At 33.5% G+C, this 144,179-nt stretch overlaps 1 protein-coding gene across 1 annotated transcript; it reads right to left on the reverse strand.

The window, feature by feature from the left end:
• Positions 1-1,100: 1,100 nt before the first annotated feature.
• Positions 1,101-108,759, reverse strand: Sema3e (semaphorin 3E). The gene is made up of 16 exons (XM_026384977.2): positions 108,649-108,759; positions 91,088-91,147; positions 88,460-88,579; positions 49,754-49,847; positions 39,352-39,471; positions 38,436-38,578; positions 36,939-37,053; positions 36,449-36,518; positions 33,488-33,632; positions 30,884-31,106; positions 27,889-27,980; positions 25,717-25,758; positions 24,586-24,752; positions 19,772-19,839; positions 17,813-17,952; positions 1,101-1,553 (listed from the first exon to the last, which is right to left on the reverse strand). The coding sequence occupies exons 1-16, from the start codon at positions 108,742-108,744 to the stop codon at positions 1,101-1,103; spliced, it is 2,148 nt and encodes a 715-aa protein (XP_026240762.2). The 5' UTR covers positions 108,745-108,759.
• Positions 108,760-144,179: the final 35,420 nt, after the last annotated feature.

Below are 144,179 nucleotides of genomic sequence, written 5' to 3' on the forward strand. Positions count from 1 at the left end.
AACTCATGAAATAATTTTCTTGTTTTTTATAAAATAGAAAGTTTTGATATCTAAGAGCAAAATGCTTTAATTTTTTTTCACAAATAAAACATCATATTTCCAGAATATCTTTTAGATCAGGGAAGATTCTTTTGAAAGCTTCAAAGTTTAAGTTTAAAAAGAACTTTAGTAATGTTGTATTTAAATTTCTTATATTACCTCTATCCTCAAGCATGACATAAATATTATTATTGTTTTATTTCAGTTAGTCATTATAATCTGCTTTCATGTCTCTTTCCTAGACTGACAGGAGAAAAAGAAATGTTACGAGAATATACCACAAGAGGGCAGCAAAAATCTTTTATTTTTTCTAATCCCTTTGGTCTTTGTTACATTTCTGAGAAGTAGTCTTACCTTCCTTCTTTTCACATTGAAGTAAAATTTAAAGGGTTGATTTTCTTTATAAAAAAGAAATACTTTTAATATGGTCTTGTAAATTTTTTATGAAGGACACAGCCTCAAAGTGACATTTTTCTTTTATGATTTACAGCAATGACAACATACCTGCTACATAAAACTTATGGCTTAGACGACATTAATACAATAATTCTTAAAAACTACAGAAATTCACACGAGTGTTAAAATATATGATAGCTGGATATTCTACATCATTGTAGAAAGGAAACATTTTGAAAGATTAAAATGTTTACTTTTATATTTCCCATGCTTATGACATTCTCTAGATTTTCTTCAAAATTCTAATAATTTTAAGTCTTCCAAGGGTAAAATAAAATCATAACTTCCATGGAAAAGTGGCTCAAACTCAAAACTACAGTTGTGATCATTTTCTGATAAATATAATGTGAAGCCATTAAGCAATGCACTTCTTTTTAAAAATTAGTTACATTTATGAGAGGTTTATCCAGTCAAATGAGTATGTAGAATAATTTATCACAACACCTTTATAGTCATTTCTGTACTACAGAAAACTTAAGTAATGGAAAGAAGGTGAATTCTCTCTCTCTCTCTCTGTCTCTCTCTCTGTCTCTCTCTCTGTCTCTCTCTCTCTCTCTCTCTTCTAAATATAAATTCTTCAAAAACCAGCAGGTGGTCCCACCCCATCAGGAGTCCAGCGTGTGCCTGGGCAGGCGATAGTGCTCAGATTTGGAACGGAGCTTCTTTTCCTGTGGGTTGGCATACTTCCATTTGGAGGGTGACATTTTATGTTTTTTCCTCTTCTTATCAGTACACCAGACCTTTTCACAGTATTCTTCTACTCTCTGGAAGTTGCTGTAACCAATCAGCTGCAAGAATTCCTTGTACCATGGTTTCGTTCCCTGTGGGATACTGCTTTGGGCAGGACAGGGCATCCTGTGAGGCCCATCCTCCTCATAGTCTTTATTAAACATTTCCTCCACTCTCTCCTCTTCCACCACCTCCAGGGTTATTTTACGGACAGTATGAACAAAACTGTGCTCTACTGTCTGGCAAAAATAGATCCCGGCATCTGATTTGCGTACCCTGAGGAAGAGTAAACCCATCTCCATCTTAACCACTCTGTCATCTGTCTTCACCTGCAAGAAAAAGAATGTAAATGGCACTTGAGTATTATGCTGTAGGAAGAACAACAACCTATCACCCTTTCCACTACCTATCTGGAGTTTTTCCTCTTCATTACCATACCATGAAATTTAAAAAGCCATATATGGCTTTTTAAATTTCATGGTATGGCAATATATATATATATATATATATATATATATATATATATATATATATATAAATGATATGTGTGTGTGTATTCACATACACACACACTCTAAATAATTAAATCACGTGGGGATGTGGAAGGATGTATCCTGAACTTATTGCACTGGACGCCACTTTATATCGGTGATCTTGAGGTCATCTCATATCAATAGATTAAAGAGCAAAGAGAGAGAGCTTTCTTCCTAATTAATTCAATCGATAGAAAAGCAATCCATTTCAGTATAGCACTGTAATGAGAGTGAAATACAGACACCTCACATTTATTTTTTAACATCTGTTTTTCAACAAATACTGCAAATAACACTTGAATAGACAAAGCAAATAACAGGGATTCTTATGCCATCCAGACCATAATAATAACAAATGGTTCCAAAGGATCTCTGTTTAAAGTCCTGGGTTTCTTTCATTGAGTATCCTTGGAGAAGAGGGAGGGAGGGAGGGAGGGAGGGAAGGAAGGAAGGAAGGAAGGAAGGAAGGAAGGAAGGAAGGAAGGAAGGAAGGAAGGAAGGAAGGCCAGCCCAGCCCCATCAATGAATTCAATGAGCATTCATAACATTTCTACAAGGACGCCCATTAACAGGAATTAAAGAACAAACAAATGAAATCCAGATTCTACTGTAAAGGACCCTACAGTTTAATAAACATTGTTTTAAGACACATTTAGGGCTCAAATATTTCTTTTTTATATTTTTGATATAATAAATTATGAATGTCATTTCTATAAATAAATAGTTATAATTCAGAATAAGAACAGCATAATAAGACCTTCAAGGAACAGCTCATATTTTGTCACCAATAATTGTACTACTGAATATATAATTTTATACTAGGCAGAGCTAGATTCAAATATTGGTACCACCACTTATTAAGTTTTTGATCCAAGCTATTTATGTATATTTTCTTCTAAGCTATTCTAGTAACTTGAAAGATTCTGTGAAGGTTAAGTAAACTAACACATGTGAGGATGATTTGCGCACTATTATCCATGGTTACCTCTACGTTTTCTATATACATTTTTTCTAGCTAAAGCAAAACTTAAATGTGCTTTGTTGCCTCAATCTTATATAATGATGGAAAATTCACAGTATACTTGGCAGTCTTCCTCTTTAAGAATACAAAAATAAAAGCAGTATTCACCTTTGTCAATATAAAAGGAGTTGTAGAGGCAACAACTACAATCACTTGGCAGTAAAGACCACTAATGATGGTTTGATCTAGTGGTAGATCCTGGCAGAACTGCCAGCCTTGATCAGAACTACATAGCTGAAGGTTGCAGTGTGATTACCCAGATGTGAAAAGTGCTCGTTTATAATTGTGTAAAATAGCTTTCATAGTATGGTAATAAATTGTACTGCTAGAGACATTAACTCAAGAACTTCTCCAAGGAGGAACAGGCTAACCCACACAAAACCATTTTCAGTCTGTCCTACTGAACAGGTTGGCTGATATTACTCTCAGCACCTGCTCAGGTCAACAAACTCTTAAGTGAACCTTGTCACAATGCTCATTGTCACCACACCTCCAGACCAGGCCTTTCTGCAGCTCTCTTCCACTACGGACCATCTCTATAAATTCACCATAGGTTCTGTTGCAACCAGTGACCACAACCTGACACTGATCATGCTCACTCTAAAACACAGTTTTCAAATTTGTGAATGCATTTGATATGGATGGACCTGACCCCTTGAACGCCTTTTTTGTGTGCCTGTGTTAGATGTGCTATTACACTGTTCTGGCTCTCTATTGTATTCCTTCTTGGTTTATGCTGAAGATTTCCCATTCCTTGATGGTACAATTCTCCAGTCTTCACCGATCTCAAGTTTTATTTCCGTCCTCTAGACAATACCTCTATTTCATTGCTTTCACTATCTTCCCTAAGATGGTGAATCTTACATATAGATCAGCTCTTGTTTTTTGTTTCTATTAATTAGAAAAAACAAACAAACAAAGAAGACTTAAATGATCCTTTACTACCTATAATTGGATGTTTTTCCATTTAGTCTGCCCCTCTCTACTTTCTAATTCCCAGAGGTCTGAAATGGGACCCCTATCCCCAACTGCTGATCATTTGTACTTCTCTCTCCCTATGTCCTCAAATCCAACTCATTACAGTTCTTATTAACATTTCTTCTCTGGTGACCCTGGAAAACACCCTTTCTTCTTCATTACTTTTGCAAAAGTGTTAGACTCTCATGACTACTTCTTGGACCTTGCTTTATAACAGACTCCCCCAAATATTCCTCCTCCCTGCTCCTACTGCACTGCTCAGCTTGCCTCTGTTTCACATCTCTGCTCTTGCCTCTGCCTAGAGGGACTTTCCTAAGACTGGTTTCTTCTCATCCTGAATGAATGAACCCTGTCTCATTTTATCAACCAGACTCTCTCACACCCCTGTAAAAGTGTCCTCTCTCCTTTACCACCATCATTTCTCCTGTTAACATTTACACACCTGAACATGCAACATTACATGCAGATATTTAACAATAGTACTTCAGTTAATTTTGTGGCATCTGTCCCTTTCTATCAATAAATGAGGCTCAACTTGAGAGCTCACTTTCTTTCCTTTGCTCCTGAACTTACTCAATTTCTATTGCTTGTCCAAGTAGATGAGAATTACTCAGTTAACCAGACCTTGCCTTTCTATATCTAGACCCCAAACCACCTTTATGTAGTGCTTCTCAAACCAGAGTTAGTGGGATGGGCACTTTTCTGGAGATCAGTATTTACTATCACAATAATCAATATAAATTAATAAAGTATATTTGAAATCAATGGATGATGTATTTATCATCAATTTTGCACCATTTTAAAAGCCTTCATGTTAACCAGATGCTAAGAAGAACAAAGACAGATTTAATATGTTAAAGATACATTCCAGCCAAATGGAAATAAAACACAACTTCTGTGTTCTAACATATATAAAGTTATGAAGTCACCTGAATAAAGTGTTGAATATTGAGCCATAAGTACTATAGTGCTACAGCCATGAAGTTTTACACACACATACTCACACATGATAGTCTGTGTCCAAATTATGTTCATGGAGATAATAATTTAATATGATGAAAAAAATCATCATATTAAGTAATCATTTTAATGATGTGTAGTTTGGTTTATTTTTTAAATTTGTTTTTATTCTACCTTTGAATAAAAGCCACAAACATAAGAGCGTATGTATTGTTTAATTCTTGTGAATATTTAATGGTAACAACCCCAGAAGACATTCTACTTTTAAGGATGGTTGAGAGGGCAGCCAGTGCATTACTAGAATAAAATCTTTCCTTTCATAATATCTTGTGCAATCACCCCTGGTATCAGTTCCCTACTTCCCTCTTCTAGATCTTATTCTTTCTTTCCTTTACTTAGTGAACATTTCTCTACTGTCTATCTTTTAAAAATTCTCCTTCTAGTCTTAGTTAAACTTTTATTTCCTTTATAATTACTTTCCTTAGAGCTCAAAAAGATATTTCACTTCATGTTTTTAACTCAATTCCACTCACATTTATAGTGTACAAACTGTTATTCATAGTCCCTAAATTGTTTTTCTGTGAAACTTTCATCTCTTTAACCATATTAGAAATTTTTTAGGACAAAGTCTTATCTTCTTAATCCTCTGAGTTATTCCATAATGAGTAAAGTGCTCAGACATGTGAGAACACATTAATTGTTCACAGTCCATAAACACACAGGGCAATACTAAGAGCATATCTGAAAATCATTCACATCTTTTGGGTAAATCTAATAATAATTTGAAGAGGGAGAAAGCATTATTTCAGGAGCAGTCATTAACTAAAGAAAGAGGGCTGTTTCACACATCTGTAGGAAAGTATGGAAGCTTGCTGTTATCTAAAAAAAAAAAAAAAAATCTGCAAACAAGCTCAGTGAATAAAATCCCTAGTTGCCTCTCCACTGTATCTCCTGGAGTAAGAGTGAATGATATGTGAGGAACATGAAAGTCATATAGTCCAGTTACTAGCATACAGCAAGCAGTTTATAGGAAAAAAAAAAAAACTACACTAGAAGTAAACATAAATCTTTGACCATTGGAACTAAGGATGTGTTTTTTTATTTTTTATTTTTTGAAGTCTGTTATAAAAACTGTCTTTCATAATCAGAAAGTCAAGCTTGAGAAACAATGCATTATATGCATGTAAACTCTAGACTGGCCCACATTCAAAGACTTGGGAGCATTACAATCACCATGGGAATCGTCCTACATTAATTATTTTCACATTAGAAATGGTGTATTTTTCAGAATTTCAGTCTCCCTTCCTGGCTACAGTGCATTTGTGTTATAAAGTGAGAAATAAGACCTATTTTAACTTTCAGTCTGGAGGACCAAATATTGTGTAGGTTAAATCACCTTGAAAGTTAAATAGCTGAAAATAAAAAAAAAAATTAGAAATTTGCATTTGAAGTCCTCCCACGATTTGATCTCTCCACTTTAAGTTAACTTGGGTACCTTCAACATCAACTCTTGATTACAGAATTGTTTTCATACAGCTTGCTTCTTCTATGTCTGCAGACCAGATTTCCTTGGTCAAGAAGATGGTACATAATATATCATTTCTATCAAATTTTCTTATAGGCAATCTATATAAATACAGAATTTCTTAAAGTGGTTTTAATATTCTTAACTATAAAGATTGATTCAGTATGTTCTGTAATGTCAAATAAAAAAAAGTAATTGAACAAAGAACTCTGCACATCTGGTAGCTGGTCAGGATGAAGCAGTGATTTTCATGTGGATCCACCATATGGTTCCATGCTTTCCATAGGAAAGGGACAGACAGAGGCCAGGAATTGGTTTAATTCAGACTTTTTTTTTAAAAGTAATGAAATCAGTTTGGTCAAGAAATAAAATCCAGCAATTTATAAGTTTATTTCTTGTTTGCTTATCTGACCTCTCTTTAATATATACAATGGTTGACTTGCAAAAAATGTATTTAATATGATGGCATGAAAACAATATTTTATTTTACTGAAAGCATTTTCTACTATGAATTTGATGTATGTTTGATATGGTTTACCTAGTAGATTCAGGGTGAACTGCTTACTAATTTATTTGGGGAAATCTATTATACTCATAGAAAATAAAAATGTAGAACTGGAAACTTATTTTTGATTCAAGAAGATGCTGAAAAGTCATCATGAATAATAACTTAAAACCATAATGTGACAAAAACTTTGTATTCAAAACATTAAATAGCATCCATGTGTGATTATGTCAAAATGAACCCAACTATTTTGTATAACTATAGTGCACTAATAAAAACATTAAAAAGCATATCAAAGAGGAGATATAGAACCTTTATATTAAAATTGAATTAATGTCTAGAAAAAATGTAAATAACCTGAGGTCAACATACATAGAAATGAATGAGAAAAGTAAATAAGTAGGCAATTCAGAGAAGAGAAACCCAATTGTTTACTTCATTCTCAAGTTCACATCAATTTTAGTAATGATATGCAAATTTTTAAAAAGACACCACTTTGTACTAGAAGACAAACATTATAGTAGAATGAATCAGACATTATTGCCCTATGTACACATATGACTATATGACCAGTAGAATTTTACATCATGTACAACTAGAAGGATGAGAAATTTTATTTCATCTAAGTGTGATGTGTAAGGGTGCATTCTACTGTCATGTATAGCTAAATAGAACAAACAAAATAAAATAAAATAAAATGAAAAAAAAAATATTGGAAAAGATTTGGGGAAATAAGAGCCCACAGCAACAACTTTGGAAATGCAGATGGTGAAGAAACTCTGAAAGCTACTTTACAATACCTAAAGAAATGAAGGATGTTGACAGATAATCATGCAGAAAAGTGCAGTAAGATCTATGGAGGTTATTTGTATAAATGATCACTAATCATGAGATAGGAGAAGTAAGTGACACTGGGTGCTCCCTCTTAGGGGAATGAATCAATTAAGAGCAATGTGTGTGTGTTTGCTATGGGATGTTAACTAGCAGAAGTAAGAAAACAAAGACCAACAACAATAACAGCGATGAAATGTAAACCATAGTGTTGAGTTTTAAAAGAAAGAAATAGATTCAAGTGGGTTATAAACTCCCATTTTTACCCCAATTACAGATTGCAGAATCACATCGGTTACACATCCACATTTTTACATGATGCCATATTAGTGACTGCTGTATTCTGCTACCTTTCCCACTTGAATCTAATGTATGAAATATGATATGTCAAGAGCTTTGTAATGTTTTGAACAACCAATAAAAAAATAAGAGAAAGAAATAGAATAGGATACATAAAATAATAGATTTAGTTTTACAGTTCATGCACACTCACATGTTGTATACCTGTTCATTATGCAAATAGAATTGGACTCACTCTAAGCATTACAGTGGACACATCAGGAAGCAAGTAGGCAAGCAGAGAAAGGGCTCAGAAAAAATAGAGCCAAGTAAGACAGGAGGAGAATGTTGAGAACACTAAGCAGTATGATTAATTAAATCACACATCTGAGGTTAAAAGAAAAAAAAAGAACCAAAGATAGAAATAAAAATTCAAAAAATTTCTAGGTTTTTTTTAAAGATTAACCTGGTTTGGTAAGAAATTTTTCTTAGATCTGTTCAAGCTCTAATATGCTATCATCATAGGATTAAGGATTTTAGAAATACTGATCAAAATAAACAGGTTTAAAGGGGAAATTTTATTTAACATTTCTATAGAAAGAATAACAGAATAAAGGGAAATTAAGATGACAGAAGATGGAAGTACTGTACTACTCTACATTCAACATGAAATTTCCTAATGACTAAAGAAATTAGGAAAGTATGACAAGTTTAAGATTCAAAATGTCTCTAAAATATACTTTTTAAATTACTCCTATGACCAGTCTATTTTTTTGGTACTAAGACCTCAGAAAAATCTGTGTGTTCACATAAAATGAGAGAGAGGTGACCAATGGGAACAGCACAATAAGTACATTTCCTTAAGGAAATATCTCAGGGTAGGATGGAGACCAGATACCTAAGTGCAGTGGCCTATAAGCTACTCTATGTGGTTCAAACAATCAAGTCTATATATACAGTAATGTGCTAGAATAGCTGCACACATTTTTCATTTTCTAGACCACACAAGCCAAAATTTACCCAGCAACAAGAGGAATTAACAAGTGGAGAGAATCAGTACCTTTGGTTGTTTACAGTATCTCTGTGTATTGCACTTGCTGAACTGTTCTGTTATTTCATTAAATCAAATGCTCAAAGTCAGAGCATTCTCAGTGGGAGAAAATATAACTCTGTTTCTGTATCCATAACTCCCGGAAGATACATTTCATTTAAAAAATACTCTGTGTTCTCCTGGAAAATTAACAATTAAAATTCTATATCCACTTCTTAGAGCAACCATTTTCCATTATACTACAGAAGCTGTGTCTTTGCCACCACAAAGGGAAAAAATGAAATGAATGGGCTGACATACTAATCACTCCAGAATGGAAAAAAATATGTGGTATGTATCATACTATAAAAATATTTGTCTCAAAGCTAAAACATGTAAATTTGGAATATTTAGTTTTTGTAAAGAGCTGCTAGTTTAGAAAAGATGAGCATTTCTTAATAGACTGAAAGCAGAAACATCAAAACTACTAAACAGATGTTTCAAATGAGGCAAGAGTTCACGCACTTTCTGTTATGAAAACAAGAAAAACAAGAAAGTAATATTTACATTCAACAAGCCCCCATGCTTTCAATGCATGTGTATACAGACAAAAATGTCAATTTATAGCTGTTACTGGTCACTCACATTCCTGGTCAAGGGTAGACTAGGTGAAGACAAAGAAAACAGAACTCATCTAGAAAACAAAATGGAAGAATATGAATGAGATTTGCTTCATAACTTTCCCAGCTTGGATGACATAACTTTAATATTAAAAGGTGTAACTTGTGTACCGCATTAGTTTTGTTTTGTTTTTTTAAATGAGAACTGTCTCCATGATGTATTGAATTATCAAAAGAAAAAAAACCACCAGGTTTTAATTTAGTCTGTACAGACTTAGCACAGAAACAATGAATTCTAAGTTAAGTGGAAGGAGTTGTTGATTGATAATTTAACTAGGCCTATTAGATTTCTCAAAAGTATTTAATTGACTTTGATGAATTTAGTGGGTGGTCTGTAAGCAGAGGTGAGAAGTGACAACATTTGGCATAGAGTAAAAAAATGAATTTAGTAAATTGTTATTGAAAGTTTAGAGTTTTGATGTCAATTTACACTTTATCTTGGATTTTCCATAATAAACACACACATTTGTATATTCTTTGAAATCTATATCATGCATTCAAAAGGTTATTTTAAAGTGATATACTTGAGACACAAAAACTCATGTTCTCCATTAAATTAAAAAATCATGAAGAAACTACAAGTAGTAACAAGGAGAAAACAAGTCCTCCATGCTTACCAAAGGATCAATATGATAAATCAGGACTCTGGTCTTATGGACCAGCAGCTTGCTTAGTTATCTTATTCCACCCTGGCATAGGCATAAAAATATTACAAATATTTGGTTTCCCCCATATTTTCCTAGAGGAGATTCATGTAAGTTTGTTCAACTTGTTCCTTGGACTCAAACTTGTTACAGTGTCATTAGGTATATTGTAGTTTTGTCTCTAAAAGGCTAAATGCAAAAGTTCAGAAGAATGTACTTCACAAAATTCACATTGTCTGATTTATTTGAAAATTCACTGCAAGGAAATTTTAGCTCTTAGCAAAAAAATTTATTTTAGCACTTAATTGTTTATTAATAGATTTTTTTCCTCCAAAATGGAGGTAGTTTTCAATAATACTATTTATTCATTTCACAATAGTACTCATTTAATAAGGCTACAACTTACACAAATTTTCATTGGGCCTTTAAATTAGGGGCCCAAAACTTTTCCTATAAAAAGATACATAGTAAACACTTAGAGAATCTCTATTGTAACTATTTGACTTTATAATTATAACAGGAAAATTGCAATAGATACTTGGTAAGTAAATGGGCATGGCAGTTTTCAAAATAAATTTTATTTATAAAAGAGGTAGAGGGCTAGATTTGAACCCTTTAATCTACTGTCAGAGTCACAGAAAACTTACAGGTTAGAAATAACATATTGCAAACTGAGAACATTCAAACTGTATATCATAATAAAGTGAGAAAATATTTACTGTTCTCCTGAATAGCTTGAAGAAAGCGGGTTCTTCCTTATAATTAAAAATTGTACACAATAAATTAATAAATATGTAAATATCAGAAAAACATGGACCTTAAATTTCCCCTCATTGAGTCAGTTTGAAAATGTAGTATTTTAAAGAAAGAGAATTTTGGCATTTTAAAGAAAGAAAATTGTTTCAATTATTCAACTAAATGCCTTAACAAGAATGGATTTCTTTTATTAAGGATGCTTGGGCTAAATTTTTGCATTTGTTTTGGAGGCTTATAAATTTAAGCTTATAGAGTTGTAGGAATTGAGAATTAATAATGTATGGTATAGTGCTGATTTAGTTGTACTTATAACAGTTTTTCTTCTGTGAACATGCAAAAATAGTAACTTATGTACTCTTCATGTAAAGAAGATTTGGGATTGGTATTTTAAAAAAAATTGTAAAAATATATGTGGCCACCAAATTGAATTAATGATTTAGAAGACCTTTGGAACAGCTAAACTTGGTTTTAAGGATGAAATTACCTTATTCACTTTAATAAACTATTTTCTTTTCTTCAAATTCAGAGAATGAGGGGTCTTGGCTGCTTTTAGAACTTTGGGCTGTGATTGTATTTTTTCTCACATATTTTTTATCTTGCTTCATCAATTAGCTGAACATTTTCTTCTCTAGGGCTAATTTGCTTCAACAAAATCAAGTCACTCTTCTCCTAAAAGTAACTGAATAAACTATCTTATTACTCTCATCTTCCTTTGCTGACCTCTCCTTCTCATCCTAACCTTTTGGTACAGTACACAACACCAGATGGTCTCATTCAGCACAGCCCCATTATTGCTACATAGCTTCTTGCCTAACCATTCCACTGAACTATTCTCACTAGAGACTAGGGATTTGTTTTCTGCATTTTTTTTCAAAAAATTTTTATTACTTTATCCTATCTAATTCCTTGTCCCTAGATTCTATTATCTCATAATCTCCTGCCTTCATTGTTTCTAAATACTTAAGTTATACTACAGTAAAGATACTGCCAGTTATTTCACTTCATCTTACTAATATACTTTATAATACTAACTTTCTTAGAGAAATGTTATAATTTTTTAAAAAGTTACTAATCATGAAGTACTTATAATACCATAGACTACATAGCAAGTACTAAATGAATTATTACTTGTTTTCTATTTTTACACCATCTTTTAGAGTATGTCATCTAACTTTTCCTTCAACACAAGGATATCCCTCACTTACAGCATTAATTCAGTTTGGTTCTTAATTACCTGTTCTGCAAGGTTATGCTATGCCAAAGGAGGCATCAGTGTATGTGACTATGGACCCCAAACTGAAACCAGTCTGTCTGAGTTCAACTGCAGGCTCACTTCATGATCCATGTGATTTTATGCAAATAACTCAATTTCTTTATGCTTCAGTTTCTTTATCTATAAAGGGGACAATGAAGGTATCTACATTATTATAGGACTACTGCCAGAATTAAAAATATTAATATACATATAATTCTTAGGATAGTGAATGGCAAACAGTAACATAATGATTTTTGCTACATTGTTCTTTCTTTTAGTATCTTCTTAAACATAATTAGTACTGCTTTGCTGATATCTATCAAATATCTCTTGTCATCTCAAATCTTTCTACTAATAATGATTATATCAGCAGGGAGCTCTATGTAAATGCTGTACAGGAGTTTCCAATTCAATGGGGTCAAAAATGAATTCATCATCTTTCTCTAAAACCTGCTGTCTAACCCCAGATTATCTGAATCATGTTACCGTACCATCAGGCACACATTCACCCAAACAAGGAACATGGGATTAGTTTTTTATTGCTTCTCCTTTACTTCAAATATCAAGTTCATTCAATGTTGTCTCATAAAAATTCAAATGTGTCTTTTCCCTTCCATCCCGTTATCGTTCCTCTTCTGCCTCCTCTTCCTTCTTCTTTTTTTGGTACAGGAAAATGAACTCAGTGCTTTAATACTGAGTTACATCCCAACCCTTTTATAATTATTTTTTGAGGTAGGATTTTTTTTTAACTATTAAAGCTGGCCTCAAATTTGTAATCCCCCTACCTCAGCCTCCCAAATCACTGTGATCACAGGCATGTGCCACCACACACAGCTGGTATCACCCTTTAGTTCATGTAGTTCATGTTATCAAACATCTTTCTTTGATATATCTTCGCAAATGGCCTTCTTGACATCTTGCTTGTCTCCCAAATCTATAGGCCAGTTTCTAGAGTAATTTAAAGGTTCATCTAAGGGATGAACAATGGCTTATCATCTCCAGGATATGTACTGTTTACTCTGCTAAGTACCTTTTGCTTATCATTTAAGACTTGGTGTAAATGTCACCTTCAAACACACCTACTGGTTAAGATGGTTTTCTTTTCCTTTGGAATCAACAGAATTGTAATGAACACAATGTAATTACTTGTTCACATTTCTGTCTTGGGGTTTCACAAAAGTTACATTATGAATTATTAATCATCTATCATCTACTAAAGTTAGTTTTGAGTGAATATTTTTGAGTTCAAGACACCAATTACAGACATCTAAAGAGAAGGAAGAGAGCAAAATGTTGAAAAAGTATTCCATCTGAGATGTGATATGCCTTCACAATCCTCAGTAACATTGGAAAGCATGTGTGACAAAGCATTCAACTAATTAATGTGAGAGGTAATCATTTGTACATCACTGAGTATTGAAGGTCTGTGACACAAAAGAGCCAATGTTGTGTCTTTGAACATGTAGATTCATATTTTAATATTATGTCCTTTAATGACTGCTTGCTTCTACCTTCATCCCTACTCTCACATAGAATGTACTTAAAGCAAAAATAATAATAATAAAAAAAAATAACCAAACCGATTTTCTTTTTGGTACTGAGGATTGAACCTAGAGGTGTTCTCCCCCACTGAGCTACATACCCAATTATTTTCCTTTTTTATTTTGAAACAGGGTCTCTCACTAAGTTGTTGAAACTGGTCTTGCAAAGCTGTTGAGGCTGCCCCCCCTAAATTTGTGATTATCCTTCTTCAGCTTTCTAAGTTGCTGGGGATATAGGCAAGTGCCACCATGCCAAAGTTCAAAGTGATCTTTGTAAAGCCAAATCATGCCACAGCTATGCTCAAATCAAGTACCAACATCCCCTTACAGTGGCCTACAAGACCTGCGTGAGCTCTACATCACCTCTGTGACTCAGGGTCTATTCACCTCCCTATTGCTCACTCTCCTTCAGTTACTCCATCCCTCCACTGTTGTTCTAGAAGTATACAGCGCACTCCTACCTCAGAAGCTTTTGGCATCTACTGCTTCCAATGTCCAGAAAGTTGCCTCATCTTGTCATGTGGCCTATTCTTTCTTTTCAACTTTCGCTTTCTTGGTGACCTTCTTAGTGAGATCTTCTATAACTAGCTCTTTAAAATTGTGATGTCTCTCTGCAAGTAATCCCTCTTGTATTTTTCCCTTTACACTACCTGGTGCATGAAATATTGTTATTTATTAATAGTAGTATTGTCCTCCAGAATATAACTTCTATGAAAGCAGGATAGAGAAGCATTTGATTAATGCATTTTAATTGATGAACTAAACGTTCTTGTAGTTAAAAATCAAAGAAAGTAAGCTAAAATACTCTTGAGTTTTATATCTACACAAGCTCAAATAATACAGCACATTTATTGTGACACAGATGCCTCCTTCTACCAATAGGCACAGAGTAGAAGCTTGAAAGACACTTTAAGAATAGAGATCCACTGGCATATAACACTCTTTCAAGGCATCATAGCTTAAAGTGGAGCTGTTCAATTATGCACAAGTTCTCAGACATTTAGACATGAGGAATAGTGCCCTTGTCACCAATGTCACAGCAGCAGGTTTCACTAAACTCCAGTGAAGAAACACAGATATGATGACCAAGCTAGTACCAGAAGCATTTTTCAAAGTCAGATTCCAGACCTTTATTATGAACAGTTTTCCATTTGTTCCCTGCCCCAAAGCATCTGAAACTGCATTTGGAAAGCTGATCTTGGAAGGTTTTGTGGTTTAATAGAATAAAAATAGAGGCCTGGATCTGAATGTTTTTTACAAGCTGTGAGTAACCAGAAAAATTATTAAATATTGTGCATCTCAGTTGTAAACCAAAAATAATTAGAATGAAATGGTATATTCTGTAAAAAGCACATGGCACAGTTCTTGATACTTAGAAAATGAATGAATGTAAATTAGCATAGCCTTGGAGTCAGGAGTATTTGAGTTCAAACCTCAGGGGTATTACTGACTTTGTGTATAAGTTATGACATTGAATTTTAGTTCTGCATGGGTAAGATGGGGATAATTATATCTACTATTCAGTTGTGACAGAGAGGGACAGGGCAAGGCACCTACAACAGTTTCTGTTGCAACAGGGACATATTAAAGAATAGCCTCTTCTATCAAAACTATTAAGTATCTTTTCCCTCAGGATATTTATAGCCCCTAATATATTTATATTTATTTAATATATCATAGCAACTATAACATCATAATTAACCAGGTCATCCAGTCAAGGGAAGATACATAGAAATATAGCTAAACATCGTACATAGAAAATCAAAGTACATACAAAATCAAACTTTCAAAAGTATTTACGCAAATAATAAATACATAGAGACTGTGTTCAATATTTTGTATTTAGAGAAGCAGGAAGCTATAAGTGCATATTTGAGAGAACTGCTTCATTTTAGAGTTTATAAACTAGATAACTAAGTTTTTAGATGCTTTCCAACAATTTGGTTATATAGAGTTTCCAGAGATTAAGCAAAAATTTTGTCCACAAGAATATGTTGTTTCTGGATAATTTCAGAGGGCCAAGTCCAATAGGCACAGAGTAGAAGCTTGAAACGGGCAGGAACCCTACAATCAAACATTCTAACCCAATAAGGGGAAGATGCGTATACTCTATGGTCTGAAAATTAATGATTTATGGTTTGTAGCATCATTCTTTTCTGCCTTGATGAACATTTTCAGGGGTACTCTTGAACAAACTTCCCATAGGAGGTAAGAATCGGGTTAGGTGAGCTTAGCCTTTATAAAGATCTAGATTTTATAATGTGACTACCTTATATATGTCTCATAGTAAACGAGGCATAGAAATGAAAATAAATGCAAAATGGTTTTTAAATAAAACTCAGGACTCCCTTGAAAAATCATTCTGCTTTGAAGATACATCATATTCAGCCTTTGATGAAGTCAGAAATTTGTGATTTGTATTGTTTTAGTTTGTGAATAATTCAATACATATAATACTATGTCTATAGAAACCCTGAATTGTGTAATTATTATATAACTTTTATGCAGAGAGTTGATATGAATTTATCAGTCAGGGAAACTTGAATGCAGTTTAAACAGTGACTAGGAATTATGGAAAAGGAGAACAGATTATATCAACAATATGAAAAAAGAAGCTGATAATTCAACATTGATGGATGCAGCATGTCAAAATGATTTGGTAAAGATTTCCAAATGAGGCAGATTATGGTGAGCCCAAAATTAGAAACAGAACATACTGAATGAAGAAACCCACTGATGAAAGAATTACTTCTCTGTCTTCTGAATCCATTCAACAGGAGAAACTATGGAATATTCCCAGATCCTATCCTGCCAAGTGAGTTATACTGGAATTTTAAAAACCATTTCACCTCAGATTTGTGAAATGGAAAATACTTTAACACTAAATGAACAATTTAATTTAGCACAATATGGTATAACATTTTTGGATATATATTTATTCTTATGATGTCATGAAAATGTAGGAGAATTTTCCTTTCCTGGTTGAATTTCTATAATGTCTCCAATAGGCTTTGTTATGGTGAGCTATCTTTTTCTCTAATGACTATCCCAGGGATGTAGGATTTACAAATTTAGTCATCTCCAAAAATGTACTACTATGAGTGTAGACCAAAATCATTTTGTATTTTTAGTTTAGCCAAAGGCTATAAAAAATGATTTTTTTGAAATTAGTAATTTGGGCTTCTAATGATAAGTGTTTAATCACCCATGCTAAAATGAAGTAGTAATTTCCACTGCTTCACTATCAGATGCACACTTTTTGATCTTCCCTGGGTCCTATGACATGTCACTAGAAGCCCTTTCCCTTACTCAGCTTGCAAACTTTCTACTTAGAAGGAGCCTTTTCTCCAATATTCATCACGATATATTTCCCTCATATAGATAAATGTTCTTCTACTTGCTATTTTGTAATTCTACTTTTTTGAAAACTGAGCTCAGATAGGTGCAGAGGCACACACCTGTAATCCCAGCAGCTCTGGGGGTTGAGACAGGAGGATTGTGAGTTCAAAGCCAGCCTCAGCAATAACGAAGCACTGAGCAACTCAGTGAGGCCCTGTCTCTAAATAAAATACAAAGTAGGGCTGGGGATATGGCTCAGTGATCAGGTGCCCCTGACTTGAATCCCTAGTACTCCACCCCCCCCCCAAAAAAAAATGAGTTTATAGCCCAAATCACCTTCCCTGACTGCCTTGTGCCCTGGGTCTCTCCTTCCACATAGCCAGCTCCTTCCACACATTATTTTATCCAGTAACTGCCAGCACATTGATCCATACATCTGCCTTAATGCCTCCTGTCCCTCCATCTCTAAAGCACCTGAGTATTTCTTTTCCCATCATATAGATTATGTTGGAAAACTTCCTCCATCACTAAAACTACTTAAATTCATGAAAGAGCTGATGCTTTGCCTTTCTTGCTAGTAGACAAGAATGCTTCTATTAATGTCTCATACATGTGATTTACAGCTTTATTATTCAACCTGTTTAATGTTGATGCTGTTATTGTTTTAAACTTTTTAATCATATTTTGACACCAAGTGTAGCTATGAATTACCTCCTCTTTTCTTGTTTCACGTCCTTTCTGTACAAACCAGATGACTTTTGCTTGTAAAGATCGTGGGGTACACTCCAACAAAGTACTGTTGTTCTCTATGCCATAAGCCAGTCGCTCTTCAGTTTTATCCAAAGCATCTCCTACAACAGGAATGTTAATACCAAACTTAAGACTTGATGTTACTGGTAAATAATTTAAAAAAATATTATTTAATCAAATCCTTGAAACAACATGAGTAACTAATTACCTACTGGATTTATGTAGGAAAATAAATTTTTTTAGACAGTGACATGCCAAAATCTAGGCATTAAAAAGGCAAGCAAGCAAAAGGAGACAACTGGGAATTTGGTTTCAAAATGATGGGAGAATAAAGACAATAAGAAGGTCCATCAATGTTAAACTCATAGGAAATCAACCGCAGCATTTATTGATATGGCAGAAAAAGAATGTGAACACCATGTGTTCTAGCAAGGCATAAAACCAAATTCATGGCTACAAACAAAAGCAGAATTCAGAAATCTTGAGTGATCTGGCACTACATAATCACAAGTGTAAGGGATATCCTGGCAAGGGTTCGTACCCAGGTGTTGGGCGTCTTTGCAAGAAAAGGTACAAAACTGAACTAAGGCCTTTACAAACCAGAGCTTCTTGATTATATTCTATGTCTTGGATCAGAACAATTCTCTCAAGATTTGAACTCACACCTGCATGCAGTAAAGTGTACTTACCTGCAGTAGAGAATAAAAGGAAATAAATTTTTTTGTTTGTTTGTTTTAACCAAGATGAATTCAATTCAATAGCTAGATCCCAGCATTTTCCCCTATACCTGAATCCTCTCACCTTCAAAACTGATCCCTAAATTTTCCTAAGGTAAAGCCATGTCTTCTTCTCTTGCCAGTGTTCCTAGGACTTGAGTCTCCCCCCACACACACATGGATCTTTTTCTTTATTTATAAAATCATAAAGAGACTATCATAAAAATCCAGCTAGATGGTCTCATCTCTGTGAGTCCCACTATTTGAAGCAGGATCCAAAGGGAAGGTATCATTTTATGTCCTGGCAGAGAGGTCTCCTCTTTTTTATGCTGCCAACACTGTATCCTCAAACCTGTATTCCAGGAACTGTGCCTATGATGTGTCATGGCCAAGAAATCATTGTTGGAAAAAAGCGCACTTGGACATAGCTCCCTGATGACTCCTTATTCAGGGACCACCACATGGTTCCTTTAGCAGCATGTCCATTATTCTAATTCCCTTCTGTGCTCCCTGTCTTAAGAATGCTGCACTGACTTTTAAGTCAACCTGGTTCTAGGTTGTGCTGGACCACATCTCTGAGGGTAGATAGAGCCACTACTGAGCTCCCAATCACAGTGCCTCTTCTTCCTGGTGAATACAGCAATAGGAAAATACAGCCTGTTCATCATCCATCATGATGTGAAGAGCAGGAAAGTGTTTTTTCTGTCTTGTTTAACTTCCTTGCAAGCTGAAATTTCCTCTCATCCTTAACCCACTAGACCTCCAACCTTCATAGACCACCAATACCAGTTCTCGGATTATTCTACTCTAGGAAAAGTTTTCCTCTTTGTTCCAAATCTTCGTAGGTAAATTGATTCAAGTTGTATCACATTTGATAAAATAAGTTATGAAATTAAGAGATGAATCCTGCAAATCATTGTGCCAGCAGCCACATAAATTAGACTACATTCTTTTTCTAGGATTCCCCTAGCTTTGAGGTCTACTGTCAAGTATTCATTCAGATGAAATTTATTTTTTAATTATGAAAAAAATCATATATCAAGTCCACAAAATTATTACTTCATGGAAGAAAACAAAAGCTTTCAACAACATTTTTCTAGTACATACAAAATCACAAAGAAAGAGACTCATTTTAAGAAATGTGCAGTTATCATCAATAAACACTCCAAGTTACTCATAACAATTGATTTTTTTTATGGATTACCAACAAACTGCTGTCCAAAACATTGCTGAGCTGCATTTCCATGCCGCACATCTTGTCTGCGGAACCGTCTGAAAGAAAGAAAATGCATTTTAGATGATGTTCAGATTTCAATTTTCCAGATTTTAAAATATACTCAGCTACATTAAAGATTCAAGGAGTATTCTGCTATTGAAAACCTGATCAGTCATATGAAACAAGCATAACATCCAAGTTTCATCTTTCTAATTTCTCCACTAAATATTTTTCAATAGTTGACATTCATCTAATACTATTTTTTAAACATCTACATAGCTTGAATTCTGGTTCCCTAAATAATAATTTAACAAATTTCTCTTTAAATTTTGTTAAAATTTTAATTCAACAAGAAGCCTTTGGTTGAAAGGGGTGTCTTGGGTGGCAAGGGATATGTGTAGATAGGTCAATAGGATTTGAGTCAGAATATTTGAGTAAAAACTATCATAAAACACTTACATTTAATAAAGTTTATGTGAAAACTGACATTTGAATTGAGATATTTTATTCTAGTGCCATAATGATGAATTGGCACAAATAGTTTCTAGCAAAATGAGATAAATTCATAATATACTTAATTTACTCATTTATTCATATACAATAGAAAGTACATGCCTCTATTCAATAGGCTTGTGTGTTATACATGTCTAACTGTATACTGTGCATCTAACATGATTAAAAACAATTAGGGCTTTTTTTCCTTCAATATACCTATTAGAACTAGGATCACTTCTAATATATCTTCTTATTGTACAAATTGTTCAGATATATAACTAAAATGAGCACAACACTGTAAATTCATGGAAAATATTTCCAGGCTTGCCTGACTTGTTTACAGACCCTAACACAGGCTTTATATCAGGTTTAAATTTTTAAGCATCTTTCTAAGTCATTAAACAATGGAAATTATCATTGTGAGTAGTAGAATTCTAAAATCAAGAGCTATGGTATATTTGAAAGATTCAAATTAGAGATTAAAATAGAAATATTAAAGGAACGTGGAAAATACCACTTGCTTCACATCATGGAGCTTTTTCAGGATTGAGGGAAAAACAGAAGGCAAAGCAGGAGCTTTCCCAGAGGGTAATGGTAAAGCTTGTAAAGTCACAATGAGATGTCTCAACAACATGCAGTGGTAAGATGCAGGCGAGTGAACCAGAGTCACATCCCAGTGCCACCACCAACACATGTACCACGTGTATGTGTCTCTTCCCTTTCCCCACCCTTTGTGTTCTGGCTTTTAAAATGGAGTTGGCTAAAGGACACCTAAAATCCATTGCCATCTCAATTTTATTTTGCTCTGGAGCATTATAAGAGCAAGGGAGAGAAAAAGTCATAGGTTTATAGATTGCAGTGCATTTTGTAACACTGCTCAAATAGGTGTTTTGGTTGGTGAATTAATTATAATGGATGCTATTTCAAGAGATGAAGTGCTTTCTCACATAAGAGTTCTGATCTTTTTAACAACTTAACACATATCAAAAGCTAGGGTGGATAAACATTTCCAATCAAATTTCAGGATTAGGAACTACAACAAGACCATACGATGTTTTGTTTTAAATAAAGAGACTGGTGATTAGAAAACCTTACCTAAAGGCCTGAAATTTTACAAAGACCAAAAAGTGCCATGTTGAACATTCTATTGAGCTAGACTGAACAAAATAACTTAGAAAAACAATAAAAACTGAAGTAGAAAGTTTTATGCTATTATTCCTACTAGTATAATTACTATACAACTGACAGCAGATCTAGATAAAAATTAAACTACTGTTGCTAATTCCTTATTCATTGAGTATTACTTCAGTATTTGGAATCTAAATCTCACTGAACAATAATAAATAATAGAGCAGGGTAAAAAAATGAAATGGGAAATAGTTTTCATTTTTTATAGATGTGTTAAATCAATATTATTATTCTAGTGATTGAGAATAAAGAGACCAGCAATCATAATTCTCAAGCAATTTGAGTATTAAGTATGCAATAATTGTTTAAAATCATAGCAAACATTTATGTTTTTTAAGAAAAGACATATCCTCCAACAAGGTTTAATTTCATTTTATATAATCCCAATATAATTGTTCCTTATTTCAACATTTTAAAAAATGCGTGGATTTGTATCAGGAGTTCAAGAATGAGCAAAGTTGCTTTTCATTCCCAACGTTGCATATTTTTCTTATATCTCTAGCCTTACAGAAACTTTTAAAGAGAACACTGGAAACAGACAAGATGTAAAAGCAAAGGCGGTAAAGAGACAGAGCTTTATAAATTATGGTGGATTTTGGAAGACCATTTTAAACAAGTGGTTTGGATTGTGAATTAATGTTTTTCCCCTGTTGACTCATTTTCACTTTGTGAGCAAAAAGTATTTATTTTAATGACTGGTTTTCAATTTCGGCTCTATTCAGGTCTGAAGCAAAAATGATCTGTTATAAAAGCAAACTATTTTCCCATCATGTGCTGGAATTTATCCAAAAAAATTCTCCTTCAGGGGTGGGTGATGGTTCAAAAGAACCCTAACCACTGAAAGATCTCTATTACGTGTCTGAACTGAACTAACTCATTTATGAGCATGGCTGCTGACTGCAATCCATTACTTTTCTACTATTTGTCTATTCCTTTCACTTTTTCTAAGTTTCTTTATCCTTTTTAAAATATTACCATCCTTGTGGCTGTACAATCTTAAGATGCACCATATACCAAAAATTGTTCATCTATGGAACAGCTCAGTTAAAATTCACCATCACTCATACAAAACCTTGTTATTAAAAGCATTTGGTGCAAGGCTTATAAACATTTTTTATTGTTGCTAAACAATAAAGTAATTAGTTTTAGTAACTTTGTAAAATTGCTTTTCCTAGGGGGACTGCAGGAACAATAATGGACCATGTGTTTTGAAAAAAAAGAAAACAATTTTTAATCTTTCCACCATGAAGAATGGCAACTGAGGCGATAGATGTGTTCTCTCTGATTTAATCATATATAATATATATGTGTTCAAACATCATATGATAACCCATAAATATGTACAACTTATGTTTTTATGTATCAGTTAAAATAAATTTAAATAAAGATAAAAATATTCACTAGTATTAAATACTTTTTACAAATTACTTTTTCACCCTGGAGTTCTACTTTTTCATTCCTGAATCGTGGAATTGCATGGCTTTCCCTGAGCATCTATGCAAAGGCACAGACAATTGTTCCTTATATTTCTACCTTCAAGACTGACCTTAAAGACTGGATTATTTTGAGAACTGAATAAAATATTTTATTGCTGCACTAGGCCTGGAAGCTGACATGTTCAGTTGTGAGCTACTACATGGTTATTTTCAGTTCAATCCTTGAACTTAGATTCTGATTTATAGTAGACAAGGGCCAGTGAATGTTTCTTTGTAGCCCTTGTTACATGGTACCATAATAAATCACTAAAAAACATTTTCAAATATGGGTATATTTCTTAAAGAATTGTTTTCAAATATCAACATGCATTTTATAAAATCAATTAATTTGCTCAATCTTTTTTTTTTTTTTGTACCAGGTGTTAAACCCAGTGGTGTTTTACCACTGAGCCATATCCCCAGTTTTTTCTTTCTTTCTTTTTCAATTATTTTAAATTTTGAGACATGGACTTGCTAAATTGCTAAGGCTGGCCTTAAACTTGTGATCCTCCTACCTCAGTCTCCTGAGTCAGGGGGATTTAATTTGCTCAAGTTTTTAATATTATTGGCAAATTATTTAGTTCATAAATGTCCTTTGAAAACCTCATTTCACTATTGGCTTATCATGTCTTTTAATACTTATTGGACTCTTCATTTGGCTCAGGTCAAATTAACAAATTTTTTAGTTAATGGAGTTTTTAAATGAAATTCTACTCTATGTATAAACCTATAAGAAATAATTACACTAAACTGGGTTAAATTAAATCTGAAAAAGTGTTTTTTTTTAAAGCAACCCAAAGTTAAGTAGTAAGAACAAATGAAATTAATACAAACTATTTTTCAGTGGGGAAATTTTATATAGTCCTATGTTTTGTTTTACTTTGTGTTTGGTCACTTTGTCGTGAGAAAAAAACACTGTTTATTCTATAAGAAATAAAAATATTTTTCTTTATTTACCAAAAGTGAACACGATTTCATATGGCTTGAGTGAAGAAAAAAAAAAAAACACTTTATTTTCAAAGTACTTTCTGAACCTAGAGTTCTCTTGTTAAAAGAATCCTGGATTTACCTTCTCTAATAAATGCCAATGACCTCATGAATTGCAAACCTTGGAGTTTGGAGGTCTTTAAGTACCTTTCATTTGTGTTGAATTAAATCACACATTTCATTAATTATACAGGTCATGCATTTGCCTAGGAGTTAAAATATTCACTTTCAAAATGAAATAAATGAAGACCAGCTGGTAGAGAAGACTTGCAGGTTGTATTTCAGAACTTATTTATTTATTTTCTTTTTAAGTCTTTGAATCCTTCAAGAGTCCTGGCCTGCCATTTCCACATTTTAAATTTGTCTAAATTTCTTTCATGTCTTCCAGCAAAAATTTTAGGAAAGGGAAGAGTTGATTCAAACCCAGGTGGAAAAATAAAAGTCCAAAAGCCTATTCAGCTCCAATACGTATACACAATAATACATGAAAGTCATTTTCAGGAAAATTTCAAGTATTATATTATGATCAAAATATATCTATGATTTATTTAAATAAAAATATCATGGTTATTTTCATGGAATAGGTACAAAAAAGACCAAATAAGCGTTAGCATTTTTCTGAACAAAAGAATCACCCCATTGAGAAACATGTCTCACCTTTTTGCATGTGTGCCTGTTGGGTAATACCGGGAACAGGATATGCCATCCCAGGCACAGTAAGGGTCTCGAGCTAGACAGCAGTCAGCACAAGCACTTCCGTACATGTCACAATGATGGAACCTGACTTGAGCCACAGCAGAAGAAGATCCAATATACAGCTGTTGCTATGGAAAGCAGAGAGAAACCACTAGCGGAAATGAACAACACTTAAACTGAACTATTATAACCAAATTTCCAAATTAAACACAGACACTCCAGTAAAAGCCCAGCAATTGCTCAGGATAGATAATGGAAAATCACCACTTTCATTTTTCCATAATTTGAAATACTTTTACAGAATTAAATGCAGGAGTAATAAAATTGCTAGACTCAGCTTGACAAGAGCTCAAAAAACTGTCTGTTCTTTTATTGGTTATCTAAGCAGAAAGACTCTTGCATTATCTAACACTCTAGGTCTCCTTTTAAAGATCTATAAGAGCATCCAATAAGAGATTATATAAATAGTCTTTCAAATATTGACATAAACATTTAGAAGAGTGATTTGTCTGTGTGTGTGTGCATCTGTGTGTTTGTAATGATAAAAATAGTTGTAAAATACACTAAAAAAAAGGACTACCAGTAGCACACTTAATGTAATATGTTCCTGTTTGCTAAACATGAAGAATTATTGATAAATAAATTTGAGACAATATATGCAACAACAGTTTCTAAAGAAGTTCACATCAAAAATTGATTCCAATGAAGAGAAGGAAAGAAGAATTTCACTACACAGTTGTGTGTTATTATTACCATTATTTCTGAAAAAAAATTAGTGAAAAATAACTAGGGAATAATGTTTTATCATAAATGGGCATGAAGTTTCAGTCAAGCAAGATGTGTAAGCTCAACAGATTTGTTGTATATCACTGTGCTTATGGTCAACAACAGTGTATTTTTAAAAGTCACTAAGAGAATCAATCTCTTGTTACATGTTCTTACCACAACAAAATAAAATAATTAAGGGAGAAAACTGCAGCTCATTCATATAGATGAAAAGTACTAATGTTCTTACATCCTTTGGCCTCAACTAATTTACAGAACCAATTTACAGAACTCACACACACACACATATGCACACATACAACTTACTCTCTTGGAAGAAATCTCCATAGAAATAATTGGAACTGGATCCTGAAAAAAAAAAATCTTTTTTAAGAAAGGAAATCACAGAATATCTACCTTAACATGGTTGTAAATCACCTGAAATCAAATAAGGCATATGAGTGGTTCTATTCCTAGCAAACTACAGCTTTCATTTTATAAATTAGATGTAAATTCAAATAAACTAAAATTCAAGTTTTTAATTTTTTCTTGGATAGGAATAGATATACAGATGAGGGGAAAAAAAGCAGTGAATAATCTAATCAGTTCACTGTCTCTGGAATGTACTTTTTGCATGTGCAGTTGAATACTATTCGTGCTTTCTAATTCTTGTATTCTTAATTAAAATAACGAAGTCAGAGTGTTCTTGAACCATTAAAAGTGAAATAGTTATATTCTAGAGTACTTGTTATTACTAGTAAACCATACGATCTTTAATTATTTTAACCCAAGCCTAAACAAAACACTTTCTGTTGGAGTGATCATGGTGAATCAGTATGAATCCTGGATTCTTAGAACAAGATGAATAACCTCATTTTCTTAGAATTGCACCAAAGGAAGGGATGACATGTAGCATAGCTTTAAGAGTCAGCATGTGGTATTAGCTATCTTGATTCAGAGCATCTTTAAGGAACATGACAAATTTCAATCAGTTCTCTAAGTGGAGATATAATAGGCAGACAGAATTACCTCAGGATAGTTACACTTTTTAGAATTATTTTTTGAAATATTTGATACTTTATATCAGTGGATTTAAAAAAATATTTTAAGCCACAAAACGCTTTATACATGAGTGTATCGTTCATTTATTCATTCAGAAAATGATGTTTCTGAAGAGTTTATATGAAAAGACGTGGCAGTGTATGCTCTTGATATGAGAGCTATAGACCTATCATGAAATCAATCCTACACAGAGGCTTAAAATACAAAATAAACAAAAGCAAAGTTCCTCTGGGTAACTTAGTGTGGGGCACTGGGGGAATCTGGTCTCCAGACAGCCAAGGTAAAATGTACTACTATTAATAAAGTGTTTTCACATATATCTATCATCTACATATATGGATGAGTCTTATCATCTGTATATTCTCTGTGTGCAAATCCACTTACTATTAAATTAATTGTAATCCCAATATCAACAACTTGCTGTGGCTCTCATTTGAGGACATGCAGATGCACATTTTGCAGATGATGCACTTATCAGCTGAAATCAAGTTTCAGCACCCAGGATGTAAACAAGTGTCCTTCACACTAACTATTTAGTGACAATTCTTTACATCCTGTTTTTTGTTAGTACTTTGCTGTATAAAATGACCTCCAAGCCTAGAGCTGAAGTGCCTTTTATAGTTTCTAAACTCAAAAAGGCTACATTGCATCTTAATGTAGAAAATGTTTTCATATGATAACCTTCATTCAGTGAATTATAGTGCTGTTGACTGTAAACTCAGTTATTAATTAATCAACTAAGTATATAAATGGAAAGATGTGTTTTAACAGGAACACACATAAACAAGTTTATCTATTGATCACTTGAAAATATTATAATCAGAAATTTGCAGGAACCTAACTCTGTATTTCCCTCAGAAGCAATGGTGACCTTAAAGACCATAACTGCTGAGAAAAATGAGACCTTCCAAAGTGTATTTATATAATATATATAATTTTATATTTATATAATATATATATAATATAATTTATATAATATATATATAATTTTTAGTCCTGTATAATTTTCAGATTATTATTTTCTATTTTTAGTAAATTATATGTGTAGTTAATACACAATAATTAAAAGCAGTGTGCTTTTCTAGCCACAATGTCCACAATATAAAAACATATTATTTTTTGTCAGTATTGATAGTTCATTTGTACAAGATGTGACTTTGCAATTGTCAATCTAAAGTTCCTGTGTAGTATGTTATTTTTTATAGTAGCATTTTTTATATTAAAATTATTTTTATTCTACATGAAGACAGGTCTCTTCTTTTGAAATGTCTATGACAATGAAATACCAGAGGCATTAGAAATTCAAATCATTCCTCACTGTTATGAATTCATAGCACACTTATTAGGTAAAAAATGGACATAACAGTTTTTCAACTTAATTCTAAATTGTAATTTTCTGCAGTACATAATCTTGGGTATATTATTTATTAAAAATACCTTGAATATCTGAAGTTCTTCTAGAATTACTTCTTCCATGGATTCTGTTTCTTGGTTGTAAATTGTGATGATTTTCAGGACAATTCCAGTATCTGTAAGAAAGCAAAAAAAGAAAAAAGAAATGAAAACAGATAAACTAGAAGAGTATGCCACAATTGATTTTCATACAGTTAAAACCACATGAAACTATAAATTCAAATAAGATGTGAAATCATAGATGCATTAAACATTTAATCACTGCAAGTTAAACACCATTTGACTACCTATATGCCCATATTGTAAATTAGTAAAATTAAGAATTTTATATGCCTGGCCAAAAGAATTCAAACAAACACTCTCTCTCTCTCTCTCTCTCTCTCTCTCTCTCTCTCTCTCTCCCTCCCTCCCTCCCTCCCTCCCTCCCTCCCTCCTTCCCTCCATATATATGTGTGTTTACATATCTATCTGTCTATATGTATATATATATATATATGTGTGTGTGTGTGTGTGTGTGTGTGTATAACTATTAATCCAAATTTTCCACTAACTAAAAAGAATAAAAATGTTATTTTGAAAACACACACTCACACACATTCAAGTAGTTTGATCCAAAAAATTCAATTATAAGTTCAGAAACCAAAATGTCTTTTGGAATTAATAAATATGCAATATGCCATATTATTCTAGCTTCTTCTGTGATATGTGATGCAAGAAAATATTTTACCTTGGCTACTTTCATGTTAAGAAACTATTGTTTTAAATTTAGGGAACATTCTAAGCAACATGATACAGAAATAACATATACACATTTTGTTTGTTTGGTTTTGTGGGGCTGAGAATGAAACCCAGGGCCATTTGCATGCTAGGCAAGTACTCTACCACTCAGCTATACCCCCAGCCCTAAATACACTTTTAAATTAAAAAAAAATTACATTTACACTATTTTAGAAAGGATTATGAGTCCTCCCATACCAACCATTTAGCTTTCACAATTTTATAACACTTTATAATTCTATATTTATATTTAAAAATTCCATTTTATTTTTATTACTCATGATATTATAATCTTATTTTCTCCAATGAAACTTTAAACTACAACTAATTTAGCTGCACAAATAATTTCATATGGTGTTAGAAATAATAATTCAGGAGGAAGACACTTTGGAAATGTTGATTGAAGGGTTTTTATCATATTTGAGCTATTTGTTGAAAAATTATCAAATCCTGTAACTGGATTAATAAAACTGAATGGTAATTAAACAATGGAAATTACCTGATTTTCAACTAACTAAAAAAATATCATCTTGAAAAGTGAGCACATATTAAATTGTTCTCAATTACTATATCAGGCAAAAAGAAAAGATGTAAGTCAGATTATTAATTTGCAACTACTGATTTTGTGATTATGACTATACATGTGTTGCATTAAAGCCTACATCTGATAAGTATTGGGAGAAATAAATACAAGTTGTGATATTTTCCAGTCTATTCATCACATATTCATCAACCATGTTCTTTTCTTCTGAAAACTTGTGTTTTAGTATGATGCTATTTTTTCAGTTAAACATGGTATGTTTGGTAGCACAAATATATATCTGATACTTCTGTAATTCTCTCAAATATCTTTGGTCAATCTGCAAGAAAATATGTCTTGGACTGTTACTTTATTTTATGATATCCAGAGCATTTTAAAATAATATGCTTGCTTAATTTTTATGAAATACACATCTTGTTTATGGAACCCCCACCTTTTCTTTTCTTTTTTTTTAAATCTCTGTTGGAAGTCATTATGAGTAGACTCATTGCCAAATAATTTTAGGTTTCCTGAAGAAGTATGATACATTGATAATCTTGAACACAAGAAAAGCATAATATTAATATTAACTTCTTAAAATGAGTAGATAAATTATAGCTTGTACCAGAGATCAATTTATGGAAATAAGATTTATATTTCCTTGCTTAAATCTTTTATTATTTTCCAAGCATGCATATTAGTAATACATCCTGATTACTGTACTGAGCATATTCCAATATCTCTTCAGAGTTATAAGTCTGTGATGGATGTTACATAGTGTAGAATGCTTACTCCTCTAAAGAGCAACTGCTATAGCAATCATTATGCTGCATAAGAAGAAAGAAAGAAATGATGATTTTATCAAGTTTTAAAATTGCTATAGCTCTTTAAAGTATTTCTCAGTATTTGTTCCATTGCTCTAAATGTGAAATGTAGGTTCTCGTCCAAAAATTAAAGCAAATGTATGGCATTAATTGAAATTTTGAATTTATTTGAAATTTTCATTTTTAGCATATTCATTATACTTCATCTTCTTAACCCAGTATATTATGGTTTTGGGGTAACTGTTTATCTGCATCACAGGTAACATTTGACCTCCTGAGTACAAAAGTATTTTTTTATGGAGGTTGGGAAGCATTTTTGTGATTACAGACTTGGGTGATGTTATTGTCATAAATTGTTTGTAGAATCATAAGCTCAGTAAGTTCAGTAAACTGAGCAGCTAAAGGCAAGAAAGGGGCTTTGGGGCTCACAGGAGAACCATGCTTCCCAAGGTACCCTTCTTCCATTATAAGAAGATCCATTGGAATCAACTTGTTCATGAACATCAATTATTCACTTCTTCAATTATTTCACGTATGTGAATGTATTAAGTATTGAAATTGTATCAGGAATTATGTGTTATAACAGCCCTAAATTCTCTCTTTGACTATGTTACCATTCCTCAGATCTGGAACAAGAGTGACCACACAATTTGTTACCTAAATCACGATAGTTTGGACAATGAAAGTATCACTCATGGTTCCACGACAGGCATAAACTCTTGCTGTTGCAGTCACATGATTGAGACTCTCTCAAGTGTTCTTATTTCAGATGAGTAGTGAGCAGATGGGCTAATGGGATCATCTGGACACTTATCCATAGATGCTTTCTTAAACACTATTAAAGTTATTATCTTCGGGGCTAAGTGAAATGCCTTGATATTTTCTCTTGTCTCTTTACCTGTACCAATAAATAAGACATCATATTGGCCATCCTCAGCTTCCACTCTGTCCACAGCTATTTGTTTCAGATTATATTTTCCATCTGTTTTTACCAATATTGGTTTCTTATGAGCAGGTTTTATAGACTGGTACATTAGTGGATGACTTCTCGCAAATCGAATGGCATCATCAGGGTAATCTTTGGTGGTCCCATACCTCCCTCCATTCACTTTGCTGGCACACTGAAATGCAAGCAGATTAGACAATTATTTTTGCCTTAAATCTAAACAGTAAATTTATGATCCATTATAAGAAGAATTAGAAAAGTGGAAGCTGTCCAATTAATCAACTATGCATTTAAAAGTATTTAGTAGCCATATATTCTTCATTCCAGAAATAGACTCAATTAAAAATTGCAATGGAATGCCAAGTTATTTTAAACATGCAGCCCTAAAAATATATAGAAAGTAGCAAAGTCTTGGAAAAGTAAAATCCATTTAATACCAGGACACTTTGGGGCTAGCAAAATTCTTTAACAGTATAAATGCTAAAATTAATTATCCTGATTTAATTTTTAACACTGAATTCAAATTTGAAGGTAAAGAATCTCTCAGAAAAACAAAGTCTCTTTGTGGTGCTAAATCTTCTCTCAAACTAAGAATCACAACCGCACAAAATAGCTTTTCCATTATTGAGACTATGATAAGTATGACTGGTGAAGGTTCTGATTGACTAAGAGACTATAGGATTTTAATGCTGTAACATAGAAACCTATTCAAATTTCATCACCATTAATTATTGAAAAAAAACCCTCTCCATGTTGTGCTACTATAATGTCTATGAATTTTCATTATTCTTGTATGGATTAGACACAATAAGCAAAAAACTGCAAACATTTGTTATAACATGTCTCAATTCTTGAATCACTGAATCTAAAATTGCTCACCATCACTTTAAGTTACTTCTTGGGACACCTTCAACTCTGTTGATTCATGCTTGTTAATAAGGAATCCCTCATTTCATGCATTTTTTTTTTCGAAAACCAGCAGCAAATTTAAGATTATCTTGATAAAAATTTTCCACTTTAGAGTATAAAAACATTACTTTAGTAATGTTGCAGTCACATGATTGAGACTCTACAAAGAGTGCATTTAGAATGGTTTGTTTTTTAAAAATCAGGCCATATTTCTTAATTTGGCACAAAATTTTCACTTGCTTGTACTTTGATGATACATAATTAGAAACATTTTGGATTATCTTGGAAGCAGTTTAGTCACTTCCTACAATCTCTATAAGGCCAAGTGGTTTAAAGAAGTCTTTCCAGCAAAGCCACAGAACTGGGTTTTCCTCATGTAAATTGTACTTTTCAATCAATGGAGTGAAATAAAATATACTTTATGTTTTACAGGAAGTAATAATTTTAAGCCAGTGAGAGAGAGTGATTATAATGGGAAAGACTTACACTTGTTAATGGAGGAAAGGTTAGTTTCCACTTTGGGTTTGACTCTGCAAAAATGGTTTCTATTTGGCTTGCAAGTAATTATAGAATCAGGGTGGTGACGAGATTTCACCAGCTGCTCATGAAAGTCTAGATGTTGACTTGCATGACAAGTTAAATGTTTGTTCCCCAAGCCTCACACAGCACCTAGAGTGATTTAACATTTATCCACCATAGTTGCATACAGGATCCATGATGTGAAATCATCACCATCATTATCATCATCCTAATTTTAGACATGTATGCAATTAAAAGCACAAAAGTCTGAATGGCTAATGAGGTGAATCTTATTAGCCATGATTCAGAGGCAAGTGGTACAATGTCCCATACTCTACCTACACTTTGTATTGTCACTTATTTTTTTTCTAATAGGCAATAAAGGTATGAAGCAAGGTGTTAAATATCCTAAGAGGGTGGAGAAAAAACTTCTTTTTGATCTGCTAAATAACAACTAACAAGAAATTTTGGCCTAGAGAACTTACAGGGTAACCCATATTAGAACTGGGGGCCTAGCATATGCAAGGTACTGGGTTTGATTCTCAGCACCACATATAAATAAATAATATAAAGGTCCATTGACAATGAAAAAAAATATTTAAAGAAAGAATATAAAACCTGGGAGAGCTCATGTACAATGGCATAATTTGGTGTGAACATACTCTATATACTGAGTTACAAAAAATTGTGCTGTGAATGGGTAATTATGAATGTAATGCACTCCACTTTTGTCATGTATGTAAGAAATAAATTTTTAAAAGAAAGAAAAAAAAAGAATATAAAACCTGGGCAACATTTTCTTGATTAGAAATTACATGTGATACTAATTCTCCTCAACAGGCGGGGAGGAAAATATATGATTCTCATTTTATTAGATGTTTCTGTATTCACCAGTACCCTTAAAAGTAAAACTTTAGGTGGAACTATTTAGCCAAAATAATTATACAGACTTTATCGTACTGCTACAATGTATCCATTATGTTCTTTTCATCAAATAACAAGCATATAAGAATATGAAACAGTTGTTTCTTTATCCTCCAAGTATACTTTAAATATACAATTCCTTAATTGTTTAATTGCAAACTCTGGCAAAGCATGTGAAAAACTGATCAAAATAGCTGAACTTACAGAACCAGGCCTTGGGTAAGGAACTTTTCCTTCATAGAGTGACCAATGGTATTCAGGTCCTTCTTTATGTGCATATGGTCCATTAAAAGCTGCCCGGATGCTAGACATGTGATAGACGCAAATAGCATGCCCTCTAAATATATTACTGAAAAATAAAAAAAAAATTAAAAAGTAATTACTCTTTGTGAACCAACAGTTCACCTGGTCAAATATTCCAACATACATAGATTAAAAAGACCTTTTGGGTAAAAACCTTGCAATTCCTTTAAACATAGATTATTCTGAAAATATTAACTACTGCAATATTTTAAATATTGAAATTTCAAAATGTAACATTTCTTTAATTTACTATTTATGATAGCTTAAAATTACCCTTTTAGAAGAGGGTAATTTTTAAAGAAAATGTGTAACTTCAATTTATTATTGTTAAATCGTATATTGTGTTTTTTTCATTTTTGTTAAGATCTGACCTACAATTACAAAGATTCATCCTCATATTTAATTACCCATTTTAAGTTACTATCTCTTTTTACATTGTTTTATCTTCAAAGCAGACAGTTCTTTTAATCACCATACTATTAATATTGCTAAAAGTTCTATCCAAGGGCTGGGTTGTAGCTCAGGTGTAGAGCACTTGACTCACACATGTGAGGCCCTGGGTTCAATCCTCAGTAACACATAAAAATAAAGAAATGAATAAATTAAAGATATTGTATACATCTACAACTAAAAAATATTTTTTAAAAAGTTTTATCCAAATTTTATTAGATTTCTCAGTGTATGTGATACGAAGAGAAACTTAATGTCTCATGAAAACTTAAGACTCTGTTCCATTCTTTTATCCAGAAATCTCATAAACATTAGCACACTTATTTAATTCTTTCCTCCAGTTCACTGAAAACTGTGCTACTGTGGGAAGATGACTGACCCAAATAAATTAAACTTCAGAAAATTTACTTAAATTCTATAAAGCTCAGCTCCCGCACCTCCAGAAGTGGCAGCAATTAAAATGATTTTCTTGATAAAAATTTCTATTTTCAGAGGATAAAGAAAGCAGTTGACTAACTACAGCAAATTTATTGTGGATATTTGTAATCAGATTCTGCAAAAGGATATTTCTAAAAGATTTTTTTAAAAAAAACAACTGGCTGTATTACTTAATTTGTCATGATCTGAATGAATTCTAACATCTTCTGAACCTCTGTAGTATGAGAATGGAAATAAATGATGTTGTGAAAGTGCTCTCTAAAATGAAAAATTCTGTGTAAATACAGTATTTCCTACACCCGAGACACCTGTAGAACAGCAGTAATGTTATTGTCTAAGGATATCAAATCACACATTTTATAACACACCTTGAAGCAATTGCAAATGCCTGGGATACTGATGAAAACTAGAGATAGTCTTTCAACTAAAGTGACAATAAGCCTTTGATCACTATTCCATGAATATCAACCTCTATGTCAGGTAACAGCTGGGAGCTTTTTTTCCTTAGATTTGTATATCAATTGAACAGTCAAAATGGAAATTATAGAAGAAAAGCTTGTCTTTCTTTTTTCAGAAAAATCCAATATGCTATCCTTTAGGAAAGTAGCTTATAAATTGATCATACTAATCCATTAAAAAGCCTATGCATTATTTCATAACTTAAGTTCACTGTATAAAGCCATCGAGTGTTCAAGCAACATATAAATTATTTACTGGCATATGGAAGAAAATGAAGTAAAAGAAAATTAAGGGACTTTCTATGAACTGTGATAGCTGCCAATCTATATTAAATATTTCTTTGCTCAGGAAATAATTGATAGAATGTTATTCCATGTTACCCTGTTGCAGAAAAAGATCTCTTTACAACAGCACCATACTTGTTCAAGGAGCTTATATTTTTTTCAAAGTGAGCATTTGAAATCACCTGCTGAAAAACTCAAAAAGGCTGTGTGGAAAGTCTCTAAGTACAGTATACAGGGTCATGGACAGTTTATGGCCAATACAATGCAAATGAGAAACTGAGTAAGATCATTGCATCTCTGCTGAGAGAAGTGAGATATATTTTTTATTTCTCACTCAAATTATTTTATCCATTCTCTGCCTTATTTGGAAAGATACTGATGAAATTGTGTACATAAACTTTCAACCAAAACATATTCTAGTCATACTTTTTCATCCATGAATGAACTATTATTTCACTCATTCATGGATACAAAATATAAGAATGTAAAGGAAAAATAACACATTATCAGCACTAAATTGAATAGCATATTTGAAAGAAGGAGAACAGATCATAAAGGCGTTGACTGTGAATACACATTGGAGGAAGATGGCCAGAACAAATGGGCAGGAAGATTGCTTAGTGACTAAGGAACCAAGGGCTATTTTCTGGACATGACAATTGATATGTGTTGAGAACTGACACAAACCAATGTTGGAAGACAAAGTCATTTCAAGCAAGAGAAGTGAACAAATAAAAATACTGTGATGGTATTTGGCAATATAAACACTAGAATCTGTCCACATATTATCTTGTCAGTGGAGGGCTCAAGGCAGGGGTGGGGAATCTTTCAAAGATGGGTGGGTAATCGAACAGTAAAACTCTGGCTTAGAAAGTTCAATTTGATAAGATAAAAGAATTATCCTAATCTCTGAAACATTAAATCAATATCTGAAAAATTACATGAGAAAAAAGTTGTCCTTTTTTGTAGATTAGAGAGAGAAGAGGTCAGGATACTAAGCACATGAGGATGCTAGATCACTGTATACAAAAACAAGAATCTGGACAGAGATTGTGGCTTTGAAAATGAGCTGCAATCGTGGGTGAACAAGGAGAAGTTGGTGATTTATAAAGTACAGAAAACAAGAATGATGACTGGGTCAATAGTATTTCCAAGTATATAAACCATGAAAGGAGAGTCTAGAGAGACAATTCTTGCTTACATTTTTATATTGACTGTATAAATCTCTCACCTGGTAGTGTTAAACAGTCCAAATATCACTGGGTTCTTATGATCTCTGGTAGGCAGCAAAAAAACATCCTCTGAAAAATTAAAGACCCATCTATCAATTGGAGTTTTTAGCCCTCTTTACATGCAGAGAAAACATATTCACATGAAACAGTTTAGAACTTATTATAGATTTAAAGACATAAATTTCCAAATAACACCCAGACAACCGTGACCAAAACATAACAGGGTGAATCCTTTCAGTGTTCTGGGTTTTCAGCTAACCCACACAGATGGAACCAGAGGCACTGACTCTAAACTAATGAGATGGATCTCCTTTTTTTCCTGCAACTCCTCTGCTATCACCAGGCACCTGGTTAAAATGAAAAGAACAGAAACATGCTCTCGGTTGGTGCTCTGGTCAAATATTGCAGGAAACAAGTTATCCACATGTACCAGACACAATGAGAGCTATACATCAAAGAGTAAAATTTAATTCTCAAAATAATACTTACCTAATTCATCAAAATATGTATCAATTCCATTCATTCCAGGTACTGAACAAACCAGTCTTGCTTTGAGGAACGTGCTCCATTTATTCACTAGTATTCTCTGCCCTCCCACATCATTCTGTGAAAAAAAAAAAAAACAGGTAAATGGGCACATAAAGAGCTTTTACCAACAATAGATTTAGTATTAGTCAATGTGCAGATGGCCTCAAATGAATACTAACATATATTCCTGTAGTTTTTTTTTTTTTTTGCTTTGTTTTTCACATTCTGACTTGTCAGTGAATTATCACTCTGAAGTATTCAGTCTGCTTTCTAGGTATTAAACAATGTTAACATAGTAGTCTCTCCTAAATGAAGGAGTGGGCTTTATGACACTGTAACCTTTATTTTGTTGATAAATAATCTATACACACACACACAGAGAATGTACACATACAATACTTACATATGTATGTATGCATACAAGTCCTTTAAATTTTTTCTTTGCCCTCTTTTGCAGTGCTAAGGATTGAACCCAGGTCCTCACAAGTGGCAGGCAAGTACTCTACCACTGAGCCACATCCCAAACCCTCTTAAATCTACACTTAAATTGATTCTTAACTGACAGATTTACTTTACATTTGTAATATTATTAGCAGTCTCTAAGTACATGTTGCTACTTAAATTTGTTTGACTGTTCCAAACCTGACTGAATACTCAAACTACAGATTTTTTTTCTATAAAGTCAACCAACTTGAATTGTTCAAACACAGTTGTGTATATTGTTTAGATTGTGGACTAAAGAAACAAAAAGATTTTGGTTTAATACATTTAAAAAACCCTCAAACTTCTTTTTAGGAAAAAATACAAACTAACTATAGACTACTTATTATAACTATAACTTAACTGTAACTCTAAACTAACTATAGACTGTTTATAGTAATAGCTTTGAAAATGAGAAAAATCATACAAAATGCAGATTAAAAAAATGCAGATAAAACCTGCACTAGATATGAAGTTTTTATAGATGTGAAGTGTTATGGTTAGATGTGAGGTATCTCCCAAAGTTTATGTGTGAGACAACGCAAGGTTTAGAGGAGAAATGATTGGGTTACAAGAGCCTTAGTCCAATCAGTGAATGAGTCCCCTGATGGGATTAATTGGCAATGGAAGGGTGTGGGTGGAGGAGCTGGGTCCTTGGGGGTGTGCCTTTAAGGTATATATTTGGTGTTTGGCAAGTGGGTTTCTTTCTCTGCTTTCTGAACATAATGTGAGCCACTTCCTTCTGCCATACTCTTTGGCCATGTATTTCTGCTTCACCTCGAGCCCCAAGGAATAGTCAAAGCAGTGAAAACTCTGACTAAAACATGAATTATAAATCTTGTTTTATTAAATGACAATTTTGGATGCCTATAGAATACTAAATATTTAAAGCAGAAACCTACTATAAAATTTGTAACAAATGCATGGCCATAGATTGTGAGATAAGCAATTTTAATGAGTGAGAAACACAATCCTCACCACGCAAAGTCGCCCCACTCTGGTGTATATCGCATGGGCATTGCTTTCTTCCTCCAGGGCCTTCTCAGTAAAAAAGAAATACACTTTGTTGTCATCTCGGTCTTCATTGTCAGGAATCATATATGAACCTACAAATTTTGGTTCTATAGGAGTAAAATGTGAAAGAAAAGTGAAAGAGATATAATAACAAAATGAGGTTATCCTAATAAATTACATGTCAACTGAAAGCTTAACTTTAACTGTCATCATTTTATTAAAAAATACATATTCCTTGAAAATTTTAACCAAACAAATTTTAAAAGGGATAGCTATCTCTATTTTATTTGCAAGTCAACAAACATTTTTAAATTGATAATGATAATAATATGCTACTTAGAGTGACCATATATTTTTAAGCTTAACAAAAATGCTGAAAATGAAAATGTTCACCATAAAATGAGCTCCTAGACATACCAGCATAAAAAATATAAATAATATTCCTAACAAAGAATTTTGTCAGTGAATAGGTAGTGACCTTTCTAAAGTTTTATATCTAAGGTGCCATGTGATCCTATTAAGACAAGAAAAGCAAAGCAATCAAGTCATTAGAAATTATACCAATTGATAAGAACATAAAAACCCTATTGTATGATGAATTTTTCGCTTCTCATATATTTGCTTTGTTTTATTCATTTAAATTTTGATTTCTGAGCATTGCTAGGAAGGTATATTGATTTTATAATTAAACCAATCCATATGAAATGATGAACACAAACCATATAGATTTTACTTCAAGGATATTGCCAACAAAAACATTCTCAAATCTGTAAAAACTCTAAGCTATATTTATATTGTAATTATCAAAGTGGCAAAATTATCCATGAATTCTAGGCTTGTATTCAATTCTAATTTCCTCTGTATTCCGTCTCAATCCTACCTTTCAACAGACGCTCATCATCATGCTCAGTACGAATATGGGCCAGTCGCCCCATACTCCGGAAGATGGCAGCATCTCTGCCCCAATAGTCACTGTAGAGTCCAGCAAACAGTTCACTACCTATGTGGACATGTCAATTACAAATAAGTAAGTATTTATTTGTCTCTCTCTCTGAAGACAAATTATCAACCACAATTACATTAAACACATCTGGTTCCCAAAACATTCTGAACCTTATGATATTAATGCTATTGTTGTACAGGACATGGAAGGTACACTCAGACTGCCAGGGTTTGAATCCTGATGCTGCCACTTACTACCTGTGTGAATTAAAACAGGTTGCTTAAACTCTCTGTGCCTAGTTTTCTTCTTCTGTGAATAAGAAAATGAGCAGTACTCGACAGAATTGTTAAGAGCTAAACACTTGGGACAGTTACTGGAAAATACTTGGTAAATAATATGGCAAAGTTTGGTAAGTAATATGGTTTTACCTTCTTTTACTGAATTTATTTTAACCTTCATATCATCAGATTATTATTATTTTTTTTAGTTTAGTCAAATTCTTCTTATATCAGGAAATTGATAGCCAGATGTGGTAGCTCACATGTGTAATTCTAGCAGCTTGGGAGGCTGAGTCAGGAGGATGGTTAAAGCCAGACTCAGCAACTTAACAAGGCCCTAAGCAAATTAGTGAGAAAAAAATTTTTTAAAAGCTGAAGATGTGGCCCAGTGGTGCTTTTAAGCATGCAATTTCAATCCCTAGTACAAAAAAAAAGAAAAAAGAAAAGAAACAAAAGAAAGAAAGAAATTGCTATAATTATCATGATTTTATTGTGGTAACTATAAAATCTGTCAAAGCTATATCTAATCCAATAGCTATTTAATTCATAAGTATATGTTTGAGTCCAATAGGAAGGATATAAGAAAAATCTCAGGATTTAATCAGGCCAATAAGAGAATGACTGAATGATGTTAGCTGCAACATATGGCCTAAGTCATAGCCTTAAAATAAGATTGAGGAATTACACAGATGTATTCAGCAGCTCCAGAAATGTCTTTGGAAGCAGAAATACAGGAATTAAAATTAGATTAAGAGAACAGAAAAACATTTTAAACAAATAAATAATATAAGAATGTAACCTAAATCCCAAAAAGATAACCACCTCTCAAGTATAGGAACTTGGAATCCCTTTTCTTCTGCATGACTTAAAAAGAAAATCAGTGTGCCCAGAAGTGGTACCTTCTGTCCTGGTACCCAGCTAAGTTGTCTTGTCCTAGGCAAAAAGCTCTGGCCAGTAAGCAAATGATAACATTATATGATTGGAAACAACAACCTTAATTTAGGGTGGTAATATTATTTTCTTAATGAGCATCATAGAACTCTGGTCAAAGAGTTAAAAACAAATACAATATGACTATGTAATCCAATATGGATGCTTTTATGAATTCTGAAAATTTGGAATGGTACATATGCATACACATGCTATTTAAAGTGTTTGAAGTTTCAAAGAATTCAAATTAACTGTATTTTCAATTTAATATATCAAACTATGTAATCAATTTTAGAATTAAGATTATTAACATTATAGGCATGGAATTTTGACCAAATCAATAAACCAAATTTTAGAGAACTTGAGTTTCTTACTTATAAATTTTATTTATTGAATTTTTAAAAAATTGTCTTAAATTTTATGAAGATTCTATCCCCTGAAGTAAAGCCCTTAAGACTTTTTAAAAATTCAATATATTCAATATATTTGTATTTTTATGGTTTAGACACAAGGTATTGCCCAAAAGTTCATGTGTGAGATAAGGCAAGAAAGTTTAGAGGTGAAATGATTGGCTTATGAGAAGCTTAAGCTAATGATCAGATTAATTCATTGATAGGGATTAATTGGGTAGTAACTGTAGGTAGGTAGGGTATGGCTTATGGCTGGAGAAGGTGGATCACAGGTGGTGTGCCTTTGGGTTTTGTATTTTATCATGGTGAAGAGAAATATTATCTGTTTCTCTGATTCCTGGTTCTATGTCTTCAGCTGCTTTCCCCCACCACACTTTTCCACCATGATGTTCTGCCTTACCTTGGTCCCGCAGCAATGAAATCAGTCATCTGATTTCATTAAATGAATAACAGTAAATTTCTGTTATTTACTCGGAAAATAATAGACCTCAGAAACCCTGAGCCCCAAAATAAACTTTTCTATTTGTTCCTGTCAGGTCTTTTTGTTGTAGCAGCAAAAAATCTTGACTAAAACATGTATATTTAAAGTTTGAGAAAGTAACCAAATGTGTTATATATGAGGCCAATTGTAAGGAAATTTATTTTCAACTTGAGTTAATTATTAAATTTTTAAAAAGCTATGAGGTATTACTATAATCAGCTATTTTTCACTTAGAAAAGATGAGCAGTTCTAAATAAGTCATTTTTCTGTTTATAAAATTCAGTTTGGATGTTCACAAACTACATAAGGTAAACAAAAATGAACCTTGGTTTCCCACAAAGGAAGTGAATTCCACTATGGATGTATAAAAACTATATAGTAATCCATAAATAAAATCTAGGTTTCACACAAGAGAATTCACTTCTAAACTGTAATTCTGTATCAGCTAAAGAGGGAAAAGCAAATGTGGCAGAACATCAGCAAGGTAAATGTCAGCAAGTGTTCATGTGATTCCTCAACTTTTCTTCGTATTTGAAAATTTTCAAGAAAACAAATTGAAAAAGAAAGATCTATTTGTTGAATTCATCCCTTATATTCAAGACATGCTAGTGAAAATGTATGAAATAAAATTATGAAAACTTAAAAATGTGGACATAAAATATAATTTTTGTTAGAGAAAATTTATATCAGAACACTTATTTCAGTATATCATGTTCTTGGCAATAGAATAGTACATAATTTCTATCAAAGACAATTAAGGCTACCAGAAATCGTAAAGCTATAAATGGAGAAAGAGTATTTTAAAACAAAATGCATTCAGTGATTAGGAACATGAATCATGAACTGTGATTCAGTCTGTACTGCTTGAACATGGATAAGAGAGAGAATTAAAATGAATTAAAAGAACTTGAAAATCAACTTTTTTAATAAACAAAACAAGTTGCTTAAGAGACTTAACTCACTATTAAAATGCCAGAGTATTTTTATTTATTATAGCTGAGTTATAACTTCCCATATAAAATACAAAGGACATAATATAAATTTATTTTAAACATTATTTATTTTTCTAGTGTGGGCAGGCTGAACCTTTAATCCACAATTTATATTAAGAGCAGATTCCTTAAAAATCACAAGAGTTTACTATTTCTTAAGTTTTTAATATTTGTATAATATAATTTCTTAAAATAATTTCTATTGTACTATAATCTTTATATTACTACACATCAATTTTACTGATTTATTCGTCCCAATTTATAACTTTGTTCTAACGTTCTGATTGTTTTAATCAATACTGTAAAATTAACAAACAAGTACCCATTGGAGCCACTAGATGGCAACCCTATGACACCAAAATAACACCATGTCCAGGAAGTTCATCTGAACAAAAGATGATAGGTTTCCATTTTTGGCCAATTTCCCTTTTTGTACTCAGATAAAAGAAATCGTTTGTGAACAATTCAAATAACACAATATGAACTGTATGACTTAAAAGCTTCAAAGCAACTAGACAGGTGCTAAATCTATATATAAACTGAACCAAATGTGTTTCTGTTGGAAAGGTTAGCTTTTCCTCAGAAGGGAAAGATTCACCTTTTGCATCTTATTATCAATGTGAAGAAAAAAAATAGATTCACATTACAATAGATAATGACTATGGTTGGCAAAATACTCTCCTAAGAAAACTAGAAAAAAAATACACATTAGCAAAAATAATAAATTAGCATTGAGCTTTAGGTACAAATAATGACTAATTAATTGAGTAAAAATATTCAATATCATTATATAACTAATAAAATTTACAACAAATACAGAGTCTGTAATTAAAAACTTTACCTTAAAATTACAACTATTTGGTGTCAATAGGGAAAATTTGGTATTCTAAAAAATGCAAAAACAAAACATCTAGATAGATAAGTAATATTTTTCAAGAATTAAAAATGCAAAAAGTTTCATATGTTTTAGGATTTCAAGAACTAGAGCACACCTATCTGTGGATTTAGTTATCAACGACTATGGAAATAAGGTATATAATAAATGTATTATCTTAGCCAGTCGACTTGTTTTCTGATCTATATTGATATTGTGAATTGAAAAAAAAATTGATTTTTATGCCATATATTGTTTCATTCTTAGCGCATTCAAATTGGCTTCTGACAGTAATGGTTTCAGATTAATGTTAGGTGGCCAATTATGATTATTATTTTTAAAAACAGCACATACATTTATAGGGTATTTAACTTATTTTCATGCTCAATAATCATGTGTATATCCTGATAAAAGAATAGTGGGGAGAAATTTCCACTGGAAATCTAGCAAACTAAGTCTCCAGCTTGAAATCTGCCATTTGACCATGTTAAAACCATTCAGTATTTCAAGATACTCTTTATCTATAAAACTGGAGAACCTACATGCATTTTCTTAAGCCTGTCAAGCAAGCAACATATACACTACCTTTTTGTTTTGTTTTGTTTTGTTTTTGCCTAGAATTCTACACTTCCCTTCTCACCTTATTTCCATTTAAATGGCCTGTTGCTCACTGACTCCATAAAGGCTTCCTTGACCAAATTTCTGTTGGTTTATGAGTTCCTTGTTCTACCTTAGCCCCCATGCCTATTCTTAGCATACTGGTCATAGTACTGTATTTCAATTGAATCCTCATATGCTCAACATCATGCTTCACTAATATCTAGAATATAAAAGATGTTCAATGAATATTCACTGAATAAAAGAATGGCTTAGTAAATTAAAATCAAATATATAAAGTTCCTTTAAGCTGTTAAAAGACTATAAAATGTAATAAACCAACAATCAGTATAAGATTATGATTTTTTAAAATGGCTTCAGGAACTTCAGAAACATCAAAAGAAAGAATGACTGAGTTTTTGAATTTTCATTCCTAAAGGCTTGTGTCATTTAATATTTTATATCACGAACCCAGAGAATGTTTTGTTCTATCATTTGTTCCCAACAGTTTCAGTCTAAATGGACATTATGTTATGATTAAAAGATTGCATCCACTAAATTGCTTTCATAAGAAACTAGACATTGTAAATCATTCTAAGGTAAAGTATAAAGCAGATCATTTTCCACATGACTCCTATTTACAATATGAACTTTAACTGAAGTTTTATTTAAACATATTATACTGTCTTAATATTTCATGAAACTTAGAGAGTTTCACTCATGGACCATATATTATCTGAGTTTTTATTCACCATGTTGGGATGCAGCAGGATTTAAATGTGTAGCATGAAATGTTCACAGTAGCTGTTTACCACCTTCTTATCTCATTTCACTCAAGCAATTCTGCTTATGTTGTAAATGCACATTCTACAATTCAAAATTGTAGAATTTGCACATGGCTAAAGACTAATTTAGCTGACTAATTTTAAAACTGAACTGTGTAACTTTGTAGAAAATTGTTTTATTCTACATGAAGTATTTTGCAGAAAGGACTTTGACATGCTAATTGCAAAGAAAAATAAAATGGACTTAAGAAGTAAATATAGAGGAGACTGATCCTCATACTACAATATCCCAGTTCAGATTGTCTGCTTGAGATACTGAAAGAAACCAAGAAGAACATGTGATTTCTTTAGGTATTTAGTTGTTGGAATTTTTGTGTCTTTGTTTTTGTTGTAGCAGATGACAAACATTAACTGTCAGTGTTAAAAAGGTGATTCTGAGATATAAAGGGACAAATATGTGTTTTGAATGTGTTTATTTGCATTTGCTAGATACTGATGTCTGCACTGAGTTTTCTTGGTGGCAAACCAGTGGCATTGATACTATCATGGTCAAACCAGATTCTTAAGGGAGATCAATGGAGACATGAAGAGTAGGGCTTCCCCCCAACTCCATTCTTTTTTTATTTTCCATTTTTGAAGAAACCATAAGTATTCAAATAGTTCCTCAGAGAGCAGCAGTCATGGCCAGAAGTTACAGTAAACATGTGGATAGTGGGCATTTTGCCAAAGGTAAGAGAGTAGTAGCCTCGGATTTAAAAAAAAAAAAAAACATAAGGAAATAACTTGAAGTCTAAGTTTCTGTACGTTTGAGGTGAATTTAAAAAACAAACCAGGACATTCATTTATTGTTTGTACAAGTTATAATTATAAAGATATGTATTTTCTCCTCATTGCATTTTTTTACTTAATTTCCTAATATTCTAATGTTTATTAAGTCCCACTTTGTTCAAGAACTATTCATTCATAACTCTGTCCTGAATGTAAATGTAGTTAATTAAAAGAAAATGATTATTTTAAAATATTTTAATGTTATAAAAAGGTGATAATAATCACATTTTGCCCTCTATGTATTCTAACTTCTTATTCGATTAATATAAATTTTTAATTCATAGAATCAGTAATGAGATGTATATTCACAGTGCTGTTATTATTAAAAAAAAGTTCAAAAAGAAATTTTCAGTAGTTGTAGTTTGTAGTTTTATTTGTTGAAAAAGTATCATAAGAAAAAAGATATGTAGGGGGGAAAACAGACTCTAAAGTATCTTTATGTTAGTTATTTATTGAAATAAAATTCAGAAACTGTTTAAATTAAAAAGAATCCTTAAAAGTGTCCCACTAACAGTTAAAATTTTCAAAGCAAATAATTAAATGAAGGAATTAAATTTAAACTGAAACTGGTAATACAACTGACAGATAAAATGAAAATTTTTAAAAAATTGTGATAGGATTGAGAGGAGAAAGTTTAATAAGGGAACCTAAAGTTATTGAAAGTATTATCAACTTAATGAGAATATTGTAATATCGCATCAAAGATACCTGATGAAAGGAGTCAGCTAAAATATTTGCTGACTGACCAAAATGTTATATGACATAAAGAAAATATTTCTGGAATTTTAATGTGGCCCAAATCCAGGAAATAATTTACTTATTATTTTACTACTAATAATTTACTTATCATTTTGCTTATCAAAATAAATACATACCTTTGAATGATTTTAGGTTCATAGATGAATAATGTAGCAGTTTATTTTAGTGAAAAATCCATTGCTCCAACAAACATTGTTAAAACTAGGCTGTAATATTTTGTATAACTTAGATAATTGCTTAAAGCTGCTTTAAATACAAAGTTAGTAAGCAGAGTGGGGGAGAATTTGGCTAAAAACATAGAAATATTGCACCTAGGGTTGAGTTTGCATGCATGCCACCAAGATAAACTATGTTACTACAAAGTGGCATTTGACAAGCAGGCTTAATTAATATATGATTTCATAATGATTGGTTATATAGAACATATAGACATATAGAACATAGCTCAGTAAGGAGCTTGATTTGTCCTTAAATCTTCTTTCATATAGAATCATATGTTCTTAACATTGCATTTCTAAATTAGAATATAAATTTAATAAAAATATGCTTATTAACTTGTTTTTCACCCACCAAATCATCTGCAATATTTTTTCAGTTTTTTAGTAATCTTTTACTCCAGGCAATCTTAGGTCAACATAATTTAAATTAACTGAAATGAAAACTATATCTAAAGTTAAGAAATTATATAGGCTATTCTCTGCTTTACAAGCAACTTTTTTTTTTCCTTTGAGGTCCTATAGTTTGACAAATATTGTTGCTAATTTGAGTGTGCTCTCATAAAATTTGTCTTCATTAGAATATGCATTAAACATTGTGGGTTATACATTTAACAAAGAAACACCAATCAATGGTCTAAAGATGGCCATCATTTTGCTAGAGTCTTGTTTTAACCCATCAGCACAGAACATGTGTGGTCATAAAATACCACATTAATACATTCTTTCCCTGTCAGAGTAAGCTGCAGTGAGCTTGCCAAATTCCAACTCAGGTAGCTCCTTTTTTCCAACCCACATTCCTACTGCTTTTTCAATTGGGTGAATTATTTTTACTTCCCCTCTTTTAAAGAGCTTCTGGCTCACATAGGTTATCAGGTTTCTATTCCAGTGGCTGCTGCATTTCCACAGTGAATGAATGATCTCTCCAAGGTACTTTGGGATGAAAGCGAGTGGATAAATGTGAAGAATTATATTTTTATTTCTCCTCTTTGGAGGGATTATTCTATAACTTTCGTGTTTAGCTTGGAGGGCTCTTTTGATTTGATTTCTTTTCTGAATAAATGAAACAGCCACCCAGATGGCAAGCACTTCACATTTCAGCAATGTGTAATTTGATTTGGAAGTTCAATGAAACTCACTTGGAAATGTCCCTCCAGTAATATTTCCCTCTTAAAAATTTCAGTTTTAAATTTCTGGCTTCATGTATAAACAAGCTCCAGAGAGACAAAATGTTGAGTGGCAAGGTGGCTATAGTCATTATTTTTCTCCATTTAAATAAAATGTTCAAAATGATTGGTTTTCTCTTTGATATTCTTAGGATTTCACTGTAGAAGCTGTATATGCTGTGTAATTTTTTACTTCCAATATTCTTTTATTATTATGAAAAATATTTCAAATTTATTTTTTGTATTTTTTTAGGTTCCTCGGTGAACATGAAAGCCTATTCTGTACAAGAGACAATATGGTAAAGGATGGGAAAGACTTTTTATAGACAGCCAAATCTTGTGTGTATGAAGATATAAAAATCACTAAAAACTTTAGAAAAAAGATTGTATGAGTCTACCAAATGGATACATTTTAATTCATATCCTGCCAATTTCTTTGGAACTTCTAGTATTTATGGATCTGGCATTCAGCAAAAGTGTCATTCTTGAGATTTTGATTCCTACTAAGCCTACACTGACTTAGAAAACTCTGTTTCCATAGTTAAAGTCTCTTATCTTCATACTCTATTCTCTCTCTCTCTCTCTCTCTCTCTCTCTCTCTCTCTCTCCACACACACACACACACACACACACACACACGCACATTCACATGCATATGAATACGCATAAACTGGTTCATAGGAGAACTCAAAATATTTTAAGATATAATAATTCTTCAAAAATACAGCATCACTTTCTTCAAGTCCCTGAAAAAAAATTAATCACTATGTGAAATTCTCTCACAACCCTTTCAAATTATGAAGACTAAGTCAAGCTTTTCCCATCAACAGAGCTAAAATGAGAGGTTTTTTTTTTTTTTAAATCAATCAATGTGTTTTGAAAACTTTGATTTTTTTTTTTTTTTTTTTTTTTGTACCTGAGTACTCAGATTGGGATGAAGGGGTGGAAGCCCTTCACAATCGACTCTCTGGAATATGTTCAGCATGCAAAAAAGCACATTAGCATCTGTATCAATTCTAAATCAAGTTTAGCATTTTTTTAAATTAATCTTCAGTGGCCAGTTTTAAGTGTTATCAGTTTATTTAGAACTGAAGTCTCTATATTATTTTACACTTTCTCATTTTCTGCAAAGATGAGCTAGTATTAGTAAAAACAAAAAAAATCCTGTAAATATTGCAAATGTAACAACAGAACCTTTCACATCTGTACTATATTATATCAGAATCTCTCAATACTGAGAAAACTGAATCATTTCTATTAGCACCTATGCCAGGTGTCAGGATTTGCTTTCTCCAGTTTTATACGTGGAAACTCCCATCTGTCTCTACTATCACAGTGCTAGAGGATTTCATAAATAGTGCTGTTTTTAAATCTCAAATAATATGAGAGAAAGGAAAAGTACAGTGCTTTATTGTGTTTAAGAAGTTTGGGGTACCTCATCTAATTAAATTGAATCAAATTTAAATATAAAACACACATTGTCATCTACTTCATCATCCCAGCATGTATATTTAATGATAGTTTGAATTGGTCAGTCTCTGTAATTTATATTCTAAATTAACAAGAAGTTAGATAAATAACTTTGTAGTTCTTAATCAAGATGACTTCCAGAGGAATTCCAAGGATACAGAAAAAGGAATCCAAAGAGGAGAATATTAAAATTCCCTAATGTCCCAAGAGTATTGGAACAGTTTGGTTTCTCTGGCTAAATGTTTATAAAATAGTCACATAATTGCATTTTGTTAATAGTAAAATGACACCATACAAATGCCTTATATCAGGTACGCAATGACAATTTTTTCTTCAAGATGGGACACACACTTCACAGCATCTGCACTTATTTTAGAATCAAATTATTCAAGTTAGCATGGCTTGAAATTGAATATCATTGCTTCCAGCACCAGTAAATAGATATGACAAGGCAAAGTATATAAATAAATACCAAATAAATGTACTGAAGTTGAAAAATAAGTTTTGAAATCATTTTGAGTACACCACCCGATGTCTACAACAAATATAATTACCAATTAAAGTGGAGATAAAGGAAGAGCTGGGATCAAAAGGACATCTGCCCCTTCCTCGTTCAGATCTGTGTGGTTCCAGGTGAAACAGAGGATCCTGAAGAGAAAACCAGAAAGCCATTGTGAATGTGACAGCTTCAACAAGAATTTAATTGCTCAGCTAAAACATTGAACTTTGAATATTTACAAAACAAATAGGAGATCAGTAATGTCAAGTTATTTGGTAAAAATTACATTTTATACATAACCACATGGATATTGCAGACCCATACAAATTCTCTCATGCCTCTCAAAAACTAGAAGAAAGCAAGAATGGCAGTAAACAATTTGAGAGATGTTTGTGTTCACTTTCCACAGATGACAGTCTGCAAAGACAAAAAAAAAAGTTTGTCCAAATGAGAATTGCAGGTTTCCCACCTAACACTTAAGCTAAAGGACACTTATGCAAATTTAAAGATCCAAGATCCATAGCAATATGAAGGAGGACGTGACCAAGAGTTTCTTTACTGTTTAGTTAGTGCCAATTTATAAAATATTTGGGAAAAAAAGAGTAGATAGGATAAACATTTTATATGTGTTAAAATACAATAAAATGGCTGGGTCATAGAGAACTCATGAAGAGAGGAGCTGAGCTGCTTTCAACTTTTAATCTCTAATCACTGATGAGGTTGGTTTTACCTAAAGGATATAATCAGACAAATTAAACACTAAAATTGAGGTAGAATATTAAAGAAAAGGAAAGGGATCATGGGAAGCAGAATGGGGGGTGCGGTAGAGGGATGTATAACTATGGAGTGGATATAATCAAGATATGTTATTTGGATGTCCAAATAAGACATGGTGAAACACATTGTTCTGCATATTCAAAATGCACTAATTAAAAAGTTTTCAAGAAAAAAAAACAAGTGCATTGTTTCATTGCTTACTATTTGACAATGAAGATATATAAACGCTGAATACTGAATACAGATGTACTCTTCAAGAACTCTACCTCAGGCCAAAACTCAGATGGACTTCACTGCACCTTCCACCTCTTCACAGATTTCAAATGCCTGGTGCACATTTTTTTTGATTAATGGCTTAGCCTAGGTCAACAATGTTCATTTTAAAATAATAAACAACTTAAACATTCTGTCTGCTTTTTGTCTTATTAAAACTCCATATTTTTAATACCTTAAAGACATATCTATCATTTTAATACTAAAATAATGTGTTTTACAGCTTCTTATTTTTCAGCCCTCAAATGCTTTTTTAAAAAAGAACTGTTAGAACATTCTTGCTTTAAATGTGTACCATTCTTAACCAGTCTAGGTGTCTGACAAGAGATGAATAGAAAAAGAAAATATGATATATATATACACAATGAAGTTCTACTCAGCCATGAAGAAAGAATTTATGTCATTCACTGGTAAATGGATAGAACTGGAGGACATCATGCTGGGTAAAATAAACCAGACCCAGAAAGTCAAGGGTCAAATGTTTTCTTTCATATGTGGAAGCTGGTGAGAAATAAGAAATATAAAAAGGGAATCTATAAAATCTATAAAAATAGAAGGGAGAACAGTAGAATAGAAGAAGGAAATTGAGAGTAAATAAAGAGGAGTGGGAAAGGGGAGGAACTGCAGGAGGAAATCGTCTAAAATATGTGCATGTATAAATATATTACAATGAATTCCACTTACATGTAAAATTATAATGCACCAATTAAAATAGCAATAAGAAAATAGAAGGAAGACCAGTAGAACAGAGGAAGGTGGTCAGGGGCTGTGATGAAGAAAGAGGAAATACAACACATTGTGTTATATACATTTATGAGTATGTCCAAATGAGTCCCAGTATCATGTATAATTGTAACAAACTAAGACATAAACTTTAAAAAATAAAAGTTACTGAAACTGAGAAAAAATATGCATCATCATTCTCATATAGAATAAATTTCTAAATACTTAGAGGGTGTATTCATTTCATTCATACATGATAGTAATACTTCAGGGAGTTATATAATGCAAAAATGGGAAACAATGTCAAATTTTCAGTTGGGATGCTTCTTAAATTTGAGGACTATTCAAATGTGTTTTAAGTACTATAAAACAGGAAAAAATAATATACCATTTTTTTAATAATAGAACATGTTGTTTAATAGAACATGTTGTTTCTTTCTACAAGAGTGTAATATAAGTGATGTCAATATTCTTTTTTTGGATCATGTTAGGCCTTTAAAAATAGTAACATTAAAAATATGTTTTTATTTCTATACTATATCTCTGCCTTTTTATTTTGGGGTTACTAAATTAAATAGTTTTAACACTAATATGTTAACTAGTTTTTTGTCTTTGTTCTTTCTAGATATAAATGACAGTAGAATGTATTTTGACATATTATACATACATAGAATGTATAACTTGTTACATTTAGGATCTCATATTGTGCTTGTATATGATATGGACTTACATTGGTCATGTATTCAAATATAAGGATAGGAAAGATATGTCTGATTCATTCTACGGTTTTTTTCTACTCCCATCCCAATTCCCTTCCCTTCATTGCCCTTTGTCTAATCCAATGAACTTCTAATCTTCCCTTTCCTTGTTGTGGGTTAGCATCCATGTATCAGAGAGAGCATTCTGTCTTTGGTTTTTTGGGGGGGACTGGCTTATTTCACTTAGCATGATATTCTCCAGTTCTATCCATTTAACAGTAAATGACATACATAATTTCATTCTTTATGGTTCAGTGGTATTCTTCTGCATACACACACACACACACACACACACACACACACACACATTTTCTTTATCCATTAGTCTGTTGAAGGACACCTGGGTTGTTGGTTCTATCGATTTGCTGTTGTGAATTAAGCTGCTATGGACATTGAAGTGGCTGTGTCACAGTAGTATGCTGATTTTAAGTCCTTTGGGTATAAATGGAGGAGAGAATGGGATAACTGTTTCAAATGGTGGGTTCATTCCAGGTTTTCTAAGGAATCTCCATTCTGCTTTCCAGAGTGGTTTCACCAATTTGCAGGCCCACCAGCAATGTATGATTGTACTGTTTTTCCCCACATTCTCAACAATGTTTATTGTTATTGGTATTCTTGATAATTTCCATTCTGACTGAAGTGATATAGGATCTCAGTGTAGTTTTGATTTGAATTTCTCTAATTGCTAGAGATGTTAAACCTTTTTTTCCATATATTTTTGACCATTCACATTTCTTCTGCTGCTAAGTGCCTACCTAGCCCATTTATTGATTGGGCTTGGAGTTTTTGTTGTTGTTATTGTTAAGTTTTTTGAGTCCTTTGAGGAAACAATCAAAAAAAATGAATGGAGAGCCTACAGAATGAGAGAAAATATTTACTACCAGCACCTGCTGACTAGTTTTTATAGCGAGATATTACGATATTTTACTAAAGTAACACTTGATAGTAAAAGATAGTAAAGGGTTGATGTTTTACAATTGAATGATATGAGATCTGATGTATAGCTATGATCATAGGTAACTTTTTCAAAGTTATTTTGAGCTCAGCTTTATTTGTTGATACAATTAACAGCTTCATCACAGCTATCTGGTTGCCTATAAAAAATGTGGGAGTGGCCTCAAAATAAATTTTATTTAAGCACATTATGTTCAATCACAAGCTTAAAGCATATTTAATTGACAGTCTGGAGTAGTTACAAGAAGTCAATATAGGGGTAAGTAGGAACTAAAATTATCTTTCACTTATTAAATTAATGCTTTATGACATTTTAAGAAAATATCTGTCTGTGGTTAAGGCTGAAGAAACATAGAAAGTGTGTTTATGAATATATTGAAAAAAACTATTTTGAACCCATAAGTCTTTGTTGATAATAAATATAATATTTTCATTGACTAAATCATGACATGAACAAGTTCATAAAAGGCTCTCTATTGAAGATAATAGGAATACCAAAGCCACATTTTTGGCTCAATTGCATTGCTTCTCTCAAACTTTCCTACCATTTCCTTTATTATCCTTATCACATGACAAACAAATCCCTAAGACCAGAGTCAATTTGCAACATGCTTCCAAAATATTTTCCATAATTGAATTATAACTACCATCATAAGCAGAATAATGAATGAAATCTTGAAGAATCGTGTCATAATTCCCAAAAACTGTGCACAGACATGATGCAACTTGATTTTGACTTTCACAAGAGGCTCAGAAATAAGAGTATGCCTTGAGTCTCAGAGCAGACTTTGGACTTGGACTTTTGAACATTGCTAGAATTGTTAAGACTATGGAGGAACTTTGGATGGACCGAAGGAGAGGGGGTAAGGGGAGGGGGCATGGGGATAGGAAAGAGGGTGGAATAAAACAGACATCATCACCCTAGGTACATGTATGATTGTAGGAATGGTGTAACCCTACTTTGGGTACAACCAGAGAAGTGAAAAATTGTGCTCCATTTGTGTACAATGAATCGAAAAGCATTCTGCTATCACGTATAACCGATTAGAACAAATAAATTAAAAAAGACTATGGGGACTCTTGGAGATGGACTGAGTGAACTTTGCATAGTGAGATGGACATGAGCATGGTCCCCAATACAGCATGGTTCAGAGGTGGGGCATTTAGGCATGCTAAATCATGGTGTTGTAACCTCATCAGTGGATTAATCCATTTGATGGATTAATAATCTGAATGGACTACTTAGTGGTAACTGTAGGAAAATGGGGTATTGCTGGAAGAAGTAGGTCATGGGGATGTACCCCTGAATTATATCTTGTCCCTGGCTCCTCTCTCATTCTCTCTTTGTTTCTCAGCTGCCGTGAACTAAGCAGCTTTTCGCTGCCCCATCCTTCTGCCATGATGTTCTGCCTCATCTCAGGTCCAGGGCCATGGAGTCAGCCAACCATGAACTGAGACTTATGAAGCTGTGAACACAAAATAAACTTGTCCTCCTCTAAGCTGCTCTTGTCAGTTATTTTGGTCACACAGTGACAAAAAGCTGACTAACATAATCTTCACAATTGCTGCTGCACTGAGCTCTTGCAAATCCCAAATCCACGTTTATGCCAGAAGATTTCCATGTTTATGTTCCCTTTCCAAGATCTAACCTGAGGGTTCCTGTCTCCTCAGTGGCATGATCTTTAGGGCCACTATGATTCAGCCTCACTGCCAGCACCACATCAGGGGCCTTGTCATCCAGGGCAACTGCTGGAATGTTCTGTGTACTTACCACAGCCTTTCACCCTCCCAGCTTCTCTACATGATTATTCAGAACACAAAAATACTCTTTGACCTCATACAGGCTCCAGAGTTAGGGCCCTCTCATTTAAAAAAATGAACAAATGAAACATTTGCTCTCCTTCTTTGCCTCAGTCATCCCTTATCTCCTTTGTCTAGTATTCTCTCATCTATACGTCCAAATACCTAATTCTTATACCTAGCTTGATGATTAGTGCTAGAGGAATCCATTCAAGAACAGCAGTTACTAGAGGCTCAGGAGAGTAGGTGATTGATCAATGAGTACTAAGTACACTTAGATAGGAGTATTAAATTCTGGTGTGCTATTGCCTAGTAAGGTGACTATAGATAACAACAATGTATAATATATTTCCAAAAAAGCTAGAAATAATTTTTAACGTTCATCACATGACAAATTGAATATTATATAATATATAGATGGACAAAACATCATGATATCCCATAAATATGTATCACTTTTATATTTTTATGTATGTAAGATTTAAGAATATCTTTAAAAAGGAAAGGAGCCAGGCGTTGCCTCAACATTCAACTAAATCAGTCAGGGTCACTGGAGGTGAATTGGGTTGCACAAAATAATCACTCTGACACAGAGAAAATACCTTTTTCTTGGGGTTCTTCAGCAATGGATCCTCTGCTCCAGCTCCCACATGGGAGACAAGGGAGGCAGACAAAAGAGGGAGGAGCATGTTCTGAATCCTTTTTTAATGAGGGGAAGACACTCAAGAAAGTTCCATCCAAATGAAGCAAGGGGTCAAGTTTCAGGGAGTTCAGTCTAGCTTCATGATGTCTTGCATTCAGCAGACTGACTGACATCTTGGAAGGCCACACCCATCTCATGTGCTGTGTGGGGATCACAGGCAGAATGACTGAACACTTAGTCACCAGCCCAAACAGAGTGGCAATCTCAGTCCAGTCCCCTCACATACTCGTGCTCATAGTTCATACACACATTCCATGGCTGGCCCACAACAGGGTGTGGTGGTGCATGCCTGTAATCACAGAGACTCAAGAGGCTGAGTCAGGATAATCCCAAGTTCAAGGCCAGTCTCAGCAACTTAGTGAGACCCTCAGTAACTTAGCAAGACTCTGCCTCAAGTTAAAAAAATAAATAAATAAAAGGGACTGGGGATGTAACTTAGTAGTAGAGCACTTGCTTTGCATGCCTGAGTCCTGGAGTTTGATCCTCAGCACCACAAAAAAAATAAAAAATAAATAAAAGTGACACTAGTGATGTAACTCAAAGGTAAAGCACCCATAGGTTCAAACTTCAATACAAAAGAAAAAAAAACCTGAGTGAATGAAAAAATATACATATGTACATATACATATATGCATATATGTATATATGGATGCACACACACACACATACACACACATATATGATGATCTATGACAATCAGTGTTACTACGAGGTAAAGTTCATGTATGAGATAATACAGGCATAATCAGAGGTGAAATAATTGGGTTATGAAAGTTTTAGTCTCATCTGTGCATTAATCCACTTGAATGGGTTAACTGAGTAATAACTGTAGGCAGGTAGGGTGTAGCTGGAGGAGGTAGGTCACTGGTTACATGCCTTTGGGGCTTATATTTGTCCTTGTTGAGTGGAGCCCTCTTTGCTTCCTGGTGCCATGTCCCTAGTCACTTTCCTCCACCACACCATTCCTTCCTGATGTTCTACTTCTTCTTGGATGAAGAACAGTGAAGTTGGCCATCTGTGAACTGAGACCTCTGAAACCATGAACCACAAATAAAATTTTCCTACTCTAAAATAGTTCTTGCCAGGTCGTTTGGTCACTGCATTGAAAAAGCTGACTAAAACAGTCAGTGAGTGATTTTAGCTAACTCTCAAAATGGCCAGGCAATTTATGTTTTCCTAATTATGTCTTTTTATAACTCCTTTGAGTAGCTACTTACTTAAAGCATCCTAACCTGAAACCTCTTTGATCATACTCAGCAGATAACCTTACACTTTATGTTTAATTCAGAAAATATGTCCCTACCATTTATTTACTTACTAAAATAAATAAATAAATAAATAAATAAATAAATAAATAAATAAGAAATCAATGTTTTCTGTATGCTAGCACCTGAGCTGCTGGGAACAACAACAAAACCAATTCCTAAGTGCTATTACTCTGCTATTCTAATAAAATTACCCAAGTATACCCTTATCTCCTATATTCACTCATCCTTTCTGCAATATTTGACACTGTTGTCGACTCACTGACACTTATTTACTTCATTCTTTGACCATTCAACACCTTGATTTTAACACCAGCCTCCTGAGCAGTCTCCCAAGTCCCAGCGATTGATTCCCTACTCTCCTGCCAAGTTCTTTCTGCTATGTGAATTTTCTTTTATCATTTTTCCACCTGAACTCTTTCACTGGCTTCCCAAAGCCTACAGAATAGAGTCTGAAGGTTGCTGTGTTTTATATAAGGTATTTATACTAGGATACTTGTTTTTCTGCAAAATTTTGTTCTTAAAGTCTGTACCAGTCATACTAGAGTACCTGCAGGTTTCTGAATCTTTCTTTTTAGGGATCATCAATGTGTTTAGGATAGTAATGCCCATGTAATCTAAAAACATTCAAACCTACCTTATTACAGCCATAAATCCTGATTTAACCCCTTTTTGTATCATAGTATCCACTACCTTTCCTTTTTGTGTCTATGTATAGCATACTATGAATTCTTCTCATATCACTTACCTCCCTATATTATATTTGTCTGTCTTCTTTCCCTAATCTTTCCTGACAGTTTTCAAATAAAATACCTGGTATAGAGTTATGTTGCTTGTATACATGCCACCTTTCCAGAAACAGATTGTCTTCTTATCTCCTTTCTCACATGACCCTTGTTTATTATGGATCTGTGACAACCCAGAAAACAGCTCTGGATAGCTATGGTGATGTAAAACTAGACCATCTGTACCAATTATTATCTCTATTGTGAATGCTTTCTTGAGGCTGTTGATATAGAAAAAAAATATGTCTATTTTTTCTCTATTTTGATAGCCATTGGCTTTCATAAAATTGATTAGATTGCTAAAATAATGAAAGGAATAATAGATATGTTTATAATTTCCCCAGCTTATGAATGAAGACAACATATTTTTACAATTTATGATGGATTCTTCCAAATTAATATTATATTTCTGATAAATATAAAATAATTAATAACTCACAGAGGCTATTAAAAAATAAAAGATTGCAAAATTGTAAAGATTTTTTGACCTCAAAGACCTTGTTAGTGATAGCATGTAATTTGAAGGTAATGCAGATGTATATAACATGGTGAACAATTATTTGTTAATGAAAAGTTCTGCTTTCCACATAACTTTTTTTTATGATGAGTTAAAGATATTCTCTTGAAAATGTGGTATTTTTCATGAAATGTCAAGACTAGTTTCTTCAATTATATCAAATAACTTACTGAACATTGGAGTTTAACAATTTCATTGATATTTACAGTTACAATTTTGGAGCAGAAGCTTTCTTCTTACTATACAAGAGTCAATTTAATACTTTTTTGCAACTTTCTGTAACTGAGTTGCATAAATTCATTTAAAGAAGAAAAAAAGGAAAAAATTGCCATAGACTAGGAAGTCCTAATATCATGAAAGAAAGAAATCAGTTTCCAATTTTTTTGTTACTTTGCATAGATAAAGCAACTTCAAAATTAACTATACATTCAAGAATATAGTTTCTCACTTTATGGTCTTAAATGTGTATTTAACACAGTATAAAATCCAATAAAACACTAAAAGGCAAGTAATGTAATTTTCTTTCATGAAGTGAAATTCAGCCACCAAACCAACCAGAAAACTTGAGGCACTATGACATTGTCAATGACCCCAAAGAAATCGTGTTTATGGTTCAAGCAATGTGTAATGTTGGAGTTCAACCCTATTGAGAATGTTGGTCACTACTTACATTGGATTTCCATTATCTATGTTTTAACAGCTGGAATTTCTGCCTGAGTAGGGTGGTTTAAATTTACAAGGCATTGCTAATATTTACATGTGGGCTGCACTTTTTGTTTTACTGTGATAAAGAGAAATTTTTCAATGGGTCCTCCTGTGTTTGAAAATAAGCAGAACATATAGTTTATTAATGTAGATGGATGGATACACGGGTGCAACAGAAAAACTGTCTCTAATGTATAAATGATAATATCTTTTCTTGGATGTTATACTTTTTCAGCCTTGAGGGGGCTCTTAGAACCCAGCAAGCCTATTGTAAGCTATTTTCAATAGGTCAGAGTCATTGTACATCAGGTGGTAAATGTGATGCTGATAAAATAAAATTACACTATTAATAAATTAGCTTCATGAATTAATACTATTACACTTTCTTCAGTGCAACTGGGATATTCTGAAAGTTGTCAGAAGAATACTAAAATATCATAATTCAGAAAAAAATCAATAACTATTTTATTAGCTATTTCTAGTGATTAAATTAAAAGTAGCAAAATATAAAAGATTCATTATACACATATCTGTCACCATGAAAAGCAAGCAAAGATACAGTTTTCTGTCATGAATATCTAGAATAAATAACCTTCCATGCACTCTAATCCTTTACATAATGGCTAATTAGTAATGTGTATCACAAATTAATTTTGAGTGTGAGTCACTCTCCTATTTGTTTTTATTTTCTTCTGCCAAGCAGTAAAAATATTTACTAAAGAATATTTGAAGTCTTTCCCCCAAAATACATAAACAATCAGTAAAAAAAAAAAATACAAAAAAGGGAGTGAAATTGCATGTAAATATTGTGACTTTAACAGTTTTACATTTTAATTGCTTTCTTTTTATATTTTTCTCTAAAAAACTTTCATATAATGCCTAAAATTTAGAAAGTACATCTACATGCACTATCTTGTTCCATCCTCAAGATAAATGTGTAAAGTAAGATAGTGCATAACATTGTTCATATATACTTTTTTTTTTTTAATAGGTGAGGAGTCAGAGACAGGGTGAGGCTTTGCAAATCTCAGACACTGTCTGATAACTTCAGTATTCCTTTGCCCAGTTCTACATACTCCACTTATCATTTAAAGCGACAGGGCTATATCTGTGCCATTTGGACACGTATGTCAGTGTCTCCTTCAAACTTTAGTGTGTTTCCCTAAAACCTACATAACATCATCCTTGCTGTCTTCCTCATTGTGTTCTCAAACACAATACTGCCAATTTTTCAAAAGTATGTGGTGTTTCTTTTATCAAATGCAGGCCAACTTCTAGAATGACGTATGTCAGTGTCTCCTTCAAACTTTAGTGTGTTTCCCTAAAACCTACATAACATCATCCTTGCTGTCTTCCTCATTGTGTTCTCAAACACAATACTGCCAATTTTTCAAAAGTATGTGGTGTTTCTTTTATCAAATGCAGGCCAACTTCTAGAATGGCAGTTCAGGCCCCTGGTGGTTTGAATTCAGGCTTTATCCCCTGTGACTACTAACACCCAATCGACACTGCAGCACGACCTCACTGACTTTCTTTAAAAATTCTCTGCATGTTAGGACCCATAGCTCTTGCATTACACTTTCCTTTTGGGGTTGGGACAGGATTCACTATTCCTTTTTCCTGTTTATCCCTAAGAACATGTTCTCTAAAAGTGACTTCCCTGACATTTTTCAGGATTTTTTCAATCCAAACTTCTACCATAAATTATACTACCCATCACTTGTAGCATTGTTCCACTATGTTGCGATTATTTTCATGAGCAATATAACAAAACTTGAAGAAGTCTCTTCTTCTGTTCAAAACACTCAATGTTAAATTTAAGAAGCATAATGTGCACTATTCCTTTTAAGACTTATAAAAATTCAGCAAAATAGCCTCTCTAATTGACAAATTAACTAATAGAAAAGCCAAAATGAAGAGGTGACTATTACTAGTAGGTAATATAGAAAGGTATGATTTTTTTTACATAAAATCAATGTATTAATTATATTTCAATAGTTAATCATTATATTTTAAGAATTGGTTTGTATTGGGCAAATAGTTCAATGTCAGAAGTAAAATAAGGTCTTAAAAAAGAACGTCTCTCTTCAAATTAAAAGAACTTATGTAGGAATTATAGTTTCTGGAAAAGTTAACTATTTTGATTTTGGAAGAAATGGATGTAGCATAATTTGAGTTGAAAATATTCTTTAAAGGTAAAGATTAAAAGAAAAAAAATCATAGGTAATATGACTAAGGGTTATCATCTTTGTTACAGGAAAAGTTGTAACAAATCAGGCAGTATTGATGGGCAATTTACAAATGATGGTTTTGGCATTTGGTATTGAGAAATTTACAATAATGAATGTGTAACTGGAAAAGGTGGGAGAGTGTGTTCAGGGTCAACAATGTATGGAAAACAGTGTGCCTGATTGTATTTTCCATCAGTGCTCATGTGTAGGAGAGTGCCTATTCATTCTCCAAGTAGGAGGCATTTCAGGGGAGAATTCTTATAACCTGGCCAATATGTGGTGAGAAGCTCAAACCACCAGGAGAGGACATTTACAGGTTCTCTGAGCTTCCTAGGTATACAGCCCGGATTCATGACAAGACACTTGCCAGACATGTGAATCAAGTCTCCAAGTGAGTTCAATCTATAGCCAATTGGATACTCAAGCCGAGACCCTAGACATTACTGATCAGAAATAAGCCACTCCTATGGATCTTGTCTGAAACCCTGACCCACAGAACTCATGAACAGTTTTACACAATTGCATATGAGTGATTTGTTACATAGCAACAGATACATAGAGCATGAAGGTCATAGATGTAATATGGTTTAGAACTAGTCATTATTATTAACATAATTATTAATAATAAACCAAATAAGATATTGATTATTGACCAATAAAATAGAAAAAAATAGAAATGTGTTTATAATAATGTCTGTGAGTGAAAGATTGATGAAAAAAAGTTTTCATAAATTGTTAAAGGAAATGTGAAACAGTATCAACTTATGGAAAGCAACTAATCAATAAATGTAAAAGGTCTTAAAAGCATTGTCACCTAAATAAAAGGATATATAACAGTTTCTCTGGTAACAAAAATGGAAATGGAAAACATATATAAAAATATACATAGTTGCAGGAAGCTAGTTAATCATATACACTTATTCTGAGCATTAGTTAACATAATGATTTTGAACATTAATTTGTGGTATCAATTTAAAGGAGAACCTATTTGACCAATAAATTCTTCTGCCTAAAACGTTTTCTACACCAAGAAAAATGTGCAACCCTTTTGCTGTTACATTGTTTATGATAGATAAAAAGACATCCAACAAAAATGACCACCAATCAGAACAGTTAAATAAATTATGGTAAGTAATAAAATGGAATGCATGTCTTTTATTTTATTTCTTCAAAGGTCACCCAAGATAGCAATAATAATTACAGAATTTGGGGCTAGAATTCAGAAGAGTGGTTTGTAAAAATTTTGCTATTAATTTTGTATCTTTCAAATCACTTGGATTTTTGCATTGTACATGTATTGAATTTTTAAACAATTAATTTTAAATGTCAATTCTTTTTACCACTTATGAAAAAGTCTGCATTAGAAAAGTAGCTTATTTATACTATTTATGATAGAACACATATAAAAAAATAAAAATAACTTGTAAACTTAAAAAAAGTGGATATTTAAGCACAACGTGGTACAAATTCTTAATTGCACAATGACATGCCTCTGTGGAAAGGCACCACACTAATCAATACAGACCTCATGAGTTTGTTGTGAGAACTGAATGAGGCGATATGTGTATAAAGTGCTTTGTTTCAAGTCAACAATTAAAAATCCAATGATTATCATTATTGGAGAATAAAGGTCCAGAGAATTAAAAGTCATCTGTATTTTGCAATGTTGCTTAAAACTCATACAGTCACAAAGGGAATTGAGTGTCTCATCTAGGTTTATATTCTCCGCATGTAGCCAGTGAACCAACCATAGGAACCACACCTGGGCCACAGCTGGTTACAGCATTGACTCTTGCCCCCATCTCAGATTTACTGACCCCAAATTTTCATCTCCACTTCTGACAAGCTCCTAAGATTTCTACAATAAAGCCAAAGTAGTAAAGCCTTAATATTGCTTCCCAATTGGTAACAAATTCTCTTTTAAATTAATAATTAGAGAAGCCTTGGTATTCTGAATGCTCATAAAAGTATCTATTCTATAAAAAAAATCTCTAAATTCTTTTTTAATTGTAAGTGCTTTTGTTTTCTAAATTTTTAAGGTGAAGGTTTAAACAAGACTTTTAGAGATTTTGGATGTTAAATAGTTAATTATGAGAAAACAAAACAAAGACAATAATTTCAAAATCTAGAAACAATGAAAAATGTAAAAGAATTCAACAGAAAACAAATATGGATTTTGAGAATATAGCTCCAAATACTTGACTTTATAAATCTGTAGTGTTTAGCAAAGCTAGCTATAAAAAATGGTTAAATGTTTCACTAATAAAATATAGTAACATAATGATTGCAGTAAATATAGTATCCTATAGATGATTTAAATATAAAAGTATATATAGTCCTAGTCTAGCTTCACATTTTGGATGAAATTTAAAGTTTAGTTGAATATTCCATGAGTTTTCTATTTCTCTACTTACTATTTTTCTTTATAATAATTATCTATTAAGAAATTTATTGTAAAATGTGTTATATGTTTTTATGTACCTATACAGAGAATTTAAATTTCTAACAATACATTTGAGAAACTTTCATTCAAATGATCTTTAAAATAATCCAGAAGCAACAATTCCCTAGTTATGATACATAGCTAATACTTTACAAAAACTACAATTAGCTCCCCGGAAAATAATTATTTGGATCAAAAAATATATCTCTTACAAGAAGAACATTTAGATACTATTGGCATATTATGTAGAATCAAGTTATTTTGTTCTGTGGGGCTATTCTAGCTATGCTGTGTAAATGATTTTCAAATGTGACATTAAAATATAAAGTTTAAATGCATTAATATTTGGTATGAAATCTGAAAACAATGTTTAACTTACTAATAACATAAAAACAGCAAAACTGAATAGCATTGTACTTAGTTTTATTTTGAATAATATCACAGACTTCTTATCATTAAAAATAAAAATTGGTTTTCTCTGCACAATAAATCAAAATTACTTTTATCCTTCCTGATGCCAATTACCATTTTTGTTACATATTTTGATGGAATTGCATGCACTAAGAATAGACCACATCTACTTATTACAAAGATAATCCTAATAGTACACTCTTTCAAGAAGTTTTCTTTTTCCCCAAAAAACAAGGGCCTTTTATCACATATTGTGTCCATTTAACAAAACAAATGTCAGACCTTGAAAAACTTCTATGATCTCTCATAGCCCTCCCTGGCAACTTCAGTGCAGGCCTCTGGGATTGGACACCATTGTTCATCTCTGTGACCCTTAGCCAAAACAATAATGATGATTTTGTATAAGAATATCTCAACTTATCTCTGGGTACATATCATCTAAAAGATCTTTGAAATCCCTGGCCACAAATTGTGCCAAACATTATAAGCTATCAGATACTCTAAATGAAAGTAACATATTCATTCATAGTTGGTTAGCAATAGTACTTATGTAATTAGACTTTTGTGGTATTAGAACCCATGGTTAATATACCACTTAATTATCTGTTCATACATATTGCTTTTAATCCTTACCTAAATTCTACCTACAATATTATGCCATACTAGTAAATGACCTATACTCATGTACATTTTAACTTGTTTGTTAACCATTCAAAATTGTTAAGTAGATGTTTTTCTTCCTCTTCCATAAGTGTATATATTACATTTTGTGTCTATTATATTTCTGTCTTCTTCCTTTGTATATGTATATATTGTATTATGTCCTTTATAAAGTAAATACATAACCTTTAAGTATAAGATATAACTTTAAAAGTAGGTTTTTGCTGATGAATTTCTTCATATGCACTAGAATGATGTTAAATTATGTGCTGATATATTGATACTGTATGATTTATTATTACATATAGGAGTCATAACATCAAGACAAAATTATCAGTATGGAACTTCTAGATGGATTCCCTGTGATACATCTTATTATTCAAAAGTTAGCCATTATGTCTTATGGTAGTTCTTGTGTGTGTTGGGGGGTGGGTATGTACATATGCATGATACACACAATACAAATGAATTATGATGGCTGGCCATGATAAGAAAATAAAAATGGTGTGTGATTCCATTTTCTCATAAACTAGTAAGAAGAGAAGGAGAATGAGGAAAAGGAAGAGGAATGAGATTGGAAATAGAAATAAGAATCAATACTTTTACAGAAAGTTAACTTAAGATGTCCAAAATGATAAGAAATGTCTGGTTTGATCTTACTTACATTCCGAATATAACATCTTTCAACCTCTGTTTCATCCTTCTTATTAAAAAAAGAAAGGGTATTTTTGTGCTGTTACCTCCTCTGACTGTTGTGAGAATCAGCAAAAGCAACCCAAGAAAAAGTCTATTGAGAAATTTCAAAAATTAGAATATTTTGATACATAATATAACCATATATACAAAAAATATTGATTTATCACAAAATACAAGGGTTTGTAACCAGACATTTTCTGTAAAACTCAATGGTACATAATGATATTCTCTCCTCAACATTGTTTTTGTTGTTGTTTTATTAATAATTTAAAAAGCTTGTTCTATAAGAGGCCAATATGGTATAAGAATGCATGATAATACAGGTAGTGTTTCAAAGCACTATAAATAAATGATGGATTATTCAATAAATGGTGTTTGGACAACTGGATTGCCATCTGGAAAAAAATAAAGTCTGATTACTCCCTCATGTTGTACAGCCCTGTGGTCAAATTCCAGGTTAATCAACAATTTAAACATAAGAAATAGAATTATAAAATAGAAAAATACTTTCATAATTTGTATAGAACATTGGGTGTGAAATATTCCTTTGAAAAAAGACACAAAATCATGAAGACATGAAAGAAATATTGATAAATCCAACAACTTAAAAATCTGAAGAAAAAAAATCCTATATCCAAAAAAACATACACATTTTTTTTCACTCATTAAAAAATCACAAAGAAAGAAATAAAGTTTTTCTCTTTGCCTTATTTTATAATTGATTTAAATAAATCAGTAAGAATTCAACTTTTTAAATGAATAAAGTAAAAGCTCAGAGAGAAAAAAAACTCAAATGATTTCTAACATGAAAAATGTTCTTTCTCAAGTGAAATACATGAATTGTAAATTGAAATTAATTGAAGATACAATAGGCATCCTTATCTCCCAATTGTAGTCTCCAAATAACATTTCCTATTTAAGCAAATCAATGTTCTTAAAGAAAGGCTGATCTCAGGTCTGGAGCCATAAATGCACAAGACACGTTTAGAATATTCTTTCATTCTGGAAAGCAACAAAGCTTTCAAACTATTGGGATAATGTCCCAAAGACTTGGATGTCAACTTGAAGAGTTGAGAGACAAAATGGGGTAACTTGTTCATCAATAAGGATACATGCAAGAGATAGAAATAAGCCTGAACAAGCCTAAAAATATAAATAATTGAATACTGGCAATGTTTGCTGAAAACAGCCTATAAGGTCACATTCAAAATGTTATAATTAAATATCTGGTTCTTAGATTAAGAAATGTGATATTTCAATTATTTCAAAGATCAGCATATAATCAGCACTATATTATGATTAGACCATCAGTTCTGACTTTGAATCATTCACCTTATGATCATCTGTGTTTAATTTTGGAAAAACTCTAATTTAATGGATTAGAAAATCTACCACATATGGTTAGTAAATTCCTACCCAGTCTAAATTTATAATTCATCTTGAAACAAAAATAGTATTCCATAATAAGCTACTTAGCTTACCTGGAATTCTTTTACATAAACAAATTATGCAATAGTCAAAGCAGGTCTATGTGGAAAAAAGGTAGAATAAAATAAAATTTTATTATGACTAGCATCACGGTCTAGATAGCATCATTTCATCTACTTAATAACATGCCAAGAACTTTAGTGATGATAACTGGCCAATTTTTGAACAATTATAGATGTGCTATTACTGTATAGATAACTTAGAGCAAATTTTGTAGAAAACTATACTAGTTTTCAATATGTCCAACATAAACAGATATTTAACTTCTGATATTCTCTATGCATTGTATAAATAATTGGTATAGCATATTCAATAAACAATGGGTTCAACAACATCTGTTTCTTAGATAAAATATATGATTATTTGCACAATAATTTTATATGATATTTTAACATAATACATATGATAAAAGTATTTGTATATTTTCATATATATAATCATACAGGAGAGTGCTAGAAATAATGATGAATAAATATTCATGTATACTTTCAGAAATTTAAAATAGAGGTAATTATTTAGGCCTTTACACATGACAAGAAAAGAACCGTCTTGACTCCAAGTTAGTTTTATGATCTGGGTTTTCTCTTTTGCACTGCTTTTCCTTTCTACCTTCTCTGGGTTTGACTGCTCTACTGTTATTCTGACCACACAGAATGGAACAAGAATCAAAATTCTTTTTAGAGGACAAAGATGCTTTTTATAAAACCATGAATATCTACTTTTCATGGGAAGGAAGTCATAGTCCCTGTTTAGTATGCAGACAGTCTTCAGAACAATTCCTCAGTTCTAAATCCCTTGTTCCCTCTTACTTGTGCACATTTGAAAACTACTCAATCCTGTGAGTGTCCCTATTGCTGACTGAGTCATACACAATCACAAAGGATCACAGTCCTGTATGAAGAAAAAAGGAATTGCTGGTAAAAAGAAAAAGAAATCCACCATCTGCACAGTAAGAACCGGACAGCTGCGTGGGAAAGGACGCTGTTTGCAACAGCCGAGTTGTCATTCAGCCCTGGCTGAAACCATACAGCTTTTTGAGTTAATAGTGTCAACAAAAGTAAATTTGGGGAAATAAGGTTAATGGGAAAAGTCTTATGATTATTGGAGGAGTTTAGGCAAAAGGCTTCATTGATTTTACTCAGGGAAATACAATAGGTAGGTGAGAAAATTATCTATATTGTATTATGTTATTCTTGCATACCAGAGAATATTATCCTAAAATATCTTCAAACCCAATAACAATTAAATGGTGCTTTCTGGCTTTATGATTCCAGATCACAGTTAAGTTATATACTTAAAATGGGATGCTCTACTCCATGACCTGGTCTTAAATGTGAGAGTTTATTTTCCATTTTCCTTGTTGCTTCCAATTCTTCATTTTATCAAACCACAAAATTACCTTAGAGTACAGAGGTAAAGAAGGCAAAGTAATATTTTTATGTGTTTTTTTTTTTTTACTGTATGATTGTTCTGAAGGCTCATACCTCTAGATAAAATAAACAGAAGAGAAATATAGTAAACTCAGAATCAGGTAACCAGTATGTTTCAGTAGAATCACCTTATCCATGGTAAAAGTATGTAGAATAAGTAAGTACAGTACAAAGTACACACTTCATGTGAGATTTTTTTTTTTAATTCTAAGTGTACTTCATTGCTCTGTACATGGCTTGACCTGAGTTCTGCAGAGCACATTTAAAACATACTAAATGATTTTTCCTAATCACTCTCCTTTATTGCTTATTACAAATCTTTAGCATAAATATTTAAATGCCTCTTCACACCCTCAAGAATATCACAGACAGAAACTATTTTCTGGGATCCAGATATAATAGTACAATTAGTATAATGAGAGTCTCAATCTGCAAAAGAAATCCCCATATTGAGGTATAAATTGTCAAGAGAACATCAGAAGATGGGAACCTAGTTCTAGCCCTGGGATAGAGTTGTCTGGATGGAAGGAGTGGTGGATTTGAGGATGCTTTTCTGAAGAAAGAAAAACACCAGCTGGCCAAGATTTAAGATGAAGAACACCTCTGTCTGAGGCCTTAGGTTAAGAGCATTACTTGTTTACTGCACTGACACTCTAATGACACAGGGAATTTATCCTTGGCTAACAAAAGTTTCCGAAATTCAGAGATATTAAGAAACATATCCAAACTCACACAGCTACTAAAAGGCAGATTGTATTTCCATGTGTCTTAACCATTCACCTAGAAGGTATTCTAGAAGGAGAAAAAATAATTTTATTCATGTTTAGGTGAGAGTGTGGGTAAGAAAAAGTAGCAAGGAGACCAGATAGACTGCAGCCAAATATATACAGGAAAAGATTAAGAAATAGGAAGGGAGGAGGAATGAGAAAGTATACAAGTGCCAGACTTGAGGGACACTGGCTATCTGAGATAAGGCATTTGGATTTACTTTGCTTGAAGCAACAGGGAAAATCATGAAGAGTTTGAAGAGATTTATCAGTTGGCAAGTTTAATTTAACAGCAGAGATAAAGCTCAATTGTGGAGCAAGTGAAAAGGGTTAGGAAGCTAATGAAGGCAGTCAAGGATGATAATGATTCTGGCAGAAAGAAGAAAAATAAAAATGGATTGGAAAATGGTTTATGGTTACAGCCAAATTTATTTTGCTACTGAGTCACTCTGAAGGAAACTGGACTACAACTGAAGTTTTAAGCATGGGTGAAAAGGAAAAGAGCAAGATGCACAGCAGAAATGAATTGAAAGAGTGAGTTTTTAAGGAGACCATAAGTGTCATATGTGATTTTTCCCTATTTGAGTGCTTTTTACATGATGGCAGAAAATAATAAAAATTTGATTTAAAAAGATATGTTAGGACTAGTTAGTCAGATTTATGAACCAACATGTGATGGCAGTAGTTGATGTCACTATAGAAGTTAAGATATTAAAGCAGGAAAATGAAACAACAAATGCTGCTGCTGCTGCTGCTGCTGCTACTACTACTACTACTGCTATTGTTGCTGCTGGCAATGGCAGCTGACAACCATACAACATGTGTTATTTTCTAAGTACTGTTCTAGATGCTTTACTTACTGATTCAATCCTCACGACGACCCTACACATGAGGTAATATTATGAGCTCCATTTTACAGAGGAATCCCCTGAGGCCCAAAGCAGAGTGACTTACCCCAAGCTATACATACAGCCAGTAGGAGACCAATATAAGACATTCCTATGAGGAAAATATATATACTATACACATTTTATTTATATATCATAGATATATATGATTTACATGTGTATTATTTATTTTAATAAAAATTACCACTAAGCCACTATCATCATCAGTTTGGATTTTGTCCAAACTCTTTCTGGAAACAAAGAGAGGAAAAAGTTCTGAAAGATATCCCAACTGATGGTAATGGATTAGTGTGGAGAAGGGACTAAGACTGGGAAAATGTTCAACAGTATTTTCAATTTATCTTTTTTCTGAATTCTTAAGAAAGAAGAAGGCAATGACTTGCATGAAATAATAAAATGAGAGTAGCATTATTTACAAAATCAATATATAATTATAAAGAAAAAGGTAGAATAAAAGTAGATAAAAGCTGAAAATAATGATCTTCTTCAATTGTAATATTCAACAATAGCCACTGTTGAAGCTGTGTAAAATTTCCCTCCTCTTTTTATAGTATCTCAGTTTATTTCATATAGCTTATATTACATTGTGTTTTACTTGGAAGTCAAACAAGCAATGTTACACTTTATTTCCATTTCTTTAATAAATACTTTTCGGTGTCTTTTTAGTCTTCAGTGTCATGATATTTTAGGTGTGAAACCTTTTGCTAGACCCAAGGTTCAATGATTTTATTTAAACATCACCAGAATGAAGAGATGTCTACAAGGTCTGGTTTTACACTGCAAATTAGGTGAGCAAATTTCCATTTAAAATGTCATGTCCACTTGGATTTTATTTTTGCCCTTTCGTGTATTAACCCTATGTAAATTAATATTATCTCGAGAGTGATTTAATCATCTAAAGGAAAGGAACAGGAGTCCTAGGGAAAGCACTGTTGCTACAAGGTAGGTTTACTGTATACTTTTTTTTCTCTTACCTTCTTGTTGGCTAACATTGCTACCTCACAAGTTTGTGGGTTTGTGTTTTGTTTTGTAGCACTTCTGAAAACTCTTATGTTTGGGTTAACATCCACATTGTACCGAGATGTGTTTTCATTTGGCCCTATTCCTGATGTTCCTACAAAGTATTGAGATTTTCCAGAATCTTCTGTGATTCTCAGGAGACAATGCTTGGTCAAGTACTAACTAAAGGTCTGGGTTTACATCATAGCAAATAAAATGTCCTTGGACTTTCTACACATGATAGCACTTTTGTCCTTTGGAGCTTATACAGATTTTTACCCTTTTGGTAAAATCTCTTCAGTCATTTCAGTAAAAAATCAGCATGAAGGTGATTATGAAAAGGTGGAGGGAACAGGTTATTATCTTTATCAGTTTGGAATCAAACAAGGGAAAGAACAATATAGTAAGTTAAGTAAGGTTCATTTAATATAAACAATTATTAAGTGATGCTAGGAGAGTAAATGTAAGAATGAACCAAGGGATGAGGAAGGACATACTTGGAAAGAGTATTGAGGAGGTGGTGAGGATCTCATTGAAGAATGTGTGACTGCATCCACTGGAAGGTGGAGAAGAGGGTGGTGCTGCCCAGTCAGGGTTAGTTCACAGTGGCAAGGTAAACAGAACAATGTTGAAGTCACAGAGACTATCACGTTTGCACAAGAGGGCATTGCAGTGGGAACTGCAGGAACTTGGCATTGGTGAGGCTTCTCTCTACAGAATCTTACATGCTTGTAAGACTTGGGCTCACTAGATGGCCTGATTCAAAAGCCCACAGTCAGTACATGCAATGGGTGGGTGGAGAAAGGGTGTGGGGACCAGCATTGTGGACTGGTTAGGACAGAAACCTATGGTCTGTGACTACCCTCTGTCCAAGTGGACTGCTGTGACAAAATGCTAGAGAAAGCTGTGTCCAACAGGCACTTAACACTGAAGAAAACCACAGGGACAGCAGTGGAAAAGTGTACTCTAAAAAGTCTGGTGAAGAAGCCACACCAGAAATGAGGAAAGCTTTTCCTTCAGAACATCTCAGCGCCATCTACTGACAAAGCTTGTCATAATTATCAGTACTGAAATCAAATCAGTTTACTAATGACATTTCATGAAAGTTACAAATCTATATGATGATTTATGACTTATTTGTGTGGAAGAGAAAACAGTTGATGAGCAATTTGTCCGGAAAACTGGAAAGATCACATAAATACATATATATTTATATATGAATATATATATATATATATATATATATATATATATATACATGTGATCTTAAATTTCCAATAAATATTGATTTAACAATTTAAACAACATTGAAGAATCAAATATCTAATACCTAGTATCATATTTAAAAAGTAAACTCAACAATGAGTTCTACTCAGAATCATATTTTATGGATTCATATCAATTCAACAACAAGTTGATGATCTATCAAATAACAGGTTATACATAAAATTTTAATGAATAATTTCTATGGCTACTGCCAGCATTATATTTGGACATAAAGATACAGAGATATAAATGGCAGTCTCTTCCCGAGAAACACTCTGGCATTCATAAAGAAATAATTCATAAGGTTTGTCTTAAGTACAACTACAATCCAAAGGAAAAGTAATTAACTTCACCCAACGAAGGTTAAGATAAGCATTATAGAGGGTTTGTGTATGATATGAATATTGAAGGAGAAGATAGGGTGCTTCATACAGAGAATAAGTGTGTATTCCAAGTAAAAGAATTATCATGAGCAAAGACATGTGCAAGTAGAACACACACGTTTTTGAAACCTGAGACAAAATCTTGTGATTATACCACTGGTCTCTCTTTTAGGATAAGGAGAGTCATTAAAGTGGTATCTCCTCTAGTTTTGGAGATCCTCTTATCTTCTGTTAACCTGAATATTCTGGTTTTCTTATTAAAGAAACTGTTATCTTACAGTGTCTCTAGAAAAATTCTTTATGAACAGATATCCATTAGGCATAGGGCATGTATATGGACAATTCTGAATAGAAAATCAAGAATGGGATAAGATGTAGGAGTCAGAAAATTAGTAAAAGATAAAGCCTTGTGAAGAAAGAACACTGAGGAAAACATGCAATATAGGAACACACAAATAAAGGACAGAATTCCTGCAATCAACAATGCTAAATGTCTAGCAAGGCAGAATATTCAGAATTTTTAAAGTAGGGGGGAAATGGTCCTAAAAATAAAAAGAGGAAAATCTCTATATAAAAATTCCAAGTGCTGCTAAATACAGCAGAGAAGGAGCACGGGATGAGTAAAGTGGATACTAATTTGGCAACCAGAAGGCTGTGGGTAACAATGATGGCAGCCAATTTGGCAGAGTGATAGATGCATCCTGGATTGAAGAGTAAATGGACATTGAGAAAGTACAGATGGCAAGTACAGACTATTCATTCAGGCATTTACAGAGAAGGCTGGAGACAGTGACATTAGAAAACAGCTTGTCGGCCAAGTTGAATTTAAGGAAAATTTTTTCTTTGATAATTTTTATTTTACAATGGAGAACATGAAATCTTTTTATATTTTGGAAGAAAGGGAAAGAGGTGGAAATTTTATCTGGTGGATCAAAACAATGAAGAAATTAAAAGATATGATCAAGGGCATTGGTAGAATAAATAATCTCAAAGAGAAGAGTGAAGTCTTTAGAAACACTGGGACATACATAGCATCAAATATTTGAATTTAGATATACAAAAGAGGGAGAGGGGCTGGGGTTGTGGCTCAGTGGCAGAGCGCTTGCCTAGCATGTGAAAGGCACTGGGTTCAATTCTTAGTACCATGTATCAATACATAAAATAAAGGTCCATTGACAACTAAAAAAATATTATAAAAAAAGAGGGGGAGACCAGGGACTTTTTACTTTATGGCCTTCAATTGCTTTTTACAATACTAATGTATTTCAAATGCTGAGGATTAAGAATTTTGTAAGCTGCATTGGAGGTCTAACTTTAAAAAAAAAAAAAAAAGTTGACATCTATGTGCACTGAATACATTCCAGTTCTTAGATCTGCTGTTTCCCATAGGAGATCTCAGAAAATTCACACAACTCTGGAAAGCTAGATATTAAAATAGAAACTTCAGCATACTGATGAGGAAACTAAAGCTCAAGAGTTTTCATATTGACCCAAGGTGACACAACTATTGGGTAGCAGAATCCAGACTGGAAATTTCATTTTTCCAGTCCTAAATCTTGTGTTCCTTCCAGTACATTAATCTACCTCTTCCAGTCTCTAGAATAGCAGTGATTTGGGCAATGCCTCCTGAGGAGACTGCACTAGAAGAGACTATACCTTGTTCACTTTTCCTCAGAATGCTGTTCCAGAAATAAAACTGAATTTATGTATTAATAAGTCAATTATTATAGACTACTCAGTCTGTTGAATAGTTCAAATATGAGAATTGGGATAGACACATAAAACCATATTTAGCATTTTAATCAGTAAAAAAAAAAAAAAGATGTTTCTAGTGGGTCTGGGGCTGTAGCTCAGTAGTAGAGCAGCGGTTGCCTAGCACATGTGAGTCACTGGGTTCTATCCCTAGCACCACATTTAAAAAAATACGTAAATAAAATAAAGGTATTATGTCCATCTACAACTAAAAAAAAATATATAAAAAAAGATGTTTCTAGTAAAAAAAGATACATATCAAAGTTTCTATATTTACTCTAGGTACAAAATAAAAAAGGTAGGGAGGACAATAGAGAGAGAGGAAAACTGGGGACCTCCTGTGCTCTCCAATGGCACCTATGACGCAGTGTGTGCAGGAAAAGCAGAAGTCAGTAAGATCAGTGGCACCAAAGCCACAGTGGTAAGTGCCCTTACAAAAGCTGGTTTTCCAACAGAAGGATGGTGACGGGCCTCATTCTATTTCAGGCTCTTTCATTACTTTGTTTTTCATTCTTCTGTGAGCAAATGATGTGATGAGTAGCACATCAAGGGTCCTGTCTTCCCTTTGGAACTCCTCCCCTTCTCTTTTTCTATGCCCAAAATAAAGTTTCTGGGAAACTTACAACTGTAGAATTTTAAAAGTTAATACAATAACTGAATAAAATTAAAGTTTATGTACATTTAAAATATGCTTTGATTTCCGTTTGGAAAGTGAAACCTGACAAAATTCAGCTTGCCTTCCTGGGATGAGCATTTTAATTAAGCCAATATTTTAATTAGGCCACCAAATTTAACTCTCTTTACATCTGTTCTATATCATGTCTGAGTTATCAGCACAGGGTGTGACTAAAATTATAACTGATTTCACTTGACTATACTAATAAAATTTAGGTTGGTGGTGAGGAAGCAAATGTATAACTTAATCACCTAATAGTAACTCAAATGTACTGAAAATAAGAAAGTTCCACTTGACCAAAATGTTTCCTCCTTGTATCACTAAATTTCAATGAGTGGCATATCCATCTTTAGAACTGGAGAATTTTAACATCTTATGCCTTTTTTCCAATTACTTTCAGAAGATTCTAAAAAGCAGAATCCATTCAGTTTACCTGAATCCATTTCCAAGGTAAAGAAGGCTAACATAGCTACAACAGAACACCCTCCATTGCAATACCATTGTAAAAAGAAAATCATCTAGTTATATTATAAATGTAAAAAGTGATAAAGTATGAGTATAGGAAATTTTGGGCATGAGGTAAAAAGTCCATATGTAGAAAGTCTGATTTCTTTTTGTAAAGGACATACTATATATACTCTCCTTTATATTCTTAATGTCCTTTATATAGAAAATTACATCACAATTATATCTCAAAGCTCAAAAAGTTAACTTTAAAAAGTTAACAAAATTGCTATTTTTATTAAGCATTTAATTTACTGTTGGACTAATTATAAATGATTTTAACTTTTGACTATTTTAACATGTAGTATTCATATTTTAGATAGTTAATTTTATATCCATATGAAATTTAAATTTTCCTACTGACTCTAGGAAGACAATTTGCTGAATCCTAATAAAATTTCTGATTAAATTATACAGGCACAAAATAAAAAATCACATATTCCTGAATCTAATCCTTAGGTTGAGAACTATATGACACGCTTTCTTTCTTTTTTTTTTTTTTTTTCTGGACTTACCTTGTATGTCAAGAAGTTAAATGTCATAATCAGGATCTACTGATTTTCATTATCCCTCCAAATTCCTCTTTTCTCTCCACTTCCTTACATATAATTCTATTGTTCCTTACAATATATCCCCCACAAATTTTAGTATAATCCCCCAATTTCAGTATAACCCTTGTTTAAATTTCCTGTTTTAAAAAGCAAAAGAAAGGGATCATGATAGCAATTAAATTTCATTGAACATTTTCTCTATACTGAACACTGAACTGAATATTTTCCATTTTCTCCTTCATAAAATCCCTCAACAAACCCATTTGTCATATGTCAAGAAGCCTCAAATGGCCAACCGAACATTTTAAATCAAAAGTGACTCAAAACTCCTAAGCTTCAATAAACACATAAAAAGGTGCTCATCTTTCTGAACCAGCAAAGGAAAAAAAAAATTAAAGCCACAATGTGATACCACTAACACCCATCAAATTCACCAGAGAAACGACAGATGTTACCAAGCACTGCAGTGGAAAATAGAGTAACTGGAAATATACATGAAATCAGTACAATAACCAGAAAATGGTTTGATAGTATTTACTAAAGCTGAACATATGCATCTTATATGACCCACCAATTTCATTCCAAGCATACACTATGCAAAAATACATAAAATATGATCACCAAATGACATAGACAAGAACACTCATAGATAGCAGCATAATAACAGAACAACAGTTCTAAGCAATCCAAATAACTGGGAAAAGAGTGGGTAAATAAATTGAGGTGTATATAAATACAAAGAAACACCATACAGCAATGATGACATATGAACTAGAATTACACACAGCATACATGAACCTCAACATATTATGGAGCAAAAGAAGCTGAGCACACAAAAATTCATGCTGTATGAGCCCATTTACATTAATTTCTAAATGCAGTGTACATAATCTATGGTGATAGAAATCAGAAGAGTGGTTATTTGAGGGGATAGCAATCGGAAATGGCAAATAGGAATGGCAGGGATTCTGGAATGCTGGTGCTCTATTTCTTGAGCAGGATGCTGGTTACATAGATGTGTACTATGATTTCAAACTAATCACGTGTACATTTCTTATCTGGGCACCTCTACCCATACATTTTGGAAATTAGCAAAAAACTGTAATTAAAGAATATTTCTGTGATATGTTTAATTATGTTCTAAAGATCAGTAAAGTTAAAAAAAAAAGGAGTGTCTATTATGCTACTGTCAAACTTTTCCAAGAGTAGGAACAATCTACATAATTGAAAGAAAACAACTGGAGAGGGGGACTTGTAATTTCTATTTTATACATATTTCTAATCTGATGATTCTTTTAAAAGAAAAAATGAGCAAAATTTCACACACAAGAAACCTTTTATATATTTTATGATGAAAACCAAGAATTTCTTAATTTGGACTTGTTAGTCATCTTTACATCATAAGAATGTAACAAAGCCATTCATTCATTTTACTCATTCGTTCCTTAGTTATACTGATAACTAACTACCAGATAGTAAGCACTTCAGGGCTTTGAGGCAGTTCATACTCCTTCCAGTGCTTGAGTGACAAATGCCTGTCAGGGCCAGGTGGAGAGGGCAAACTGGCAGACAGGCTGGATGTAAGCATGTATTGTGCAAGCAGTGGGGTCTGATTTCTATCACCATAGATTAGGGAATGAGGCAACAACTACTTAGCTCCAACTGATCTTTTCATGTGGGTCCAATGGAAATCACAATTCACTATGTGAAACCAACCAATTTTTAAATGTACGCTGTTTAAAAGAAAACAAACAAGAAACACTGGCTGGGACAAACAAAGCACATCTGTGTGCTGAATTGGGCATATGGCTTCCAGTTTATAACATCTGATCAAACGAAAGAGATGTGAATGCATGCTGGGCCACAGCCATGAGCAGCTCATTTGCCCTTTAGGTGCCAACCACACAAAGCACCCCACTCATTCTCCTTCTTCTGTTCCTCTATAGCCTCAGGATTGCTGGTTTAAAAATAAATCACTTCATTAAGTACGTTATGGTTTATTCTTACTATGCAGTACTAGGCAGTCATTTAAGTGAATGAAGTAGAGTTCTTAAATCCATATATAGATATAAATGAATACCCTTGAAATATTTTGAGTGAAAAATCAACAAAATTAAAATTAGAAGTGGAAGAGGTGGGCACAGAAGTCAGCACTGGAGCACTTTGGTTTATTATTTTATTGTCTCTTTCCATGTATTCATATTTTTTTAAGTGGAAAAGTTCTTATAGCAGAATTCACTGTTCCCTGGGGATTATGCTTACTAGTTCTTTAATTAGTTACAGTTCTGGTTCAGTGTAAGTCTCCCCTGGACCCTCATTCCCCAGTGGCCAACAGGAAAGCTGTTCAGCAACACAAGCAGTGTCACCCCACTTCTCTGTGGGCTTTATCTTTGCCCACAGGCATGTGGTGCTGGAGAGTGAGTTTTCCTGCTAACCCTTCACACATAGAGACTGCAAAAGCTTGAGCTGTATATGACGTCTGTCAAGCAGCCTGTCTGCCTTCCCAGTAGCTCGAATATAATCATTCTCAGATGAAAACTAGGATCTTGTTTTCCTTCACGTTATGAAACCATTTAACCAGTTTTTACTAATAAGATTGACTGCAGAGAAAGGCCTGAAGGAACAATCCCTGTATTCTGAGACACTTTTAAAGAACCCTGGGGATTTTAAAAATCACAAAAATAATAGACTGTGAGTTTCTGAAAAAAAGTGTTAGGCTCACCTTTTGATGCCCCAGAGATTCTATCACTGCCTTTGCTATCAGCTGCACTGAAACATCTTTTGATTTCAAGTGAAAAAAGCAGAGAAACAATATAAAAAATGACTGAAGTCCAGTGGATAAGGTGTATAATCTCTTTTAAAATACTGGTTATTATTTAATCTTTTAATCCTAATTAATAAACAGTAAATTTTGATAGGATGTGACATGAGATTTCAAATAGCCTTCTTTATTTAAAAAATGTTCTTCCTTTTTAAAAAGAGCTCTTGATGTATTTTATTTATTTGATATTTTATTATGTAAATAATTTCTTTTTTCACATTTTTTCACATTTAATTTTTAATATGTACTATAATATGTAATACATTCCCATTCTCTCTACTTAAAAAAATATTATTACTAGGCAATATCCGTTTTTATTGCTTTTAATTTCCATTACACTTCTAGTCAAAGACGTACACATACACATACATATATATACTTGACATACCACTTAGTCTATAGGATGTAAAAAAACCTCATAAACTGAGATTAAAAAAAAACATAAACCTAACTTCACACTCATTACCTATTAATCACTTATTTGAAATGAGAATATTTAAAAATTACCACAACTTTTAAATCAATAGGGCATTTCTATATATTATCTTCATATAAATGGATCAGGGAATTACAGACCAGAGTGACCATTTACAACATGTAACCAGTATGGCTTATAAAAATGTCTTTCCATAAATTATAATCTGGATTATGGTTATGCAGAGGCTAGTTTAATGTATAAAAATATTCTTAAAGTAAAAATGCTGCCAAATACAAATGCACATTTTCACATATTCATTCTATTCAAATTGTCAATATGACTAAACTTCTACAAATTAAATTTCAATTGTTACCTTTAAATTTTTAGTGATAAATTTGCTAAACAGAAATAAATAGAGGTCTAGCAGAAACTCATTAAAACAACACATTTAAAAATCTTTAGGATTGGTTAGTTTAGAAGCAAGAATTGACTTTAAACAAACTGTTAAGATACACATAATTCTATGTAAAACACAAAGAATGTTAAGTACATGGTATATTTTGTAAAACAAAATGCTAATATCAGAAACATAACTCAAATGAGTAACTTCTTAAAACTTTAGAAATTGATACAAGTTTTGACATATTTTTTACTCTGTACCACATAAACAGAAACAATCTATTAAGATACAAACATTAAATACCTGTGAGAAAAAATATCTAATTTAAATACTCATGAATTTGTAACATACTTGTTTCAGTATACTTTGTATACTTGTATTTTCAATATTCATTAAAAACAAGAATTCCAGATTTAAGGGAGCCATAGAAAAATATGCAAATTATACAATCTAAAAGATAACAATTCTGTTACGTTTATGTAGTAACCTCTTACAAATGTTTACAGAGATTATGAAAATCTAGAAAGTATATATTCAGGCTGGGGTTATGGCTCAGTGGTAGAGTGCCTGCCTGGTGTGAGTGAGGCATTGGATTTGATCCTCAGCACCACAATAGATAGATAGATAGATAGATAGATAGATAGATAGATAGATAGATAGATAAAGCTATTGTGTCCATCTACAACTATAAATAAAATTAAATTAAAAAGTATAAAATTTCTAGTCTATAAAGTGCAATTGTGTACTCCCTTAGTAAGAATACAGCTTTAGTGTGGTTGTTTAACATATTTTGTAAGAGATGTTTACTTTCCTAGAGGTATTTGTATAACCCTTATGATTTGAAGCTGATGATATCCAAATTTAAATAGCTGAGCTACTAATTTCTACACGAGAGGAAACTTATATCACAATCATGTGCTGAAAATTATGAAGTTCATTTTTAATTTTCTTTGGTGCAAAGTACATTTGCATGGCTAATTTAGTCTGCATACTTAAAAAGTGATAAACATATGCTTTAAAAATTACACTACGATAATATACTCCATACTTATAAAATATGGTAGCAGCCTATATTCAAAAGTGTCCCTTAAAGACAATCTAATATTTCCATGTTTGGGCATTCAAATTCTTGAGATGATCCATATATTCATCCCTTAATCTGTACTGAATTTGCAAGGAGAAATGCAGGTTTCTTTTAAGAAGGAAAGCTTTCGGCAGAGTTCAGAAAAGAATTATTATATTTTATTTTTGAGACAGGATCTTGATAAATTGCCCACTCTGGCTTCTAATTTGTAATCTTCCTGCCTCAGCCTCCCAATTCACTGAGATTACAGGTGAGTACTAGCTGCCATACCAGGCAAAAATGACTTCATTATTTTATCTTTCACTCTGTGGTTCTGCCCTTGTCCCTTTCAGAAATGTCTTCTAAATACACTTGTAATACACTTGTATTAACAATCTTCCTTTCATATGTAAAAGATATAAAGAGTGTGTATAGAATAGGCAGAGTGCTAATAGCTGACAAGATTCCACTTCCAGGTACAGATTCCCAGTAAAACCCCTTTCCCTTTTGTGTCGGTGGGTGGGACCTGTGAAATGGTTGGAAATCTCTCCCTAGTTTATAGTACTGTATGTCATGGAAATGATGATAGTCATTGTCAGCACTAAGTCATGTGGACAGAAACATTCTCCTGCTGGCCTTGAAGAAGTATGCCTCCATGTCATGAGAGGAACTTCACACAAAGAAAATGAGGTGGCTTCTAGAAGCTGAGAGCAGCCTCTGGCTGAGAGCCATCAAGAAAATGGGGGCTTCAGTCCTGCAACTGAAAGGAACAGATTTCGCCAACAACAACATAAACTTGGAATGTGACCATGAGCTCTGGAAAGATCACAGCCTCGGCAACACCTCTATTCAGCCTTGGGAGACCCTGAGCAGTGGAGTCCACTAAGCAGTGCCTGAATTCCTGCCCCCAGAAACTGTGATAATTAGTGTGTGTTGTTCTAAGTGGCCACATTTTCAGTAATTTGTTATACAACCTAGAAAGCTAATACAAATAGCAAAATGCTAAGAGCACTGCACTAAGTCAATGTGTGCTCAGAGAAACAGGTTGTTAAGTAATGAAAGCCATTTTAATTTTGCAGGAATTCCAAGGTCTTTGCCAATTCTCTAGAAATTTATGTTGTATACCTAAACCTATGCTTTTTATTGTCTGAACCTTTATATTCACCATGGAATTTCCATTTTCTTTGAGACATGAGTAAAATTAGAAGTAGACATGGCACTTGTATTTTATGGAATACTTTACATGTATATATCATTTTACTATTTTAAAAGTATTTTAAGATTTGTGAGACAATAGCAGCAAAGGCATATATTTTATTCTCCATAACCCCCCCTTAAAAACAGTGATTAACTGGGTTTGCAAAATCGAGTCTCACCAACAACACCTATAGCAAAACTGGTTCTCAAGATATCTCCATGAGCCCCTAAATATGAGCATGTACAAATGAATTTCTGATAGCTATAAACCACATAGTATCTCACAGAAAGATACACAGGGAAGCAACCAGGTTTTGTCGACCTGAGAAGACTCAAATTTCCAAATGCAGACCGATAGTGAAGTGTTGGTTTGGGGTAGAAGCTGAACGTCGTAGGTTCAATATTGAGGTAACTACAAGGAGTTTGTGGGAAGGATGACGTTCAGTGAACCTTCAAAATCAACAGGCCCACGTCCCTTCCAAAAATAAAATTCTGGAAGTAGAAAACAAACTAAGAAAGGTATAAAGAGAGTCAAGAAAAAAGCAACATCCAAATTAAAAAGGAGGAAGTCATAGCCAATACTTGCCAAAACTAAACAGAACTATGAGCTTTAGAACCTGAAGCTAGATATCTATTCTGACTCACACTTCCTTCCCAAAGTTAGTAAAGTCAATTGTATGTAAAAGTGTCTGATAAGAAAAAGAACCTAGTTGAATCCAATATGATGTTACAAGAGAAAACAAATAAGGATCATATTAACAATACCAGAGGCACTGAAAGCTCATCAAAAGTCATGGCAGAAAACTGAGAACTGAAGTATTTCAACAGAAGCTAAAATACATTAAGAAAATGATAGTAGAATAAAAGATCAACACAGCTTAAAGTTGGGACCATTCAGAGATGACATATTAGATCTTGTAAAAACTTTGAAATAGAAAAAAAAAAGTATGTTGAAAAGGAAGTCTAAACTAGAAAGGGTATAAAAGCAAAAAAAAAAAAAAAAAAAAAAACAAGATATAAGACCTTATGAGGAGAAAAAAACAAAAACAAAACTAAAACATAAAAGAAATTATTTTATCCAGATGTTAGCTACCATGGAATATTCTATTTTTAAAAATGATATAATGATCATGTTTACAGTCTGTGTACTTCTTGTATTTTTATTATTTATTAATTAAAAAGTTAAAATAATGATACAAAGAGATAAAAGTGATCCAAGAGAAAGTTGGCTGTAATCCTTTATTTTAGAACATTATGGTCTGCATTCACTCCTCTCCTAAATGCCTCCAATTCTGTCTTGGTCCAGCAGATTTAAATTTGAAGTAAGACTTCAATCTCAGGCAATGGCTTCCTCATTCTGCACTACATTGCTCTTCTGTTTTCCTACAAACCCTCCTAGACACGCCTTACTAACCTTTGTGGGTTTTTTCTCCTTTACCAGCCTCTCAAATATTGGTATTCCCAGACTCTACATTCTATTTTCTCTTTTTTACTCATATTCTCCTTTTAAGCATGATGTTATGCCTGAAGATTTTAGCTTTCACACACATATGTACATGCACATACACACAGGCTCATACAGTAAATTATCAAATATACACTTACAGTTCAGGCCTCTGTCCTGAAAAATAGCGTTTTATATCCAACTGTCAACAAAATTTCTCCATTGAATATCCTATGATTCTCCTCCCTGGCAAATATGCTCTCCACCCAGCCCTCCTTATCTCCAGTAAGGTAAGCAATCTGACCTTCTCATTTTATAAATAAGTTTTCTTTGTCATAGTAATACAATTTTTCACCACTCTTGAAACTTCCCCATATTTCTTTTTCTTAACTATTTTATTTCTTAATACAATAGACGATATTACTGTGGTTATTCAGTTACTTCTTCATCTCCTGTCTTATCTATCACCTTGCCTAAAACTGCTCTCTTTGTACCACTGATGATAATGCCTTAAAACTATTTTCCCTTCACAAGTGTGATTCTGAATTCATGCTAACCTGATTTTAACACATCTCCGTCTGCTCATTCTCTGTTTACATTGATATCAGATATTCTACCGGCACCTAAATAATGGAATTTTACAAGTTATTTTGAGGAAGTGAGCAGGAGAAAAAGAAAGTAAGAGGAGGAATAAGACAGAGGAGACAGATTTCCTCAGAAGAGACCATCACCCCTACCCACAGATTTCAAAAGCTCAATGCATTCTAATAACAACCTCTCCTAGCTCCCAACTCAGTCTTTCAAATAACTGGAAATTAAAAAGTTAAAACAGAGTAATATGGAGCATTGTTATGTTCTCATAAAAACCTACTCTGCTTACACAGCTCCCTCTTGCTGTTAAAGGTTACATCTCTTGCCAATTAACATGAAATAAGATTTGTATTTAACTCCCTTTCATCTGCAATATGTGATAAAATGCTGTTGTATAATCTCGCCTGATAAGCCGCTTTTCCTTCAGTTCCATGCTTCCTTTTCTTTGCTATTGCAAAGACACTGTTCAGTACCCTCATATTCTCTAATAGAGACTCTTATAATAGCCTTCTTGAATTTCTGCCTTTCATCTCTCTCTGCTTGAATCAATCCAAATATTATTAATGTCATGTCAATCAAGTACTCTGTTCAAAACTTGTTCAAGTTCTCCACACTGTCTTTAGAAATAACTTCCAAATACCACTGGCTAGTATTACAATCCTCCACCAATTTGTCCCAGATTTATCTCCCACTGTTCTCTAAGCAATTAGACAAATATCTGCAGGCCCATCCATAGATGACTGCCTCTAAGCTTTTTAATCAAAATATTTTCCTTGCTATAATGATTTGTAATGTTTCATTCCCTCATGTAAAATGACATCAAGCCTCCAAATGGTGTTTTGGGAATAAATCTTTTAACTGGTTTTATTGTATGGTCACAAATTCCTCTTATGACATAAAGGTAACATCTCTCAAAATGTATTATATATGATATTTACATAATTATATGATAAGTTATCTTGATCATATTTAAATATTTGAATATTGTCGAAATAATATTCAATCATATTAAAAGATTCTAATGACTCAACTATTTCACTTACATTAAATACTTAGGTCTAAGTATATGAGACAAAATATTCATTATCATGCATGTGTCAGTTCTGCTAATGGTAATGCACCTTGTATGGACTAACTTTTCCATAGACAGTGACAAACTATGTTTTTTAAAGAAGTTTAAAAACAACTATTTGAAGGTGCTTGAGTTTAGTTAAGAACAGACTGGAGAGTAGTTCAGTTGAGGATATTCTGTCATTTATGTGGCAAGAACTCACATAGAAAGTACAGATTTATCAGCTTTTTAGATTCACAGATCCAAGACATAAAGTATATGATCAGTGAAAAATAAGGGGATATATTTAGAAACTAAAGTAGGCACCTTGAAACCTGTGTATATAGTATCTCCCAAATCATTGATAGATGCCTGAACTACATATGGAAACAGACCATGAAAGTTGTGACTGGAAAATTGAGAAAACTGGCATCTTCCCATTGCAAGGGAAGTCCAGTAGAGTCCAGTCAAACATGGAGCTTCTAGAACAAAAATTAACCCTCTTAAAAATATAACAGAATCCTGAAAACATATAATCTATAATGTCAAGTATACAATGAAAATTACTATATCTGCAAAGAAACACAAAAAATCATAGTTGAGAGAAAAAGAAAAACTAAACTGACCTTAAATGATCAGAAAGTAGAATTAGCATACAAGGACTTTAAAAGTCCTATACAAAACATATTCAAGAACTTTAAGGAAAATATAATCATAATGAACACAAATATGATGAAGTATAAAAATGAAAACTACAAAAAATGAAAATTCTGGAACTGAAAAGTATAATGTGTGTTTTGTGTATGGAACACTAATGAGTTTAACTTTACAGCATATTGGAGATATAAGCACAGAAAAAAATAAATAGAAATGAAATCATTTGTGGGACAATGCCTAGAAAACTAACAAATATGTATGTACATATTCAATATACGTACATATTCAATATGCATATTGAATATATATATATAAACGAATGTGTATGGAGAGCATATATATATATGCTCTCCATACACACATACACACACACATATGTATGTGTGTGTGTGTATGTGTGTGTATGGAGAGCAAACAGTGAGTGAATAAACCAGAAAGTTATTTAAAGAAATAATGGATGAAAACTTATAAAACATGAACTTATGCATTCAAGAACATTGGTAGCCTAAAAACTATACAGTTTCCCCTACCACCTCTACATACAAAATCACACTATAGAAAAACTGATGAAAAACAAACAAAATTTGCAAGACAAAATAATTATAAATAGGATATCATCAATATGAATGATACATTAATTTACATTTGAAACAAGGTTAAAAGACAATAAAACATTTTTAAAAGGTTAAAAGAAAAAAATATAACTACTAAGCCAGAGTTCTATATCCAGAGAAAATATTCTTTAAAAATAAAGATCTTTTCACAAAAATGAAAACTGAAAGAATTGTTGTTAGCAGTTCTAAGCCACACCATGTATACATTCTAATTTTGTACATTTGTATATATACTTGGATATAATCTGATCTTGCACTAACCTCATTTGCCTTCTGCATCTCCTTCAAAATTTCTCCTATTATATTATTTGCATTTCTTTAAAATATACTGTGATGCATTTATATGTGCTACTGAACTTTAATCATGTAGGGCAGCAAGTTAATATTTAAAATACCTTAATTAAAAATCCTCCCTATAAGGATAGATAACAGCTGAAATACCTCAATTAGTGGCACTCTCCAAAGGCAGCTATTAAGTACTTTGATATGACTAATTATATTTGTACCTGAGCACTAACTAGCATAAGGAATTTCAGAAATAATTTTTCAGTTGTATAATGAATAGTGTTTTCTCTATATGTTTATTAAACATATTCTATAGTCACTGCTGCCTCTTCATAAATGGAGTATGTGTATCAAGAGCTATTTGTCTATAGAATATCCAGAGCACTATTTTAATCTGTGCCCATCTTAATGTAGGGTTACGATTCTAACTAAAAAGAAAAATAACAATTCCTGAGAGTGAAATACTGTTTCGTATACTTCAGGGTAAAATGGTGATTGCAATGCTTCAAAGGGTAAAAATGAGTAAGAGCAAAGACTCCACCCAGCTTATAGAAACAGACTCCATGACTGGTCTTTGAGCCTGCTTGTGAGTAAATGTTACATGAGTGGTCAAAGTCGGTTGAAATTTACTTTCATTCCCATTTCATACCATATCACCTAGTGTTAGGGACTCAGGAAAAAAAAAATGTACATCTTTCTCCCACTAACATATATCTTAAGTCAGCTTGAAATCCTGCCCTCTTCTCTGCTCCTCAACTCACCTGTCTAGGAAAAAGTAGTTATAGAATCAATAAGTCTTTGCATGTCTTTTGTAAAATACTAATTGTAAAATTTATTTATATAAATTATATGTGAATGTTTGTGTGTATCTGTTATGGTTTAGATATGCGGTGTTCTCCAAAAGCTTGTGTATGATACAATGCAAGGACATTCAGAGGCAAATTATTAAATTATGAGGTATGTCACCTAGTCAGTAGATCAATCCACTGATATGGATTAACAATGGGGTAACTATAGCAGATAGGGTGTGGCTGGAGGAAGAATAGATCACTGAGGGTATTTTGGGCATTTATATTTTGGCCTTTGTGAGCAGATCTCTCTCTCTCTCTCTCTCTCTCTCTCTCTCTCTCTCTCTCTCTCTCCCCCCCCCCCTTCCTGGTTGCCATGATCTAAGCTGCTTTCTTCCACCACACACACGTGCATGATGGTGTACCTCACCTTGGAGTCAGTGACTGTGGACTGAATCTCTGAAACCATGAGCCAAAAAAAAAAAAAAAAATTTCCTCCTTTACATTCTTCTTTTCAAGACTTGATCATGGCAATGCAGAAGCTAATTAAAAAGTACATATATCTGTATTTATCTCTATTTATATATACACACATATATTCCAGTTTCATGGATAAGTTAATAAAATTATACATAAGAACACAATAGAGGGCTGGGGTAGTGGCTTAGTGGTAGAGCACTCGCCTAACATGTGGAAGGCACTGGGTTCAATCCTCAGCACCACATAAAAATAAATAAAATAAAGGTGTTGTGTCCAACTACAACTAAAAAATAAATACTAAAAAATGTTAAAAATTGTTCACTAAATGAATATGACAAGAATTAATCATGTCACAGGTTTATAGCTGATATAGGTTTTAAAGGTCCAGAGATCATTTCTCTGTCAGTTCAAGTCAGTTCATTTTTACTGTTTCTATCTTTCTTGGGAAGAACTACTACAATTTTTGTTTTAAAATAAAGTATTTTAAGTATCACTTTTATTGGTGGCAGTGAATGAAACTATCTTACCTCCAAATGGTATCCAACTCTGATGAAGGCACAAAGTGGGTCAAAAGCTCCAGTACCACAGGTCAGAAGGTGCGTCCTATTATAATGATGTAAAACCCGAACATAATTTGCACATTCATTCTAAAGCGGAATCAAAATGAAATAAATTGATTAGTGTAATAGAAATGTTTAGCCATTTTTTAAATTTTTATTTTCCCTAGCCCTTTATTCCACCTCCTATTTCACCATAATTTGCCTTCAATGGAGGGTCAAAGGATGCAGATAAGAAAAAGATAAAGGAAGAAACCAGGGTGACACACATTTTAGCAGAGAAGTGTGAATTCCATTTTACAATGAGAACAAAGCATTTTTCATGTATTCTAGATCATGAATGAGTATTTTTTAAAATGCACTGCTTAAATGTGTATTCAGGCATAAAAATTTGCATGGCAATATGTTCCTCTATGTAATTAAGTTATTCTCAATGCTATTATTTTTAAGTATACCATAAACAATGAATCAACACAAGATTAAAAAACAAATAATTAGAGACGGCTTCATTATACAGAGAGAAATATATACCAGACTGTAGGGCATTTCAGAATTTTGATATCTGGGAAAATATAACTTATGCCCTCAAATCCACATATTAATATAAAGCATTTCTAAGAGAATTTACAAGTAAATAGAAGACTAACCAACAGAAATAATATTTCACTTTTAAGGTTATCTCCTAAGATTACTATTGCTGTGAGATTATAATCCAAGTTTCAACAAGTTTTTTCTATTAAGGATCAGGCTGTAAACATTTCGTTTGGGGTCCTTCTGACCTCTGTTACGAATAAATGCAGCTATAGCATGAAAGCAGCCACAGGCAAAACAAAAATGTACATGTGTGTCAATGCTCTTATAAAACTCAGAAACATCAACTATAGGCTGTATTTGGTCCAGAAGCTTCAGTTTTGTAACACTGGTTTTAAATGTAAGCTTCTTGAGAACAGAATCCTTATTTTACAAATCACTGCATTTCCCAGTAAATCAAACACAGTATCTAGTATATAATATGTGCTTGAATACACTTTAATACATTAGTTACTAGTGGAGTTTTATGACTAAGATGTTGAGTGAAAAAAATGTTTAGAATTGTTTCAAAACCAACTGGCTAATTAATTCAAATACCCTGTTGGAAAATTAGGTTTTACTATTTCATTAAAAATAAAATATGAGAGGCTGAGGCAGGAGGATTAAGAGTTCAAAGCCAGTCTCAGCAAAAGCGAGGCTCTAAGCAACTCAGTGAGACCCTGTCTCTAAATAAAATACAAAATAGGGCTGGGGATGTGACTCAGTGGTCAAGTGACCCTGAGTTTAACCCTCAGTACCAAAAGAAATAATTAAATAAATACATAAATTATGAAAGAAGTAGTAAACTCTTTGAATGGCAAATACTACTTTGATAATCATTATATGGAATAATCAGTTGTGTGTGTGTGTGTGTGTGTGTGTGTGTGTGTGTGTGTGTGTTTCTAGGGATTGAACCCAGGGCCTTGTGCATGCAAGACAAGCACTCTACCAACTGAGCTATATCCCAAGCCCACTGTGGTTATCATTAAATGTAATATTTTTTAAGGACAGATTGTGATTTCAACACTTTAATGTTTCATATAACAATATTAGGATGGAAAGACAAGAAGATCTATTTTACCATAAGAGATCCATATGACATAATATCCTTTAAAAGAATAAGGAACTGAATTAATTATCCAGGGCACAGATATATTTATTTAATTTCCCACTCTTTAACAAAATTTTATTCTGTGGGTAAGCCATATTGGTGATAGAATCTAGTCTTTCAGACAAGAGGAAAATATTCTATCCTGAAATTTCTGTAAGTACTTGCTTCTTTTTTGTTGACACTGTCACCTCTTAAAGAGTGAACCAATTAGGACTCATTTTGGCTCAGCTGAGCTTAGATTGACACCGCCTAGGAGTAAGTTCAATTAGTCAGCATCATGATGTGGGCTAAGGCTGCAAGAATGTGTTGACTCAGTCCTTGGCTATGACCCAGTTGCTACAGAGAATTAGAAATTGAAGTAATATGTGTTAGTCATTTACATGGCATTTTCTTTTCCTAATAAAGATAAATTTACTTTCAGAGAGAAATATGCAGGCCTTCCTCCCAGATGAGTATTACATTAGATCAATCACCCTCTCCTAACCTCTGAGGTCCTCTTGTTGCCTTGTGTCAGGAAAGGCGTTGTAAACAGCATTTCCCTTTCCACAGAGCTGGGGTAGTGCCTCAGAGGTAGAGTGCTTGCCTAGCACATGTGAGGCACTGGGTTTGATCCTCATCACCGAATAAAAATAAATAAATAAAATAAAGTCACTGTGTCCGTCTTAAAATAAATAAATCAATAAATAAAATAAAAGTTAAGACCTGGATGGCAGCTCAGTTTCTTTTAACTCTACATTGAAATTATCTTTTATATAATTGTAAGTTTACTGTATGTATATATTTATATTTTCCTTCATGAATTACACTGCATCTGTACTTTTCAAGACCAAATAAAAGTTAAATGATTCAGTCCTTCCTTTGTGCTTGATCAGGAATATAATAGATAATTTGTGTAATTTACAATGAATAATACTTACTGCATCTTTTCCTTTCATTATGCATTCTTCTATTTTTACTGCTGTAGTAGGCCAGTGTATCTGAAAGAGAAGATAATGTACTATTATGGTATCTAAATATAAAAATAAACGACACTGAAAAACCATTTCATTTTCTTCTACAATTCAATATGTTTCTATTTTCCTCTGTTTTCTCAGAAGATAAAATAAGATTTTATCATCTTCACATAATTATTTGCACAATAAGAAACTTATCTATGAGCTTTTACTTCATCCTCCCCTCCTTCCCCTCCCCACCAACACACACATACCATAATCTTTTCAAAGCCTCAGACCTTTAAGTCTGGTCACCCTTCAATCAGCCTTTCCCTGTGTTTAACCTGTCAAAACTTCTGCTTTCCAGTCTTTCTGCTGTACCCTACTGCATTTTTACTATGTAGCACAGAAACTAATGTATAATGAACTTTCAGTAATCCTTGCTGCACAAAAGGATTGAAAGTGACTCTTTAAATACTAATTTATAATGCACCACCCGCTGATATACCACACTACATCTTTGATTCTTATTTAAAACACCATTTATCAGTTTCCAATTGGACTTTAGAAAGTTTTCATTTCAAGTTTGTTGGCTTCCTTCTTAAAGAGAGAATGTATCAAATCTGTCTTTTTCTTCTCCACCAATAGCTAGCAATCTGCTGAGATCACAGGCAGAAATCCATTAGAACTTATTCGACAGATTTCTGTGATATTTATCTTTAAAGAAATTATTTTCTTTGTTAATTTCTTTTCTCAGACTCTTTTTCCCCTCTTTTTGCTTAAACTATACAATCAATCATACTATATGCCAGACATTGTGTTAATAACTTTCTTTTTGTATTTTGCTTTATAAATTTGTGTGCAGAGGTTTGTTACAGTACTCAATTCATGGCTCAATATCATCATTGGTCTTGAAAGGCCTCTTTTTTATTTTAACTGTTTATTTCTGTCTCTTTCCACTGTCTCCATTCTACTTACATCCCTCCTCCAGGAGACAAATGTTATATCTTCCTACTGGGTATATTTTCGTTTGTTTGCATACATTTTTATAAGTATATACTATTGCTTTTGTGCATGTTTCTAATTTATGTAAATGGCATTGAATTTTATATCTTATCTTTACTCATCTTCTTCACTAAGAACTAGGTTTCAAAGACCACTTGATAGGTTTCTGTACCCATCTGGTCTGTTGTTTCTGATTGTTTTGTAATGACAAGGGTATGCATATCACACATTTTCTTATCTACTCTCCCAGGGATGAATGCCCAGATGGCCTCCAAATCTCTACCACATCAACATTGTTACCTATTTGCACATGCTTCCTTGGGATCTATTTAAGAATATCATTAGTATGTATAACCAGGAGAGAAATTACTGAGTTCTCGGGTAAACATGCATTGATCTTAGAATGTAGTGTCAGACTGCTCTCCAGAATGGCAGTATGTCTATACCAGCAATCCAATATCTCCCCATCCTCACTTGGCATTATCTGTCTAATATTTTGTGCTAAGCATTTTAAATACAATATCTAATATAATAATTATCAAATGTGTCAATGAGATGGTATTATCCAGGAAGCTTCATTTTAAAAAAAAAAAGCCTATTATTCCATGCAAGTCAATGAAACCATAGATGTATAGGTGGAAACCAAGGATTCTGATCCATGTGAGTAACTGTAGCAACTGGTACGTTCACAGACATCTCTCTTACCTTGAGAACTTAAGCCTCCTAGCTAATAGTTTATCTCCAGATGTGCTAGGTCAATCTCCCTGTCCCACCAAAATGAAAATACTCAGTCTGCATCCTTTCTTGTGTTCACCTGAGAATTCCATGGGAGCAAACCTCATGCTAATGTGTCATTCTTGTGGACTCCGCTGGTCAGATCATGATGGACTTTATCTTTGAAGGATTCTGGTTCTCAACAGAGAACACTGCTGATGTGGGTTTTTTTCTTGTTTGGGGTTTTTTGTTTGATTTTCATTACTTCCAATAAAGCAGGGCTAGATCAAAATTTCTTTGGTTCCCTCACCTTTTTGTAGGCAGTCACCCTTATGCTGTCAAGTTATCATTATGGTGAAAGGAGTAGAAATGCCTTAGCTAAGTAGCATGGACCTCTCAAATTATTATTCATATTTTTACATACATCTTCTTCCTCCTTGGGAAGCTTAAGAATCCTTAGGAGTCTTTGTTAAAAAGGATTCAGGTATAGCCTACTACTACACAATGTTTATTATTGATAGACTCTACTTCTAGCCCTCACTGGTAGGCCAGATTTTTTTCCATCTTTGGCAGTTTGTTCCTGTAAGTTCTCATAAGTGTTCTCTCCCTATACCCATTATCATCCCATTCTGTGTTCTGTCAGCATGGGAAAAATGCTCTGGTTATCAAACTAAATATTGTTGCTGACTGAAGTTCATTTTTTATTTAATGAGCAAACTATTTTCAGTGTCCAACATTCAAAAAGGAGAAATCCTGTGTGTAAATCCAGATCTTTGGTTTCTCTTTAAAAATTTTAAAGACAAGCCACACTGGGTATATGCATGCTTGTGAGATAGTGTTCCACTGGAGTTAACATCTGAACTCTTCTTTCAATGGGTCATGTACTCCCTGACTGGCTTCAGGGTTTTTTGTTTTTTTTTTTTAATTATTATTATGCAACTCATCCCTGTAAACATTTTAGGTTTTGAAATTTGATGTTTATGTTTGAATCCCAAATATGTTCAAAATTTAAGGGTTTTGTTTGTTTTTTTAGCCATGCCCCATGAAACATCAGATAAGGCATTATCCAGACATGGAAGAGGTTCATCACTTACCAACAAATACAAGTGCTGCCACATGAGTACCAAAGGGAATATGTAGTGGCAATTTATTATAATAATTGTTATATGATTAGATTTTTATCATAGCAATAAGCACTCTGTGGTTTGAATCATAGGTATAAAGTGTTCTTAGGTATTCTGATGTTCTTGTTAGTGCACTGAGTCCCAAAGAACTTTCTGCTAATGATGTTCAGCATCAGTTGCTCTTTAGCTTTCATAGTACAGCATGTAACTTTTAAGTGAAAGCATATGCATTTTTGTATGTTGCCACACAAGAAAAATACAAAGGATAAAAACAGGGATATAAAATAAACACTATTTTAAAAAAAACTAAAAATAAAACTCCTAAAGTATATGTTCTTGATTTTATTCAGTGAATCCCTCAATGTATCATATATGATTTAGGAAAAATATCATATTAATATATCAATGTCAGTTTAGATCACAGCTTTGCCTAAACCTGAGGAGGGTAGTATGGATAGTAGAAATGAAAGCTGCAGATACTTTAGACTTTACCTGACCTACTATTTTGGGGGGAAAAATGATTGCTCTGGGGGATAGATTTTTCTCAGAGATTTCTAAGATCCATTCAACCTTGAGATTCAACTTGGTTTGGGAATTATGATTTTATTATAGATGCATAAATTATTCAAATGGGTATTTAAGAATATGTACATGTATATATAGACTTTACATATAAAACAAAATGTAAATTCATCTTAGGATCATCTGCCACTGGAAAGATTTTCATGATTAATTTACTATCATCATGAATGCATTAGAGAATACCTCATCCATAATTAAGAATAATGCATTATTTTCTTAATATACTTTGTCAACAGGGATCTTGTTTTTAAAATATTAGCATACCTTCTTATTCATTTTTTCATTATTTAAAATGACGACTTCTTTAAACTCTATTTCTAGGCCATGATATCCTATATACTTTTAAAAAAATATTTATGTTGAGTTGTAGTTGGACACAATACCTTTATTTTATTTATTGTTATGTGGTCCTGAGGATCAAGCCCAGGGCCTCTTACATGCTAGGAGAGTGCTCAACTGCTGAGTCAAAACCCCAGCCCAATATCCTATACAGTCTTTTTTTTTTTTTAGATGTGGATGGACCTTTATTTTATTCATTTATTTATATGTGGTACTGAGAATTAAACCCAGTGCCTCACACATGCTAGGCAAGCGCTCTACCACTGAGTCCCAGCCCCAGCCCCATCCTATACATCCTATACAAATCACAGTTTCATAAAGATTATTGCCAGGTAAACTACAGCATTTCTATACATCTTTTGACAGCTTTTAGTCCAGACTATTTGAAAAGTAGCTCAGTGAATTTTTCTGACATGTGAAAGGCCCTGGGTTCTATCCCCAGGACCACAAAATGAAAGAACAAATGAATGAATGAGTAAATTAATTAATAATCAAACAAAATGGAAATGAGACTCTCTTTTCAGGGGAAATGGAAGATTTATTTCTTGACCAATGTGTCATAGGATGGACACATTTGCTAACAGCTCCCTTGTAAGACTCAGGTTTTTCTAAGCTTTAGGTTCCTCAAATATAACACTTATCCACCGTGTGTGCAGTCTTCTGAGGCTGCTATGCATCACTCCCTGTGGGACTTAGGGGCAAGGAAACTGATGGAAACATGAAGCTCTTGCAGCCTGCTGTGCCTGGGTAATAGAGTCCTTTGTCTCTGACCCAGGAGTCTAATGTTTTCTGACAGAATCTAGGAAACTGTGACAGGCTAACTTGTCTTGAATGTGAGGTAAAATTTCAGACCCTTCACAGTTTTGACACAAACAAAAGATAATATACTATGTGATGATGAAGAAAATAAATGGCTTTTCTAAAATTGTCAGAATACGCATTGTTCCTAGCAGCAAACCTGATAATGGCAATTGCTCTAAGAATGACAAAATTATTCTTTCAGGCACATTTACCAAGTGTTCCACAGCAAAAACCTTTCCTGATATCTTTTCAACAGATATTTCTCCCTCCTTTGTCCCCCCCCCCATAGTGTTCTTATTTTCTCTAAGACTAGAATGATTTGTGTATTAATTTTAGCTCTCTTATTACACTATAAATTACAGACAGCAAGGCAGTTACTTATTTCCATATGCCTACCAAGGCCTATCTGAACAATGCTTTAAACATAGTCTCTGCTTAGTGTTTGCTAATTGACATGTATCAATCGACACACTTGTATCACAATAAACTTTGAGAGAGAAGATTCATTGACATGAAAATGTTGTTAACAAGTGGAAAGGAAATGCTAGAGGATGTTGGAAATAATCTAATCTTTCAAAGGTTGGTAGGATCACTGGAGGTAGATAAAAGGATACTGACCTGATCATTATGGGTAAATGGAAGGGAGAGAGGGAAATGAGTACATGATGAACACTCGCCACAGCAAAATCCAATATATGGTAAACTTTTACTAAAATTTTATTGTTGTTTGGTTGGGGGTTTTTTGTTCTTGTTTTTTACCAGACTTTCAACAATTAGGACTACAGCCAAATGTTAACTCGAGTGACAAAATATGACAAAGAAAGACTTCAGGGGAAATGGAGAGTTATCTTTTTAAAGCCATGGTGTACACATGTTCTTCCAAGCTAGTAAGGAAAATTATTTTCTTCATTTGTTTTGGCAGTAAGGATGTCTTTTGGTTCTGCTCCAGAGTTTAGCATCTACAAAAACCCATAAAATTAAGCTATTTGTTCTGCACAAAACATTTTTAAAGGCAGTTAAACAACAGGGTGTAATGTTATTTCCAAATTATCTGTACCAAAAAAAGTACAAAAAGCAAAAGGTTAAGTACACACCATTTCATCACAATGCCCTACAATATAATTTAGTCAATCCACTGCACATTAACAGGCCATTTACTATTCTTGCATATTTCAAAGGAGAAAAATAATATAAAATATAAATTAAATTACAAAGTAATTTTTGTGACTCCCTGTTGAGTTTAATAATTATATAAGGATTACGGATTTAACAGCTTATTGTTACAGGATATTATAACAGAGATTAGGGTAACAAAAACAAATTAACAAAAAAGGAATAATTTAAATGTCAAAAATATTCCCTTCTATTTTAAGAAAATTAAATAAAGCAATCCAGTTAATGTAATCTATCTTCATAGAATATATTTAAGTGACTAAAACCCCATTATAATTTCATCTAATGTTGTCTTCCTATTTCCATTATTTTAATGAAAAATTCTTATTTATATTTTGACATTTCTTTCTATTTTTTACATCTATGTATAATATCAGCATTCATCAATGTACATTGTAATTATACATCCTATAAATATCATTAAAAGCAAAAAAAACCTGAATATGGCACATTAAAGTAATCCTAATGGCTCATAAATGGTAGTCTTTAACCTCACATACATTATCAGTATTAGTTTATGCTTTTACACTTAATTATAATTATTGTCATTATTCAAGTAGTTTATATGTCAGAATTATAATCTTTTGGACTCCAAACTAAATTTGTTACATGAAAAGCCTATTCTCTAAAGCATCTGAGCTAGTATAACATTGTAACTATACAAACATTAGTGACCTGATGCAAGCCCCTTTTTATGGCTGAAATTTTCTCAATTGCTGTCATCAATGTGAAGTGTCATTTGACATTCATGTAAATTATATTAATGCTTATCTACCACTCAACAACATTTAACTCTAGAGTCCAAAATTTTTCAACTTTGATTCAATAAATTTCAGAGAATGAGAAATGTACACATATTTTTATAAATGGAATCATCTAAAAATGAACACTACTATATCTACAAATATGCAAATTAGTAGTGTAAATAGTTTCAGAAAAACAAGTCAAAATTTAGAAACAGAGAAATATTGGTGATCAAATTTCTTAAATTGAAAGTTTAGTACTAAATATAGAAAATTCTGAGTTTTCATAAAATGTATCTTAAATAAATAAACATATCCATTTTTATAGCCTCATGGAATGGAAAAAAGCAAATAAGATTTTTTAACTTTGAAATAATATTGTATCTTCCAGAGAATAATTTTGTTTTTCAGCAAGTCATATTAATTCTCATATGTGTACAGACTGCAAGAGGTGAAGACAAAACTAGACAAGTTAACCTATTAGTTGGGATGGAATACTGGAGCCTCCTGGGGTTATAACCCTTACCATAAGTAACCAAAGGCATATGATTTCTTGTAGGAATGGTTAGTGGTTCTCCACTACTTTCACCAGCAACTAACTGTTCTGCTAGTTCTTAAGCATTGGTGGAGTCTATTGCAATTATACAAAGGGAATAGAAACACAGGGAAAGAAACCCTGATTACAGAAGGCTTGGATAGCAAAACTAATGGCACACTAAGACCAATTGGGAGTCATAAATTTCACCCCAAAGCAGTAACCAGGTCCTCAATGCTGTGACACAGTGGAAAGAGCACAGGCTTCTAAGAATCTGGTTTTAATTCTAACTACTGCTTTAGGGTTTCATGGCTCTAGTCTCTTCACTGCATATATTCAACGTGCTGCTGCTAAAGTAATCACACTAGACTACAATTCTAATTATATCATGCTCACATTCAGAATCCTTCCGTGACTCCTGCATTGCCTAAAAGATTAAGTTTCAACAGCATAGCATTCAATTTTCATCAGGAGCTAGTCTCATACTTTCACCCTTACCTCTCATTGTGGATCCTGTTCCCATTCTCATGTAGCCACCTACCTGTCTACTTCAGCCAAGGACATTAGCCATAGTTTCACACTGCTCTAAAACATCTGTCCTTTCTCTTTCTACTGTATTCTTAATTCCAGTTTTTGCCAATTTAAATTTTATCTTCAAAGTTCAATTTTAAGATATATCACCTCCAGTAAATAGTCTCCATCCCGAGCATATTAACAGTTTCCTAGTATTTTATTTGAACACATTATAATCCATTCAAATTATGTTATATATCACATGTGTATCTATGGATCTTCTCTCTCATAAATATTTTAGAATAAAGACTGATTTAGTCTTTAATTTAAATATTTATTTCTCCATATGTTTCTTAAATTTAATTAAATATTCCCTAAAAGTTTATAATACTTCTATACTTTTTGTGGGAATAACAGTATATTAGATTCATCTAGTTTAAATAATAATCATTATAAGTATTTAGACAATGCTTAGGATACACTAGGCACTAAATTCCCAGAGCTATTTTGTATTTTATTTAGACATAGAGTCTTACTGAGTGGCTTAGTGCCTTGCTTTTGCTGAGGCTGGTTTTGAACTCACAATCCTCCTGCCTCAGCCTCCTAAAATGCTGGGATTTACAAGAGTGCGCTACCGCAAGGAGTCTGTTCTTAATAATAATAATCCTAGTTTTAACTTGTTAATGGAATTTCACTATTTTAAAATATTATTTTATATTATTAGCTCTTGTAAAACCACAAGGAAATTATTTTGATATCTTTTCTGTTTGAATTACCAAATTGAACTATTTGAATTACTAAAAATTGTAAAAATATTGGGTTGTTGCCAGTACTTTGCAGTTATTTCTCTTTATTTGGCTTTCCTCAAGCATAATGCTAATGTATTTAACATAGTATGAGTTTTTAATGAATTATTTATTAACTCTCAAAAAACAACTAATTTTGAACTATATCTCAATGTAAAAAGAGAATTTAATTCTACTATGTAAATCTGCTAATCAGGAAATCAGTAATGATTTAATAAGCTGTCACTGTCTCTTTTGGTTAAATCTTGACATTATAAGAAAGCTAAATAAATTGGGGGTGTATGGTATGAGAAGAAATATACACATTTCTTTTCTAATTATGAGACTGTAAGTTCTCTCTGAATACAGAACTGTAATCTAAAAATTGTTTAGTAAGTGAAAGGAAATTTAATGAGAACTCTTTTAACAAAAGAAAGGAAAAGGCAAGTCAAGCATGAACAAACCTGAATTCTTGTGGCTAGATCCCCATTCCAATTTAGAGACTTTAGGCTTCATCACAGTTATCTTATAGAGCTAGATCAGAAGCAGGATGACCAACAAGCAATCAAGCAAAAGCATCCACTGGGATGTTTTGTCTTTTCCTTTCCAATCCTCTATCCTTATTAATGTCCTGATGTTGCACATTATGATCAGAATGTCTTAAGATGCTTTAATGTTTTTACCCAGTTAAACCTCTCCTCTAGTTAAAAGCCAAAGCTCCCTTTCCACTAAAAGGCTTTAAGCAAAGGCAAGGAAAAAAATCCCTTTTAAAAAGTTTTTACAATGCTACTGATGAGACCAGAGTTCTAAACTATTAAGTCTGACATTATGTGAGAATTTGAAAGACTTTTAGAGAATGATATACAAAACTACCCTATTTTGGAATTTGGGGGGTTCTCACAATAGAAAAAGCAAATCGAATTATAAAGTTAAAAGTTTTCGAGTGAGGGGTATGATTTAACACCAGGATTGGCTCTTCTATTTGTTAGTGAAGGTTAAGGGTCTTTATGAATGTGGCATGGATACAACAGTGCAGAATTTCATTGTGAAAGAGTAGCATTCTGTGGTCTGGGAAACACACTAAATTAAATAATTTATAAAACAGCCGCTTCCTAAAAATATAATATAGTATGTCCATTAAATGATATGTTCTCACTTATTTTAAAATTGCATGGGAAAATTCAGTCTTATCTGTTTGCATATCTGTAAGTTCTATTTCATATACATGTATGACAACTATTCATTTTGTACCATATAATAGGATCAGAATTTCCCAGGGTATATAGGGATACATAATACTCCAGCATTTCACAATCTTGGATGCATATTACACACACCTGGGTGGGATTTAGAAAGTATCACTATGTGTTCCTCACTCCATTCTAGGGGAGGGGCTAAGGCACAAATATTACTTACAAGATCCTTAGGTGTCTACAAATGTGCAGTCAAGGTTGAAATTAGCAACACACTTACATTATTTCAATGCCTACATTCTTTTCATGCCTGCATCTTCAAAGATGAACACATTACCTACTCAAAAGGGGCCATCTTACAAAGTACCCAGAGAGGTAAATAGTCAATTATTTTAACTTTTTTTTTAGTTGTAAATGGACACAATATCTTTATTTTTTTTATATATTTTTACGTGGTGCTGAGGATCAAACTCAGTGCCTCACATGTGCTAGGCAAGCACTCTACTACTGAGCTACACCCCAAACCCACAAATAGGCAATTTTAATACAAATATGAGACTAGAAATTAAACTGAAGGATAAGAAAGGGCCATAAGAATCTGAAAATCTTGTTAGAAGAGGAAGGAAACAGCTAGGAGGAAAAAAGAAACCTAAAAAAAATCCAAAAAAAAACAAAAAAACAAATGTTTGGATTTTATTTCAGGTATTCTAGGGAAGAGGGTATCTAAGAATGAGTTTGCATGAGACAGCAAATGAAAGTGGTCTTATTGGCAATGTGCTAGTGTGAACAAATGGGAAACAGACTAAAAAGGAATATATCATGAAGACCTATCTTTCCTAAAGTGAGAAATGTATATTACTTCTACTCAGAGATTTTACTCAAAGATTTTAGAATGCTTTATAAAATGGAAATTATCAAGAAGAAGTTATTAACTGGGGGCTAAAAAAGGAACTCAAGAATGTACTATCACAGGAAAACTATAGCATTATTTACACTGGCTTCTACTAAAATTTAGAATTTCTACCATATAAATGTTGAAAGCAAACTACAGTAGAATTAGTGGTATCTGCAGTTTCATTATCAAGAGAAATAAAAGATATTTTGATGTGACTTTAAAGTTGTTGCAGTTATATCAAAAAATTATTAGCAATCATCATTAATTTGAAATTATGAAACTTATGAGATCTGTTGCAAGATCTTATTATTTAATAGATCAATAAAGAAGCCACATGTTATATCACAAGTTATTTCTCATATTATGACAGCTATATTTCAATATATTCATTTTTAGCAGACTTTAAAGTGGTGATTTTTAATGTTTTTATTTTTAGCAATGCAATTTTTAATTGATACATTACAATAATATATAATAGTGGGATTTGTTGTTACATAGTAATATCTTGGTATTTGCATTTCAACCTCTATGTTTATACATTTAAGGGTCCATAGGCTTTGTCATGACTGCCAAACGGATATTTGACACACAGAAATGTTATGAACTCCTATGCAAAATCACATTTTCGTTGAGTTTATAGAAAGAGAGGAATGATAATTTAAAAAGATAGAAAACAAACAATTCTTTAAAAAGGTCAACAGATTCAGAGCATGTGCAGAATGACTGCCTTTCATAAAAGGAGACAGAGTATCTCCAATGTAGCAAAAGAGGAGAAATACTGACAGAAACAGTAGATCCTTGATGGAAAAAGTGAGAACCTATGTGCCTTATGCATTCATTTTATAAACGAAGTTAAAATTTAAGGTTATTCATCTTCCCTGAAGAGATCAACAGGGCTAATCCATCATGACATATCCCTGTTGACTACAGCCCCCTAGGAATCACTGACCCTCACCCCAGGCCAACAATCAAAACTTGGACTCCCAACTCATATGGCTCTAGTCAGCCCCCAATCTGACCCCACATTTTGAATGGTTCAAAACTTTTGTTACAGCCCCTAGAACATCATTAGCAAAATCCCTTGTAACGTCAAGTTTTTCCCCTGTGTTCCTTTACCTTCTTCATGTAATCAATACCAGATTGTCCACTGAGACAACTGTATCTCCACCAGGCATCTCTAAAGGTGGTGGCTTTTTTTTATTCAGAATGCACAGTGAGGAAGATATTTTAACTGATTCTTCTTGCCTCTTCCAAACTAATTCTCCTTCTCTTCAAACTCATCATTTAAAAAATAATAACAAAAATGAAAACCCAGCTACTTGAAGTGCATGTCATCACAGCCACACCATCTGTCACTTTCTATAGTCATCTACCATCATACTTCATCTTTCTCTCTCTATTATTTAATTGATGATTAAAAAAACAACTTAGATCCTCTTCACAACAATTATTCATCAACCATCACTTGGGCAATCAGTCTTACCCTTTGCTGGTTCAATGATCTGGTTCTTACATTAACTTTTACTTTGATACTATGATGTAAATTCTCTACCTCTGCAGCCCAATGTGGTAACATGAGCCACAACTAGTTACTGAACCTTGAAATATGGTTAGTGGGCATTTTATCTGAGCATCACTTCCTTAAAATATCTTTTTCTCACCACCCTACTCTCCCTGTCAACCTCTTTCCTCTTTTATCTATTTAAGCTGCTTTATTTCTGTTCATAACACTTATCACATTTGGTATTATAGAATGTGATTATTTTTTCCACTCTATTTTCTAATTTTCATACTCTGTAATAATAATAGTTATTAAACTTATAATACAATAAAAATAACTAAAAATGAAATTACAACTTGTTAAAATAATAAATTCTTGGTGCAGAGACAAGAAAATCAAGGGAAGGGTATTGAGAAATATGTAGATTGGGGAGACCACTGGGTGAAACGTCGGTGTATGTGGATCACTGACAATTTACACATTGCTGGAGGGAGTCACACTTCATGTAAACACAATGGAAAGCTATTTGGCATCATTTTGCACAAGTGACATTCACATGTACTATCACTAGCAATTCTATTGCATACATACCCTGAGAGCTTTCATGTATCTGTGCCTCTAGAGATGTTTACCAGAATAATCATCGCAACACTGACAAAGCCAAATACTATAAACCAACCAACTGTCCTCAGATACTGAAAGGATAGATAAATTGTGATATGTTCAAATGAAGGAAAATGTTACACAGAGGTCAAAGTGAACAATAAGAACATATACATGGTGCTCACTGGGTGCCAAACACTGTACTTGGTCCTTGTCAAAAATAACTTTTTTTAATCCTTAGAGAAGACTAATATTTTCCCTCTTACAAAATGCAGAAACAGAGGCACAGAGATTAAGGAATTTTCCATGTATTATATATGCAAAGCCAGGATTTGAGTTTCAAAGTTGGAGTTATGCTCCTAATTTACTATTCTCCCTCTATCTGTAAATAAGCTAGAAGCAGAAGTAGCATGATGGAACTGAAAAATAAAATGAAACTAAATGAAAGAACAGAAAAATCAGAAGTAACCCCAGGAGACTGCAACATACTATTGGATATCAGTTTCACATGGCTGGGGAAAGTGGGATGCTGGGGATGTACGTGCCTTTGGAGATTGTATCCTGTCCTCCTGGCTCCAACCTTCTCTCTCTGCTTCCTAGCTACTAAGAGCTAAGGAGCTTTCTTCTGTCTCCACCCTTCTGCCATGGTGTTCTGCCTCACCTAGGATGCAGAGATGGTGTAGCCCACCATGGGCTTAACCTCCGAAGCCATGAGCCCCAAATAAACTTTATCTCCTCTAAGTCATTATTGCCAGATATTTTGGTCACAGCATGAAAAGCTAAATAACATTCAAGGAAAAGATGAACATAAACCCCAAAGTAACAACTGCTTCCATGCATCAAAGGGATATAGGGAGAAATATGCAGAAGACAAAGGCAGCCATCCCTGTAGTGGGATTGATGATATTCTAATTTCTGAGTTGACTGGTGGTTTTGTAGATGTTTGTTTTTATTATTATAAATTCTAATGTATTTATGCTATTTATATCTTTTATGGATAAAATTTAAATACATTTAAAAAGATACAAAAACTAATAAATAAATAGAAAGTCAGATAGTGATGAAAATGGGCTTTGGTTATATTTTCAAGAAGACTGATTTAAAGAGGAGGGATTTGTATCACTAGGTAGAGGTTCTGTGTGTGTGTGTGTGTGTGTGTGTCTTTATGAAAGGGTCTGCATCCAGATTATGGGAAAGTGGACTAGATGTAGTAGTTTGAGTCATGATGATATTGCCTCCCAGGGGATATCGGGCAATGTCTGAAGACACTTTGTGTGTGTGAAAGGGAGAGGGCTATGGGGAGGACTGTCACACAACTGGCACAAGTGACAACCATTGAGTAAAGATCAAGGATGCAGCTAAAGGTCCAAAAGTACATAGGACACTACCCTCTCCAACTAGGAATTATTCAAAGGGTCAATATATATTATCCCAAGGCAGAAACAGAGGCACAGAGATTAAGAAACCAGTGATAGAAAAAGCAAAGCAGGATGGATTAAAAGTATAATAGACAATCGAATGAGAGTCAAGTCCAGACAAGACAGGAGAGCTTTGCCCAAAGGAAACACATAACATCTCCAGAGCCTGTAGACCACCTAGGGACCAACCCTTTCTTAAGCCCACTCCTTTAAACAGTGTCTATGGAGTAGACCTCATTTTGACTTTGGTGTAAGTGAAAAGAAATACAAACGGTCTATTCAGTTTATTGTTAATCATTCTGGAGAAACAGGCACAATAAGAAAAAAGTGCACAATAAGAAATATAGGTGAGGTAAAGCTACATCTATGTTAACAAAGTATAAGCCACAGGGCCCCTCCTAGGGACTTGTCCTTACTGTGGACCTGAGAGGGGCCTTAGTAGTGATGATTTTGTAACTTTGAATTAACTGTATTACTTAAAAAGCCCCCCGTCAAAATGTATGAATTTTGGGCCCCATGGAACAAGGATTTACTCCAAATGCAAGAAAGTTATTCAATTTAATAGTTTTTATAGCTACTCTCCATAACATCCTTGCTAGATGCACCCTGAAGCTGAATGGTCACATATTACTCTATTTAGTTCCCTAAGAGGCAGTTCATAAAACCGCATCACTCTCCCAGTCTCCCCCTCTTACATAGTTTTTACAGGTCATTTCCTCCATAACAACCTATCTTCTGGCATTAAAGGCCTGAGGGTACAATTAGGCCAAGACAATAAATGAGAATAAGTAGGTGATTCAATTCCCCCTACTCTGAAGGGGAATAACTTTAGAGTGGAAAGCTGCTATCTTTTGGTCTCAAGGTGCACATAGGAAACAATAGCCCAGAAAAATTGTTATGAGTTTTGTGTACATGAAGTCACCTAAGATACTCATTTTAAATGTAGATTCTAAGGATTCTCTTCCTAAGTATCCCATGATTCTGGTCCAAATATGGTAAAGAGCCATTTGCTCGACACAAGTATTCTTAATGTTCTAGGATGCCATATTCTTTGGGAGATCTTTTAATAGTTATATTTTAACAATTTTAATAAAGGGATCAATCTATGGCTGACTTACTTATGATTCCCAGTTTAGAGATTCCTTTGCATAAAATCAGTATATGTAGATGATATCACTGAGAGCAGAAAAAAAAATAGTAAAGATTGAAGTGGGAAAAAGACCATCCAAGGAGTGAGAGAATATCCTATTGAAATTAGAAGGAGGTCATGTGTGCACGTGCCCACGCATGTGCGCGCACATGAAAGTGCAGAGAGCAAGAGAAAAAGCAATATACACATGTTTGAAATCAAAAGAGAACCATAGAAGAAATAAAATTAAAGTGTTAGAAAGAAGGACTTAGGGTAAAATACAATAATTTCTACTCTATTCTGCAACCACTAAAATGATAGTAAAAGAATTAAAATGGCATAATCCAAAAGGACAAATAAGACTGCAGTACACACGCCAAAGAAATATCAGCAACATTTTAGAAATGCTAAAACATATGGACAAGTGCTGACTGGCTTCACACACTAGCAAAAACAGAAATCTAAATGCCTGAAAGGTGAGGGGTGCCAATAAGCATGATGATTCCTGAAAAAGAACTTTTCAGAAATCAGAGGTCTACAGAGTGAAAAGGGGATTGGTGTTGATATCAGAGAAAACATTTCAAAGTATGAATACTGAGCAGTAAGCCCAAACCATGGGGGGAGTCTAACTTCACGGAGTAGCAGAAAGAGTCCAGAGCAGAGTGGGAGAAAAAAAAATGTAAGAGAAATAATGGGCATTTTCCAGAACTGAGGCCATGGGGTCTCTCCTAGATAGATTCATTGGGTTCCAGCACAATGGATGAGAAAAGACTACTGGTAGAAGAAATATGGGACAGCTTAAAAGACTGATGGTAGAAAAAATATGGGAGAGCTTTAAAATAGATATTAAAAGAGGGATTCTAAATGTCTGGGCTCAGGAGTAGGGTGGCAGGAAACAGCCTATCTACAAAACTTTTTTTTTTTTTTTTTTTTTTTTTTTTAATATTTATTTTTTTTTTAGTTCTCGGCGGACACAACATCTTTGTTGGTATGTGGTGCTGAGGATCGAACCCGGGTCGCACGCATGCGAGACGCGCGCGCTACCGCTTGAGCCACATCCCCAGCCCTCTACAAAACTTTGAAATCAGAATTGCATCATAATTCTCAGCAGTTATTTTTAAGCTTGAAAACAATGGAGCAATAAATAATTCTCAAAATTCTGTAGGACAAACTCTAGTAAAATAACAGGGTAAGATTCATATTTTTTAATAAAGTGTAAAAATTTCAGTAGAGAAGCCGTTGAAAAAATAGTAAAACTCATAAATATTTAAGCCGATTTTAAAAAGTAATAATGTTTAATTTTAGGAGAAACAGACTGCAGAAAGAAGAAAGGGCTGGAGGCTAAGAAAGGAAAGATGTGAATTTTATTTCCCTATTTTATAGTAGTGTAAAGATAAGATTTAACCAAAACTTGAGTTATAGTATATTGGGAAGATGGAGGGCAGGTAACTGGAGGATTGCTGGTTAAATATGGTACAGATATTTGAACTGTGCTACTGCAACAGAAAACTAAACTCCTCATCCTCCCTAAGGTTAACATATATTGTTTAAAAACAACAATGTAAATCAGGAAGAGTATACAGATGTTGGCTTCTAAGGTGGTGGAGTGGTACTGGGATTGAACCCTGGGCCTCAACATGCTAAGCACACTCTCCATGACCAAGTTATGTCCCAACTCCTAATGCATGAATGGTATATAGAAATATAGATGTAACAACCAGAAAAAAATGGATTAAAAACTGGCAAGGATTAAGGGATGATGCTTTTTGTCATATTTTCTTAGAAGACTTTAGAAAACATGAACATGGCCCATTTCCATGAATATAAAAATAAACTATAAAGAAAGTAGATTATATCATATATACATTTATGCCAAAAAATATATTTCTTCGTGTTTCATGTAAAATTGATATGAGGCCAAAAAATTTAACCCAATTCAACCCTGTGTAATTAAATGTACACTTTAGTTAACAGTTTTTCTTCTTTTTACAGTTAACCTTGTGCAAAATGTTGGGCTCTTACTTATTTTAGTGTTATACCTTATTCCACCAGGTTTAAGGAGCAACCATCTGAATTAGTGGTGTTACCAATGGAAAGCATCAATATAACATCATATACTGATGTCATACATCCATATTTATTCAAGCTTAAATATTAGAGCAATAAAGGCCAGAGGAACTGCTAGTAATTCAGCATGCTCTGACTCAGTTCTCAGGACAGTGGGTGTGGTGACAAGAGCCATAATGCATGAGGAATGTCACATCACCAAGCAAAAGTCTCTAAATCTGCATTATCAATGGTGTGCTAGAATACTTCAGACATGATTTATAAACGCTTCACAAAATGACTTCATTTCTTCTGAATTTTATTTCAATAAAGTAATCATTCAAAAATTTAAAGTGATCAAAATGATGGAAAAAAAAACAAGTCAAGTAATATCCTTGCAATTCCCCCCTTTTATTTTCCTTCTAAAATAGTTTGATGTTTCAATACCTCTCTATAGCCATCACTGATTCGTTCCAAGCTGAGGGAAAACACAAGGTCCCTGCCTCCCACAAAGAGTCGTTCTTGATATTCATCCAGCAGCATTGTATGGAGATCAAGAAATCCAAAAGGGCTATGAAATATTGATGTTCTGTTCAGATCCAAGAGCTCTGAAATGCAAAGAGATATATATACGAAATACATGAGAAAATGCAAATACCTCTTTAATAAACATTTTTCTCCTGACTGTATTTACAATCCTTTTGGAACTAACTAGTTAACAATCATGTTCTCATAGCTATAGAGAACTTTGAACTTCAGTATTCAAAAAAGTTTAGAAATATATACTAAACCTTCAGTAGCGATGTAGGATTAGTTTCAGCCCCACTCTGCTCTGACACTAAAACCTAAGGATGATTAGTTTGCTTATATAAAATGGCATTGTTTCTGCATATAACCTTTGTGCATTCTTCTCTATATTTTAAATCATCTTGAGATTACATATAGCACCCTAATACAATATAAATGCTATATAAATAGTTGTTATGCTTTATTGTTAAGGGATTAATGACAAGAAAAAAGTCTTTGCATGTTCAGTACAGACAGAATATTTAAAAAAAAAATATTTTAAATCCATGAATCTGTGGGGTGTGGAAACCACAGATACAGAGGGTCAACTATACAGTCAAACTGACAATAAATTAAATGTGTGAAAATTAAAATCTTTTACCAATTTATGAATCTAAAAATTTAAATCTAATGTAATAGGTTAGGTAAATATTCTATGTTTTTTTAAAAAATGATTTTTAAATTGTAGGTGGACACAATACCTTAATTTTGTTTTTATGTGGTGCTGAGGATTAAATCTAGCATGCTAGGCAAGCACTCTTCCTCTGGGCCTCAACCCCAGCCCCAATGTTTTAAAATTAAAAAAAAAAATCATCCTTGACAATCTTTAATCTCCAGTGCTATGTGGAAAAGTCATTTTATAGCTTCTCTATGTATAACAAAATGCCAAATCTATATTAAACACTCTCAAAGTGTGTCCATTTAATTTTAGATGAACACCAACTAAGAAAAAATGTTTCTACTTTAAATCAGTATTGAAAGCCACAGCCAAAATCAATAGTACAATTCTAAAAACTAATCAAGGTTACAGCTGCACTGAGTTATTAACAGTGGGAGTTTGTTTTCCACAATTGTGATTTTGCTAATGTTCATGCATTTATGCCTATGTCAGAAATTGCAAACTATGTGCTTTAGATATATATACTTAATTTTAAGGAATAAGAATCTGGAAAGCCTCTCTTATGTGTACATTTGTTTGTTGAAGCTATTTAATTGCATATGGCAGTTCAATATTAAAGTTGGTAAAATTATATACGAGTGCCTTTGATAATGAGAAAGAGTATTATCCCCAAATTAGACCACGAATGGAGAAGAGTTTCTGAAGAGGCCCCTTGGAAATGTTAGTTAGAAGGTAACTTCCTTTTCCAAAGGTCAATGTCAAACGTCTTTGACAGAGAAGGTAGAACATTATTGACCAGAACACTAAAATACGGATGATAAAAGAAAATACAACAAATTGAGAGCATTTTATTCACTCTTCTATATCTTCTGTTTCTGAAAAAGATTTTTTCTTCTCCTCCTTTTAAAAATGTATTCCTTGTTTAAGTCTTTATTCTGCTACAGTTGATGCCCAAGATTTTCTGGAGTAGGATTAACTTTAAATTTAGAGTTTACAACTTAGGTATCTTTTATAAAGGTAAAATTTGAGATGAGTTGTTTATTACCTCAATAAAGAATTTGAGAACAAGTTGTTAGGGTGGGATGAAGAGAAAGTAGGTACTCTATTTGGAGAGGAAAAAACAGGAATTTGACAGATTAGAATATCTTGAATCCTGGAACACAACTTTTTTTCCATTTACTAATTTTGTCAAGGTAAAAATCATGCTGTTGTCCTTATTAAGGTATTTACACATAAAAGCACAGCTGGGATCCAATACCAAAACAAACATACAGATGAAAGCTATCAGCTGCTACCATATTTTGTCTTTATAAATATGTATGATTTCATATCAGTACCACTAAGTGAACTCTTTTCTATAAAAGTTTCCCCAGTTATACTGATAGTTAACTAAAATTTTCCAGTTTTTGTACTCCATGAAAATCATTACCTGGATGGGTGCAACTGATCAAAGAAAGGTCACATATTCACTACAATTAGCAGGATTCTAGACCACAGACTTGCCAATACACAAAGAGGCAAAATTTAGGAGATTAAATTTGTTGAAAAATAAAAGTAAAGTATGAAAGAATTCAAATATGAGGGCCCTACTCTAAAATATTACCAGAATGGAGTGATATATTTTTGAAGGTTTGCACTGGAATGAGAGGCAGACCAATCAGCAAAGGGGTTACTCCATGAGTGAATTCAATCTAGGGATAACTTTGCCTACTTCTGATGAGGTCATTAGTACCTTTGTTACCATCTACATGTGGAAAAGTACACACTAACTTTTTCTTGTTTTTATGAATTGCCAGTTTCTTCTAAGCTTACTATAATTGCAATAGTCTAAAAGTGGTAGCTTTTATTTCTTCATCAGTAATAATATAAATTATTTATTAAATCATCAATCTTATTTTATTCTGATGTATTAACTTCTCTTCTGACCAGTTCAGCTTCTCTATGGCCAAATCTATACAAAGAGTTTACAAAGATGCACACATGTTCCTTTAGCTGCACTAAAGAATACAAATGTAAAGACTAAAGAATGCAAATGTAAAAAACTGAAGTGTGCATTAGAGTAATGTAAATTTTGTAAATATCCACTTTTAGTGACTTTTACATTTTTTTCCCAAACAGTAAGCTACCACAGTGTAATCATTTAAATAACCACTCATTTATTTCACTGATGGAAAAACTCAGGTGCCCAGAAATTTAATGAATATCTTACAGGAATATACTAGTATAATGAAAAGAAAAAAACCTTTCAAATGACCCATAAAAACATGAGAATGAAAGCACAATGAATGTATATATCATCACCAAAATTCTTATAGACTGATAATCTTGAGAGCCAAATGCTGGTCCTGGCTTTGGCCCTTATTACCTATAGAAACCTGAAGAATCTCTTAACCTCTTTAGATTGGATTCCTGAAGTGTTAATATGTGTTCCACCTTTAAAATTCTTAATTCTTTGAATTGTGTTTTTTTAATTTATTTATTTTTTTATTGTTGGTTGTTCAAAACATTACATAGTTCTTGATATATCATATTTCACATTTTGATTCAAGTGGGTTATGAACTCCCATTTTACCCCGTATACAGCTTGCAGAATCACATCAGTTACACTTCTATTGATTTACATAGTGATATACTCATGTCTGTTGTATTCTGCTGCCTTTCCTATCCTCTACTATCCCCCCTCCCCTCCCCCCCTCTTCTCTCTCTACCCCCACTACTATAATTCATTCATCCCCCTTGTATTATTTTTCCCTTTCCCCTCACTTCCTCTTGTATGTAATTTTGTATAACCCTGAGGGTCTCCTTCCATTTCCATGCAATTTCCCTTCTCTCTCCCGTTCCCTCCCACCTCTCCTCCTTGTTTAATGTTGGTCTTCTTCTCATGCTCTTCTTCCCTAGTCTGTTCTTAGTTACTCTCCTTATATCAAAGAAGACATTTGGCATTTGTTTTTTAGGGCTTGGCTAGCTTCGCTTAGCATAATCTGCTCTAATGCCATCCATTTCCCACCAAATTCTATGATTTTGTCATTTTTTAATGCAGAGTAATACTCCATTGTGTATAAATGCCACATTTTTTTTATCCATTCATCTATTGAAGGGCATCTAGGTTGGTTCCACAGTCTTGCTATTGTGAATTGTGCTGCTATGAACATCGAAGTAGCAGTGTCCCTGTAGCATCCTCTTTTTAGGTCTTTAGGGAATAGACCGAGAAGGGGAATAGCTGGGTCAAATGGTGGTTCCATTCCCAGCTTTCCAAGAAATCTCCATACTGCTTTCCAAATTGGCTGCACCAATTTGCAGTCCCACCAACAATGTACAAGTGTACCCTTTTCCCCACAACCTCGCCAGCACTTATTGTTGTTTGACTTCATAATGGCTGCCAATCTTACTGGAGTGAGATGGTATCTTAGGGTAGTTTTGATTTGCATTTCTCTGACTGCTAGAGATGGTGAGCATTTTTTCATGTACTTGTTGATTGATTGTATGTCCTCCTCTGAGAAGTGTCTGTTCAAGTCCTTGGCCCATTTGTTGATTGGGTTATTTGTTATCTTATTGTCCAATTTTCTGAGTTCTTTATATACTCTGGATATTAGGGCTCTATCTGAAGTGTGAGGAGTAAAGATTTGTTCCCATGATATACACTCCCTATTTACCTCTCTTATTGTTTCTTTTGCTGAGACAAAACTTTTTAGTTTGAGTAAGTCCCATTTGTTGATTCTAGATGTTAACTCTTGTGCTATGGGTGTCCTATTGAGGAATTTGGAGCCCGACCCCACAGCATGTAGGTTGTAGCCAACTTTTTCTTCTATCAGATGCCGTGTCTCTGATTTGATATCAAGCTCCTTGATCCATTTTGAGTTAACTTTTGTGCATGGCGAGAGAAAGGGATTCAGTTTCATTTTGTTGCACATGGATTTCCAGTTTTCCCAGCACCATTTGTTGAAGATGCTATCCTTCCTCCATTGCATGCTTTTAGCCCCTTTATCAAATATAAGAAAGTTGTAGCTTTGTGGGTTGGTTTCTGTGTCCTCCATTCTGTACCATTGGTCCACTCACCTGTTTTGGTACCAGTACCATGCTGTTTTTGTTACTATTGCTCTGTAGTATGTTTGAAATCTGGAATCGCTATACCACCTGATTCACACTTCCTGCTTAGTATTGTTTTTGCTATTCTGGGTCTTTTATTCTTCCATATGAATTTCATGATTGCTTTCTCTATTTCTACAAGAAATGCAGTTGGGATTTTGATTGGCATTGCATTAAACCTATAGAGAACTTTTGGTAATATCGCCATTTTGATGATGTTAGTTCTGCCTATCCATGAACAGGGTATATTTTTCCATCTTCTAAGGTCTTCTTCAATTTCTCTCTTTAGGGTTCTGTAGTTTTCATTGTATAAGTCTTTCACCTCTTTTGTTAGGTTGATTCCCAAGTATTTTATTCTTTTTGAGGATATTGTGAACAGAGTGGTTGTCCTCGTTTCCATTTCAGAGGATTTGTCGCTGATATACAGGAATGCCTTTGATTTATGCGTGTTGATTTTATAACCTGCCACTTTGCTGAATTCATTTATTAGCTCTAATAGTTTCTTTGTAGACCCTTTTGGGTCTGCTAGGTATATAATCATGTCATCTGCAAATAGTGATAATTTAAGTTCTTCTTTTCCTATTTTTATGCCTTTAATTTCTTTCGTCTGTCTAATTGCTCTGGCCAGTGTTTCGAGGACTATGTTGAACAGAAGTGGTGATAGAGGGCATCCCTGTCTTGTTCCAGATTTTAGAGGGAATGCCTTCAATTTTTCTCCATTCAGAATGATGCTAGCCTGAGGCTTAGCATAAATTGCTTTTACAATGTTGAGGTATGTTCCTGTTATCCCTAGTTTTTCGAGAGTTTTGAACATAAAGGGATGCTGTACTTTGTTGAATGCTTTTTCCGCATCTATCGAGATGATCATATGGTTCTTATTTTTAAGTCTATTGATGTGGTGAATAACATTTATTGATTTCCGTATATTGAACCAGCCTTGCATACCAAGGATGAATCCTACTTGATCATGGTGCACAATTTTTTTGATATGTTTTTGTATCCAATTCGCCAGAATTTTATTGAGGATTTTTGCATCTAGGTTCATTAGAGATATTGGTCTGTAGTTTTCTTTCTTTGAAGTGTCTTTGTCTGGTTTCGGAATCAGGGTGATGTTGGCCTCGTAGAATGAATTTGGAAGGTCTCCCTCTTTTTCTATTTCCTGAAATAGCTTGAAAAGTATTGGTATTAGTTCCTCTTTAAAGGTTTTGTAAAACTCTGCTGTATACCCATCCGGTCCTGGGCTTTTCTTAGATGGTAATCTTTTGATGGTTTCTTCTATTTCCTCAATTGATATTGGTCTGTTTAGGTTGTCTGTATCCTCCTGACTCAATCTGGGCAGAGATTATATGACTTAAGAAATTTATCGATGCCTTCACTATCTTCTATTTTATTGGAGTATAAGGATTCAAAATAATTTCTGATTATCTTCTGTATTTCTGAAGTGTCTGTTGTGATCTTGCCTTTTTCATCCCGTATGCTAGTAATTTGAGTTCTCTCTCTTCTTCTCTTCACTAGCATGGCTAAGGGTCTGTCAATTTTATTTATTTTTTCAAAGAACCAACTTTTAGTTTTGTCAATTTTTTCAATTGTTTCTTTTGTTTCGATTTCATTAATTTCAGCTCTGATTTTAATTATTTCTTGCCTTCTACTTCTTTTGCTGTTGTTTTGCTCTTCTTTTTCTAGGATTTTGAGATGAAGTATGAGATCATTTATTTGTTGGTTTTTTCTTTTTTTAAGGAATGCACTCCAAGCAATGAATTTTCCTCTTAGAACTGCTTTCAATGTGTCCCATAGATTCCGATATGTTATGTCTGTGTTTTCATTTAACTCTAAGAATTTTTTAATTTCCTCCTTGATGTCTTCTAAAACCCATTGATCATTCAGTAACCTATTGTTCATTCTCCAAGTGATGCATGATTTTTCCTTCCTTCTTTTATCGTTGATTTTCAGTTTCATTCCATTATGATCAGACAAGATGCATGGTATTATCTCTACTCCTTTATATTGTCTAAGAGTTGCCCTGTGACATAATATATGATCTATTTTTGAGAAGGATATATGTGCTGCTGAGAAAAAAGTGTAGCTGCTTGATGTTGGGTGGTATATTCTATATATGTCAATTAAGTCTAGGTTGTTAATTGTGTTATTGAGTTCTATAGTTTCCTTATTCAACTTTTGTTTGGAAGATCTGTCCAGTGGTGAGAGAGGTGTGTTGAAGTCTCCCATGATTATTGTATGGTGGTCTATTAGACTCTTGAACTTGAGAAGAGTTTGCTTGATGAACATAGCAGCACCGTTGTTTGGGGCATATATATATTTATGATTGTTATGTCTTGTTGGTGTATGGTTCCCTTGAGCAGTATGTAGTGTCCCTCTTTATCCCTTTTGATTAACTTTGGCTTGAAATCTATTTTATTTGATATGAGTATGGACACTCCTGCTTGTTTCCGCAGTCCATATGAGTGATATGATTTTTCCCAACCTTTCACCTTCAGTATATGTATATCTTTTCCTATCAAATGCGTCTCCTGTAGGCAGCATATTGTTGGGTCTTGTTTTGTAATCCATTCAACTAGCCTGTGTCTCTTAATTGGTGAGTTTAAGCCATTAACATTTAGGGTTATTATTGAGAAATGGTTTGTTCTTCCAGCCATAATTTGTTTATTAATGCTATTAAACCTGATTTGTTTTCCTCTTTGATTATTTTCCCCCCTTTACTGTCCTACCTCCCACTGTTGGTTTTCATTGTTGTTTTCCATTTCCTCTTCCTGTAGTGTTTTGCCAAGGATTTTTTGAAGAGATGGTTTTCTAGCTGCAAATTCTTTTAACTTTTGTTTATCGTGGAATGTTTTAATTTCATCTTCTATCCTGAAGCTTAATTTCGCCGGATACACGATTCTTGGTTGGAACCCATTTTCTTTTAGCGTTTGAAATATGTTATTCCAGGATCTTCTAGCTTTTAGAGTCTGTGTTGAGAGATCAGCTGTTATCTTGATTGGTTTACCCCTAAATGTAATCTGCTTCCTTTCTCTTGTAGCTTTTAAAATTCTCTCCTTATTCTGTATGTTGGACATCTTCATTATAATGTGTCTAGGTGTGGATCTCTTATGATTTTGCACATTTGGCGTCCTGTAGGCTTCTAGGATTTGGGATTCTGTCTCATTCTTCAAGTCTGGGAAGTTTTCTCGTATTATTTCACTGAATAGATTTTTTATTCCTTTGGTTTGGAGCTCTGTGCCTTCCTGTATCCCAATGACTCTTAAGTTTGGTCTTTTGATATTATCCCATAGTTCTTGGATGTTCTGCTCATGGTTTCTTAGCAGACTTGCTGAGCTCTCTATGTTCTTTTCAAGTTGAAATACTCTGTCTTCATTGTCTGATGTTCTATCTTCTAAGTGATCCACTCTGCTGGTAGTATTCTCAATTGAGTTTTTAAGTTGGTTTATTGTTTCCTGAATTTCTAGGATTTCTATTTGTTTGTTTTTTATTACCTCTATCTCCCTGTGAAATTGATCTTTTACTTCCTGGATTTGTTTATGTAGTTCCTTGTCAATGTGATCTTTCATTGTCTGATTTTGCTGTCTCATGTCTTCCTTGAGACTCCAGATCATCTGAAGCATGTATATCCTGACCTCTCTATCTGACATTCCATCTGTTGTAGCTATTACCTCTTCTAAAGTTGAGTTGACCTGCATTGCCTGTGGTCCTTTCTTTCCTTGTCTTTTCATACTGCTGGCGTTTCTTTCTGCTTGGTGAAACTGTTGTGTTTTTGAAATTTTCCCTCTATTTATTTATATTGCTCTTGTATAGTTGAAAAATCACCCTTGCAGGGCAGGTAGTGGCTGTGATCCTCCTCCAATTGGTGTGATCCGTCTACCACGCTGGCGAGCCCTAGGTCTGCTCTGCTGGTCGGTCAAAGGTCCGCCTACCCAGCAGGCGCGAGTGGCACCTCTGTCACTCTGCAGGTTGCTGAGCCTAACCTCCCGATGGGTCGCAGGTCCGCCTACCTTGCAGGTGCGGGGGGGGGGGGAGGGGGCGGCTCCGCCCCTCAGCAGGCCGCTGGACCTGTCCTACTGGTGGGTCGCAGGTCCGCGTTCCCTGCAGGTGCATGGCAGCTCTGTCACTCGGCAGGTTGCTGTGCCTGACCTGCCCTTGGGTCGCAGGTTCGCCTACCTTGCAGGCACTGGGGGAGGGGCCGGCTTCGCCCCTCCCAGCAGGCCGCTGGGCCTGATCTGCCAGTGGTCACAGTGCGGCCTACCTTGCAGGCACTGGGGGAGGGGAAGGTCCTGCCCCTCAGCAGGCTGCTGGACCTGTCTTACTGGTGGGTCACAGGTCCGCGTTCCCTGCAGGCGCGTGTGGCTGCTCTGTCACTCGGCAGGTTGCTGGGCCTCTGAATTGTGTTTTTAATATGAAGTTTATAAAACAATATAAAAATGAACAAACCCAACATGTATACGGTTTTACAGAGCCCTTCTAAGTACAGTGCTGACCCTATAATTTTGGAAACGTAAAAATGGGATGGAATGGTCAATGAACAAGTCTATCACATTTTCTATAAGCTTGCCTAAAAGGAAGTATTAAACACTCATTCAAAACTTTTAATATTTTAAATAATTATAAAGTTAGATAATTGTTTTTTGTTGTTGTTACATAGAATTTTGAAGATTGTGTAGCGTGATTCATCCATATGGTCTCAGAAGAAATTTCTGCCAAAATATGTTAGGGTACAATAAAACTGAATATTATCACATTCTTTTACCAATAATTCAAGAAATTTCATTTCCTTTATGAAGATTTTTCCTAGAATAATTCCAAACTTTTTTAAAAAAAACTTAAAAAAACTAAAAAACCAAAGGCCAAATCTTTTTCCTGATATGGGGATGCTAACTCACAATAAGGCAGGGGGGTGCAAAATAGAAGTACTTTGGATTAGACAAAGGGGTATGAAGGGAAGGAAGCGGGAATGAGAATAGGAAAAATAAAATGAATCAGACATTACAATCCTATGTGCATATATGATTACATGATCAGTGTCAGAAAATTAACTGCAACAAATAGACATCAAATTAGGAAAATTCAAACCCAAAGATAGAAAGTCAGGCCCATGGTAATGAGCAAACTAACAGAAGCCAAAGGAAATGATCTCTGAGGAGATGCTCCATCTTTGCTTTCTTGCTTGTCTTGATGCCACTGTTCACTGTACTTATTCCAAAATGCTTCTTCATTAATTTGCTCATAGCCAAATATGTCTATTGGCACCCAATTATATACAACCTTCCAGCTTCCACCTCAACACTGTATGGTAATAATTCCTATATTTCTTAATTCAAAATCCTAAGGGAAAGGGCATATAATTATTTCAGCAGTGTCTATAATTCATACATTTCTGGCTTCCTCTAGATTGGATGCTTTGTGATCAATTATTCATCTATAGTTAAATGTGGTCCTTATAATTACGTGGAGCCAGAGCAGTCATTATGAAGCATGTGTTTCAATTCCATAGGCAAACCTATGCAATCTATCTTTACTCATAAGTAAATTTATAGTAACACATTGTTATAATCTGTATTTCTAGTAGATTGAATAATTTGACCTGCTGATTACAGATTCTCAACACAATCTTTTTACACGTTGGAGAGTATCTGCCACAAATAAAATCTGGGTTTTTTTATTAGTTGATCTGAGCCATCTTCCCTAATAATAACTAGATTGTCAGAGTCACTCACACTATTAGAGAGAAGAGAATATTTTCAATTTCAGTCTTATCTACTTCATTCAAATGCAAGTCTAGGAATTGAAATATACTTTATTTTTAAAAAGATGATTCCAAACATAAAATTAATTAGATGAAAAGAGTAAAGATTGGCAAATCATGCAATTCAAAGTTTTTTTAAAAAGCAGAAACAAAATTATTATGGAAAATCTAAAGATATATAAAACATTATATATTATTCCATATTAACTAGACTCCACAATGTAGCATGTGGGTGTTCTCATACACACAAGTAAGAAAAGTGTGGTTTATTAAGGGATTATAATATATCAGAAACTGAATGCATTTTTTTCAGAGCCTGAAATAAATAATGAGGTAGAATGAAAAGTTTCCCAAATGTCTGATAAATTGAATTAAAATAATTCAAAATAATTTCATAGTAACATCATCAACAGGAACATTTGGGATATTATGAATTTCAATTTTATTTACTATTAGTTTGTAATTTATAAGCAGTCTCAAAAAAACTACAGAATTTTTCATGTTGCTTTTAATTACCAATTTGTGGGGGGGGGGTTGTTTGTTTTATATTTCTTAAATGGTTTTACCTGATTTGTTGCAGAGTTTCAAAATATATTGAAAGTTCTTTTGTGTGTTCAAGCATACTAAAGGCAAAATAAAGGAGCAAGAAGCTTTCCTCCCTTTTTCAGATATTTTTTTTTTTTTTTAGGGTTAGAGCCAGTACTTTAAGTCATATTAATGATTTTAACTACAAATCATAGTCTATGGACTTGGCATATTTACCAAGCAAGGGCTAATGTCTTTATCCTTTTGCACTACTGCAAGCTGTCTGGATGAAAGAAACAGAAATACAGGAAAGGGGGACAAAGAAACTCTAATCCCAGGTAATCTCCAGAAAACACAGTACAAATAATAGATAGTGCTGACTCAGTAAGAAGGAGGGAGCTCATCTCGAGTTCTTCCTACTCTAAAAATAACATGAATTACTTGGGGAGGAAAAGGACAAAGAAACAAGACGAAACTGAAATGCACCAACTTAGAGTTCATCCGGAAATTTTCTAAAGAGGGAACTAATTATTATAGCTAAGCTGCATGCTAATTATCAGCTGTCAATGAAGATATACACTCAGGATTTAGTCATTTCCTCTCATGGCCTTTCTTTGTAACCTGCAAAGGACTTAGTTTTAAAACTCTCTGACATAAATACGCTACAGAGACAGAATTCTACACTTTGTCAAAATATATTTAAATTCCACACCTCCGTGTGTAAGATGGGGGAGAAGCAAGTACGTATTTTCCAACTCTCAAACACAAAATAGATTTTAAAGACAGAGGTGTTTCCTTCTTAAATGAACACTTTTTAGTCCACTGTCACCTGCCAAGTAAGGACTTCCCAAAGCCCAAGACTATAACTAAACTTGTCATTACTTTCTGAATCCATTATTTTATTCCATGTGTGTCTTAAAGTTAATTCAACTGAAAAATATTGAATTGTATATATATATATATATATATATATATATATATTAATATTAAGCATTATTAACAAAAATGGTACATGGAAATAGCCATTAGAATTTTTTTTTTAACTTCTTAATGGTAAAAAAGAAGACAATTTCTTATAACACGTTTTGATGATTTGATTTTGACAGATCTAACTTGTGATCATTAATGATTTGTAATAATGTAGAAGCTAACTGTTGAAAAGTAAAAAAAAATAAAGGTTAGGGATGTAGCTCATTAGCAGAATATTTGCATGTGTGAGGCCCTGGGTTCCAGCACAGTAAAGCAAAACAAAACACTACACAATTAACTTTGTAAAAAGTATAACAGGAGATGGCTCAATGATTCCTTGATTGCTCTGTTAGCAGCGGCTAGCCTTTTATCTATTCCCTGAAATTTAGATTCTTTCTCACAGTCATTGGTATATGATAGGTATTGGAGTGCTCCAAGATTTTCCATCATAAACCACTTCTAATAAAAGTAAAATTGTTCGAACATATGTAAGAATAATCTAGTGTTAAACAGTCATTATTTCTTTAAAGAAACATGATGTATGCAGAATTTTAAGATTCCTTGTTCTCATCCTAGGTAGATTATAATTATCTAGTATTACACATTGGTCTCTGAACTCCTCTATGAACAAGAGGTCACCACGGGACAAGTTTGTTATTATCTATGTATTACAGGTGTATATGTGTATGTACTCAAATTACCTAAGTGAAGAACATCAAAGAATATAATATAATACTCCCTAAAAGCCAGTGATTTAAATACTTATTTATGATTTCCAGCTAAATGTTTAATTATGAGGATATTTTATTTCACTGGAGGCCAAAGGAGCAAGTGCCATGTGAACAGCCTTCACAACTGAGCCTACACTCTGGAAGTACCAGAGTACTTTCTTCAGCATCTCTTAGGGCCTTGTAAACTAGAGCATGTTGTTCAAGATGTAAGGAGAAGGCAAAGCTTTTAAGAGCAATTATAAGACAAGATTTACTTGAAAAATACCAAATGTATTTTGGTGTGCATAATGGCCAGAAGGGGGCAAGAGGTGATAGGGAGGTTTGAAGACTATTTATTTATTATAATAAGCAAGTGGGGTGAATGGTAGTAGCAAAGTGCATTGCAGAGATAGAAATCTATGGCCTAAATGGAGTAAGTATAGATATGAAATTTTACATAATTAAAGTAAACATTTTTTCATTTAAGTTTTTTAGGCTTGGTATAACACATTTTAATTAAATTTAGTGAAAAAAATTCAATATACATTGAAGATCCATTGTGTTTGGGACAAAATTAGGATTTTGGAGAAAAATTAAAGATTGATATAAACCTGTAAAAATTACACAATCTGATTTTTATATCATTCATTTTTTTATTTTTGTAAATATTTGTAAAATATTTTTAATATTTTAGTATTAAGAGTTCTCATTAATATACTTGATAAAACTGGGCAAAATTTACTTTTTTTAAAGTAAATACATTTTATAGTTCAAAACCCAAAGAATATCAAGGTTAATCATGATAAACTCCCTCCTAGATACCTCCTCATCTGGTTCTCAATCTGGTTCTGTCCCTCTGTCTGATTCTGTCTGGTTCTCAATCCTTTATCTTCAGGGGCTTAATTCTACTTTTTTGAGCACTCTTTCAGATTTACTTATGCATATACAACAAATAAGATGTATAGATCCTGGGCTGGGGAATGTAGCTCATTGAGAGAGCCCTTAACCTAGCATGCACAAAGCTGTGGATTTGATTCCCAGCAACACAAAATATATAGATCTTTATGAACTCTCAACTTTGTTATGCACAGAGAGAATAATAAAATAAGCCCCTTTCTGTACCTTGTTTTTCTTTACTGAAAATATCTTGGAAGTCTTTATGTATCAAAATATAAAGAGGATTCAGTTGCATACTCTTCTACTTTTGGATCACTTATGGAAGGCATTTAAATTCTTTCAAATTTTCCTATTAAAATAACACTAAGTATACTTGTAGGATAAATTTTTAGAATTAAACTTGATGGGTGAAACGATATACGAATTTGTAATTTTCATAAATATGGTCAAACCTGCCTCCACTGGGATTATATCAGTTTAGAATTCCACTACTAAAGGTGAGACTATAATGTACCTCCTTAGCCTTAACAACCACATAATTGAAGTTTAGGATTGTTGCTGGTTTAATTGGGGAAATATAAATTTAATGTGAATTTTTAGTAAAGTTTTAGGCATCCTTTCATATATCTTCAGATACTTTGGTTTTATTTTTTGTTATTTTCTCACAATGTCCATTGTGCATTTTTACTTTGTATTCTGTATATTGAAAGAATTTTCAAGCTGTTAAGTTTTATGTCATGTGAAGACATGGTTGAGAGATGAAAGAAGATGGGTTCTTAAATGTACACAATTGTGCTTCAACTATGTTAGAAAGGTATGTTTAATGTGCTCTTTTTTAACTTCAGTAAGCAGAGCTAATTCTCTTTTTTCCTCATTAAATCTCCTCTTCCATACTGTTAATTCTTGATTACCCAGGATAATTAACTAGTTTGACAATTAACATTTTTTAAAAAAGCTGTATTTGAAATCACACACACAATATTATGAATCAGAAGTGGATAAGGAGCATTTTCAGTCTTCTAAAGTCTGAATTTGGATAAAAGATAAACTCCTAGGCACACCTATTCATCTGGACAGTTACATGGGAATAAAAAAGGTGCAGTTTTGCTCACAGTGGAAAAGATTCTTTCAGTTGGAAGAAAAAATTATTCACTCCAAACCAACCTTTAAACCCCATACTTGAGAGTGCGTTGGTTTCTGGACATTAAAAAGTTTTATAATAGGAGCTCTTAAATATTCAGTCAAAGCAAAAGTTAAGGAAGCAAAGAAAATGTATAATTCTGTAATGTTTTCCATTAAAACAAACTTAGAAGAGGGGAGAAGGATAACAGGTTTCTAAAGTTCTACAAAATGCTCTCAGTATTACAATAGTTAGTATATTATAGATCTGACCATCATCCAAACACCTGCTTTTCAAAATGTTCAAACAGAAATTGTGAATGGTCTGTTGTTACAAAGCTTTAGTTATATTTGTTTTATTTACTTACTTTTAAAGTTAGATGTGTAAAAAGAATTAATTGCACAATAATACTTTTAAAGCCAGTTTTTCTGGATTGTGCCCTTTCACAGATTAGATGCCACATAATATTTTAAGCTTAACAATAGAATACTACTGTTTTATAAATTTACTGTATACTCTTTCTTAAAATTATGTTTGAGACAAATGGATAACTGCTTACTTCATCATTTGTTCACATTAACACATATATCCAACAATTCTTTCTTCCATCACTTTCCAGAATGCATTCTGTAAGATGCTTTTCCACTTAGGAACAAAGGTGACCAATGGGGCTGAGGATGTAGCTCAGTGTTACACCACTTGCATAGCACATGCAGAGCATACAAAAGATAACTAATGTGTGCATAACTGTAATTTATTATAATTAGCTGTTATTTAAGTCATAAGTACAATTCCAGTTTTATCTTAATTCAGAAATGTTCTGTAATAAAACTAATGTGTTCTCTACAATCTATATTTTAAATTGAAGTCATGCTAAAAAGTTGAATAGGTCTATCATGTATTTCTTCATTTTACATTTGATTATTTTAGTGATAGGAGTAATATATATATATATATATAACTTATTAATACATAGTATAATTTCTTATGGTTTTGTTGGAATTTTGTACATTTCTCTAAAAACAATTTCATTGACCTTTGATTTACAACATGTTTTCTTCAACAAATAATCCATTACATAACATCAAAGAAGCAAATAAACTAAAAATGTAGTCACATTTTTGTTTGTCCTTATGCACTACTTGATACTTGGTATCTTTTTCAAAGTACTATGACTCTCACACTTTACCTCCTATCTTGATAAACATCCAAATCCATAATAATTTAGCTAATTGCCTACTTGCTATCTTCTCTTGAGTCTATCAGGCTTCTCAAGTTTAACAAATGCAAAATTAGCTCTTGATTCCCATAGACAAACAACTCCTCTCCCATTCTTCTACTCGGTAGATGGTTCTTCAACCATTGGTAACAATCTAGGATTTGTCTCGATTTCTTTTTCTCTGAAACCACACTATCCATCCTTAGAATCACCACAACAACCACTTATCAGGACCACTAGAAGGGCCTCCTGTTTTCTTGTTTCTACTGACTATATCTCCTGAGACCACCTCCATTATTTTATCTCACGGTTGCCACAGTGATCCTTTCTTTAAAAACACAATGGGGCCATGGTATTGCTCCTTCTGCTTAAAACTCTCTAAATGCTTTGCAATGCTCTTATATTAAAATCTTGGCTCAAAGTCTGGCTTGAGTCATTTGGTATTTGTTTTTTAAAGATTGACTAGCTTCCCTTAGCATAATCTGCTCTAATGCCATCCATTTCCCTCCAAATTCTATGATTTTGTCATTTTTTAATGCAGAGTAATACTCCATAGTATATAAATGCCACATTTTTTTTTATCCATTCATCTATTGAAGGGCATCTAGGCTGGTTCCACAGTCTTGCTATCGTGAATTGAGCTGCTATGAACATCGATGTAGCAGTGTCCCTGTAGCATGCTCTTGTTAGGGCTTTAGGGAATAGACCGAGAAGGCGAATAGCTGGGTCAAATGGTGGTTCCATTCCCAGCTTTCCAAGAAATCTCCATACTGCTTTCCAAATTGGCTGCACCAATTTGCAGTCCCACCAGCAATGAACAAGAGTGCCCTTTTCCCCGCATCCTCTCCAGCACTTATTGTTGTTTGACTTCCTAATGGCTGCCAGTCTTACTGGAGTGAGATGGTATCTTAGGGTAGTTTTGATTTGCATTTCTCTGACTGCTAGCGATGGTGAGCATTTTTTCATGTACTTGTTGATTGATTGTATGTCCTCCTCTGAGAAGTGTCTGTTCAGGTCCTTGGCCCATTTATTGATTGGGTTATTTGTTATCTTATTGTCTAATTTTTTGAGTTCTTTGTATATTCTGGTTATTAGGGCTCTATCTGAAGTGTGTGGAGTAAAGATTTGTTCCCAGGATGTAGGCTCCCTGTTTATCTCTCTTATGATATAAGGGGAGTAAACAAGGACAGGGTAGGGACGAAGAGCTTGAGAAGAAGATTTACATTAAACAGGGTTGAGAGGTGGGAGGGAAAGGGAGTGAGAAGGGAAATTGCATGGAAATGGAAGGCGATCCTCAGGGTTATACAAAATGTCATATAAGAGGAAAGGAGGGGCAAGACAAGATAATACAAATGGAAGAAATGATTTACAGTAGAAGGGGTAGAGAGAGAAAAGGGGAGGGGAGGGGAGGGGAGGGGAGGGGGGATAGTAGAGAATAGGACAGACAGCAGAATACATCAGACACTAGAAAGGCAATATGTCAATCAATGGAAGGGAAACTGATGTGATACAGCAATTTGTATACGGGGTAAAAGCGGGAGTTCATAATCCACGTGAATCAACCGTGTAATATGATGTATTAAGAACTATGTAATGTTATGAACGACCAATAAAAAAAAAAAAAAAAAAAAAAAGTCTGGCTTGATGTGTCAGCTACTTCCCTTCCAGCCTGGGTTGCTCCAATTTCTCTTCTGTTCACAGAACTACAGGGCTTTGGAGCATGGCCCTGATTTTCCTTCTGTCTCTACTTATCTGGCTCCTCACCCATTTTGGTTCCACCCTCCCTGAAGCCTTCCCACTCTAAGGAATCTTAAGGTCTCGCCCAGGCATTCTAAGTTGCACCACGGTTTTTAGATCCTACATTGTATGAATGCTATTGGATTTGTTTTTTCATTTGTTTGTTTTTTCTTTACTTACATATTTTCTCTTTTGACAGGAAGTTCCTTAAAAGCAATATGTATGTATGTATGTATGTGTGTGTGTGTGTGTGTATTTTATATATATATATATATATATATATATATATATATATATATATATTTAAATCTTGAACACTAGGATATCCCCAAGTTTAGGCCATTATTTAGTAGGCACCAGAAAAAGATATATTTAATAAACTTTTCTGATTCTCAACTTCCCCATTTTAAAATGAGGATGAGGATCATAATATCTAACTAGCAGAGATACTGTTAAAATCATATGATCCTTGTTTTTTTTTTTTTTTTCCAATTCCCCTCACAAAATTACAGTAGATGGGATAGAAAGAGAAGATGGGGGGGAGGGGGGATAGTAGAGGATAGGAAAGATAGCAGAATACAACAGTTACTAGTATGGCATTATGTAAAAATGTGTATGTGTAACCAATGTCATTCTGCAATCTGTATTTGGGGTAAAAATGGGAGCTCATAACTCACTTGAAACTAATGTTTGAAATATGATATGTCAAGAGCTTTGTACAACCAATAAAAAAAAAGATAAAAAAATCATATGATCCACAGTAGCTAATGAGCAGCCAATAAATATGATTTTTTATGTCTCTCCTTTGATGTTGACCGACTACCAGATGAGGACAATGAGTGAAAAGTTTCCCTGTAGAAATAGATATCTCTTAATTGTGTTCTGTCGGTTGGAGATGATTACTCTCACAGCTCATCATATAGGCTGAAAGTTAAATAGTAAATAGTAAATGTCACATGTACACAATTACTATGATCAGAGTAAATAGCTAGTGTGTATTTTAAGTTAAAAACCTTAATTTCCTACCAGCAAAAGTCTGAGTTAATTTTCTATTCTTTTTTTTTATCCACACCCATCACAGCCTGCAAGAGAAAAATCACCTTTATTTTCCCAAGAAATTTGCTTCATTTCTTTATTATTTATTTATTTATTTATAAATTCAATGTACAACAAATTATGCAATTCTATCTCCACCCTACCATTGAAATTTAAATCCTAAGTCCCAGAAAAGCAGTCAAAAATTGTTCAAACATTCTGTACTATTACTACAAAATCTTGGATTTTTAAGAGCTTCCTAGTACTTAACTTGGAAGCTGTTTTGTAAAGATAGGAATAAAATTGTCAATTTCTATACAGGTGTATATTTTGACATGGTGTTATAGTATTAGAGCTAGATAGTCCCTTTATTCTCTTCTCTTGACCTCTATAAAGATCCTCAACCTCATCTTTATGAAAATAAAGCCTTCCCTCAACCCATATCATTTAATTCTGCTAAACATTCTTTCTCAAAAAAAAAAAAGAAAGAAAGAAAGAAAAAGAAAACTTCCCCATATACTATGGCTTTGCAATCTGACACACCAAACATTCATACCTTTAAAACTATGTAGTTTTAAGACTGACATACTACCATAAATACTGTATTATACTGTATAATTTGGCACTTTCTCTATCACATTTCCTCATAGTTACAGAGTGATGGAATTATAACTGAATTTCAAATCCAGAAAGAGTGAAGGGCAACTTTGTAATATTTTATATCCTGTTAACTCAAAGGAAATTGAACCTACTCACATTAAATGAGAAAGAAAATAATACTGTTGGTAGCTAGATCTGGACATAGAAATGAGATTTTGTTCTATTTACAATTTTTTGATTGGTTTGGAAATGCTGGACAACCACTAACACTCATTCACTTTTAAGGGACAGGCCTCAATTACCACAAGGGCTGCCATGTGAACCGGATGCCTCCAGTAGGTAATAGGCCCCCTGGTAGGTGGGTTCCCTTCAGATGTGCTAACTAAGAGAAACAAGAAGAGAGAAGACAACTAATGCTATGTGTACCATTTGCTGATGACTTTCTTTCACAAAAAGCTGCCTTAGTGACTAAGCTGCTAACAAATTCTTCTGTTTTCCTTTTCTGGCAGTCTTCAATTAGCATTGATTCACTTCCTAGAAACCCCTGTTGTTTACAACCTGTCACAAGGCAAATAGCACCTAAGAAGACCACCCATATTTTCTCTGGAAACCAGGAAGGAAGAGCAACTTATATTCACAGGAAGGCTGTGTGTGGTAGGTACTGTATGAAATACCCAATCTGCATAATTTCATTTACCCTCACATCTCTCAACAATGGAGTCATTGGGGTCCCTATTTTACAGACTTGGAAACAGGCTCACAGAAAGACAGAAATTTCCTGAAGCTACACATCATTTAAATATTGGTATTTCTGGATCTAAAGCATCATTTTGCTTATTACAAGTGACCATAACAGGAGAGATAGTATAAATTATAGAGAGGTTTCTTTGTGTATTAAGACTAGTCATAGGTGTTTTTATGATAAATTTCCAAAAGTACATTACAGGTTTTTCCTGTATTTCATGCCCTTATCAAATAACACTTATCCTTAATAAATAATCACTGATACAGTTGGAGGCAGCCTCTTTTTTTTTTTTTTTAATTTGAACCTCAGTCTTTTCTCATAGCAGGTTTCATAATCCTAAAGACTATCTTAAGGAAATTACATTGTAAAACCCAATCAAAACTCACAGGGAAAAAAAAGTGGGCACAACAATACAAAGAAAGATAAGGTGAAAATAAAATGAATTTCCTTAAAAATAAAAGATAATTTAAAAATGAGTCAAGACACCTGTTTTTGTCCCAGTATTAACACTAAATATAACATTATGGGGGAACTATATTTTTAAGTATCAACTTCCCCATTTGTAGAATCAGAGGAGTGGATGCAATCATCCCTAAGTTTCCTCTGTTCATGAACATCACAAACTGTATCATCTCCAATTACGGAGAAAATAAATTGGAAGTCTCTACAGTATGCTCTCCAGAATTTTTTTAATTTGCTAATTCTTACCAAACATAAGAAATACAGAATCAATTCTACCAATATAAAAAGAGAAGAAGCAATGATAAAGGTACAATTGCATATCTGTTGAGTTCTTGTGAAGCTGTCAGGAAAGTATACCACTATGGGCACAAAAAATAATGAATTTATTCTTACTGATCTGTTTTCCTATAATTTTAACAGGTTCAAATATAAGGAGACAGCAAGACATCACATATATTCTAACTTCATACCTGCATACTTATCTAGAGAATGAGAAATTTAACTTAATTCATGCTAAAATTAGAACTGAATGATTTGACTAAACCTTTAGAAACTAAAATGCATCACATTCTTACTCAGGAAACAAGTTGGCAAATGTGAATATCTTTCCACTTACTGAAGACAAGACAATGGATGACAAATAAGAAAAAGCTTTCAAAAGTTGGAAGGCATTTTTATAGAATAAAATAAAATATCTAATATAGAACTCAATGGATAAACTTCAAACTATAAAATGAGTTCTAGTTAATAAGCAATTTATTAATGGAGCAAGTTGAAAGAATAAGATCATAAGTTCTGTGTTGAAAATGAAGGACCAGGTCCTTACATTCTATATTTTAATGATAAGGCTGCCAATCATGTCCTTTAAGAATCAACTGAATTTCTAAAAATATCATTCCTGCCAACTGGAGAAAAGAGTAAAATGCAGGAACATGTAGCTGCCTCACCCCCAGCCCCCAACTCTTGTCAGAACAGATGCTTGTACCCAGGTAACTGGCCATCTATCATCAAGTCAAATATGATCTTAAAAATTCCTAGATCTTTCTGGCAAGGTCACTGCCCCTATCTGAAAAAAAAAAAAAATCCATATGAAATTGGGAACAGCAGGTCAATTTTCTTTTTCTGTCATTACCAAGAAAAAGAAGCCTTTGCCACTAGAAGGGAGCAAATGCATTAACCCCCATGACTGGTAGCCCCCATTCAAAAGGGCTATGCAATTCATTACAATGCTGTGGTTAATGACTGCTAGGATTTATCACCTTAGAACAGTTGTGAGTGAGAGAAAGACACAGATACAGAAGAACAATACTAGAGACATATAACAGCTGAAAGTGAACTTAGGGAGGGGGAGAAGCAAGTAGGCAGGATACAGCCTTACACTTCAACAATATTTTTATTTTTCACTTTGCAAGAGGGAAAAAAAAAAGATGGCAAAAAAAAAAACTGACACAAATAGCCTCGAGAAATAACTGTTTTAGTTTCAGTTCTTATGAGAGAAATTTATAAATTAGGAGACATGATATTGAGGTATTGAAAACTAATGAGTCTCAGTCTGCTTTTGTTAAACATTGATTTCAATTCTTAGAGTCTCCTGATTTTCTGTATAAATATTTTTAAAACTTATTTGTACCTAAATTATTAAGTTCTTTCAAACAGCTAAAATAGTTAAACTGAGAACATTTTACAAAATAAAAACATTAACTAAATGGTGACCTAGTTTACTTTGGCAAAGTAGGATTACTAACAGAAGTTGTCACTTCCATAAATCACATGTAATAGTCACAATATTTACCTCATTTATATCTTTTATATTCTCTGATATGCATAATATGTGTGGCATCTTAGAAAGTATTTTATGATAGTAATGTCTACAGTATTTGATTTTAAGAAGGCAATTAATTAGTACATTTCCTTTAATTAAGAATTTTAATGCATTAGTCTTCAACTGCCGTGGGTAAAATAATAATTAGTTTTCAATATAATTGACTGCTGGACTTATATAATCAAAGAGACACCACATATGAAACTTGTGTGTTTCCAAATTTTTTCCTTTACACATTGAACTCTAAAATAATAATAAGAAAAAAATCAAATATATATGTGTGTGTGTGAGAGAGAGAAAGAGAGTATATGTGTGTGTGTATGTATACACATATATATGGTAATAGTGAATTCTCTGAACTTATTATAAACAAAAGTTTGTGTTTGCAGGAGGGGATAACGTAATGGTCAGGGCTGCCTATGTGGTATAATTTGAAGAGGTGTAATGTATGAGGTCCCGTGGGTCCAATTATTTAATCCTCTGCCAGTTACTCCTGTCATTAAAGTTTTATATCTCTGACTTTAAAGAGAACCTATTAAATTTTTGGAACCCCTGGCAGCGATTATAACTTAAACCCTTATCAACTACTAATTTCGCTATGTTTGAATATTTGAACTGGCTCTGAGCAAAATATAACATTAGATGAACCTAGAGGAAGGTGGTTTTCAAGTGGAACTACAGGGGTAACATTAGGTTAGGGGTGTGTATGTGTTAAGAGCAGAAGGCAGGATGCAGAAGTTGACACAAATACAAGCCTCATGATGTTGTCCTGAGGGTCAGGCTTCTAGGTCCTAGCACATGCATTTGCTGTTGCCAAAATAGGTAGGCCAGAGTCAACTAAATTGTTTACTTCCATCTCAGTGTTCTGGAGGCAATCAGACACACTCGGTCACACATGCAGCTATGTATGAATGTTGTCACAAAAATCTACATAATATGGTCAAAAGTTTAATTTGCCTCCCTCAACCTGGCAGAGGGGGGAAAAATGTTAGTTTTATGGTAAATTCAGTGTTCCATATGGGAGATCTTCTTCATGCTAATTTTGATTCTGTTTCCATTTCTTCTAGAGCAGTGGTAATGTACTTTGGTTGCACACTGAAATCCCTTGGAAGCTCTAAAAATGCTGATTGCTGGATCCCTTACCAAGAGATGGTACATTTCGTCTGGCATTGGGATTTTCAAAACTATCCCTAGGTAATTTTAATAGAACCTCTGTTATAGAATAATTTTTCTAAAACTCAGCTATTAGATAAGTAACAAATGCTGAATTCACATACAGGTTTATAAGCTTGTAGATTAGTGAGAAAGGATTGCCAAGATACCAATTTGCCAAAAAAGTCCAGCCACTATCTAATCCTGAATCAGCAATAAAAAGAAAGTACAAAAAAAAATCTGCTTAACATTACACATATGATCAATAAGAGGTGAGGAAAAATCTTATTTGATTATTATGTAAATATATTAATCATGGAAGCAAAAAAAATATTAAGATGCACATTCCTGAGAGTTGCTGTCTGAATTTTGAATGGCCATTAAACCATCTAATAAAAATACAAGTAAGTTATTTGTGAGATATAATCCTGGCCAATCCAAACCATTTTTAATTAAGAATATAATAAATGTTTATTTTAGAGAGTCTAGAAAACTATTTATAGGTCATTTCTTATTTGTGTATTTTCTTCAATTTATACAGGAATATAAATTCAACTTTGGCAAGAATATTCAATATATACCAATTTCTTTTGGTCTTTTCACTAGAAGATTCTAACAATCATACACTATAATTTCCTCACATTTCTAGAGGTTTTAAGCATTTATTTTATTTTTAACACATCATTTTAGAGTAGCAAACAGAAAACATATTATTTTATAATCCCTGAAGACAGATATTAGCATGGTGTACTATGTGTTTCCAAATTTTTTCCTTTACACATTAAACCCTGAAGAAAGGCCATGCATTTCAAATGTAACTAATACATTCCTGTTCTCAAAGGAGAGAATTTCTATTCTTTCCACAGAGAAATGCATTCTTTACAAATGATTGGACTTTTTTTTTTCCCCTCTCAGTGCCAGGGATTGAACCCAGGGCTTCATGATTGCTAGGCAACTGCTCCACTGCCAAGTTAAGCCTCCAGCCTGAGAAATACATTCTTGATAGGTCTATTCCATTTTAACAGCAAGAGTTTCTAATCTTTAGATAGATAGATAGATATACAGATATAGATAGAGATAGATAAAAAACTATTGAGGTAAAAAAAAATATTTTGCAGCACATGCAAAACTGATCCTTGGAAGCTACAAAGCAAACGTGGCCTTTTTTTTTTTTAAGGCATTTGTGTACATGTTCTATGAGGTGATTACTTGACGCTTACTGGAATGTCCTTCATATGGTCCATAAGACACTCTTCAATTGATGAGTCTACTTTGTACATTGCTCAAGAAAATAATTACATTTACAACATCATATATTTTATAGAATGGCTAAACTTAAATATTTCAGTTGGCAGAAATTTTATTTTTCAAACATGGTATTTCACCATTCAGATTTATGACAATTAAAGGGGGATAAACTAAACTACAAATGTTTGTGTTCATTCCATAAGTTTGATTTTAAGCAACTGTCAACTTTGCAAATTTTTTAGTAAGCATTTTGTGTGTCTTGTAGTCTATAAAGTTTTTAAGGCCTTGATCCAAGAAATCTAGACAGTCTAAAAGACTTCAGGTCATGCTAAATTATGGCCTTTTATGTAGCCATAAAAGGATAGAGGGACACTGTATGAAATGTTACCAGTTGCCATGGTTTGCATTTTAAATGTTCCCCAAAGGTCCATATGTTAAGGCCTTGGTCTCCAGCCTGCAACACTCTTGGGAGGTGGTGGAATCTTTAAGAAGTGGGGCCTAGGTGAAAGAAGTTAAGTCATTGGGGGGATGCCCTTAAAAGACATATAGGAACCCGGCCTCTCCTTTCTCTTTTTGTTTTCATATGTCATGAGGTCAGCAGCTTTACTCTACCACATTCACCCCATCATGATCTTCTGCCTGACGCAGACCCAACTGTAATGACCATGAACCAAAACCTCTGAAACCACGAACCCAGGATAAACCACTCCTCCTTTTAAATTGATTATCTCAGGTATTTTGTCACAGTGTCAGCAAACTAAAACTAAATATTAGAAGTGAATTCTTTCTTTGGATTAAGTCTTAAATGTATTTAAGTAGAGCAGATATTTTAGCACCTCAAGATACAGAGCACTATCAAATGATTCTAATGTCATATTTTCTACTGAAACCAGTGTTAAACAACATTTATGGTAATGCGCATTGATTATGTCCTCTACTCAGTAGACAAGTGTTTTTAAAAATCTGAGACAATCTAGTTCCCCCATCACCACCAACCTGAAGATTAATGCTTTTAAGTGAGTAAAGGTTTGGATCAATCAGATCTCTTTTCATCTAAGAGAGTGGGGTCAAGTGGACGGTGTCCATCTACTTTTTAATAGAAAACTAGACAAAATGAGACCATTGTATGTTGTAACATATGAAAAGTAATAAGATGCACACAATGTCTGTTTTGGTATAAAAGATAAAAAGCCACAATTTGCTAATTTCATTTGTTTATCACTAAGAAAGGGAAAAAAATACCTTTATCATTGACAAGAATGCTAGGAGGTATTTTAGTCCCATAAAGATGATTTGTTCAAAAATGTTTATCATTTAATTTCCTATGGTTATTTCATCTCTAATGATCATCCAGGTGGCTGATTTCACCTTCCAAAATTCATCCTTACATTAACTACTTGAAATTGCATGCTTGGAGGAACCAAGCACACTTCCCAAAGAAGGAAAAGTCTTTGCAGAGGGAGAGACCAGGCTGGTAAGCCCAAAATAGCTGTGTATGCACTGTTATGGCTGAACTTTTTAATTTAATCTCCAACTAAAGAACTCAAGACTGGAGAATGTTTGAAATACAGGCTGTGGATTAATGGCTTTCATTTACTGTGTGCATTGACACTGGTTAAGATAAGGCAAAGAGATAGCCAGTACATTCCAAAAAGGCATTACATTTTATTCTGATACTTTATAGCTTCTAAAGGAAGGGGAGAAATCTGATAATACATCTTACAGATAACTGTGCTCAAGATTAATTTGAGCTTAAAAAGAAACTCTAAAATACATGTCAATTTTCTTTATAACTACTAATTATTTTGTAATTATAAACTTGCTCTTCTTTAATAGTACCTGAAATTAGTAATTTGTTATATGAGGTTTATATATATAAGAAAATGTGCTGTAAAAGAATTAGACTCATAAACAAGCAGTTATATTAAATTAGGTAAATAAGATTCTTTAACTGTCACAACATAGCAATTTCTATACTTTGTGAAGACACGACATACATTTGCCTGCCTTTTAATTCTGGTGTAATATAGCAATAAAAATAATGTAATGCACTAATAGTATCAATATAATTTTAAAATTTTAATATGTAAGCACAAAAATATTCTGAATTTGAAGCTTTCCATCACTAATAGAAAGTATTTTCTCAGTTTCGTACATAAAGATCAAAGCTTGAATAAAAGCTAAACAAATAATGTGCAAATTCTTTGAAACAGAAGGAGTAAGGAGTTTAAGTTTTTGAAATATAAAAGGGAAAGCATCACATCAATTATATGGAAGTTTCTATCTGGGTATTGGACATTTGTTTTAATGAATTCCCATTCATATTTGGTTCTTCCAGTTCTTTGTTTTTGGAGTTAAGCCCATGTTCACTCATTTCCAATTAGGTAGATGAGTCTTCCCTGGTAATAGGTGGCTACCACATCACAGCTTTCTAGTTTTCAGTCTCAATTAAAAAAGTGATAGTGAGTCTTGGCTCAGAATCAAGGCTGTGACCTCTGCAACCATCACATCTACTTTAATCTCCCACAGCTCTGTTCCTTGACAAATTCCCTGGACAGCATAATTACCCCTTCCCACAGCACTTCCAAATGCTTTATGTACAGTTCCCAGGGGAATCAGCCCAGAGGTGCCATAAATGTTTTAAGTTAGAAGAAAAAAAAAAAAGAAAAATTACACATTTTCTAAAAACAGAATATTAATGAATGCAACTATTGCCTGAGGTGGATTGCACAAATACATTTTAAAATCTTATACATTTAGTTACATCCTTTATAAGTGAAGAAGACCTTGCCACAAAATTAAAAGTCTCTGAAACTGTATTTATGTCATCTTAGTCATCTTGTATCATTAAAAGCAAAGTTGCCAGGTCTTCATTAAAAAAAAAGACATATATACAAACATATACACCCATACATATACATTCATATACAAGAGACATTATTTTGCCAGGTATCTATAGTGTGCACTTTTGGATAACCAGTAATTGCATTGTGTTTTAGAATTTGTAAGATTAGTTTTTTTCAAATGTCATTAACGGATTATACATGTTTCAAAAAAATGCCCTACTATATTGATCCAGCTGTCAAAATCTCTATAAGCCTTTTAGTATAAATGTACCACAGGTTTGAGTTCAGAATTATATCAACAAGTTTCTAATATCTCTGGAGGTTTTTTCTTATAGACTTTGTTTTCTTAAAACAAGAATTAAATAAGAAAAACTTTATATGTTGTTCAATGTTACTGCATGCCAAACTTTAAAGTATACATTTTATTGGCTGACAGAATGGTAGGGTAAATACAGAGTCTAGGTTCTGTTTCCCTCTTTATTTGGAAACTACCCAGCTGCAGAAGGAAAAAAAAAAAAAAAAACACCGCTAATCTTATTCTACGGGGGGGAAAAAGATTAATGAAGTAAAGTTAGATTTACATGGCCATTATTAACCAGACATTCTGTAACAAATTGTGAGTAATTAAATGGAAATATGCTGCTTTTACCTGCATCTGTCAAGGTTTTATTTTTAAAGAAATAAGGGAGCTAGGAAGCAGAATGTGAAAAATTAAATCCTATTTTGGATTACAATTTACTTACATATTTTTACTTACCAATAGGTATACATTTTACCCTGTATGCATATATACAATAAGTAAAATATGAAGAAAAACTATTTCCCCACATTTTAGTCTCTCCTTCCCCTTGAAACAACCACTGTTACCAGTAGAAGCTTGACTAATTGAAATGTGCTTTCTTCTTGCCAAGGCAAAGAGGAGACAATTAAACAAGCAGCAGCCTTGGTCAGAGTGGGGAGTGGGGAAACAGCTCACACTGGGCTACCCACTCCAGCGCCTCCTCCTCCTTCATTTTTCCTCCTCCTTTGCCTTCTTACTGCTCCAGGCAGGGGAGCAGAGGCGTCCCAGGAAACCTGCCTTGCAGGTGTTTTACTTAGTGGAGCACTTTTAAAACTCAACAATGGACTTTATTTATGCAAGGAAAAAATGCCCTGGATTCCAACGGAATGCTGTTCCAAATTACTTGGGAAGTTAAGCATGAGTTGTTCTCCTTTTGTTTTATGGAGTATTCAGAATGCTAGTAAAAATTATCAAGAAAATTAGCAGATTTACTTAACTTATTGCTCCTCATCCACTCTTTCTGTCCTGCTTAGAGGAGGGAAGAGTTTGAGATTTCCTCCAGGCACCATCCTCCTACCGGCAAACACTTCACAAGTCCACAGCTTGCCTGTCCTAAGACTGTCAATCCATTTGTTGACCCTCACAGTTTACTACAGGAATATTTATAATCAGAAATCTTTGGAGTGTATTGCTCACCTCAACAATGGGCAAAGCCCCTAGAATTAAAAAAAAATGTATTTGATGTATTTATCCCCCCAATACTGAGTCTCTACATAAACAAGTGTTTGTCATTGATTCTCTTAGGTTATTAAACAGATATTTTTATATAACATGTTGTAAAACAACTACAAATTCATTTCCTTTTGCTGAAACTTAGGTTGGCTCATTTATTTAATAAGTATTTCATGCACCGGGTAATTTCTAGGCACATTAATATGTAAAATAGTGCCAGCTCAGTGGCATAGGCCTGTAATCCCAGTGGCTCAGGAGGCTGAGAAAGGAGGATCACAAGTTCAAAGCCAGCCTCAGCAATGGTGAGGTGCTAGGCAACCCAGTGAGACCCTTTCTCTAAATAAAATACAAAATAAGGCTGGGGATGTGGCTCAGTGGTTAAGTGCCCCTGAGTTCTATAATAAATAAATAAATAAATAAATAATTTTATATATATATATTATATATATATAGATAGATAGATATAGATATAGATATAGATATGTGTGTGTGTGTGTATAATAGTCATAAGTTCCTGACTTCACAGTCTTCTTCTTCTAAGTGAAACATTTTTATCCTTTAAAGAGAAAATATTTCTACATAAATAGAAATTTAGATGATTACATAAATTTAAATATTGTTTGAAAGAAATACAAAGAAAATGTAAAGTCAGTAATTTGTCCAATTTACAGATTATATTTGAAAAAAATCATAATAAAACTGAATTATTCAGGGGAAATGTTCATTACAAATAAAGATAATATAACTTTCAAATCTTTCAATATAAACTTTATACAAAGAGGAGTTTCTATTATTTAATTTTGATATTGCTGAGGGATAATATTTAGTTAAATGAATAAGGTAAGTTAATAGAATGTAAACTTCTAATAACTACAAATTATGTAAGTGCTTACAAAAGGCAGAATACACTTATTATAGCCATTAAAGCCAGTGTGTTCTGATATTTTCATTGTGTAATTTTAACACATAGATAAAGACAAAATACTATTGTGTGTAAGCAGAAGCAGGAAATTAATATTTCTTTCCTTACTTTCCACATTTCTGTGTTTCAGAAGCCAGAAATGCTTAAGAGAGTTTGTATTTATCTGTAACTTCCAGTGAAACTTTAATGATAAATTTTAGTAATAAAAGTAAGAATATACAATCACAGACAAGACACATGCATATCTTGAGTGTATATAGCATATGATATGTAGTATATACTATATATAAAGAGAGCTTGTTACTATCAGGGAAATGCATCCATTCCATAGAATGTTCCACTTCCTAGGATACAATTTACCCTTGTGACTACCAAAATGAAAGAAACCCCACACATCTTTAGTATTCCTATAGCAAGTCGACCTTACTCCTTTCAGGGTCTACAAGCACATGCATTTAAATTGAACATCTGCATTGATGGGGAAAGACTTCAGCAATAGCCTTGATGCTCCAAATCATGTGTTTTTGCAGCTGCCTTATGCTAGACAGAGCATGAAAGACTTTGCTCTATGGCCTTTACACACTCTATTCTCCAAATAACAAATTGGCTCTGCAGAGGCAGAGGAAGAGCTGGCAATGAAGTAATGTCATTTCAAGAGCTTGTACTAAATTCATCAGCTACTTTGAATGCTTTATTCACCTAAAGGTTTAGGGGAGAAAATCATGTTTTTAAACATAATTGCAATTGTACTCCAGGAAATGCTGCTTTTGATACATTTCCTCTAACCTACAACAAGGATAATAGAAAAAAATTAATCACTAAGTACAAAATTTACAATACACCAGCTACCAGCTCCTTCTTATTAACAATGTGATTTTTACCATCCATTTCTGGAGAAATAGAATATTTTACTTGCCTACCTATTTCCTTGCTTTTATCATGCAGAATGGTGAAGATTAGAGAGGAATAGAAAAAGTCTAATGCAACAAAATAACTGCAATGTGAGGTGTCCCACTAAAAGGCTCCTGTGTTAATACAGGAATTTTCAAAGATGAAATAATTGGATCAAGAGAGCTCTAAAGTGAATCAGTCTGTCCTAGTCTGAATGAAGTAACTAGGTGGTAACTGTAGGCAGGTCAGGCATAGCTGGAAGGGGTTGGGTCACTGGGAGTTTGCTCTGGAAAGGTGCAGCTTCCTGCAGCCCCATCCCCTTAATTTCTCTACTTTCTGGCTAACCAAGAAGGAACAAAGGGACAGTGCTCCTTCACCACACCCTTCCATCACTATGTTCTGCCTCACCATAGGCCCAGAGTAATGGATGAAATGACCATGGACCAAAACCTCTGAAACAGAGACAAAATGAACTTTTCCTCCTCTAAGTTGTTCTTTGTCAGGTATTTCGGTCACAGCAACCAAAAGCTAACTAACACAAGAGTCATAAATAGAGGAGAGGAAGAAGAAAAGGCAGAATGAGAAAAGTACAACCTATGTATACACAAAAATAACCTTCAGAAATCAAACTTCATCCTTTAGCAATTTCCTCCATTCACAAGCAATGGAAATTAGATTTCTTAGCTTTCAACCAAGTAACCGTCAGAATAAGAGGTATTTGAAAAAGTAGGACATAAAAAAATTTAAGGGGAGTCAGAGTAAAATGAGAAAGTGTCTATACAATGAGGCCCAGGGTGTAGTAGAATGGTTTGAGGAGAGAAAGAAAAGTGAAATTAGCAGAGTTAATTCCACTGGAGTTTGGAAATCTCAAAGCTGTTCTTTCCATCAAAAGTAGGGGTGTGTGTGTGTGTGTGTGTGTGTGTGTGTGTGAGAGAGAGAGAGAGAGAGAGAGAGAGAGAGAGAGAGAGAGAGAGATGAGGAAGCAAAGATTATCTATAAAATGCAATAATTCAAACAAGTCATGTGATGAAAGACAGGAAGTATGACTGCTGTGAGTTTGAGATGGATTTATTTTTAGTATGGAAGAAACACAGTCTCAATTTGAGAGGTATTTGTGAGGAACAGGTCAGAGAACAGACAAGACACATGGCTGGGAAACCCTAAGGTTCCACTGAAGAAAATGAGGTAACAATGTGATTTTTACCAAATGTGTTCATTTGTCCAGAAATAAGGGACAGCAGATGAGGGAGTATTTATATATAAAGCATAAGTAAGGAAAAGAAAAGGTACAAGAAATGTATAGTGATGGGAAAACCAGTGGTTGAAATTGAAGGCTGGAGAAAGGACCTACAATTAAGAAAGAGGCCGATAGACTGGAAAAGTTGAATAGAAATGGACATTGTTTTTAGTCTGACCCAGGTTCGATCTAGCTCATCTTCTTACTAGTCATTGGATTTTAGGTCAATGAATCACTCTCATTTTGTCTCAATTTCCTTATCCACACAACGAAATACTCGCCTGGTAGAATTCTTATAAGGATTAAGTTCAACAACAAAATAACCTGCTATTATGTTCATTAATAAAAAGAGGGGTAAAGGTGTAGCAGAAGACCTCAGAATGCTAGTGAGTGATTGTAGGCCTCCTTTTCTTGGTGATGCCCAGAGATCCTGCCATCCACACTCCAGCACAGCCCTTCCTCTCAGGCAAGTTCTTACATCCCCTTTCTACTATCTCACAGCTAATGCTGCCATTGTTTCTGCTGGGCTCTATTTCTCTGCTTCATAGCACAATGAAACTTCAATGTAGTTCTTTTTTACTCCTAAGTTTCTATCTTGTCTTGGATTTCAACTTATGAACTCTACTACAGCTTCCTCTCTGTACCTAGAGCAATCTTTCTAGAATCTGACCTGTGTAATATTCTGTAGAAAAATTGATTTTTTTTTAGCATGACACACCCTTTCTTCGGACAATTTTATTTTCTAGCATAACCCCAGAGTGTTCTCTAATAGTAAATATACTAAATTATAATATTCCTAGAGAGCACCATGTCTTCTCATGTCTCTGTGTCTTTTCTGCTATCCTCATCTTTTTTCCTGTCTCCTTGGTAAAATCCTCAAGACTCATACCTAATCCCCAAACAATCTGCCTCTCCTCAGAATAAAAATCCTATTCTATGAGTGCCATAACTCTGGGACACATCTTCCATTAAAGCACTGATCACAATGAGTCTTAATCATTAACTTTATTTACTTTAGACCCTACCAAACTACGTGAGCCTTGGGGGCTATAGCTTTTCTGTATGCATAAAACCTGGCATAAACAAAGATAATAACATCTCTGACATGAAGCCTCCTTCACGTGCCCGATACAGTTAATGTATAAATAACACCATGGGATATATATCATTCTTATCATTGCCAGTTTATATAACCATGACATGGAGAAGTTAAGTAACTTGCTCAAGGTCACAAGCTTTTAAGGTGCAGACTAGGACAGGAACCAGGTTACCTGACCTGGTCAATCTTCCTATAGTAGCACCAAGTTTATCACACAGTAGATGCTCAATAAATGTGTGAGTGATGAATGAATGAATAGTGCATTTGAAGAAGGCTTTTAATAAAGTCAGACCTCATATTCATTTGTTATTTTCACTGATAGGATGTTATCTTTTTTCAGGCTTTTTTTTCATCTTTCTATTCTCCATAAAATAAGCTCCAAAACCACTCTGCACCAGAGAGTTTGCATTCATTTAAATATTTATTGAGTGCCATTTACAACTTTTCTTTCAAGTCATGCCTAAGAGAATACAGTTAAAAAACTGTATTCATTAGGAGAATGGGGAATCTCAAGAACGGCCTGGCCAGACAGCTGCTCCCGTCTCAATTACCAAGCTCCTTCACCAATGAAAATACCTTGAAGAGAAACATTTGGCAACAGAATCACTGTTGGTTTTCTGCTTTTATTCTTTCCTCTCTCATTATCAACCAACACAAAAGTTCATCCAATTTCCCTGACATGTCCTGCTTGACATGCCTACCACTTCCACTCCATCAGCAGAAAATTAGATGTGCCAAGCGAAATGAAGAAGTCTGGGGAGGATCCAAGAGAAAGGTTCAAGGCTAGGTCTGTGACAACTTAAGGAACAAGTCTGCACTAGCAGTACTGGACTGCTAACTATACTTTAAAAAATCAGGGCAAATGTAACTTTTCCAATACAGAAACAATTCACAGATATAAACACTACAGAAGTTATTACTGAGACATGGTCACTTAAGGATAATTTTAAACCAATATTAGGACTTAATTGTTGATTACAGCAAATTGACAAGTCAAGGTCTTTATATGTGGTCAGTTCCCTGACCTAGAGTATAAGCATAACTGGTCAGATACCTGCTCTGGGGTATAAGCTGGAATGTTGCCAGTGTCGCTGGCTGGCTCCCAATAGCCAATCTGCCTTGCTTTGTTTTGGGCTCTACAAGTATGGGGCATTAGGTTGTGAGGTGAATGAGATGTCAGCCACATGGCTAACTCCCTCTTCTGCAGTGAGCCTGTAAATAGAATGTTTTCATTACAGTAAATGGATACTTTGGTCCCTGTTATGGGAAGCACCTGGACTTTTTAAGGTTTTTCAGATCCAATATATAGGTGTACAAAATATCAGTGGAAGTTTCATAGGAACCTCTCTAGCTGTTCTTGTCAATGAACTGGGACACATCTCTGCTAAGATATGTAGAAAGCCTAGAAATAACCCTGTCACCATGATAGGCAACATTTAGGTTCCACCTGGCAAGAAAAATTAAGGTACAATTATATTCCTATCTTTCATAGTTTATAAAGATGAATATAAGAAAAATTATAAAGAGAATGACCAAGAAATTGAATTATTATTCATTTTAGCTACAGAAAAGATAGTATTAGAAGATTATCATTAGAAATAGTTTCCAGTTTTAATTTTAAGTTTTTTTTTCCCTGAAGAAATATAACATTGCTGGTGGGACTGCAAATTGGTGCAGTCAATATGGAAAGTAGTATGGAGAATCTTGGAAAATTGATAATGAAACCACCATTTTTGATCTAGCTATCCTATTCCTCAGTCTATACCCAAAGGACTAAAAAACAGCATTCTACAGGAACACAGCCACATCAATGTTTATAGCAGCACAATTCACAATAGCTAAACTGTGGGACCAACCTAGATGCCCTTCAGTAGATGAATCAATAAAGAAAATGTGGTATGTATACAGAATGGAATATTACTCAGCATTAAAAGTGAATAAAAACATTGCATTTGTAGGTAAATGGATGGAGTCTGGAGAATATTATGCTAAGTGAAGCTAGACAATCCCCAAAATCAAATGCTGAATGTTTTGTCTGACTTAAGGCTGCTGATTCACAATATGGTGATGGTGCGGGAATGGGGGTTATATGGGAGGATTAAATGAAATCTAGATAGGGCAAAGGGGAAAAGGGGAAGGAGGGAAAGAGATAGGGCATGGGGGTAGGAAAGATGGTGGAATGAGGTGGACATCATTACCCTA

Source organism: Urocitellus parryii, chromosome 3 (genome assembly GCF_045843805.1).
Source record: "Urocitellus parryii isolate mUroPar1 chromosome 3, mUroPar1.hap1, whole genome shotgun sequence".
NCBI lineage: Eukaryota > Metazoa > Chordata > Mammalia > Rodentia > Sciuridae > Urocitellus > Urocitellus parryii.

What these genes read in the sequence shown, in the direction of transcription:
- Sema3e (XM_026384977.2), bottom strand. Translation starts at nt 108,744, where the DNA reads ATGCTGCTGGATGAATATCAAGAACGACTCTTTGTGGGAGGCAGGGAC. An exon ending in TCAGTGATGGCTATAGAGAG is followed by an intron (nt 91,148 to 108,648) that starts GTATTGAAACAT and finishes CTTCTCTTTCAG; the next exon opens with ATACACTGGCCTACTACAGC. An exon ending in AAGAACTTCAGATATTCAAG is followed by an intron (nt 25,759 to 27,888) that starts GTATTTTTAATA and finishes TTTTTTTTTCAG; the next exon opens with GATCCAGTTCCAATTATTTC.